We start from the raw sequence: 144,179 nt of genomic DNA, 5'->3' as shown, positions 1-144,179 counted from the left end.
GGATCCTTCTTAGGATTATTTGCTTTGATTTTTATACAAAAAAACTAGGGTTAAGAGAGAAATAGTAGTTTCCAATGTGAGAGCTCTCATTTTTGGCTTGTTTTCAATTTTTTCCTCTTGCTTTCTTTTTTTTTTTCTTGTTTCCAAATTAGATTTGATTCCAATATTAATTTCTTGCCATTCAAGACATGCTATTCTCACATTCCACATTGCTTCTTTGGAAGAAAATCTTTTTAAGCAATCATTCCTCTTTTCCTTCTTTCCTTGTTTTCTTTTTTTATTCTTTTTATTTTTCTTTTAATAAATATGATGCCACCATTGTGACATCATCAAGGTTGGGTGCTCAACTTATGTAGGTCAGTCATGTGGGGCGCCCACCATGGTGGTTGACGCATACGGGTGAACCCACATGAGCTCCATGTTTACGGGCTTTAGCCCAATCGGCCATTTCACACGGGTTTTGGGTTTTTCTGTAAAAATTCAATAAAATCTTTCTAAATTCAACATTCTATATATGGACCCAACCCATTTGACATTTATTGTGCATCCCTCACATATGATCGGACCATCTTTTTTGAAAAACAACTTTTCAGACCAAAATGCCCATATTTGACTGTTAGACATCCAAATGCGACCAAAATACCCTCAGATTGGTTCACCCCTAAAGGAAAAAATTAAAAATGGAAACTCTTTGTGGCCAAACTTTAAAAATAGAAACTTTTAAAATTGGGTCCTTTCGGTGACCAATATTAAACAGGATCTTTGGTATCCCCTGAAAATACCCAAAATGCCATCAACACTTAGAATTTCCAAATTATGCGAAACCCCTGAGAAATTCTAAATTTAGCGGGTTTTCCAAAATTCAGGAAATCATTCATAATCTCTCAGACATATTTCGGGGATCAAAATAATTACACAGGAAAAGACCAAATTACCCCAATGTGCTAGAATTTGGCAAGACTAGGGAAAACCCTGAGAAATTCCAAAAATAGCAGATTTTTGAAATTTTATGAACAGACTCAAGATTTCTTAGACACAACTTAGGGACCAAATATGAGATGTTGAAAATATCTAAAATACCCCCATAGTGCAAGACTAAGAGAAAATCTTGGGAGATCTAAATTTAGCAGGTTTCTCAAATCTTACGAAATTATGAGAAATGGTTTTGGATATATGAGAAATGATTGAAATATCCATAAGATGATGAAAATGTGGAAGCCCCATGAGTTTCTAAAAATAGCAGCTTTTTCAAAATTTGTAAAATCACTCAAGATTTCTCAAATATAACTCGGGGGAGACACGTCGGGAATGACCAAAATACCCCTATAGTGTAAAAATGGGCGGGAAAACCCCAAAAATTCTAAAAATAACAGGTTTTTTTCAGTTGGTTGGAAACTTGAATTTTCATCTTCTAGATACCATTGGAACACCTTAGAAACCTTTAGGATCGCGAATCAACTTCAGAATTCCTTCAGCGAGGCAAAATCTACCCTAAAATACACAGATGCTTAATCCTAGGTGGAATACGTACTCGAAACTTGACAAATTACCAAATCTTTTGCCTTTTAAAGTATAGCAAAATGGGGGTGTCTACAGTGATGCACATAATGAGATCTAAACAAAGACTCACAAAATGAAGACCAAATGGATGACAATGAAGGTAACCATAGAAAGGCTAGATACCCTAAAAATAAATTTTCTTAGCTTAGGCTAATGATAGAGATTAGAAAAATTGGAATTGCCTAAGGCTAAGAAAGGTGGAATACAATGATAGGGAATTTATGGGACTTAAAAATGATAGGATCAAGAAGAAATGAGGAAGGATACATGTATGGCAGACCATTCAGAAGAAAGATCAAAATTTATGATCGAATGATTTGGCGAGATCACGCACGATCGATTTTGAAAGATAGATCAAGAAGGATTAACCTATGAGATCTTGGAAAAGGTGAGATTTATATCCTAATCTCAAAGGAAAAGCTTTTTAATCTTCTTACATCTTATCTGGTGTTATATGAAGGCATCACATCCTAATCCTAATCTAGTGGAGTGGAGAAATGATCTTGACTCATTACTTTGTGTACCTAAAACCGATCGTAGCCATTGCAAGATGGACTACGGCCTAATCTAGACACAAATGGGTAGGATATCCTAATCTAGGCTCACATGCGTGACGCACGCGTGTCCATACTATATGAAAGCGTCAGATAATCTAGGGGTAGGCCCAAGAGTTCTCTTAGCGTGAATCCGTGCTCGATATACTCTACCGGTGTCCGGAGTAGCAGTACGTGAACCAACAGATCCATTTATGCACCATAAAGGTACTAGGCGAAGGGTGGAATATTTCTCTAACATAGAGGCACTGGGTCATGACCTCCCAGTCAACCATGCTAGATAACACTCCGGATTCCTAAATAGGACGTGTGTGTATTTGAGATGCAAGGGTTTGGATGAAGTGATGATAGTGTGTACAAATAAGTTTCTGAAATCTATGATGTATTTAGGTTTTGTTAGATTTAGTCTGTAGTATAGTGATAAAAAATAAATAAAGCATAGCATATAAACTAATCTATCTATAACAACATAAGAATAGAAGGAGAGAGTTTTCATGAGCCAATTAAATTAAATTCAAACGAGTTATCCTTTGAAATTTTAATGAAGTTAGGCGGTCCCTAGCAAAGTCGTCAAACTGTGGGACCCGATCCCGCGAAAGGGGTGCGACCCGCCTCTCTCTTGGTCTCTCGTACCCACGCAAATAGCGTATGCTTTTTATTATTGATATAAATCATCTTTTTCGTGAACTTGGGATTACAAAAAAAAATTGAATTTCACCCAAAAGAGAATGACCAAAGTTTCCACCTAGGTAAGGGACTTAGGACTCATAAGTGACACTGCAATGATCTGCGATCCCAGAAGTCTAGATTCACTACCTGATTATGAGAATGGAAGGTATGGCGGATAACCACCATATGCACCATTCTTACCCTATAATCCGGTCTTCAATTCCATAGATTAACTCATTTAAATTTCTTTTAAATGGCTCATTTAAACTCTCTTGATGTACAAACTACGGGACATATATCTTAGATGATCTAATTTTAATGTAGTTCCTAGGTGTATTTCTTGATTCTGTTGATTTCGTTTGGTTCAATTTATATGAGAGTTCTCCTAAAATCTAATTTTGGGGAAATCCTAAGTGATTTAATTTTTAATTTAGGGTTATAAAATGATCAAGAAATTAAAAAAACAACCCTAAAACCCTACTGGAGTGTGTGTAGGGTCTACTTGAGCTTGGAATGCTATCCAAGCATCCAAGTTGCATATGTACCCAAGCTTCAGTAGGATCAAAGTCGATGTAGTTCGGTGCGCCTAAACTAAGCTACTTATGCCTAACTCATCTAGGACACCGATCTAGACTGGACTCAACTGTTTCAACAGTTTATGACAAATTAATTAATTCAAGTTGATTAAGTTTTATTATCTTAGGACTCCATCTAAGATGCTATATGATCCTATCTAAATGCAAGACACTCCCTAGACTAATGCATGTGGGTCCTATATCCTAGGTTAACTAGGCATGTCTTATAGGGAAAATGGGTTAACTAGTGAAACCTAATCTATGGCTCAGTTGCTAATAATAGTAAATGTGTCCATGACGGGCCTCTCATCTGCCCTGAGCTTAGGTACAGATCAAACAAATTCACATGTCTTTATCTACTCTGTATGCCATTGCAAGACCCTAGTGATTGCATAACACCAGAAAGTGTTTACGTAGATAGGCTTATCGAAGCCTATGCTCCGGCTGGAGACCTAGAAGACCTGTTATTTGAACAACATCGTCACGAAGCCTATGTATTATGTGTATATGCAAGGCATCTTCTGTGTTAGAAGTCCAATGCAGCCTTTCTATTCCTCCTTAGTGTGGTCGACCAGTTGCCATTAGATGCCAACCATACTCCTCGACACTTTCAATGGGCTTGATGATATCTTCCAGCATCCTCATCTCCCATTCATAGGGTGTCCAACCCTCTTATACATTTGGTTGTCCCTGAAGCTTCATATAGAAACCCCTCGACCTAGGACAACCCCTTGCATCTTCAATTTCAAGTCATGGACCAGTAATGTTCATTTCGATAGCAAAATCGAGTGGTCTAACTTGCTAGGCACCCGTACGTGTAGACACCCAATTTTGTCCAGGTAGTACTAATGATAGATTGTCGCGAGGAAGAGTCTCATGACGAGTCCCAGAGCACATGTTCTCTTTCTCTCAATCTCTCTCTAGGTTATGAAACTACGAGAATTTTTGAAAAATGAATTTTACTCTAGAGGTGTAATGTCTTTACACATCACTCGTGTTTTACAGGACAGCTAAAAAGCCCGCTTTCACACAGCATTTTAGCGAAGAAGTTAACTTTGAGTCAAAAACATCCGTTTTTACCCAAAAACAAATCATGTCCCAAAATCTAATGATATTAGACTTGTTGGAATCTTCCCAGAATGAGGAATCCAATGGATCTAACCGGGTGCGATTCGGAGTCCAAACGGAGGAGTTATGGCTCGTCGAAAATCCCTCAAAAGAGACAAAAAATTATGTTTTTTTTCATGTCAAAAAAGACCAAAAAATATATTTTTTGAAATGCTACCGATCTATCAGGTCCACTTTCACAACTTGCGAAATTGGATTTCCCCAATTTCGCGAGTTATGAAATTTTTCTCCAATTGCAAAATTTTCCCCCAAATCCTATAAATAGGGAGGGGGGGTGGTAAAGTAAAATCAGAATTCAGAGTTTACTGAATTCAGAAGTTATTTTCAGAGAGATTTCTTCTGATTTTTCAGATTTGGTTTCTAGTTTTAAACCTCTTCTTATTTTCAAAATCTCGGCAAACTTCGTCCAAGTAGCGCCGTTGTTCTGCCGAAATCTCGACAGAACCAGAAGCTACATCATCCAAATAGTGTCTTTATGCCGCCGACTTTTCGGCAAGCATCTCCGCTCCTCTGGTAAATTTAAATTTATTACCTACCTTTTCGTACTTCTGTTATAAAACCCGGTACAGGGTAGTTATGGGATCCTAGGCTCCTTTTGCCTTAGATCCTGTAACATAAATCCCTTACCTTTCTTTGTAAATAGGGATATGTTCCCTCTCATTATCCCTACCACTATGTCTCCGGTCCTACCATAGACAAAAGAGACAGAGACGAGAGACCTGGTGCTCCACGGTGTTCGATAAACGGAGGGAATCATAAACCCAGAGTTTCCTTTCCCTTTTGTATTGTCTTTTCCATTTGATTTAGTTAACCTGATTACGGTCAGCTGCGAGATCTTTCAGGACTTATATTACAGCATACGACTTTAATCAGGATAACAATCGCTTCTTTTCCTTTCTTTGTAAATTCATTTTATTTACATTCTGGAATCAAGCCTAATCCAAATAAAGGATAAACATATGAGTTTTTCTGATTAAATTCTTCAAAAAATGCCAAATCAAGTCAAGAGACCGGGTTTACCCGGGCATGAGGGGTGCCTAACAGCTTCCCCGAATGTAACCATAACCCTTATCCAGATATCTGTAAGGACCATGCCTTAACAAACATAGCAAAATTACAGGTTCTAGGACCAGAGCAAAATTACGGGTTCTAACCCCTTTGGCTAGTGCTCTTCCAATGAAACCAAGGTATCTATGCCTGTTTCATCGGAAGAGTAGACATGGGTCCTAGGCCCTAACCTAGGTGACGATTCTAAATTTCTCTTTCTTGTGGAATCCAGACCATGATCCCAAGTTCACAAGAAACGCAGATCAACGAACACTCCCAAAAAACCCGATGTGGTGGTCCCCTGCCGCCTCGCCTGCTTGGGATAAAACCAGCTCCCACAGACCAGCGACTATACTGGAAGGGAATTCAAATAATCAAAAAGGTTATAGCTCTAGATTGACTTGACTTGGCATTTTTGAAAAAAAATTATTCAAATAACTTGGCTTTTTCCGCCTTTATTAGGGTTAGCCTTAACCCTATGTGGTGCTCAGGAACAATCGTAAGTTGCAAACATTTCTCAAGTTGCAATTGCTCCTCACGAGCAAAATAAAACAAGTGTTAGAGTTACTGTAAGCCCAATGGTTCCCACCTTGGCAATTCCCATCTTATTTTGATGATTCCAATACACAAGTGATTTATGATCACTAATGTGTTTGATTGTCTAAGTTGTAGATCACATTGGTGCTAAGACAAGATTGCTTGGATTAAGGCCAAAGAAGCTCTCATTGGACCACATCATGAAGGCCAAAGACATCGAAGTCCAAGACGATTGAAGACTTGAAGAATCGCATTGAAGATCGAAGTCAATTTAGATTGTAAAAGATCCAATCTTAATTTAGGCCAAAGAAGCTCTCATTGGACCACATAATTAAGTTAATCTCACACACCCTAAATGTATAAGAGATTGTCCTTGTGGTGTTCCAACACCTTGGAACCCTCATAGCAATCCCAACTTGATTGAGAATTGGAAGCCCAAAAACAAGAAGTGAAAATCTGCTCAACATAGGCTCCTCGGAACTCCGAGAGAATTCTCGGAGCTCCGAGGCATTCCTCGGAGCTCCGAGAAATGGTCCAGTAGACATTTTCCAACTTCTGTTTGTATTCCTGGAACTCTGAGATTTTTTCTCGGAAGTCCGAGAATTTCTCGAAACTCCGAGAACACTATAACGGTCGGATTTTTAGCCACTGAACGGTCATATTTTGGTTTTCCTATATATATGGGCATTCTAAACTTCAAGACCATCAATCCTAACACTCTAAAACTTCATTTGAACATCCAAAGAGTGAATCAATCTTGATTATGCCTCTCATCCTCTAAAGCTTAGGATTTGGATCATAGGCTCAATTTGTACATCTTCTACAATTCTTGTAAACCCTTGTGAGGGATTTTTTTGTTCTTTCTTTCTTACTCAAAGAAGTTGTATTGGGCGAGTGTTCGGAGAAGCGTAGCCCACTCTCCGTGGTGAAGATTGCCACTAAGGTTAAAGGTAATCGGAATTGTAATCGGCCCCGATCTTCGCCGAAGTTAAGAAAATCACATAGTGAAGCCATCAACGGGTTTGGTTGGTGGAGTGGAGTAGGCCTCGTGTTTTGAGGACCGAACCACTTTAAATCTCGGGTGCACTCTCTCTTGAACTCTTGCTCTTTATTTTGCATTGCACCTTTAGATTTAACTTGTGTGCTTGAATTTCATTGTTGATCTCTTAATTTCCAAATTGGGTTTGAGTTTTTAAAAGAATTAAAACTTGGTAGAAACCTAATTAATATTCACTCCTCATAGTTGCCGTACTCGGGACCACCCATGGAATTTCACTTGGTATCAGAGCCTTGGCTCTTAAAAGATTTTCTTTTCTAAAAATCTTTGGAAATTTTTTTTTTGTTTTCAACAAGGGAAAGATCATAAGATCTTTGGCAACTTTCTAATTGTGAAATGGCGGATAGAAATGGAACCGGACTTTCGGAGGGCCATTCCACAACTAGACCTCCTTTCTTTGATGGGTCCAATTATGGACATTGGATGACAAGATGCGCATCTATCTTCTTTCGATAGATGTGGAACTTTGGCATATTGTTGAAAATGGATACATTTTGCCTCCCACACCATTTGAAGAATGGAATGCGGTAGAGAAATGGCATGCAAATTTAAATTACAAAGCTATAAATTCTTTGTTTTGTGCCTTATCTACGGAGGAGTTTAATCGAGTTGCTCTTTTTGATTCCGCCAAGATTATTTGGGATACACTTGCCGTTACCCATGAGGGAACATCACAAGTCAAGGATTCCAAAATAAACTTGTTAAAGAGCAAATATGAGATGTTTAGAATGGGTCAAAATGAAGCATTTCCGAAATGCATACCCGTTTTTCTAAAATTTCTAATGAACTAGCAAATCTTGGTAAATCTTATCCTACTGATGAGCTTGTGAGTAAGTTGCTTAGGTCTCTTCTTCCATATTGGGATCCAAAGGTAACCGCCATACAAGAATCAAAGAATCTCAAGACGCTAACCATGGAGGAGCTTGTAGGATCTCTCATCACCCATGAGATGCTCCTCACTAGCCGACAAGAGGAGAAGAAGCCGAAAGAGAAACAAAAAGAGAGTCGATCTCTAGCTCTAAAAGCCTCCAAAGCGAACTCATCATCCTCTAGCGAGGCGGATAGCGATGAAGAAGAAGCTTTAAGAAAATTTAAAAGCTTATGGAGAAAGAAACATAAAAAGGATAAAAAGAAGAAGAAAGAAGAAAGTGAAGTTGAGGGAGCTTTAAGATGCTACAATTGCAAGAAGATTGGACACAAAAGACCGGATTGTCCACTTCTCAAGTCGTCTTCCTCAAAGTACAAGGGAAAGAAGGATTGGAAGAAGCACAAGGCTCTTGCCGCCGGTTGGGATGCCTTGAGCACCTCGAGACAAAGCTCAAGTGAAGGGGAAGAAAAGAAAGATGATCTTTGCCTCATGGCACTCTCCCATGAAGTTGAGGTAAATTCTAACCCCTCTTATTATTCATCTAGTAGTGATAGTGAAAAAATATCATATGATGAATTGTGCTCAACCTTGCACTCTCAAATTTCTAAAAATAAAGTTCAAAAGAAATCCATTTCAAAATTAGAAAATGAACTTAATTTTTTGATAAATGAATATTCTTCCAAATCTCAAGCACAACTTGAAAATTTTAAACTTGAGATTGAAACCCTTAAGGGTTGTTTGGATGAGAAAACTTGCCAAATTGCAAAACTACAAAATATGGCAAGCTCTTCCAAATCTTATGAAGATGAATTTAATGATTCTTTAATTCAAATAACACATCTTCATAATAAAAATGAAAGATTAAGATTATGTCTCCATGGATTCTTAAATGGAGATAAAATAATTGACATAATCTTAAAGAAAGCTAGTCAAAGACCTAATCATGCACATTATGATAGGACTAGTTTATCTAACCCTCATGTTAGATGCCATTATTGTGGAATTAATGGTCATTACCAATTCCAATGTGCATCTAAGATTAGGGATTATGGTGGAACCAAGAAAGCTTGGATTCCCAAAGCCCCCATATGATCATCTTCATATGTGCTTAGATTAGGGGCTTTTGCTTAATATTGAATATCTTTTTATGATTTGTTTATTATCCCCTCTTATATTGAATAAAAATTCTAAATAGGGGGAGTTCAAGGTTTGTCTTTTTCCTTGAAAAAAGGGGAGTTTTAAATTGCATATTTCATCCCTTTGTTTCTCTTTTACCCCAATCTTTTTGATTGATGCCAAAGGGGGAGAGAATTCTAGTGTAAGGAAATAAAGGGGGAGATTGGAAAATCTCTTGTGCTTGTCATCATCAAAAAGGGGGAGATTGTAAGCCCAATAGTTCCTACCTTGGCAATTCCCATCTTATTTTGATGATTCCAATACACAAGTGATTTATGATCACTAATGTGTTTGATTGTCTAAGTTGTAGATCACATTGGTGCTAAGACAAGATTGCTTGGATTAATGCCAAAGAAGCTCTCATTGGACCACATCATGAAGGCCAAAGACATCGAAGTCCAAGACGATTGAAGACTTGAAGAATCGCATTGAAGATCGAAGTCAATTTAGATTGTAAATGATCCAATCTTAATTTAGATTTTAGAGGCATAATTAAGTTAATCTCACACACCCTAAATGTATAAGAGATTGTCCTTGTGGTGTTCCAACACCTTGGAACCCTCATAGCAATCCCAACTTGGTTGAGAATTGGAAGCCCAAAAACAAGAAGTGAAAATCTGCTCAACATAGGCTTCTCGGAACTCCGAGAGAATTCTCGGAGCTCCGAGCTCGGAACTCCGAGACATTCCTCGGAGCTCCGAGACATTCCTCGGAGCTCCGAGACATTCCTCGGAGCTCCGAGAAATGGTCCAGTAGATATTTTCCAACTTCTGTTTGTATTCTCGGAACTCCGAGATTTTTTCTCGGAACTCCGAGAACACTATAACGGTCGGATTTTTAGCCGTTGGGAATTTTCCAGGAATTACCACAATGCCACTGAACGGTCATATTTTGGTTTTCCTATATATATGGGCATTCTAAACTTCAAGACCATCAATCCTAACACTCTAAAACTTCATTTGAACATCCAAAGAGTGAATCAACCTTTATTATGCCTCTCATCCTCTAAAGCTTAGGATTTGAATCATAGGATCAATTTGTACATCTTCTACAATTCTTGTAAACCCTTGTGAGGGATTTTTTTGTTCTTTCTTTCTTACTCAAAGAACTTGTATTGGGTGAGTGTTCGGAGAAGCGTAGCCCACTCTCTGTGGTGAATATTGCCACCAAGGTTAAAGGTAATCGGAATTGTAATCGGCACCGATCTTCGCCGAAGTTAAGAAGATCACATAGTGAAGCCATCAACGGGTTTGGTTGGTGGAGTGGAGTAGGCCTCACGTTTTGAGGACCGAACCACTTTAAATCTCGGGTGCACTCTCTCTTGAACTCTTGCTCTTTATTTTGTATTGCACCTTTAGATTTAACTTGTGTGCTTGAATTTCATTGTTGATCTCTTAATTTCCAAATTGGGTTTGAGCTTTTAAAAGGATTAAAACTTGCTAGAAACCTAATAAATATTCACTCCTCATAGTTGCCGTACTCGGGACGACCCTTGGAATTTCACTTACTTTCAGTACTATACACTTGCTTTATAGGATTGCTTAAGCCAATGCTAAAAAAACAAATTGCAGCCAATTGTGCGAAAATGCCCCCGGAGGCACCTAGGCTTACCCATTTATTTTATGTCAAACACTGCACACACCATGTTTTGCACACCTACTACCCTCGGGAGTGACTAGCGCTTGGTCCAGATGGGTGGCGTCTGTGATGTCATTTACCCGGATTGCTATTTGTCACGGTACTGTTTGATGTAAAAGCACCACCTCTTTGCACGTCGCCCTTGTGGTGGAGTTAAAACGAAACTGTACTGAACTTCCCGCCGCACCAGGGCCTCCTTGTAAGGGTTGTTCATGCATTTTGGCGAGAGGGACCTTCAAGCCTTCATCACAATGCATAAGCCCATTATATACGCAATTAGTTGTATACCATGCCTACATAGGGCATGCTGAGCTTACAGTTAGGCAAAGCCAAAACCTTTCATTCTAGAGAGATGTGAGCAGATTCCCAAAATAGGAATGCACTAAACCTTGGCCCACATAGGGCATGTCCAGTGAGTCTAGAAAGGTGTCCCAAAACCCATTCTTACCCAAAACCAGAGGTTATTTCAAACCTTTTGTTTTGTCCAGAGTCATTGTTACAAACCCATATTATAATCTTCCTTGGATAAACAACCATGGACCCTGGAGGAATATTCGTCTTATGGTTAACACGCTTAACAAAGAGACCAATGTTCTGGTCCATCTTTTCAAAAATGTCATTGTTTCTCTTTATCTTGAGCCTCATTCATCTTCTATTTCTGACCAACCTGGTCACAACCACTTTGGGCTCTACTATTTTAAACGAGTTTAGACCTGTCCTGACCATCTTTATAATCAAAGCGGTGGAGCTCTGCTCAAATATATCTATCTTTCATATAAAGCTAGACCTGTTCTGACCATCCTGGTCACAGCCTTTTTGGCTCTCTCTTTCAAAAAGTGTCCTGACCATCTTTATGGTCAAAGCGGCAGAGCTCCGCTCAAATAAATCTGTCTTCATATAAAGATATACCTGTCCAGACCATCCTGGTCAGAGCCTTTTCTGCTCTACTTTTTACACGAGTCTAGACCCGTCCTGACCATCGTTATGGTCACAATGTCCGAGCTCTACTCAAAATGAACTTATCTTTTTCAAAAATTTAGACTTGTCCTGACCATCATTATGGTCAAAGCAGCAAAGCGCTGCTCAAATGACTGTATCTTCCCATGTGAGGATAGACTTGTCTTGAACATTGTCATGGTCACAACTCCCGATCCACGCTCAAAATGAATTTGTCTTATCTTCTGAAGATAAACTTGTCTCGACCACTTTTCATGGTCAAAGCGTCTAGGCTTTGTTCAAATGAATATATCCTCTCTTGCGACTATATACCCAACTCAACCTTCGTCATGATCGAAGTGTCGGACTTCTGTCCCATTGTCATCTCAAAGAAGGATTAGACCATCCTCTAAATCCTCATCAAATAAAATCCTTTCAGGGGTGTTTTACAAGTCACACACCACAGGGCCAGACCTTGCTTTCAGCTCCTCCCCTATCCAGGATCCGTCTTAAATTGAGAAATTTGTAAAAATTACAAAAATAGTAAAACAACAAAATGCAAAAAACAAATGGTTTACCGTGTTTTGTTCTCTGTCTTCTGTGTAGATAGATCATAGACCCTGATGCATTCGATGACTGGATCCATAATTTCTACTGTGTTGAAAGTTTTGATTTCAACCAATCGTTCACTCGTCCATTCGAATAGTTCTTTTCGTTGCTCCCCTTTGTTCAGATCGATTAGAATCTCCTTAGAGCTGTTGTTCATTGTTGGGATAAAGACAATTAAGTCTTTCGATTCGGATTGGAAGAAATTTGTCCCAGCTATGAGGAATTTTTTACCTTGCTTGGGGTTCCAGACGAAGGACCCTCTGTCAGGCCTATCATCAGGCCAGGTTATATACAACGAGTCAAGCGACTTTTCTGTCTCCGAGGGCAAAACCCATTAGATCTTACGACCTCGGATGGTGTTCTCGTCAGCCAGCTGATCAAAACCATTTCGCTTGTGCAAGATATAGAGGATGTCTCTTATCAGATGGTCCGACACATGTCTCTCTTATTTTGCGTGTACGTCAAGTACCTCATGAGGCAAAGCTTCGATGAAGCTTCATTTGGCATTCTCAGCATACTAAATCAGGTTCCTGATGCCAACCCGGTGTCTATCATTTTAGTAGAAACTTTGAACGGGCTAGATAAGGTTCGAGATGACCCCGGTCATCATTTTGCAGGTTGTCCTCTTCTTCTCTACATTTGGCTGTGTCTAAAGCTTTACATCATCACGCCGGATACTCGATTAGATATCTCAATCTACAATTACCGTAACTGGCACCACTTTCAACATCTTGAGACGGTACCCAGCTAGGTTACATGGATGTCTTGCAGTAAATCTAAAAACATTTATTGAAGACTGCATGGGTACTGTCCCACTGTCATTTCAACACCTGGAGCCTCTTATGTCCAACTTATTGGCTTGAAAGATACCACTTTTTATATCCCAAGATGCATTATGCGTCAATACGGGGCTAAGCAAGAGGTTATCAAGCCAGTCGTTCACTTCTTCCCTCCACAAGAGTTCTCCAATGATGCCGCTAAGACCATTACTTCTAAGTGGAAAAAGAGGAAAACAATCACAGCACATAATCTGGCCACGGCACGTGGAAACGAAATGGGAATCAACTACTACCCTTTGCTTGAAAGGGGTGTCCTTCAGGGGACCACTGCTCTTAGGCTCTGAGCCAGTCCATGCGGAAGGCAGACGACACTAATTTCCTTTCTTTTATCGCTTTTGTTTTGTATTTAGTCTAATAAAGGCCATGTAAAAGAAAAGGAAAATGTAAATAAATAAAGAATATGTGCATAGGTATTGTACTTATCCTTTTTGTCTGAAAATTTTCTTGTTATCTTCTGTATGGAACAAACTATGAATGCAGAAATGATGTCTGAATGGATTTGAAGTTATAGCGAGTCAAAGAGCTTCCTATGGTTCAGCCATCTCACTCACCATGCACAAACATTTCCTTTGTTTGAATCCATCCAATAGACTGGAACCTCCTCAAAGCAAAGACAAAATACTGGGATCCCCAGTACCATGTCTTTCGCTTTTGTCTCCAAGAAATGTGTCCCACCTTTGAAGAGGGTTGAAATCTGTTGCAATACTTACAAAACGGACCTCTCGTCCGTCCCGAAACCTGATATGGGTTCAACGAGTTCATGTGTCTCCGACTACTCTGTGTGCCGACAAAAGACCCAAGTGACTTCATGTCATTAGATGGTATCTATATTGGCAGGCTTATTGAAGCCTACGCCCCAGAGGGAGACTTAGAAGACTTGATATTTCAGCAGCGTCGTCATGAGGCCTAATTGCTAAGTACTTTCTAAGTCAGAATTCCGATGTAGCCTCTCTTGCCCTCCTCAGTGTACTGGAATAGTTGTCATTAGATGCCAACCCCATACCAACCTTACTTGCTGAAACTTTCAAAGGGTTAGATGATATCTTTCAGTATCCTCATCTCCCTTTCACAGGGTGTCCCACCCTTCTTTACATTTGATTGTGTCTAAAGCTTTGCATAGCAATCCCTCGTCCTAGAACGATCCCGTGCATTGTGAATTTTGCATCATGGAGACAACGTGTTCACTTCAACAGTGAACTCGAGTGGCACTGTCATCAAATGGAGACAACTGGTTGGGAACCCGTACAAATGATGACATATCTTGCAGAATTCCAGGACCTGACACTGTCGTCATGAATACGTCGAAAGCAAAATATGTTCGTATACTTGGTTTAGAGGACACATCTTTCTACATTCCTCACTGAATCATGCATCAGTTCGGAGGAAAGCAACATCCATGGGAACCCTTCTCTCATTTCCATCTACCTGAAGAGTTTGATGAAAGCACAGTCAAAGTTGTATAGTCAGCTTGGTGAAGTCACAGAGTAATCTCCATTTACAACATTTATGTTCCTCGTGAAGACAGGATACATCGAGATTACTACTCAGCACTCGTCTCACACATCCCTTCAGATATCGAGCCTTCAGATTTCCCAAGAACATAGAAGCTCTATAGCACTTTATCATCTTCCTCATGGTTCAGATCTACCAGTCAAGCGACTACTTCCATATAGAAGATATCAAGTTTTCTTTTTCTTTTTTAAATTCTTGTAAAAATACTGTTGGAAATCAGGCTAGCACAGGTCTTTCTTGTAAAAGTTGATCAGACATGAATAAAATAAGACAATTCTAAGAAAAATCTTGTTTATAATCTTCAAATTGTCTGCATTACTCTTTCTCCTTGCATGAAAAAGTTCTAAAGCTAGTATCAATTCTCATCTGCAGGTAGAAAGTTCATACACACGAAATCAATGCACCTAGGACAGGAAAAGCCTTGCTCCAAACTGATTCTCGCTTACTGAGAACTTCAAAACTACGTAGTTCCTTAGTTCCTATTCATTCAGTAGAAATTCCAGAACCATATAGTCCTTCAACTCCTCTTGCCATCATGGCAGAACCTACGGACCAGTCCCAGGTTATCCAAGAATTGCAGCAAGCAGTAACTGGACTTAATCAAAGCCTCCGTCAACTCTCAGAAGAGAACGCTGTGTTGAGATCACCTCCTCAGGTTACTGTTAAAATTCTAATTTTATGGAAAGTCCTAAGTGATTTAATTACTTTTAATTTAAGGATTAATGTACAAAACCCCACCACTTATGTGTAGAGCCGACACGGGCTTGGTATGCCACTCAAGTATCCAAGTTGCCTACGTATCTCACCCTCACTGGAATCAGAGTTGATCGTAGTTCGGTGCACCTGAACTAAGCTACTTATGCCTAACTCATCTAGGACACCGACCTAGACTGGATTAACTGTTTTAACAGTTTAAGAGAATATATTAAATTCAAGTTGAAGATTTTATTATCATAGGACTTCATCTAAGATGCTATATGGTCATATCTAAGTGCAAGACGTCCCTTAGACTAATGCAGGTTAACCTACATCCTAGGTAACTAGGTTTGTCCTAAAGGAAAATTGGGTGACTAGTGTAACGAGATCTATGGCACGGTTGCTATCCATAGCAAATGCCCGTGATGAGACTGGACTCTTAACTCTAGGACTCCCTAAAACTAGGACACAACGTGACGTAAGTGTTCCTAAGGAGCCCTAAAGGTTCCTACGATAGGAGACCGTAATCCAACGGCTCCTAAGACGTAGATCGAGTTAATTCGATTTGTTGAACTTAATGATTTTTTATTTTTGAGAATTTTCGATCCCTAACATCTAAGGAATACCAAAGGCTCTATAGTTCGCAAGTTTCGGCCTCGAATCACAACCATGGAAGGAAATCGTGCTCTCAACCCTTGTATAATTTAGCACGTAAGTTATAGTATCTTATTGCCTGGCATGTTTCTCAGGATTTTCGTGGACAGTGGACCTCGGAGCCAATAACATACTATAATTTACGCACTCCAATTATGCTGAATCGATCGCAATTAGTATACGATTATGGTTACGATCTCGGCAGTTAAATTGTCACAGCATAGCCAATTTACAAAGGCAATCTATGAACCCTAAGGTTTCTGTTTCAAAAATGTTAAGGATTGAATTTATGATGAAAAGTTAAGGTTTTTTTAGAGATTTTTACTGACTTTTGTATTGATTTGCTATTAAATTGTGATTTAATATCATTAAGACCAGATTGCTAGGATTACACAGTAACCCAAAGCAATCGAACTCCAAATCAGTTGAACCTTTTCCAGTAACAAGATATGGATGATTGAGGCTCACCGAATTTTTTTTATGAATTATCATTAAGATTTGATATCAATTTCTGATTTTTCAAAATTCAAATCAGATTATAGATTAACACAGCAACCTATATCATATCAATTGTAAATTACTCCAAACTTTCACAGAATAAAGATATAGATGATTAAGGTGAGCAATATTAAACAGGATCATTTAGTATCCTCTGAAAATACTCAAAATGCCCTCAACACTTAGAATTTCCAAATTAAGCGAAACCCCTGAGAAATTCTAAATTTAGCAGGTTTTCCAAAATTCAGAAAATCATTCATAATCTCTCAGACATATTTCAGGGATCAAAAGAATTACACAGGAAAAGACCAAATTACCCCGATGTGCTAGAATTTGGCGAGACTAGGGAAAACCCTGAGAAATTCCAAAAATAGCAGATTTCCAAAAATTTATGAACGGACTCAAGATTTCTTAGACACAACTTAGGGACCAAATATGATATATTGGAAATGTCTAAAATACCCCTGAAGTGCAAGACGAAGAGAAAATCTTGAGAGATATAAATTTAGCAGGTTTCCCAAATCTTACGAAATTACTCCTAATCCATCAGCCGTACCCTCGAGATGGTTTTGGATATATGAGAAATGATTGAAGCATCTATAAGATAATGAAAATGTAGAAGCCCCATGAGTTTCTAAAAATGGCAGCTTTTTCAAAATTTTTGTAATCGCTCAAGATCTCTCGGACACAACTCGGGGTTCAAACGGGACACATCATGAATGACCAAAATACCCCTTTAGTGCAAAATGGGCAAAAATGAGAGAAACCTTGAAAATTCTAAAAATAGCAGGTTTTTTCACTTGCTTGGAAACTTGATTTTACATCTTCCGGAGGCCAAAGGAACCCCCTAGAGACCTTCAGGATCACGAATCAACTTCAAAACTCCCATAATTAGGTGAAATCTATCCTAAAATGCATGGATGCCTAATCTAATGCATGGATGCCTAATCTAATGCTACGGACTCAAGACTTGATGATACTACAGAATCTTTCGCTTTTTAAAGCATAGCAAAATGGGAGTGTCTACACTCTGGTCATAGCTTCTCTTGTAAATTAGATGCTACGATGGAAATAATGCGTAGCAACCATGGAAATAATGCACAGACACAAACAGATCCGCTATTCCAAATGAAACAGATCCAGAACTTCCATTATACGAACATATCTAGAGAATTCTGCTTCAGATCTCTTTATTATATTTTTTTGGCCCTAGGATTGCAGAAATTAAGAAACTCCTGTGAGGTAGCTCTGACACCAAATTGACGTAGAGAGCACAATCGACAGAAGCGCGACTCAGATTAGATCTTTTTTTTTTTGGAGAAGCTAAGGTTCTTGATAAGGATCGAATCAAGCGTGGAATCATCGGCAACTACCCTTACATGCAACAAGGGATTAAATGATAGGCGAAATTGAAAAAAAGCTACAATCGGTAGCTTAAGATTCCAATTTCCCAAGAAAGACAAATGAGAAACAAGAGAAAATATCTCTCCCAAATTTCACATCATTAAGAGTTATCTAAAATGAGAGACTGTGGGGCTTTATATACCAGCCCATTACAATATGAAATGACTTAACTACCCTTAGTAAGCAAATTACCACTAAAGGCATATGAAAATAAGAAAAATACAAACATGACAACACATGACTAATAGTAGTGAAACCATAACAAACCTACTCTAAGGAGACATAGAGGTTGATGTAAAATGTCCAAGGGATGCTCCTGCATCACATAGCCGGTCTCGAAACAGCTTTATCATTAGAGGTACAAACCTTGATATATACAGAGACTCTCTCCTGATCATTTGTGAGACAAATGGGAAATGGCAGACTAAAGAGGATAGGTTGATTCCATATCACACTTATCTTACTAGTCTCATGAAAAATTTCAGCAATATCAGCTTTACTTACATCTCCAGATTGAAAAATAGATTTGTTGATGCTTTAGCCACACTCGCATCCATGGTTGACATTCCAGTGGGAGTGAAGGTCCGTCCTTTGGCAATAAAACGACATGTGATCCCAGCACATGTACACATGATTGAGATAGCATCTCGTTACATCATTTGTGGAGGAGATCTCTATCGCAGGTCCTTCGACGAAGTTTAACTCCTCTATGTCGATGACAACAGAGCTGCAGAAATCTTAGAAGATCTTTCACTCAAGTGTTTGTGGTCCTCATATGAATGGCAAGATGTTAGCTCATAAGATCCTTCATCTTGGTTACTTCTTGACTACTCTCGAAGCAAACTGCTTCGCATTTGTCACGAAGTGTCATTTGTACTAGATCCATGCTAATCTGATACATGTGCCGTCATTAAAGCTTCACTCTCTCATATCTCCGTGGCCATTTTCGATATGGCGTATTGACTTATCAGGAAAATTTCTCCAAGTCCTCCAGCGGACATGAGTATATATTTGTTGTGATTGATTACTTCACTAAATGGATAGAAGCTCAGTCTTACGCTTCAATATTATCAGCATCAGTTGCTAAGTTCATCAGGGCCAACATCATCTACAAATATGGTCTCCTGCACGAGCTAATATCAGACAATGGCTCCCATTTCAAGAAAGAAGTAGCCTCGTTGTGTGAAGAATTCAGAATCAAACACCATAAGTCGTCTCCGTACCGGCCTCAGACTAATGGAGATATTGAAGCAGCCAACAAGAATATCAAGACCATTCTTCAGAAATTGACCCGATCCTGCCGGGATTGGTCAACAAGCTTCCATTTGCACTATGGGCATATAGAACGTCTGTCCGTACATCCACAGGAGCCACTCCATACTCGATTTCATATGGTATGGAAGTCGTATTGGCAATCGTGTTGAAAATCCCTTCACTCGGAATCCTGATGGAAAACAATCTACCAGAATCTGAATGGGCCCGCATCCGTCATCAAGAATTGTGCATGATGGATGAAAAAAGGCTGAGAGTAGCGTACCACGTACAAGGCTACCACCGCAGAATAGAGAGAGCTTTCAACAAGAAGGTTCGAGTTAGAGATCTCAGAGATGGGGATGTGTGCTTAGAGAATGCTGAGCTCCTGTCTTCGATCCTACGAGAAGTTTAGACCTAATTAGTGTAGCCCCTACATCGCTGATGAAATTTTACCCGAAAAAGCCATCAGACTTATTGACCAAAATGGAGATAGAATGTCAGAGCCTACCAACCTCGATCAACTCAAAAGATATTACTTGTGAATATCAAAGGCCTTCATGCGCCGATCAGAGCCTAAAATGACTCACCTTTAATTCAAAAACTCTTTAATCAGACCCATTCTCCCAGGAAAAAAAGTCTCGAACTATGCGGACCTGATCCCAACCATCTTTGGGCTACGTAGGTAGCCTGTTGAATACAGGTTCGGCCACCTTCTGCAAAACAACCAAAAATCTTTAAAACTCTACCCTGAAGTTCCACCAATATCGAAGTTGACGTATTAGCAGGACAAAACAAAAGAGGAGAACAAGAAGGTTCTGAAGACCAGCTAGGTCGAAAACCTGAAAGGGCAACTTAGGCAAAATTTAGGGTCATCGCGTCCGTAGAAGGGAAAAACCTGAAGAGGTATTTCTAGCAAAACTAAGGGCAAAACGGTCCGCTAAGTCAAAAATCTGCAAAAGGCAAATTGGTTGTTGAAAAGGCATCCCTTCAACAAAGACTAGGCGAAGCACTTTTTGGTATAAAACGAAGTGCGTTAAACCTCCAAACAATCTAAAGGGTCTTTGGACCATGATTGAAAAACCGGGGGCAGGGAACACTGCCCAAGTGCAAATACATCCAAATTCATCCTCTAAGGTTCGACCCATCTAAAATAAATCGAAAGCAATGGTTTCAATAAGAGTCGAGTCTTCTTCCTTTCTTCTAAACCTCACAGGGGAACTCAGAGAAAGATAAATTTTTCCCCAGCGAAGCCATTACCGAGCAAAGGTAATCATACGTTGAAGGAAAAACACATCGGACCTCTCCCCAATAAGAAGGAATCATGGTCCAGCCCAGTACTCCGTGTACAGAAGAATGATGTTCAGAAAAATGTGACTTTATGAGCAAGGATGCTCATAATGTACCCTCATTTCATTGCAATGAAATTGCCCTTGTTTCTTGTCTTATGTTAACATTCTCCTGGGAATATGTACACTAGGGGCATTTTGCATTATTAGTAATAATAAGATATGACTAATAATACAAAATGTTCGATCAAATCATCAAAGAAACCATGCAAGGGGCATTTTGCATTGCTTAGTCAAGTTGTCAAAAGAACTATACTGGGGCATTTTTGTATAAATACCCGCCTAGAATGGCAATTATTTACACAAAATACACTTTATTTAAAAAAAAACAACACAAACAACTGCGATAAAAAAGCAAAAAGCTTATCCATATATCTTATATACCAGATGAATACATGTCTGATCAATGAAAATATATACATCTCATCCATAACTGGGGGAGCAGCAAAAAAATAAAATCTTCACTGCTTAGCCAGAGGGTCTGTTGGGCCCTGTTCCTTAGGATCTTGGACTGTAGCTGGGGTAGACGATAGGTCTACTCTGGGCTGGGAGACTGGAGACACCCCTGACTCTCGGGATCCAGCAGCTCAACCCTCTCCAAGGTGAGGCTCCAACGAGCTCACTGGCATAACCAAGTCAAAAAGCGCCGGAACTAACTCCAGATCCACTCCTACTGCGGCAGCAGCTGTTCTCTCTGCAGCCTCAGTCTCTGTCTCCGAAGGGCGGGGAGCAAACATGGCCTGTCCCAGTCCTCACCCTCTTCGCCGAAGGGGCTCTCTCACTCATCGGCCTCTTGGTTGCCCGATGGGCAGGCGGAGAGGTGTCCTCAGCGTCCGCCTCCTCAGCCTCTATGACGTAGTCTTTCTCAGATGTATCATCTCTATCCTCAGTGTCGCCTCTGCCCTTTGTATCTGGCATGGCACCAACAGTGGTAGGGCCAACACCCTCAGGCATCCTCGACCTGTACACCTCCTCCTGCATCCAAAAATATGTTAGGATATCAAAGATATATCAAAACACATATGCAAAACTCAATTCAAATCAAGACAGTGACGCATTTCTGTATATATCTGGCTAAAGGATCCCCATATCCCTGCAATCTCTGTCTCAGGACCTAGTTCTTTTGTTGGTAAGCTAGGAGTAACTGGTCTGCATCGCGTCGAGGCCGCTCCATGGCAGAAAATCTCGACTCCTACTCCCTGAGAGCCTCCACCGACTGGGCAACCAGGAGCTTCAGGCTCCCCACCAATAATAGCAGGTCGTTCGCCTGATGGTGAAGAAGCTGCAACACCAAGCAAATTCAAATCAAATATACTTTCAAAAACTGAAATGAATAAATGCATAAGAAAAAGAAGATCACTCACCCCAAGAGAACTCCCAGGAAGTGGGTATCCAGTGCCTCTGGCGGCTTAGCCAGAAAAATCTCCCCCGCCACTCTCCTTTCGAAAATCAGGACACCCCAGCCTGGCACAGGGTAGTGCTTTGGGATGGTAAGTGGGTCTCCGCCGGTGGAACTGGAGGTGGTCTCCGTCTGCTCGACTCTCGAACCGCAGTCTGCGTTTGAACTGGTGGTCAACGTACCTGTCTCACAGGAGAAAGAGAGCTCGACGACGATGACTCGGCCACCGCTGGCTCCTTACCCCGACCATGGGTAGCAGGCTTCCCTCTCTCTCTCTCTCTCCTCTGCCCACTGCGGCAGGAGCAGGCTGCTTGACTACTGGACAACCTCTCATGCTGGCGATCGAAGCCCTGATGGCCTCCTCAAAGGGTCGGACCCCATTATGTGGCTGCCCTGCTGCAGCCATTGAAGGTTCACCTGCGAAGACAGGAGCCTCGGGGGCGACCTCTACATCAGGATCTTCCTGTAGAAAACAGGATAGTTCAAATCAATTAAACGAATTCAGCAACGATCAAATCTAAACTGAAAGGAAAAAGGATATGCGAAGAAGAATACTTGTCCTGATGTCAAAGGAGGCATCAACTCAATAGTAGCCCCGGCCGCGTAGTCTAGAACCCTCAAGCTGCCATGGGGATGAGAGGGAACCCTCGGAACCTCAGGCCCTAGTGCCTGGCGGGCTATCCAGTCATGCAGGTAAACTGCCAGCCCCATATGGCAGTGGGAAATTGCCATCCTACGAGATATAGACCGGGTATGTGCAAACTCACCCCTCACAACCTCTGGATGATAATCCAAAGACCTCCACCGGACCTGTCACAACACGGATCACATGTCAAAGACAGGAAGACAGGTCAAAGTAGGCGAAATAATACTCTACTAAAACGAAAAGCAAAGTAAAGTACTCACAGTGTCGGGATGGATCCAATCAATAGTCAGCGGACATCGTCCATTGTAGGTATGGGGCGTGTCCTCATGAGTCCCTGCACCCAGCGGACCTGCACCGGGAAATACACTCTCTCCGGCTCCCTGATCTCAGGTGCGAGAAGGCCAAAGCACTCGAAGGCCCATGCCTGTACAAGAGTCAGTAAACAAAGAAAAATTGTTTAAACAGTTCACATCATAAGCAATGGACAACAAAAGCAAATTTCAAATTCAAAAGGATAAGGGTAGAGACGTACCGCCCAAATGTACCAAAGCCCACACATGGACTTACTCTCGCCTCGAGACATCAAGTCCATCTCCCTGATTAGGAAGGCGTAAGCAGCCCATCCCCAGCCGTAGTCCGCCAGCCGGTCTGTATGGCAAACAATGCTCAAGAAGTCCCTGCGAACTATGTTCCATGTTCTGCTGAATAGGCCTTGTCCCAGAAGGGACATCACAAAACTCATCGCCAACTGGCGATAGTACCTCTCGTAAGGCTCAGCTGGTCTCTTTGGCAGTTGCTCCAATCTGCTCATGTTTCCATCGGCTTGGAAGCATGAGGAGGCTCCTCGGGTCGATCTCGTACGTCAACCTCTGGCACCCCCAGTGTCTCTCTGAACTCCCCCTCTGTAACCGGGGCCAGGATAACTAGTATCGCCCCCATTGAAAGCCCCGTCAGTGCAAAAAAATCCAACCGAGTCATCCCAACTTCCCCTATCAGGAAGGGGAAGGTGTGGGTCTTATCCCAACACCGTTCTGCTAAGGCCATCACGAAGTTAGGCCTGACCCTCTCTGGCTCCAGAAGAAGTCTGTGAAGTCTCGCCCTCCCAACATAAATTCGGGATCTGACGTGCAAAGATCTTCAGCTCGTCCAGATATCTCTCAGTGACCTTCTAGTGGTCATAACCATGGTTTTAAATTTTGACCGAAATCCAAAATATCAGACGCCAAAATTTCGGGTTTCGGTGGACACCGAAACGAAAGGGCACATACTCGAAACGTTGCTTTATTTCGTGCAAAATTTCAAAATTTCGATTTTGTGCGAAATTTTAGGGATTTCGACCAATTTTTTTGAATATTTAATGATTTAATAGTTATCTCGAAATTTCGACTAAAATTTTAGGGATTTCGACCGAAATTAAGTAACAAATAAAATAGAATTTTTAACAGTCCGTTAGACTTCGAGCAAAATTTTCAAATTTCGGTAGAAATTTCGATTTTGCAGGAGTACGAAACACATCGAAACCGAAATTTAAAACTATGGTCAAAATAGGAAGACCCTATACGAAAATCCAAGAAAAGCAATCAAAACATTGTCCCAAATGGGAGAAAAATTCATCCTAAAGTCTAGGAATTAAAAAAGAGAAGTACAAAAGACATACCTCTCCGTCGTGGAAATACCGTGAAATGTGTATAGTGGTACGCAAAAGAAGCGACCCTCGATACCAAGGGACACGATTCTGCCCCTCATCCCCAGAGGACTCCTGCCCTGCATCCCTCCTCCCTCGCGAATGGCTTCGCACTATACTGACTGAGAGCGAAAGAAAACTCAAAGAGGCACAAATGAGAACTCAAAATCTCAGAGCGAAAAGGATGAAAAGCGAATAAAAAAAATGAAGAAAATGAACGTCGTATATATATATATATATATATATCCGTACCCAAAATTCTCAACAAAGTGAAAATCTTTCGCAGACTGGGAAATTTAATTTCGTAGCCTGCAAAAAGTATGGGCTTTGGCCCCATTTTCTATCCCGTTCTCTCTATTTTCAGCCCGTCTCACCATTATTTCCTCCGCGGACTCTCAAAATCTTCCAACTTTTGATCAACTAACTCTTTCGGCACTCCTCGAAGCTTCCCAAACTCTTTGGTCCTCTCCCCGCAGAGTCAAGCTCTTCAAAGTCATGGATCATCAAGGATTATCTATCCTTATCAATGAAATCCATATGACACCCTCTCATTCACCTTCGAGACAACCAATGCTTTTCGAAAAAGCCTCTCCAATAGACCCTCTAATGCAATTCAATGCTTTTCCAATCATCCTCAGCGGAGTCAAATTACTCCGAATGAGTCGCCTATCATGGCAAAGTTAATCCGAGCCACACAATCGCCCCGACTTCTCCCCAGCTGAGTGTCTAGGCATCCCCTCCCTAGTTGGCCTACTTCAATGCAATCGAATGTCTTTCCAATAACCCACAGTGAGAAACCAAGTACTTTCTAAATGTCCCTGGCAAAGTTTGCCACATGACCAAACTACTTTCTCTTTTGAGTTCACCCAACTCATCAAATCATGAGGCCAGTCAGCCTTGAATCTTTGTTTAAGATTAGAACTTTAATCTGCTATATAGGTTCTTCCACTCCTAGTAGAATCTTCAAGGCAACCCAATACCACCCCCAAGCCTCTCTAGCAAAGCCCAAGCTTTTCAAGACACAATCTCTGTCATGACGAGGTCACTCCGAGGCCTTCGAAAAACCCCTCGCCTTCATAACAAACATCCAAAAGATTGATAAACCTCGGTTTATCTTTCGCAAAATCAAAATGATTGATTTTTTCTCCCCAGTAGAGTCAAGGTGGACGAATGCCTTTTAATCATTCCCTGATAAGGACCCTTGCCTGCACAACGGACTTATCAAATCTCGGTTTGTCCAAACCAACTTCAAGGTGGTCGACAGATGTTCACCATCCCCTTCAAAGTCAATTCATCACACTGTCGGTAGAACATTGACTACCCGGCATCTAACCCATATGAGTCCCCCGAGGTCTCATCCAGAACAAACCAAAGTCTCCCTGATAGCCCCTTCCCTGAGAAAATAAACTAGAGTCTCCCCAAGAGCACTTACCAGGAGACTTTTTATACTATGAGAGCCCATTTAGGAATTCAAAATTAGAGTAAACTCGTTACCACACGGTAGCTCTTTCAGGGTAAGTCTATTTCCATGCGGTAACCCTCCAAATCAGAGTAAATCCGTTACTACACGGTAAGTCTTCAGAGTAAACCCATTACCACAGGGTAGCTCTTCCAAGGTAAATATGTTTCTACGCGATAACCCCCCAAATTAGAGTAAATTCGTTACTACACGGTAACTCTTCAGAGTAAACCCGTTATCACAGGGTAGCTCTTCCAGGTAAGTCTGTTTCCACACGGTAACCCTCCAAATCAGAGTAAATCCGTTACTACACGGTAACTCTAAAAGTAAACCCGTTACCACAAGGTGGCTCTTCCAGGGTAAATCTATTTCCACGCCGTAACCCCCCAAATCAGAGTAAATCTGTTACTACACGGTAACTCTTCAGAGTAAACCCGTTATTACATGGTAACTCTTCCAGGAAAAGTCCATTTCCACGCGGTTGTGGGACCCGATCCCGCGAGAGGGGTGGGGCGCGAGCCGCCACACCTTCTCTTGGTCTCTCGTACCCACGCGATTGGCGTGTGTATTTTATTATTGGTTTTAATTCATCTTTTATGTGAACTTGGGATCACTAAGGCAATCCGAATTCCACACAAAAGAGACTGACAGAGTCGCCACCTAGATGTGAGATCTAGGACCCATAATTAACCAGAAATCTAGACTCGCTACCTGGTTACAAGAATGGAAGGTATGGGGAGTTATCCACCACATGCACCATCCCTGCCCGATAATCGGTCTTCGATTCCAAAAGCTAACTCTTTTAAATTTATTTTAAATGGCTCATTCAACTCTATGTTAGTGTGCTAACTATGTGACATGCATCCTATGATCTAATTTCAATGTGAATCCTAATATGTATCTTGATTACTTTATTTGTCTGGATTCAATCTAAGTGACAGTTCTCCTAAAATTCTAATTTCATGAAAAATCCTAAGTGATTTGATTAAGCATTTACAAAAAAAATTAATATACAAAACCTCACAATTTGTTGTGGAGCCGACTCGTGATTGGTATGCCATCAGACATCCAAGCTGCCTACGTACCCAAGCCTCATTGGGATCAGAGTCGACGTAGTTCGGTGCACCTAAGCTAAGCTACTTATGCCTAGCTCAACTAAGACACCGATCTAGACGGGATTGACTGTTTCAACAGTTTTAAGAGGAGTTATTTAATTCAAGTTGAGAATTTTATTATCCTAGGATTTCATCTAAGATGCTATATGATTCTTATCTAAATGCAAGTTGTTCCTTAGACTAATGCAGGTTAACCTACATCCTAGTTCACTAGGCTTGTCCTAGGGAAAATTTGGGTGACTAGTGTAACTAGACCTATGGCACGGTTGCTATCAATAGCAAACGTACGTGATGAGGCTGGACTCCTAACTCTATGACTCCCTAAAACCTAAGACTCCCTAAAACCTAGGACACGACCTGACACAAGTGTTCCTAAATTGGGCTCCAATGATTCTTATGACGGAAACCGTGATCCAACGGTTCCGAAAGACACAAGATGAATCGATTTCAGTTCTTGAAGTTAGTTAATTTCAGATTTCAAGGATTTTCAGTTTTTGGACATTTAAGGATTACCAATGGCTCTAGGGTTCACCAATTTCGGCCCAGAATAGCATCCAAGGAAGGGAATCGTGCGCTCTTTCCTTGCGCAATTTAATACTTAGGTTATAGCATCTTATTGCCTGGCATATCTCAGGATTTTCGTGGACAGTAACCTCGGAGCCTACAGCATGTTATAGCTTAAGTATTCAAATTGTCAAAGATCGGTCGCAATTGGGATACGATTATGGATGCACTGGTCATTTCTCCAGGAAAATCTAAGGATCCTAAAATTTCTGTTTCAATGAATTGAGGAGTGAACATGTGACAGAATTTTGAGGTTCTTTTAGAAGCTTTAAATTGATTTTTAATTAATTTCGAATTTTCAATGGAATTTATCAATTTTAATCATATGAGTGATTTTACAAGTGAAACTGTTGCAAACAAACTCGAAATGAGTTGAAACTTCTACAGAAACAAGATATGGTGAGATTTTTATGAATTTTAGAAACTATCTACTATTAATTTCGGATTTTTCAATTTTCAGACCAGATAATAAATTAACACTACATCCCATATGAAACAAGATTTAAATCACTTGAACATTTTACAGCAACTAGAAATATGGAATATAATACTACTGTAAAAATTTTGGGAATTTTATCTCTGATCTGATGTCTGTAAAAATTCTCCCAAAAATCTGATAATTTTCAAAGAAAGCATAAAATAATATACCAAACCAAACCCAAAAATTCTCAAAAATTCATGGTAGAATTTATCAGCATTATATTATTTTCCCACGAAATTTCATTAATTTTGGAATTCGTTTAGTATATATTTTATTTTTCTTCGTCGAAAAGATATTTTTGAAGAGTTTTCTATTTTTAAAACACGATTTTCTAGAAAATTACGACTCCGGAAAACATCCTTTAATCTTGTTCTGATATGATAAACACAAGAAAATTTTAAAATTCCAAAAAATAGGTCATCCTGAGATGGCTATTTTTTCGAATTTCGTAATTACTCAGCCAATATTTTAATTAAAATTCTACTCTTCACTCAAATTCTAAAAAACCGTTGATCCAATGTCCGATCCGATCCGATAGTTATTTTACTCTATTTAAGTAGAACATCGTATTAAATTTTGGAACGAAACGGATTTGAAACACTCATGCAGATCATGATTTTTAGTTCACACATTTAATATTGGATTAAATTTAATTAAATGCTAAAAACCATGCAAAATTCATAAAAAATGCCAAATCATCTGGGAAAAATCTGAGAATAGTGTACTAACCTGTAGGCGAGATCTCTGCCGAATCCGAGAGCCGAAAAGTCCGAGAAAGTCCGCCGACGCTGCGATCCGACCCGCTTCCTTCTTCTCTTTTCTCTTTTTTTTTTGTTTTTCTTACTGCTGTGAGAGTGTTGCTCCTCTGTTGAGTGTGAGACCTATGAGAGGTCTAGAGGGGAGTGAGAGAATGAGTGTGAAAAGAGAGTTTGTGAGAGAGATAGAGAACTGTTGAGAGGAAGATATTGAGAGATAGGGAGGGTGAGAATGAGAGATAGAGAGGGTGAGAATGAGGGCTGTAGAGACAAGAACTTGTGGAGATGGAGAGGGCGGGAGCTGCTGTAGAGAGGAGAGGGACAGAGCCGCTGAGGGATGGAGAGTGACAAGCCGTTGAGAGATGGAGAGTGTGAGAGACAATGAGAGACTCTGTTTTTGAGAGAGACAAAGAGTGGGCGAGAATGAGAGAATGAGAGAGGGAGAGAATGAGAGGAAAAACAGACAGAGAGGCTAAGGGAGAGTGAGGAATAGAGAGAGAGAGAGAGAGAGAGAGAGAGAGATGCTCTGTTTTTCGTTCTCTTCTTTTTTTCTTTTTTTTGAGGTGTGAATGAGAGGGAGAGGGAAAGCAGAGGGTTCGGGATCGTGAGAGCTGTTTGGAGGGTGTAAGAAGAGGGAGATGAGCGAGGGAGAGGGAAAGATGAGAGCGGTTCGGAGGGTGTAATGGTATCAAGAGACAAAGATATACGTTTTTCCTCCCTCTGTTATGGGTCTTTTCAGTAAGAAAGATCAAAGGGCTGCTGTAGAGATCAAAAAGGTTGTGGAGGGTGAGGGATGAGAAAGACAATGGAGGCTGCAGAGATATCTGAGAGAAAATCCAAAGAGCCGAGGGAGAGTTTTTTCTCGCAGACGATGTAGCCCCTTTCTTATTTCTCTAATCACTCCTCCCGCAACGGGAGCCACCTTCTCAAAGAAGTTCAAAAAGAAAATAGTAACTCAGCCACACACAAAAAAAAAGTATTGCTATTTTGACCATACAAATCACGCTCATCCAACCCTTCAATTTCAATAGCATGCTATTGTGGACCCCGATCCTGAGATAGGCGTGTGCGAGGGAACGGGTCCCTAACACCCTCCGGATCATCCACGATGTGAAGGAGAGCTCTACCAAGGAACTCTCAAAACAGATGCCACCCTCATAGCATAGCACGAATGGCGATATAAAAAGAAAGAGATATGTCTCGATCCGGAACCGAGGCTCGAAACCGAGACATACCTGAAATAAACTCAGAGTCGCCATCCATGGATATGCCATGGAACCCTAAAATCAAATCCTCTGTACAATGGATAACCAGAAATATATATGGGTTCGTGCCTGGTTACGAATGGGGAAGGTCTGAGAGCACCCCCGATTCGTCCGAGTGCAAGCACTTGGTCTCTTATGCCATTTATTATTAACTCCAAAGAAGTTTGGGTAAAAATCATCTGAAATGGGAACAATCCTCAAGAATCGTCTACCTAAGCATGCATTTCCTGAGGATAAAGATAATAAACACATATAAAATAAAATGAAAGATGTGCCACCTAAGCATAGCTAGGTTATGAGTGACAAACCTAATGGGTGTCTAAGTTCTGATGTGCAAACACATGCAAGCTACAGCAAAAGGTATAGGATCAGTACGAGAAAGTAAGAAAACACATCAAAACATATAATAACAACATAATAAATCCTAAGACTCTAAATTATTAGCCCGAGTCCTCGGATGGTATGGTATTCATCCAAAGAAGCCTACGTATCCCCGCCTCCACGAGAATCAAGGCAACGTAGTTCTTCGCGCCTATTCTAAGCTATGATGCCTAAGACACCTAGCCCTCTATCCTAAACTCGATCTAAAAGACTGGACCAATTATTAAAGTTTATTGAACGATTATTTAAATTCCAGTGAATTGTGAATTTTTAGGACATCCTATATGCCCTAACTAAATGCATGTTAGCCCTAGGCTAATGTAAGTGATTCCTACAACCTATGTGTAACTAGGCTGTATTTCCTAAGGAAAACCAAAGGTGGACTAGCGTATCCTACTCTAGTCATCACTCGGTGATGTGGATCGCCGACTGACCGGACGGAGGCGCTCCTATAACTCTAGGACAGACCCCTAACTCTAAAACAAACACACAGCAAACAAACAATCAAACAACCTATCAAAAGGAAAACCCTAACTCTAAAACTCTCTATCTAGGAGAAACTCCTAACTCTAGAGGAAGATCTTTTGAAAACAAGATTTTAAAGGTTTTTGAAGAAGGTTTAAAACATTTATTTACAAAAAAAAAGTTTGGCTGGACTTGGGATATAAATCCCAAGCTGCACTACGTACCTCGGAAGAGGATCAAGCCAACGTAGTTCGAAACGAACTCTCTACCTAACAAACACTTACAGCAAATCAACTATTTTTTATGATTTAAGTTTCTAATGTTTTTGAGATTTTTGATGATTTCAATGTTTATGGATTTTAAAATTTCTGATGTTTTCACCCTTTTGGCCAAAGACCGGAGGGAATATACAAAATAACACCCTAGGGACAAACCCTAGGGTGAATAAGGGAAACTATGCTCTAATAATACCATTATAAGAGCAAATGAGTCAAAGACTCTCTAATAACAGCACAAAGGAAGCAACCGAGTCAAAGACTCTCTAATAAAAGCAACTAGAGGATAAATGATTTGAAGCATTCTCAACTAATGTTTCCACATATGTAAAGCAAGAACAACACATTGATAATCCTTCCTTTCACTCGGTTGTTTTTCCAGAGGAGTAAATAGTAGGATTCCAAAATGAAGAAATCGTGAGATCTTCTATTTCTTTCAAAATGGCCGCACGTATCTTCCCTCCACCAAATAATTACATGAATAAGCCATTGGTCTAAAAAAATCAGTTCTTTCCAAATCAATATACATAAAGGATTTTTTATTTATTTATAGAATCTGTCATACTTGCCCATAGGACAAGAATCCTGCTTTTGATCTTGCATTTAGATCAACTCCAAGTGGGACCCACACATGAGCTTTTGTGACCGCACAGCAACCTCTCTATGCAAGTGTGGATGGATTAGAAAAATATTGTCTTGAGAATTCAACCCTCACAATTTGCCCACGGGATAGAGCTTATCTTGTTCAAAGTGGGCCTCATTCCAAGTGAACCGGACACTTGTGGAAATAAAAATCACTTCTGTAAAATTTTGATGAGCTTTTGCAACACTAGTGGACCCCACTTGGCTGCAAGGACTAAACTACCGAACCCTCATTTGTCTTAAACTCAATACAGGGTGGATAACACAAGGGTAATGCTTACGTGTGGGACCCCATCCAACAATGACCTAATGTATGTGGTTGGAAATTCTTATGACCGTGGGTCCTCTCAATGTTGGCCCGATACTCTTTCTATTGGATAATCCAATCCGTCCAATTAATAAGCCACGACCCAAATGGAATGCACCCTATAATGGTTTCCATAAGATGATCCGAAATGTTCAATGCGAGCCCACCAGTGGGTCCAAATCTTCTCTTGTTCGGATTCTTGTGAATATCCCTTCTCAACACTTAGCTGGACAACGCGAAACATGACGGAAACGATCGAAAAGATTTAAAAATGTAAGAGACGGACGCGGAAAGGAAAGACACTAAAAAACCGATAGAAAAACACTAAATTCTTTGTTGATTAAGGTGGAGCAAAATGGGGGGTGTCTACAGATGCCCCTCTTTGGTAGAGATGACGTAGTCATCGAATACCAAAGCAAAAGTGACAGAACCAGTTTGCGTAGCTTTAATCGACAAAGGACTCTCTAGACACAATGCAACTTAATATAATGCAAGACCCTCAACAAAATCCTAGAATTGGAATGCAATAAAAAATCCCGCTGCGGTGCCGCTCACAAACGGGCAACGAGAGAATGAGATATCATCTTCGAACGGATTCTGAAGAGAAAGAACAAAGATCGTTCTCAAACGGCTTTTAGAAGAAGATGAGACACCGTTCACCAACGGCCTCAAGGAGGATAAGAGACCATTCACAAATGGACTCGGAAAAATGGGACACCGTTCACAAACGGCTCAAGGAGAAGACGAGACCATTCACAAATGGACTCGAGAAATGAGGCACCGTTCACAAACGGGCTCAAGGAGAAGACGAGGCCATTCACAAATGGGCTCGAGAAATGAGGCACCGTTCACAAACGGGCTCGAAGACACAAGATAGCTTTGATTGATGAATTCAACAACGAAGAATTTAAAGATTTTTCATGAACTTGAATTTGACGTAGGATTGGATTTTTTTGAATCGGGGATTGGATTTGATGAATTTTTGATTTTTTGAGAAATGAGGCACCGTCCACAAACGGGCTTAAGGAGGACATGAGACCATTCACAAATGAACTCAGAAAATGAGGCACCGTTCACAAACGGACTCAAGGAGAAGACGAGACCATTCACAGATGGACTCGAGAAATGAGGCACCGTTCACAAACGGGCTCAAGGAGGACATGAGACCATTCACAAACGGACTCAGAAATTGAGGCACCGTTCACAAACGGGCTCAAGGAGAAGACGAGACCATTCACAAATGGAATCGAGAAATGAGGCACCGTTCACAAACGGGCTTAAGGAGGACATGAGACCATTCACAAATGGACTCGAGAAATGAGGCACCGTTCACAAACGGACTCAAGGAGAAGACGAGACCATTCACAAATGGACTCGAGAAAAGACGCACCGTTCACAAACGGGCTCAAAGAGGACATGAGACCATTCACAAATGGACTCAAGAAATGAGGCACCGTTCACAAACAGACTCAAGGAGAAGACGAGACCATTCACAAATGGACTCGAGAAAAGAGGCACCGTTCACAAACGGGCTCAAAGAGGACATGAGACCATTCACAAATGGACTCAAGAAATGAGACACCGTTTACAAACGGACTCAAGGAGAAGATGAGATCATTCACAAATGGACTCGAGAAATGAGGCACCGTTCACAAACGGGCTCAAGGAGAAGACGAGACCATTCACAAATGGACTCGAGAAATGAGGCACCGTTTACAAACGGGCTCAAGGGGGACAAGACCATTCACAAATGGACTCGAGAAAAGAGGCACCGTTCACAAACGGGCTCAAAGAAACAAGATAGCTCTGATTGATGAATTCAACAACGAAGAATTTAGAGATTTTTCATGAACTTGAATTTGACGTAGGATTGGATTTTTTTGAATCGAGGATTGGATTTGATGAATTTTTGATTTTTTGAGAAATGAGGCACCGTTCACAAACAGGCTCAAGGAGGACATGAGACCATTCACAAATGAACTCAGAAAATGAGGCACAGTTCACAAACGGGCTCAAGGAGAAGACGAGACCATTCACAAATGGACTCGAGAAATGAGGCACCGTTCACAAACGGGCTCAAGGAGGACATGAGACCATTCACAAATGGACTCGAGAAAAAAGGCACCGTTCACAAACGAGCTCAAGGAGAAGACGAGACCATTCACAAATGGCCTCGAGAAAAGAGGCACCGTTCACAAACGGGCTCGAAGAATTTAGAGATTTTTCATGAATTTGAATTTGACGTAGGATTGGATTTTTTGAATCGAGGATTGGATTTGATGAATTTTTATTTTTGGGAAATGAGGCACCGTCCACAAACGGGCTCAAGGAGAAGACGAGACCATTCACAAATGGCCTCGAGAAAAGAGGCACCGTTCACAAACGGGCTTGAAAAATTTAGAGATTTTTCATGAATTTGAATTTGACGTAGAATTGGATTTGATGAATTTTGGATTTTTTTGAACTTAATGAAATCGGGGACATTATAGATCGTGCCCAATAAAGATATTGGAAACTAAGATTTTGCCGAGGGATGAAACGGCAAACCTTAGGAACGAAGAACCATTACTAACAAGAATGGATCAGGAACACCTTTATGAAACTTCAACAAGATTTTTCTCAAAGAGACTGTTGGTCTTGTCTTCTGGGGATTTTGATAACTGAAACCTTGAACAAGATACTTGAAATTGGTAATTTAGAACAACGGCTCTCTTGGATATTAACATGGAAAAGCGGGATCTGCTTCTTGACATGTGTTTAGATAAACATTTCTCGACCAGGATAGTATTTAACTAACTGGAAGGAGATTCTGAATTTTAATGGTTCATCTTTCTGAGAAATTGGCTCAACCACCATTGCATCTGAGGCTCTTCCAAGCTTAAGGTGCCTTCCTGGGGTATGATCTTTTTACGGAAGCTGGGCTTTCTGATGTTTCTACTTCTGAATTTTTCTGAGTTGATCTTTTTTGAAATGAAGCTGCTTGACTAGATTACCGAGCTCTTTCATACGATCGCAGGGAGCTGCCGAGGCCGGGCCTCCTTCATCAAGACAGTTGCATCATTTGGACATAAGAACGACGATTGACTCTTTCTAAAGAGAAAACTTAGATAAAATGCACTACTCAAAGGATTGAGCAGCTCTGAAGGAGTGAATCATAGAATGAGAAAGATTGACTAACTACACTGACAGACACAGTAATGCTTCTGACTTAGTTAACGTTTTATTTGGTAAGTCTATCCTTTCGAGGAATGTTTTTTTTTTTTCAATTGGTAAACACTGGACTTCTTCCTTAAAACAGTAATGCCTCAAGGATTTAATTACGACCCATAAGATTGCTTAACTTCAATGCCCCCAGTTTTGAGGATGTCACTTGAATTTGCTTGAACTTCAGTTGATCTTCAGTCTTGATACCGGCTGTAGCCTTCTTCTTATAATGGTTCTCTTACCGTGACCAAGTCACTTCTTCGGGATTTTTAACTTGGCGGACCGTGCTAGCCTTAATTTTTTGCCTGAACCGCCTTTCTAGGTTTTCGATCCAGCAGGCTATCCCCTTAGCTTTTGCCTAAGCCGCCCTTTCGGGTTTTCAACTTAGCAGGGGAATGATCTTAAATTTTGCCAAGACCGCCCTTTCAGGTTTTCAGTCTAGCAGATCTTCAAACTCCGTTCTTTTTTTTTTCTTTTTTTTTTCATCATTTTTTTTTACTTATTGTGTCTCAGGACCTAGATCATTAGTTCTGAACACCAGAAGGACTTTATAGGTAGGATAGGGCTTTTCAAAGAAGGGAAGGACTTTATAGGTAGGATAGGGCTTTTCAAAGAAGGGCTTAAGGTTCAACAAAGATTTCGACCGAACCTGTGAACAGGTTGCCTACATACCCAAGGTAGGAATCAGGTCGTGTGTAGTTCAGGGCGAATGCCCCTAGTTTGAAGATAACTTGTTTGAAGGTCAATTGATTTTTCTTTTTCTTTTTTTTTTCTTTCTGGAATAATTGACTTCTCTTCTTTTGGAATTTGTCCCTCCTTTTTTCTGAAAGGATTGAATTTCTTTTCTTTTTTTTTGAATCGACCGAACTCGGTTCAACCGAGTTGCCTACGTACCCCAGTGTAGGGATCAGGTCTCGCGTAGTTCGGGGCGAATGCCCCGAGTTTGATGGGTTTTCAAGAAAATTTGATTCAGGCTCGAAGGGTTTGCAAACCGGTATTCTTTTGACATTGGGTTCTGATTTTGGGATTTAATCGGCCAAAGGAGGCCTTCCGATGTTCAGATTGGGAATCGATCTTGGTTACTAGAGTCCCTCTGGTACTGATTATTTATTTCTTCTTTTTTTTTCAGAGTTTGACGGCATTTCCAGGTAAGAGATAATGGATCTTCTTCTTTCAAAATTCTAATATGTGCTTTCGACTTTCATAGAGCAAAACGTGTTCTTTGACATCCTCCATCTATGGATTTGTAACTCTTGATATTTGATGATCACTTTTCAATACTTGCTCTTGAACTTCTTATCTTGAATTTGTTGGCTTCATGTTATGAATTCGAGAACCGAGGTCATTGATTGGAAATATGAAAGTTGTTTCCGCTCTATGCCCCTTGTATAGCATATGTCTTTCACTTTCTTCATTCTCTTGAGCTTTCTATCTATGTCTTGCCACTGGTATCGGTTGTAGCTTTTCCAGACAATCTTCTTATTCTTGAAATAATTTTATCAATTCTTCACACTCTTCAGAGGGTAATGTATTTTTAATCAGCAGTCACTGAATTAAAGTTTCAGTGTCAGTGTTTACCACTTCAATTTCATCTTTGAAAGGCTGGGATTGGCGCTCCTCCTCTTGTTCAAGTAATTGCTGTGACTCAAGTGGAGTTTTGTCAATTTTGTCCTCATTTGAGGAGGGAGTCTTACTTTAAGATCAGAAGCATACTTAAGAAACAGACACAAGTGAACTATTGGAACTGAAATTTTTATTTAAAGAAAAAGCTATTACATCTGACGACTTATCCTGAACATGCTCAGGATTCACAACTCTGAATAAAAAGAAAAGCAAAAGATAATTTGCCTGGACTAGGCATTGACCTTGAATTGTAAGACCGGACTCAACAATTATACTGACCATGATGACTGACTCAACATAAAATAGTAAGTGACTAAAACTTTAACTGCTGCAACTGTCTGGCGTTGAAAGCTCGGCGAAGGCTGGTTCGTTCTGAATCATCATCATGGCTGATACTTTCAATTTTGGATTCTTCCTGTTCTACTGCAGCTAGACCTGAGCTCCTCAAACTTCGATGCGCCTAAGCCTTATTCGGCGATGGTGCGGCATGGTTCCACACAACATTTGGCGTTTGCTGTAATGATAGCTTGCGCTCATCAATCAATTTTTGGATCACACGCCTCAAAGTTATACACCGATCGGTGGTGTGCCCTGATCCTTGGTGAAAGTCGCAGTGTTCATCTGCCTTCCACGTCCTGGGGAGTGGATTGGGAGGATCCCTAATGCGAGGTAAATAGACATCCCCTGAAGCCAACCCTCGTTGCAATATAACAGATGGTGGAAGCGGGAGGGGGGCGAATTGCCTACCTGGCTTTTGCTGAGGTATAGGTCTTAGTTGATCATATTCGATTACCATAGGCCCCTGTGACCAGTTAACTCCCTTTTCCTTTTCCCTAAACCCTTTCAGGATACCAGATCGTGGGGTAGGCAAATCAGTGAATTCTTTTTTAGGAGTTTCAGATGGTGACTCTTGGTCATATTCAAGAACTAAGGGCCCAACAGAATCTTACTGGTGCTGGGAGACAAAGTTTCCGGTAACAACATCTTGGACTTTGGTATTTTTGCCAGCGAAAAGTTCAGAACCTTGGGACTGACAATACCAGGTTTGCATTTGTTGCTTCAACTGATGAACTTCTTCTGTTAGCGCCGCCATTTGTCTAGAGAGGTTCACAATTAGTTCTTCTGAACCCATAACCATGGAGAGGCTCGGATTTTTTCCCTTAGAAACAACAGTGGTTGGACCAAATTTCTCAGTAAGTTGAGCTTTGATGAATTGATTTTCTTCTTTCAATTCCTTCACCTGTTGGACGAGCCGGGCCAGGGTTTCTGTGACATGAAAGAGTTGAAAATTTTTCATAGAATCTGCCATAGGTAGGAAAAAGTGGATAGAGAGACTTCCAAAGAAAATGGGGAATTAGCTTCTTCACTGGCCACTAATAGATTCAAACCTAAGAAGCTTTCCTGGATTTTCAGCAGTGAACAATCCTGACATAGAAACAATAAACACGAGATGTAAGCTCGACATTCAGGGAATTTTTCCTTTCTATGATTGACATGATAATTATGATACGACTAGATAAGGAATGGGAAGTAAAGTGATGGTTCCTCAAAACAAATAAACACAACAATGATGACATGATAGCACGTGGGGAATGCCCCTAGCTCAAGGATTATGAGAGTGAACTCTGAAGGACTTAGCAAAATAATCTTGAAAAAGGTAGCCCCTAGAGTAGGAAGAGACCAAAGGTACAAGCAAGATTGGATCATCTGGACCAGGCATGATCAGATCCTGAGATTGCATAATCGAAAGATTGTGAGATCCTGCTCCTGCTAGTTAGGGGATGGCATGAAGATATGATCGAATCGTATGACAGAAGAACGAAAGACGCACGATCAAAAGATTAGATGAGATAGCATAAGATTGCTTTCAACGGATAGATCATGAATGACTAATCCTATGAGATCTTTGGAAATGATGAGATTTATATCCTAACCCCAAAGGGAAATTTTTTTAATCTTCGCACATTTTAACAGTGTTACCTGAAGGCATCAACCCTAATCCTAATCTATCAGAGTGGAGAGAGAATCTCGACTCATGACTTTGTTCGTGTATCTAAGGACCGATCGTAGCCATTGGAAGATGGACTACGGCCTAATCTAGACACAAATGGGTAGGATATCCTAAACTAGGCTCACACACATGATGCATATGTGTTCGTATTCTACATGCATGTGTGGGTTAATCTAGGGGTAAGGCCAAGAGTTCCCTTAGCGCGAATCCATGTTCGATATACTGTACCAGTGTCCGGCGTATCAGTACGTGAACAAGAGATCCGTTTACGCACCATAAGGTGCTAGGCTAAGGGTGGAATGCTTCTCTAGCACAGAGGCACCAGGTGATGAAATCCCAGTCAACCATGCTAGATAACACTCCGAGTTCCTAAAATAGGATGTGTGTGTACGTGAGATGCAAGGGTTTAGATGCAAGTGATGTAAGTGTGTGCAATAAGTTTGCGCAATCTATGATGCCTTCAGGTTTTGTTAGATTAAGTTCGAGTAAAATGTGATGAGAAAATAAAACAAGACAAACTAATCTAACAAGTATAGAGTTTTTATGAGCCAGTTAAATTAAATTCAAATGAATTAGCCTTTGGAATTGTAATGAAGTTAGGTGGTCCCCAGCAGAGTCGCCAAACTGTGGGACCTGATCCCGCGAGAGGGGTGGGGCGCGAGCCGCCACGCCTTCTCTTGGTCTCTCGTACCCACGCGATTGGCGTGTGTATTTTATTATTGGTTTTAATTCATCTTTTATGTGAACTTGGGATCACTAAGGCAATCTGAATTCCACACAAAAGAGACTGACAGAGTCACCACCTAGATGTGAGATCTAGGACCCATAATTAACCAGAAATCTAGACTCGCTACCTGGTTACAAGAATGGAAGTTATGGGGAGTTATCCACCACATGCACCATTCCTGCCCGATAATCGGTCTTCGATTCCAAAAGCTAACTCTTTTAAATTTATTTTAAATGGCTCATTCAACTCTATGTTAGTGTGCTAACTATGTGACATGCATCCTATGATCTAATTTCAATGTGAATCCTAATATGTATCTTGATTACTTTATTTGTCTGGATTCAATCTAAGTGACAGTTCTCCTAAAATTCTAATTTCATGGAAAATCCTAAGTGATTTGATTAAGCATTTACAAAAAAATTTAATATACAAAACCCCACAATTTGTTGTGGAGCCGACTCGTGATTGGTATGCCATAAGACATCCAAGCTGCCTACGTACCCAAGCCTCACTGGGATCAGAGTCGACGTAGTTCGGTGCACCTAAGCTAAGCTACTTATGCCTAACTCAACTAAGACACCAACCTAGACGGGATTGACTGTTTCAACAGTTTTAAGAGGAGTTATTTAATTCAAGTTGAGGATTTTATTATCCTAGGATTTCATCTAAGATGCTATATGATTCTTATCTAAATGCAAGTTGTTCCTTAGACTAATGCAGGTTAACCTACATCCTAGTTCACTAGGCTTGTCCTAGGGAAAATTTGGGTGACTAGTGTAACTAGACCTATGGCACGGTTGCTATCAATAGCAAACGTACGTGATGAGGCTGGACTCCTAACTCTAGGACTCCCTAAAACCTAGGACACGACCTGACACAAGTGTTCCTAAATTGGGCTCTAATGATTCTTATGACGGAAACCGTGATCCAACGGTTCCGACAGACACGAGATGAATCGATTTCAGTTCTTGAAGTTAGTTAATTTCAGATTTCAAGGATTTTCAGTTTTTGGACATTTAAGGATTACCAATGGCTCTAGGGTTCACCAATTTCGGCCCAGAATAGCATCCAAGGAAGGGAATCGTGCGCTCTTTCCTTGCGCAATTTAATACTTAGGTTATAGCATCTTATTGCCTGGCATATCTCAGGATTTCCGTGGACAGTAACCTCGGAGCCAACAGCATGCTATAGCTTAAGTATTCAAATTGTCAAAGATCGGTCGCAATTGAGATACGATTATGGATGCACTGGTCATTTCTCCAGGAAAATCTAAGGATCCTAAAATTTCTGTTTCAATGAATTGAGGAGTGAACATGTGACAGAATTTTGAGGTTCTTTTAGAAGCTTTAAATTGATTTTTAATTAATTTCGAATTTTCAATGGAATTTATCAATTTTAATCATATGAGTGATTTTATAAGTGAAACTGTTGCAAACAAACTCGAAATGAGTTGAAACTTCTACAGAAATAAGATATGGTGAGATGTAGCTTACTAGAAGATTTTTGCAGATTTTGACATTAAGCTCATATTTAATTTTGATTTAACAATTAATTGACCAGATTGCAAAAATAACACAGAAACTACTAGCAATAGAAATCTAAATTCAATGAAATTTCTACAGTAGTAAGAGATAAGTAAAAATAGCATGCTGTAAGATTTTCATGAATTTTAGAAACTATCTACTATTAATTTCGGATTTTTCAATTTTCAGACCAGATAATAAATTAACACTACATCCCATATGAAACAAGCTTTAAATCACTTGAAAATTTTACAGCCACTAGAAATATGGAATATAAGACCACTATAAATTTTGGGAATTTTATCTGTGATCTGATGTCTGTAACAATTCTCCCAAAAATCTGATAATTTTCAAAGAAAGCATAAAATAATATACCAAACCAAACCCAAAAATTCTCAAAACTTCATGGTAGAATTTATCAGTATTATATTACTTTCCCACGAAATTTCATTAATTTTGGAATTTGTTTAGTATATATTTTATGTTTCTTCGTCGAAAAGATATTTTTGAAGAGTTTTCTATTTTTAAAACACGATTTTCGAGAAAATTACGACTCCGGAAAACATCCTTTAATCTTGTTCTGATATGATGAACACAAGAAAAATTTTAAATTCTAAAAAATAGGTCATCCTGAGATGGCTATTTTTTCGAATTTCGTAATTACTCAGCCAATATTTTAAATAAAATTCTACTCTTCACTCAAATTCTAAAAAACCGTTGATCCAATGTCCGATCCGATCCGATAGTTATTTTACTCTATTTAAGAAGAACATCGTATTAAATTTTGGAAAGAAACAGATTTGAAACACTCATGCAGATCATGATTTTTAGTTCACACATTTAATATTGGATTAAATTTAATTAAATGCTAAAAACCATGCAAAATTCATAAAAAATGCCAAATCATCTGGGAAAAATCTGAGAATAGTGTACTAACCTGTAGGCGAGATCTCTGCCGAATCCGAGAGCCGAAAAGTCCGAGAAAGTCCGCCGACGCTGTGATCCGACCCGCTTCCTTCTTCTCTTTTCTCTTTTTTTTTTGTTTTTCTTACTGCTATGAGAGTGTCGCTCCTCTGTTGAGTATGAGACCTATGAGAGGTCTAGAGGGGAGTGAGAGAATGAGTGTGAAAAGAGAGTTTGTGAGAGAGATAAAGAACTGTTGAGAGGAAGATATTGAGAGATAGGGAGGGTGAGAATGAGAGATAGAGAGGGTGAGAATGAGGGCTGTAGAGACAAGAACTTGTGGAGATGGAGAGGGCGGGAGCTGCTGTAGAGAGGAGAGGGAGAGAGCCGCTGAGGGATGGAGAGTGACAAGCCGTTGAGAGATGGAGAGTGTGAGAGACAATGAGAGACTCTATTTTTGAGAGAGACAAAGAGTAGGCGAGAATGAGAGAATGAGAGAGGGAGAGAATGAGAGGGAAAACAGACAGAGAGGCTAAGGGAGAGAGAGAGAGAGAGAGAGAGAGAGAGAGAGAGAGAGAGATGCTCTGTTTTTCGTTCTCTTCTTTTTTTTCTTTTTTTTGAGGTGTGAATGAGAGGGAGAGGGAAAGCAGAGGGTTCGGGATCGTGAGAGCTGTTTGGAGGGTGTAAGAAGAGGGAGATGAGCGAGGGAGAGGGAAAGATGAGAGCGGTTCGGAGGGTGTAATGGTATCAAGAGACAAAGATATACGTTTTTCCTCCCTCTGTTATGGGTCTTTTCAGTAAGAAAGATCAAAGGGCTGCTGTAGAGATCAAAAAGGTTGTGGAGGGTGAGGGATGAGAAAGACAATGGAGGCTGCAGAGATATCTGAGAGAAAATCCAAAGAGCCGAGGGAGAGTTTTTTCTCGCAGACGATGTAGCCCCTTTCTTATTTCTCTAATCACTCCTCCCGCAACGGGAGCCACCTTCTCAAAGAAGTTAAAAAAGAAAATAGTAACTCAGCCACACACAAAAAAAAAGTATTGCTATTTCGACCATACAAATCACGCTCATCCAACCCTTCAATTTCAATAGCATGCTATCGATTTGAAGCATTCTCAACTAATGTTTCCACATATGTAAAGCAAGAACAACACATTGATAATCCTTCCTTTCACTCGGTTGTTTTTCCAGAGGAGTAAATAGTAGGATTCCAAAATGAAGAAATCGGGAGATCTTCTATTTCTTTCAAAATGGCCGCACGTATCTTCCCTCCACCAAATAATTACATGAATAAGCCATTGGTCTAAAAAAATCAGTTCTTTCCAAATCAATATACATAAAGGATTTTTTATTTATTTATAGAATCTGTCATACTTGCCCATAGGACAAGAATCCTGCTTTTGATCTTGCATTTAGATCAACTCCAAGTGGGACCCACACATGAGCTTTTGTGACCCCACAGCAACCTCTCTATGCAAGTGTGGATGGATTAGAAAAATATTGTCTTGGGAATTCAACCCTCACAATTTGCCCACAGGATAGAGCTTATCTTGTTCAAAGCGGGCCTCATTCCAAGTGAACCGAACACTTGTGGAAATAAAAATCACTTCTGTAAAATTTTGATGAGCTTTTGCAACACTAGTGGACCCCACTTGGCTGCAAGGACTAAACTACCGAACCCTCATTTGTCTTACAATCAATACAGGGTGGATAACACAAGGGTAATGCTTATGTGTGGGACCCCATCCAATAATGACCTAATGTATGTGGTTGGAAATTCTTATGACCGTGGGTCCTCTCAATGTTGGCCCGATACTCTTTCTATTGGATAATCCAATCCGTCCAATTAATAAGCCACGACCCAAATGGAATGCACCCTATAATGGTTTCCATAAGATGATCCGAAATGTTCAATGCGAGCCCACAAGTTGGTCCAAATCTTCTCTTGTTCGGATTCTTGTGAATATCCCTTCTCAACACTTAGCTGGACAACGCGAAACATGACGGAAACGACTGAAAAGATTTAAAAATGTAAGAGACGGACGCGGAAAGGAAAGACACTAGAAAACCGATAGAAAAACACTAAATTCTTTGTTGATTAAGGTGGAGCAAAATGGGGGGTGTCTACAGCGGTAACCATCCAAATCAGAGTAAATCCATTACTACACGGTAGCTCTTTCAAGGTAAGCCTGTTACCACACTGTGACCCTTCCCAAATCAGAGTAAGTCCGTTTCCACGCGATAACGCCACAAAATTAGTAACCCTCAAAAACCATAGACAGGATGCTATAAAAGCATCTTACCCTTGTAAGTGTTCGTATCCGTACAAATACCAGTTTTTTGGCCAACCCTTGAGACAAATCAACCCTAGATGTCGAAGAGACATCTTCCCAAAATCAAAACCGTTAAAAAACAGTATTGCATCCAATCAAATCCCCCACCCAAACCCAAAGGCAAATGACAATCATGCATCTGCTCTACTCAATCAAATCTTGCGTACGATCTGTCTTACCGATCACCAGATGCAACTTCAGCATCTCGTTTATCATTATTAGCACTAGATGTCAGAACGACATCCCTAGAGGTCCCTCCCCAAGTCAGGCACTACACCTGACTTCAGATGACCCACAGTCGTGTTTTCAAAACTCAAAATCGTCAGAGAGAGGTTTCCACTCAAGGACGTGACAGCAAGATTCCTCAGTGAAGGCTGTACACTTAAGGACCTGATGTGATTCTTGCAAACCTATCATTAGTCCCCAGTGACAAAATTTTGTTATCTCCTTAATTTGGCATTTAGGCTCCTTGCACCCTCTACCAAAAAGGGGCTTCTATAGACACCCAATTTTGTTAAGGTGGAACTAATGATAGGTTGTCGCGAGGAAGAGTCTCATGACGAGTCCCAGAGCACCTATTATCTTTCTCTCAATCTCTCCCTAGGTTATGAAACTAGGAGAATTTCTCAAAAATGAATTTTACCCCAGAGGTACAACAAAAGCCCGTCTTTACACTACCCCCACCCCCCGCTTTTATGGCACAGCCAAAAAGCCTGTTTTCACACGGCATTTCAACTATTACCCAAAAATACTTAGTGTTAGAAAAACAAGCAATATTAGACTCGTCAGAATCTCCTCGCAACGAGGAATACAACGGATCTGACCCCGCACGATTCGGAGTCCAAACGGAGGTGCTACGGCCCGTCAATACTCTCTAAAAACCGTCTAAAAAGACAAAAAATTAGATTTTCTGAAATGTTGCCGACTTGACACTGATATCCAAGTGTCAGGTCCAATTTCGCAGAGTGCAAAATTAAACTTTGTCAATTTCGCCGAGTGCGAAAATTTTCGTACTCTGCGAAATTTTACCTCGAACCCTATATAATGGGGTGAGGGGTAAAGTAAAATTTAGAATTTAGATTTACTGAAATTCGAATTCAGAATAAGGAATTTATTGATTTTAGAGAGATTTTTCTCTGAGAGTTTTCTGGTTTTCTAGTTTAGAATTGAGTTTTCTAATATAGAAATCCTAGTTTTCTATTTTTCAAACCCTTCTTGAAAGAAAGATCTGTCAAGAAAACCCTAGTTTCTTTATTTTAGGAGAGAGAAAGTAGAGAAATTCTTAGGTAGCTCACACTACACTGGGCGTCGGCACTCTGCCAAATTTCCAAAGGCTCAGAGAGACATTCTCCAAATAGCGCAGTTGTTCTGCCGAAAAAATGTTAGGATTTTCTTTGCTTAAAAAAAGTCTACCACATGGCAGATTATGATTAGGAGAAGCAACATTGTGAAGAAACCTTCTGCGCAATGTTGCACAGGCAAGTTTTGTTCATTATCTTTGATTAGCTGGCCGTATAAATTACACGACCAAAGATTCCCTTTCCGACTCAATGGTTCTTTAATAATTTTGTCGCTATATGTGCATGTTACGTACGTGCTTCCTTAACATGAAAAGTGGCAAGAAAAATTGATGAAAGCTCGAACCTTAACAATGTTATAATTTTTAGTGATTTAAAATTTAATAAATCAAGTTTGTCATATCTTTTCCTATTTATTAGGAAAGTTAGAAGGCATTATATGTAAAGAGATAGTTTAGGTATATTAGAGGCGTTGGAGAGAGGATTAAAGGGAGTGGGAGACGTTTCTAAAGCTCCACCCTTTATTTTCTCAAAAAACGGTTATCTCTCTAATCTTATATAAAACCTCTCTTTAAACCCTTTAAAATATATATATATATATATATATATATATATATTAAAGAAAAAATATATATAAACGTTTTTAGACATAAACAAACCGTTTTTAGAACAAGTTTACATATATATATATATATATATATATATATATATATATAGAGAGAGAGAGAGAGAGAGAGAGAGAGAGAAAACGGTTCCTACACATATGTGTAGAGAGTTCTCTACACACTAGCTTAAAATACAGTGGGGGCCCACATTGTTTGGGTGATCCAAGCCATCCATTTTAAAGGCCCTCACATAGATAGGGTGTCTACAAAAAATCAGATCCATAGGATCATCCCAACCCTACGATTTGTGGAGGTAAAATGGATGTCTTTAAACCTTCACAAATTAGTCCATTTTTTGCCTCCACAGTTCGAATGGATAGGATGATCCTATGGATCTGATTTTTTGTGGACACCCTATCTATGTGAGGGCCTTAAAAATGAATGGTTTGGATCACCCAAATAATGTGGCCCCCACTGTATTTTAAGCTAGTGTGTAGATAACTTATCTACACATATGTGTAGGAACCGTTTTCTCTCTCTCTCTCTCTCTCTCTCTATATATATATATATATATATATATATATATATAGAACAAGTTTTCTATGGAAAACCCTGCATGTTATTTTTGGTTTTTCTCAGTTTATATCTTAATTTTATCTTTTATTGTGTTTGCGATACGGGTGAATGACAAGTTCGTGGGGAGCGTTTCTCTGTACATAAACAACCCTAAAGGATGGTTGAATCTTGGGAGCCAAATGCCGGTAAACCCAGTGCAGACAGGGGCATTTTGACTCTAAAGAGAGCGTCATTTCTGACGTGCCTTGATCCATTACACAGGCTATTTCTAACATTTTCTTGATTAATTTACTTTTATTATTTTAATAGATTTTAATTAGATTAAATAATATTAACAGAAATTCCTTAAGATAGATTTATTCACAAAATTCTCCAACAAATAAAACTTAAAAAAAACCAAATCGTCGGTCTTTTTAAATACGTTCACCTGCCTTTTGACTATGAATAGTAGGGCTGCAACTCGGGTCGGGCGGGTCGGGTTTTGGAGAACCCAACCCTACCCGAGAAATATCTCGGGTCGGGTCGGGTCGGGTTTTTTTTCAGAAAACCCACGATTCCCAAACCTGGCCCTACCCATGATAAATCTCGGGTCGGTTCGGGTCGGGTCGGGTTTTTTCACGTTGACGCAAATTTTTAAGGAAAATTCTTGTTTGGCAAGGCAACTCAACTCATAGAAGCAGAAATTACACTCACATTACACTTGAATCAATCAATGATGTAATTACACTCACATCACACTTGAATCAAACAATGCTGTAATCAAACAATGTTGTAATTACAATCAAACAATGCTGAATCAAACACTTGAATCAACTCAACTCGTAGAAGCAGAAATTACACTCACATACAGTAACAGTGGGTGCGTGGGTTTTCACTTTTAACTTTGGGATAATTACATTTACACCCCCTCTAGTTTCTGACACATCCACTTCCACCCCTATAGTTTAAAACGTGACAAATACACCCCTGTAGTTTCAATTTGTTTAAGGTTTGCCCCCTCAGTTGAAGGTTCGTCCATAGATTGAAGGGTTAGGATGATCCGATGAAGCTGATTTTTTGGGCACACCATATCTATGTCAGGACCCATCAAATGAACGCTTTGGATCATCCAAATAATGTGGGCCCCTACCCGAATCCAAACACTACCAAAAAATCATCCAAATAATGTGGGCCCACATTGTTTGGATGATCCAAAGCGTTCATTTGATGGGTCCTGACATAGTTAGGGTGTGCCAAAAAAATCAGCTCCATCAGATCATCCTAACCCTTCAATCTATGGACGAACCTTCAGCTGAGGGGGCCTACCTTAAACAAATTGAAACTACAAGGGTGTATTTGTCACGTTTTAAACTATAGGGGTGGAAGTGGATGTGTCAGAAACTAGAGGGGGTGTAAATGTAATTATCCCTTTAACTTTTAACTAACAATAGAAAAAAATGTAGATACTATAATTTATGTAACTCGGGTCGGGTCGGGCCCCTTCAAACCCGGCTCGACCCAAGATTCATGCGGGCTTTTGAATGCTGAACCCGGCTCGACCCGAAACCCATGAAACCTGAACCCGACCCAAGCTATTTTCGGGTCGGGTCGATGCGGGTCGGGTTTTACCCGGCTCGAGTTGCAGCCCTAATGAATAGGACTTTGGCGCTATGTTTGATGTTTTGCAGAGACAAAAAATTCAGTCAAGAGTGTCATCTCATGGCTTTCATACGTGTAAGAGACAGCTAGGGAGGGTGCATCTTGGGTCGGGTTGAAGACTAAGAGGTTTGACCCGTCCTCCTGGCCCTGTCCTCACCTGTACCCGATGTCCTCTAAATTTATCATGATTTTATTAGGAATTGAACCCAACCCACCAAACCTAGAATCGAATAGACCTTTTTGTATGTTTTTTTTTTTTTTTGTCTTTGTCCACCCAAATCTAATCTGATCTGATTTAGAAAATCGGGTTAGACAGGTTAACGTAGGGTTGCGAGATTTAAGGCGGGTTGGGTTAGGGTTAGTTAGGGTTAACCCTAAGCTCGGGCTGGGCAGGTTAAGGTTTAAGGTAATGCTACCTTTGGTAGGATTAGCGAAGGCCTCAACCCAACCCAACCCAACACAAGCTAACCCGAGTCTTACCCCTAGATAAAGCACTAGTGCAAGCTGGTGTCTAGAAGGGTAGGTTTGATTTTTTCATAGATGCTTTACTGGTGAAGGCTTCTAGATGCAAAGACTTTTCACCAGTCGTGTCTACTGTCTAGAAGGTGGGCATAAAGAGCAATCTCAAGTCGTCGTCGTCGTCGTCGTCAACCGGGGACCCGCGCACATCTCCCGCCAAAACTGTCTCATTTTGTCTGTAATTCATGTTGAGATTGCGTTGAATTTAGCACCGACATTTGCAATCTTTTTTTTTGTTTCCTTATTTTAGGAGACTTCTCTTATGGTTGCATATAAATAGTGTTTTATTTATACCGAGTCATGGTTTCTTTTACAAAAGATAACATCCAAGGTGATGAGGTAAATGTGAACGCTTTGACTTGAGAGTAAGATGGCATAAAAACACCGCATGCTACTCCCAGCCTTCTCCCATTGTTGGAGAAAGAGTTTGTTCTTGGAGAAAGAGTTTGTTCCATCAAAACAATGCCCAATCACCGGAACAATGCCCCCCATCCCCATGATCCTCATGCCCATCCCCATCCCCATCCACATCCCCATCCCCATCCTCATCCCCATGATCCTCATGCCCATCCCCATCCCCATCCCCATCCCCATGATCCTCATGCCCATCCCCATGCCCATCCTCATGCCCATCCTCATGATCCTCATGATCCTCATGCCCATCCCCATCCCAATCCCCATCCCCATCATAACCAACGGCCATCAGCACCGGGGGCCAGAGTGTTCAATTACCAGGAATTAGCCACTGCGACTCATGGTTTCTCACGCACAAACCGCCTAGGGGAAGGGGCTTTTGGGGTTGTTTATAGAGGAACCTTGGCAAATGGTTTACAAGTGGCAGTCAAACAGCTGAAACCCGGTGTAGGACACGTCGAGAGTGAGTTCCGATCAGAGGTTACGATTATTAGCCATGCGCATCACAGACATGTGGTTTCATTGGTTGGATACTGCATGGGTCAAGGACAGAGGATTCTTGTTTTTGAGTTTGTTCCTAACGGCTCACTCGGGTCCCATTTGCATGGTAAGCCTTTTATTTTGTGAGTTCTCTGAGATTCACAAGTCTATTAATGGATGCTTCATACATTTTTTTTCTTTGCACAAATAAATTATTTCTCATCTTTGAAAATTGATTGATCGTTGAATCAAATTCTTCCTCTTAGAGAAGTAAGACATCGTAAAACAAATCTCTGGAAACTACTCAATAGGGTGTTCAGCTCGGATTTTGATCTTGGGTTCTTGTAGGCGGTGGGGGACAAAACATGAATTGGTCCAGAAGGGTAAGAGTTGCCGTGGGTTCTGCAGAAGGACTGGCATATTTACATGAGGAATGTAAGTTGTCCCTTTCTAGTTATTTTCCGGTATTGATCTTTCTATTTGCAGACTATAATTGAAGTTTTCTTATTGAAATGTGTCAAGGCATTGGTCCTTGTTCTGACGGATATTTTTAATTTGTAGGTCCAACAAAGATTATTCATCGTGATATCAAGCCAGACAATATTCTTCTTGATAATCACTGGGAACCAAAGGTAGGATTCACATCTCTGCTTGTCTCCTACAAAATATGGTATTGATCTGGCATGCTGATCTGGTTTATGATGTAAAGCAATTCGTGGATTATTGAGTTTTTCGCTCACAATTGAAGCTGAATTAGAATGGACATGCAGGTAAAAATAATGCACTCTAGAGGAAATGACAAACAAGTAACATCCTGCCTTGAAATCATTTAATTTTGGTTTTGAAAAGGGCAAGTCCACAAACTAAAGTCGAATGTTCACTTCTTTCAAAAACTGAGTCCAAACTGCAACTCATTTTTCTTCAAATTTTGACAATACCAAGCCTTATACAAGTAACAAGACATCTATTGAATAATCCTCCGGTTGTCCATCCTTGTCCATAATTTTATTCATGATAGGAAAAAAAAGCTTTGGCATAGGCCTTTTTATAAATAGAGATTAAGCAGTCCTATTACTTATTTACACTAGGATCAAAGGAAAGTCAAGAATAGCACTTTGTGATGCTGAATTTCAAATGGGAATGCCTTCATGCTGACTCTCAATCTACAATCAATTCCTTCAGCTAAAGAAGCCGTGAATCTTGGCTCTAACTTGTGGACCTAGATCCGAGAGAGGCGAGGGATGAGCCCTTAAAAGTCTCTGGATCATCCACGTGAAGGAGAGCTCTACCAAGAAACTTTCAAAATAGTGCATCTCACAGCATGAGTGGCGATGTAAAGTGAGATACCTCTCGATTTGGGGACTAGCCCAGATTCAAGACGTACCTTAAACAAAGAAGAGTCGTCATCCAGGGAAGTCGGCCCTGGAACCCATACTATGCTCTGTTGCAATGGATAACCAGAGATACAAAAAGTTCGTGCCTGGTTACGAATTTGGAAGGTCTGAAGAGCACCTTATCCGCCCAAGTGCAGGGACCTGGTCTCTTATGCCATTTATTTATTGATTTTGAAAAGTTTTGGGCGAAAACCATGTGAAATGGGAACATATATCTCCGAGAAGACGTCTATCTAATCATGCATGTCTCGGAGATGAATAATAAGCACATACAAAAGAAATGAAAGAAAAGTCACCTAAGAATAGCTAGCTTATGAGTGTCATGCCCAATTGGTGTCTAAGTTCTGTTGGGCAAACACATGCATGCTACAACTAAAGGTATAAAGTCTGCACAGGATGAGAAATCTAAAACTAGCAGTTAATCATAAAATGAATTAAGAATACAGTAAACGAAATAATTAATAAACAAAATGACAAGTACATAAAAGAATAATGAAATAAAATCTAAGGCGAACACATAGCGCCTATCTACATTAGGGCGAACAAATAGCGCCTAATATAATATAAAATCCTAACACATCCCATCGAGAAAGCAGTAAATGACAGATATGATAAGCAGTAAAGCAGTAAAGCGCTATAACTAACTGATAATCAAAGCAGGTAAGTGCTACAGTTAAACATGTAAGTAAAACAAATAAGCAGATAAATGCTACAGCTAAGCATGTAAGTAAGCAAAGAATTGAACACATACTATCATGATCCTATGCAAAAATTGTTGGAAAAAATTGAGGATACTGTTGTTGATAGAAAACAGAAACTTGTTGCTTCAAGGCGTGATATCACTTTCCTTAAGACAAGATTCGCCCCCACTAATAGTGTGCAAAGGGGATCAGCGAATTGCCTCCAAGATACAATGAAGCCTAGTAGGGAAGCTCTACTAATGTTTGATGACGCGTAGCACTAGCGGAATTAAACCCGAAATGCCCTTCCGAAATTTCAAGCCTTAGAGAAATTTCTAGATAATGTTTTTGCAGAAAAACAGTATCTAGAACAGTAAACAAAAGAAAAACAGTATGTAGAAATACTTGGGGATTTTGTAGGAGTGTAGAAGAGAGTGTAAAGACTGTCAGAATTGCCAATTCGTTTTCATATCTAAAATGACCGAATTCTGCACATTTTGTAGACCACCTGGTGTCTTTTCAGTGTGAAAAACACCTCTACAGGGTACCTTTCCAGAATGTTTGAAATCTGACCATTAGATCGCACCCATTGATATTGAACGGTCCTGATCGATTCTAGAGGTGACTGTGGTTTGAGTAAAAGCTCTCTCCAACCCAGTCATCGTTAGATCAACCATCTATGGTGTGGATCACACGCCCTTGGCACTTGACCGTTGGGGGAAGGGACACAACCCATTTGATCACACTCTTTGACCGTTGGAGTTATGGGCCCGTTGGGCCGACCATTAGGCCTGAACCGAAGCCCAACCCAACCATTCGGCTTGATGGGCCTACGAACCATTTGACCCATCCATCCGACCGGTCCACCTTCATCTTGATCCAACGGTGCAGATCAAATCTGGAAAAATTAAATGCTCCAATCACTCCTCGCGATGTTGCGTATGTACGAAGTGCAAAGTGCGCCTAAAAAAGCGCCAATAAAGCGCCACTATGCGCCCTATAGCCCATTGCCCACGCCGCCCGCGCGCGTGTGCGAACGGTGCGTTGCACCGTCCCGCGGGTCCAACCATGGGTTCAACCCAATGTGCGATCAAACAAGTAATAGAAAAGTGTAGCGCTTTATAAGCCCTTCTCTTTCTTTTCTCTCATCCGGTACGGGACTATCTTTTCAACTACACTTCTACATCCTTTTGTAAAAGCGAATCTTTCCAAGAAAACATTTTCTTTTTCCCAAACGCTTTTGATAAAACATTTTCCAAAACACTAAAACATGCAAAATACATGATTTTGAAAATCCAAAATTACTAACAATCCCCCACCATTTTCAAAATCAAAGAAAATTTTCTCATCAGGCTTGGAAATCTTATGCATAAATGAAGGTATCTCTCGATTTGAACCTTTACTTAGTGAGGACACATCAAAGTTAACCAGAATTGCATAGTAGACGTATCTTTGAACTAGCTATTCTATTTGGTTAACCGAATACGTATCACACATAAGATTTCACCTCTTTGGGCAGTTTCTAAAACCGACACATGTACTGGCCTTGTGTCTATATCTTGGTTTCATGAGCGCTCTAGAGACTAGCTAGGTCTCATAGGAAGCGGCACCACTCCCACACTTACATAGGTAGGCTTATCAAGAGTGCCCATGTAACTAAAACACTTCAACACTATGTTATAAGCCTATTAAGAGTTTAAATACTTAGCCTTCTCCTTTTAAACATTACAGGTACCAAGCACTTTACCTTGGGATGGCAAATAATACAGATTATAGTGCTTGCAATCACTCCATATGATGTACTTGGACTCATTGAACTCAAGACTTGATGTTTATTCAAGTGTCGAGTTGAGGTTCCATCATTGGTGACTATTGGTTAATGGCTTTAACCCCATCCCTAATGATGTTTTAGACACCAGATCTCTTGCAAGAGTTTTAGTGAATGGATCGGCCAAGTTTTGGCTCGATCTCACAAAATCAATAGTTACTACTCCATTATTAAGTAACTCTCTTATAGTACTATGTCTAAGTCCTATATGTCTGGACTTACCATTATAAACATGATTATATGCCCTTGATAGTGTGGCCTGACTATCACAATGGACATAAATCGATGGCATTGGTTTAGACCATAACGGAATTTCCAATAACAAATTCTGAAGCCATTCCGCCTCTTTACAGCATGCTGCCAAAGCTATAAACTCTGCTTCTATAGTTGAAGTTGTTATGCATGTCTGTTTCTTAGAGGCTCAGGAGACTGCTCCCCCACCAAGGGTGAAAATCCACCCACTGGTTGAAAAATGGTCTATACGCTCAGTTATCCAGCTAGCATCAGAGTATCCTTCTATTACAGTTGGATACCCACTATAACATAAACCATAGTCTATAGTTTGCTTTAAATATTTTAAAACTCTATAGACTGCATTCCAATGAGAAAAACTAGGATTACTGGTAAACGTACTAAGTTTACCTACAGCAAATGCTATGTCTAGCCTAGTACAAGTCATAGCATACATAAGACTACCAATTACACTAGCATACCCTAGTTGAGAAATAGTCTTGCCAGTATTAAGATACAACTTTAAAACTCTATAGACTGCATTCCAATGAGAAAAATTAGGATTACTGGTAAACCTACTAAGTTTACCTACAGCAAATGCTATGTCTAGCCTAGTACAAGTCATAGCATACATAAGACTACCAATTACACTAGCATACCCTAGTTGAGAAATAGTCTTGCCAGTATTAAGATACAACTTTATATTTGGGTCAAAAGGTGTTGAAATGGGTGAACATTCAAAATGGTTAAACTTTTTGAGAACTTTCTCAATATAATGTGATTGTGTTAGAATAAGACCATTATCCTGTCTTATGATTCTAATACCCAAAATCACATCAGCTTCACCCATATCTTTCATATCAAAGTTTTGAGAAAGAAATGATTTAGTACTTTGAATGCTTTCAATATCGGTACTAAAAATTAACATGTCATCAACATAAACAAATAACAACACCTTTGCCACCCTTAAATTTACTGTATATACATTTATCTGACTCATGTATCTTATAACCATTTGACACTAAGACTTTATCAAATCTTTCATGCCATTGTTTAGGGGCTTGCTTAAGCTCATATAAAGATTTGATAAGCTTACATACTTTATGCGCTTGGCCTGGCAGAATAAATCCCTTAGGTTGTTCCATATACACTTCTTCATCAAGTTCACCATTTAAGAATGCAGTTTTAACATCCATCTGGTGAATGTGAAGTTTGTATATGGAAGCAAGGGCAATCAACACTCTAATGGTAGATATCCTAGCAACAGGTGCATATGTGTCAAAGTAATCAATACAGGATTTTTGAGTAAACCCTTTGGCAACTAACCTTGCCTTAAATTTTTCTATGGTCCCATCTACTTTGATCTTCTTCTTGAAGATCCATTTACATCCTATAGGTTTAGACCCAGGTGGTAGATCAACCAAAATCCAAGTTTTATTACCCATGATAGAATCCATTTCGTCATTGATTGCTTCTTTCCAAAAAGCAGCATCTTGTGACTTTATGGATTCTCCATAGGTTTGAGGTTGACATTCTATGCTTAAGTTTAACAAGACAGAACCTTGGAGTTTTTCTCTTGTCCCTTCTACCAGGTAGGTTACAAAGTCAGGGCCAAAACTCCTATCCCTTCTATCTCTTGAACTTCTTCTTATTTTACTAGGTTGTACACTAGGTTCACCAACTTCTGTTTGTGATTCTAAAGGATGATTTATAGAAGTTGTAGGTTCAATTTCTTTAGGAATTGAAGTGAACCTATTTTCATAGAAAAATGCATCTCTAGACTCAATTATGGTATTGACATCTATGAAATCATTAGGTTCTATAACTAAGAACCTATATGCCTTACTGTGACTAGCATATCCCAAGAAAATACACTCAATACCCTTTTCACCTAATTTCCTTAACTTAGGTTTAGGAACTTTAACTATAGATCTACAACCCCAAACTTTAAGGTAACTTAAGTTTGGTTTTCTTTTCTTCCACAATTCATAAGGGGTTATATTAGATTTCTTACTAGGTACCATATTCAAAATGTGACAAGCCGTAAGTAAGGCTTCACCCCAAAAACTCTTATTTAAACCAGAATTAACAAGCATAGCATTAATCATTTCAGTAAGTGTCATATTCTTCCTTTCTGCTACACCATTTTGTTGTGGTGTATAAGGGGCAGAAGTTTCATGGACTATGCCTACTGATTCACAGAAATGAGGAAAGTGATATTCACCACCTCTATCTGATCTGAGACATTTAATGCTTGTTATACATTGATTTTTGACTTCAGTTTTATAAATCTTAAATTTTTCTAAAACCTCATCTTTATGACTAAGTAGATAAACATAACAATACTTAGAATAATCATCAATAAATATAATAAAGTACTTTTTACCTCCCTTTGTGGGAACACTATGTATGTCACATACATCACTATGTATTAAATCTAACAAGTTAGAAGTTCTATCTACTTTAGGGAATGACTTAGTGATTATCTTGGTTTACATGCATGTTTTACATCTATCTACTAAGTCATTTTCATATTTAGGAATTAAGGTTAACTTAACCATATCATTCATTTTTCTAGTATTTACATGTCCTAAACGATTATGCCATAAAGAGAAAGAAGAATCCAAAACATAAGCAAAGACATTCACTTTATTGATATTAAGTTTGAACATCCCTTCATACATATATCCCTTCCCAACAAAAGTACCCCCTTAGAAAGAATGAACTTGTCAGATTCAAATACAAGTTTGAAGCCATTCTTGTTGAGAATGCTTCCAGACACTAAGTTCTTTCTAACTTTTGGTACATGGTAGACATCGGTTAGAGTGAGTCGCTTGCCGGATGTGAACTCAAGTTCCACCTTGCCCTTCCCTTTGACTTCAGTTGTCGACGAATTTCCCATGTATAACACGCTTCCATCTTCAACTGTTTCATAAGTTGAAAACAGGTTCTTGTCTTTACAGACATGCATCGTCGCACCAGAGTCAATCCACCAATCATTGCCATCTTCAAGCATATTTGCCTCTGAAATCATCGCGACAAACTTTTCTTTGTCTATTGGTGCACCCGACTTCTTATCCTTAAGAAGTCGGCACTCACTCTTGTAATGGCTTGGTTTGCCACAGTTGAAACAAGCACCCTTTCTTTTCTTATTCTTATTAGTTTTTTTTTCAGGGTGTTTGTTTCTCTTCCAATTGCCTTTTCCTTGTTGGTTCGAATTCTTGACATTTTCCACCAAATAGATCTTAGAGGATACAATTTCATCTTCTTTCTTGTCTCTGATTCTTAACTCTTCATCAATCTTGAGGCATTGAGCCAAGTCTTCAATAGACATTTCCTCTTTCTTGTGTTTTAGACTTTTTCTAAAGTCTTTCCAAGTTGGTGGAAGTTTGTCAATAATTGAAGGGACAATGAAGGAATCATCAAGAATGATGCCTTGCAAATGAATTTGATTAATTACATGTTGTATTTCATGTAATTGATCAATAACAGACTTATCATCTACCATTTTAAAATTTAAAAATCGACTCACAGTGAATTTCTTGCTACTGGCATCTTCTGCCAAGTATTTGGCTTCAAGTGCATTCCAGATTTCACTTGCTGATCCCATGCCTTGATATATGTCAAATAGTGTATATGACATAGCATTTAGGATGTGCCCTTTGCAAATGTAGTCATCCTGTTCCCACTTCATCCTTGCACGAGCCTCCGCCAAAGTTTCATTTTCATTTGCTGCTAGCTTTAGAGTAGTGAGAACCCGGACCACTTTGAGTGATGTCAAAATGAAGTGCAACTTCTTCTGCCAGCGCTTGAAATTTCATTTGTCGAAACGTTCGAGTTTGACAAAGTCTTTGGTCATTTGACGAACCGAATAAAGTGCCATTGAAACAACAGTAGAAAATTTTGTCTTAAGATTGATGGAAAAAATTGAGGATACTGTTGTTGATAGAAAACAGAAACTTGTTGCTTCAAGGCGTGATATCACTTTCCTTAAGACAAGATTCGCCCCCACTAATAGTGTGCAAAGGGGATCCGCGAATTGCCTCCAAGATACAATGAAGCCTAGTAGGGAAGCCCTACTAATGTTTGATGACGCGTAGCACTAGCGGAATCAAACCCGAAATGCCCTTCCAAAATTTCAAGCCTTAGAGAAATTTCTAGATAATATTTCTGCAGAAAAACAGTATCTAGAACAGTAAACAAAAGAAAAACAGTATGTAGAAATACTTGGGGATTTTGTAGGAGTGTAGAAGAGAGTGTAAAGACTGTCAGAATTGCCAATTCGTTTTCATATCTAAAATGACGGAATTCTGCACATTTTGTAGACCACCGGTGTCTTTTCAGTGTGAAAAACACCTCTACAGGGCGACTTTCCAGAATGTTTGAAATCTGACCGTTAGATCGCACCCATTGATATTGAACGGTCCTGATCGATCCTAGAGGTGACTGTTGGTTTGAGTAAAAGCTCTCTCCAACCCAGTCATCGTTAGATCAACCATCTATGGTGTGGATCGCACCCCCTTGGCACTTGACCGTTGGGGGAAGGGACACAACCCATTTGATCACGCTATTTGACCGTTGGAGTTATGGGCCCGTTGGGCCGACCATTAGGCCTGAACCGAAGCCCAACCCAACCATTCGGCTTGATGGGCCTACGAACCATTTGACCCATCCATCCGACCGGTCCACCTTCATCTTGATCCAACGGTGCAGATCAAATCTGGAAAAATTAAATGCTCCAATCGCTTCTCGCGATGTTGCGTATGTGCGAAGTGCAAAGTGCGCCTAAAAAAGCGCCAATAAAGCGCCACTATGCGCCCTATAGCCCATTGCCCACGCCGCCCGAGCGCGTGCGCGTGCGCGTGTGCGAACGGTGCGTTGCACCGTCCCGCGGGTCCAACCATGGGTTCAACCTAATGTGCAATCAAACAAGTAATAGAAAAGTGTAGTGCTTTAGAAGCCCTTCTCTTTCTTTTCTCTCATCCGGTACGGGACTATCTTTTCAACTACACTTCTACATCCTTTTGTAAAAATAAATCTTTCCAAGAAAACATTTTCTTTTTCCCAAACGCTTTTGATAAAATATTTTCCAAAACACTAAAACATGCAAAATACATGATTTTGAAAATCCAAAATCACTAACAAAAATATCACTAAACACAAGCCCTAAAATGCTAACAACAGACCCTAAGACTCTAATGTTTAAGCCCGAGTCTTTAGATGATCTGATGTTCATCCAAAGAAGCCTACGTATCCCCGCCTCTTACAGGAATCAAAGCGACGTAGTTCTTCGCCCTATTCTAAACTATGATGCCTAACCCATCTAAGACTGCTATCCTAGACTCGACCTAGAAGACTTGACCTGTTGTTAATAGCTTCTTTTGCGATTATTTAAATTCAAGTAAATTGTGGATTTTTAGGACTTCCTGTATGCCCTAACTAGATGCAAGTTAACCTAGTCTAATGCAGATGGATCTTACATCCTATGTATAACTAGGCTGTGTCCCTAGGGAAAACAATGGGTTCACTAGCGCATCCTAGTCTAGTCATCAATTGGCGATGTGGATCACCAACTGATCGGACAGAGGCGTAACATACTCCTAGCTAGGATAGACCTCTAACTCTAGAACAAACACAATCAGGACAGACTCCTAACTTTAAGACACCCCAAACATCTAGAAGAGACTTCTAACTCTAGGGGAAGATCTTTTTGAAAAGGTTTTGAAGAATTTTTTTATTTTTGGAAGGTTTAAAATGTTTATTTTTGAAGGTTTGACTGGACTTGGGATAAGGATCCCAAGTTGCCTACATACCTCGTGGAAGAGGATCAAGCCAACGTAGTTCAGAAACAGACTCTCCTAACTACTCCTAGTGACTCATGACATTTAAAAATGCTTTTTGATTTTCAAGTTTCCAAGTGTTTTTTTTTTTAGTTTTGACTCAAGAGGACAGAATCCTATCATCATAAGGGCAAGGTTTAAAATTTCAGTTTCGGTACTAGTTTCGGACCAAGGAATTTTGAAATTTCGACCGAAATTTTAAAATTTCGGTCGAAATCTGGTACATAACCTGAAATGAATCAAATTTTGTAATTTCAGTCGAAATTTTGGTAAAATATTGAATTAATATTAAAATAATAGTTTTTTTGGTCAAATTTCGGAAAAAAGAAATTTCTACCGAAATTCTGAAATTTCGGCTGAAATAAATGACCGTTTCGGTTTTGGTCAATTTCGGAGTCGGTCGAATTTCAGTCCGAAATTTTGGATTTCGATCGAAATTTAAAACCATGCATAAGGGTAGGACAGACTCCTGATATCCCGCAAAGGTTGGACAGAATCCAATACTTTGCGGGGGGGAGACAGAATCTCGACTCTGCAAGGGTTGGACATAATCATGACTTGATGAAAGGTTGGACAGAATCCTGTCTCCCTATGATGATAGGACAGACTCTCTGGCTAAGGACAGACTCCTATGCTAATGGACTGACTCTCTGGCTAAGGACAGACTCCTATGCTAATGAATTGACTCCTAAACTGGTAACTCTAAGAGAGGGTGCTATCTAGACAAAGCATGTCTTCTAGAAGTAGAGGAGATAAAGAAGGATCCTAGTGAGACTTGACAAGTCTCCTAGACACAGAGGTGGGCTCCAAGTAACCTTATCATTGCCCATGCAATGATAGATAAGAATAAGGCTCCTAACAGACCAAGTCGGTCCTTAACCTAAAAGGGGGTTCTATTTCTGAGACTTGGATAGTCTCCTATGGGCAAACTCACTAATGAGACAAGGCATGTCTCCAAAGGGTAAGCTTTCTATGAAACAAAGCATGTCTCTCTAAAGGGTATGACTTTCTATGAGACAAAGCATGTCTCTCTAAAGGGTGTGACTTTCTACGAGACAAAGCATGTCTCTCTAAAGAGTGGGCTAACCTAAAAGGGGGTTCTATTTCTGAGACTTGGATAATCTCCTATGGGCAGACTCACTAATGAGACAAGGCATGTCTCCAAAGGGTAAGCTTTCTATGAAACAAAGCATGTCTCTCTAAAGGGTATGACTTTCTATGAGACAAAACATGTCTCTCTAAAGGGTGTGACTTTCTATGAGACAAAGCATGTCTCTCTAAAGGGTGGGCTCTAGATGACTTTTTCATTGCCCGTGCAATGAATAATGGAAACTAATGTCTTAAGGGATACACATCTAAAAGACTAGGCAAGTCTTTTAAATAAAAGAGGGGAGTGCCACTTGGACTGAGCAAGTCCCCTAACGATGGGCTTGGGCTAACGCCTTCATCGCCCTTGCAATGAATGGGGTTTTATCTAAAGGTATACATGTCTAATAGACTTGGCAAGTCTTCTAAATGAGAGTGGGATTACTACTAAAACTGGATAAGTCCCCTATATGATGGGCTTGGGCTAACACCTTCAGCGCCCTCAGATAGGAACAAGACATAAATGAAACTAATAAAACAATTGAGTGAATTCTAACAAGGCAAACAATCACTTACATTACTACTTCTTAGTAATGATACTTATTCTACCCATATGAACTAGCCTCTAACATCAACTAAAATATAACATGATCTCCTCTCCAGAACATACTGGTGCTGACACCAAAAACTCCTATAATGCCCTACTTTCGTCAAAGAGTATACAATGCATATATATATATATATATATATATATATATATATATATATATATATATATATATATATATATAAGAAAATTCATTTAACAAGCAACACAAATTGAATTGACCTGCACATGAACAATATTAGGGACATGTCCAAGGTAACCTGAACCTACCTTTTGAACAGACACTTACCTGATTATACACATACAAGTCCTAAAATAGTTCCCATTTCCAAATTATCAAGTATCACCTACAATATCCAGCTTGATTCAGATACATTCACTTACCAATCAAATATTTACTCAAACTAAAAGAAATCATTTCAGCTATTCAAACCATAAGGTTTGTCAATTAGGGTACCTCACCTAGAAACGATTATACTAGCTATAAAAGATGAAGGATCACCACTATTCAAAACATGAACCCCAAAGGAGAGATGATTCATACAAGAAGTACACAATACATGAAATTACTTAACTTATTGTACTTCCAGCAAGCATAGAACAAATCTCACAGGTACACAAGTAGCTAGATGGATTATAACTTGAGTATGCGTATGACTGTAACAATTAAATCAAGAAAGAAGTTCCTATGATTTGTCTTGGAATAAAATGATTAGAACCAAAGATGAATAAACTGTGATATTTTAACAAGGCTATGTGTTCAATAAAATATGGTATTTCATTTCCATTTTCACACTTTTCGTCATCCTATATATGCATATCTATAAGCAGCTCTTTTATTCTTGTCTCCATATCACCTTAAATTAATGTAACACCCCAAACAACCAAGAACACATTCCTTTCAAGCATTCTATAACTTCGGAACATGTTAGACAACTCTGACCAGGCAACTGCAAAGGCTTATTCAGATTTATTTTCAATTAATTCTCTGAACCTACCATTATCTCTACTCCATTTAAAGAAAAACATGTCAAATATACATAACATTAATTCATCCCTTCATTAAGATAACACCATAACCTAAAAAAAATAGTAATATAGCACAACCACTAATGAAGTTTAGAAACATAGTTCTATAAAGTCATTGGGACTAAAATAGTCAAACAGAATAATCAAGACCTGCTCTTTTGGCCAAATACATTTAAATTTTTTTAACAATACTGGAATCAAAATGATGCTAAGAGTATTCCTCAATTCATAACAACTGTAGAGAAGATCATTGGTGCCTTCATGATAAGACAACACGGTAATGCAACAGAAGATGAGCAAAAATATGTGTGATAAACTACTGTGACCAACCATATTGCAAGCAACACACCCTGTTACATTCAAGTGAAATAGGAAACAACACACCCTTCACAACTATATCAAGGATATAAATAAAAAACATGCTATGATCATATGTACATACAACACAACACCCCTGTTCTGATATGATTTTCGTTAAAAAACCTGAGATGAATCATGTAGGCTAAAATAATGAGAAATGCAGAGATCCTCTTAAAGGCATTTAATCAAGCAATTCATATGCACGAGTAAAACACTTATCTGCTATTTGATTTCCAAAACCAAAACTGAAAAACAAGAAATTGTGAACGAGCAATTAAATATGCAATAGCACAAAAAAGTATAAAACATGGATACAAAAAAGATGCTTTTGTCTACCACGTGTAAAGGAATAACAGGAGATAGACTTTAAGAAAAGATCACCTAATTGGAATTATGATATAGAATCTTCAGGTCTTTGAATCTTTCAGAAAACTTGATGTGAAGACGATGAATCAAACATCGATATGACTAACCAAAGAATAAAAAGATTCTCTCCTTCAAATTTTAAAACTGATTTCTTTATCTGAATCTGAAATCTAATCTTTTATAACCTAAATTTCTCCACTGAGATGAAATCACCCCCAAGCTCTGCAGATCTGAGATTTAGCCTCGGTTCGGCCGGAATTAATGGAAGTAATGGTGACCGGAACTTGTATAAAGATGACCGAAGATGTAGAAAGTGGACAGAGTTCAGGTAGGGTTTTGAGAATGAAATTAGGATTTGGCAAAGTAACGAGAGGTAAAGCTGATGATGGAGGCTTATAAAACTAAAGCGATCGAAAAAGGGACCGGAATTTGGCCAAAGATGATTGGAGAAGATGAAGAATGGCAAGATCTATTTTCTCTCAGTAGGTTTTCTCTCTCTCTCTCTCTAAAATCAACTTAGAAAACCCTGATTAAAAATAAAAAATGAAGGCTTAGCTAGTATTTATATACAAGATAGGATGTTGATATCGGCACTACCATTTGATGAGTGCGCGGTTGACACGGAAATTTGATAAGTGCACCGTCGAATCGTGTCCTATTCGGACCATGTTCTGCACTCTCCAGGATGATTCACCCCACTTTCTGTATTTGCACTACGGTTCCCATTCAGCTCGTTTGCTAGGCAAATTTGCTCGGATTTTGACGAAATTTTGCAGGGACCTTGGTGGGACCCTAACCTAGCTTAGGTTGAAATTTGGCATCCTAACTCACTGATTTGATAGGCTTTTACACAAATATGGAGGGTTCGGGGCCTGGTCAAAATGGGGTGTCTACATAACTACATGCAATTATGAATGTATAGTTTCTTGAAGGCTGAAGGCTTAACTCTTGCAAAAGCTTCTAAATCAGTAGCCCTCGAGCCTTTGGTTCAGGCTTTCCTATAAACAGTTACAGAGCAGAACCCCTATTATTTCACTGTAATTTCAAAGCAATGTTCACACATTTCCTTCACTCAACTGAATCCAAGGACTCCATAATGAGTTGCCAGTCATTTATTTCAGTTCAACTTGAAAAGAAACATCAAATGCTAATTTCAGTAGGATTGACTAACTGTCCCTCCGATGCAAGCAAATCAGCTCAAAACTTTAATAGAATAACTATTAGCCAGTTCTATCTCTGTCTGGATCATATTGATATCCACTACAGCCTAAGTCCGGAGTACTTTCAACAATTAATACTTTTTTTAGGAATTGAAAGAAAATAAATGGAGTGCTCTTTATTTGATTACTTCGAGGAAATCGAAGGGCAAGAAAATTTACAGAGACTTCAGTTGAATATGAGAAACATTTATAAAGTTGACACTGAATTCAAAAACATTCACAGATAGGGTTGAAATTCAGCAACATAATTTCCAATCGTTGTTGGACAAAAGAAACTCACCAAATTTCTTCAAGAATAATAAAATCCTAACATGAAGAAAGGATGGGCAAAAAACTTCAGGCAAGAAGGAGGGATAGCTTAAGATCTCCTTCTAAGCATTGTACTCCTTGCAAAAAGAGAGTCTGACCACCTCAATTGGGCATTTGGAGCTCCCAAACGAAATTTCTAATCCAATTCTCCCAATTTCAAAAGTCCCCAAAAAATGGAAATGACCCCTATTTGCACTAATCCTAATATGGTAAAGACAAACATAACCTTCCGAAGGCTATTTAGCGCGCGCGCACACACACACCTTATTACATATGAATGAAAAAACAAATAACTCTCCCCTACAACAAATAGTGCCCATACTCTTCGGCCGGGACCCGCTCTACGTCAGTTTACCAGTTATTAACGAAAAAACCGTACCTTGAAATTTCTTATCTTCATAAAGAAGTAGCTTTCTTTTGATTGTCAAATTGGGTTGTAAAGTTCATTAAAAAAATCAAGTCTTTTCCAAGAATTACTTAAAATTTTTTGTTGAATTGATCATTCAATGACAAAGTAAGGGCAGTTTTATAGTTTTTCATTTGCTGAGCTTTTATTTCTACGATTCCTCTAATGAACTGAAGTCATGCAGATTGCTGATTTTGGCATTGCAAAGATTTTACCTAATGGCAACACCCACATTGATGTTACTCGAGTAATTGGAACTCCTGGGTAAGATAATCCATTTCATTTTCATGAAAACCTTGCCCTTTTCATTTCTTATACTTATGAATGATTTGAGGTCGTGACCTGATTGTATTGATTTATTACTAGATTGTGTTAAACTCGGTAGAACCTGTGATGTAGGAAACTTATAGTGGATAACAAAAAGGATTGGAAAAGTATGCCTTACGAATATTTTTGGTTTAGGAATAATGAAAATTAAACTATTGTACTGATGGAACAGGAAACAAGATTCAGATAATGAATAAAGTCCTACGACAAAACTAGAACAAGAAATCTTATAACAGGGTGAAGTATTTAGATTCATATAAAAAATAGGGAGATTTCACCATTCAAAAAAATAGAGGTAATATTAATGATAAATGACTAGGAAGATTTTAGGTTGCAAAAGTATAGGTACGATTCATGAAAAAGAACTAGGGACGAAAATAATCTAATAGATATTTAAGGAGATTCATATTTATTATTTCATATATTTTAGAGTCCTTTGGTTAAGAGTCATAATATTTTAGAAAGTCTATTTTTATTAGGATTTTTTAAGAGTCTGTATTTTAGAAAGTATGTTTTTATTAGGTTTCTTTAAGAAACTTTCCTTTATAGTTAGGATGCCTACATGTAATGTGACTCTTACCTTTATAAAAGGATTAAGAGGACGTGAGATGGGGAAATTAATTGAATTTTTTATGACACGTTTTGCAGCATTGTGTTATTTTCTCTTCTAGTTACAATTTCACAAAAAGAACAGTATATTAGAGTTGTGGTTATTGGATTCTTCGATAGCAATCCTTCTTCCTTCCGCTCGCACTAATTTGGTAAGCTTGTTGGCGTGATCGAAGTATCCGTGTGGAGGCTCCTCATCATGATCACCAAATCGATGAAGTCGGAAACTTAAGGAGGCATGTCCAACTAAGGGTGCAAACTGGGGTCGGGTTCGGTCGGGTTGAGGCCAACCCGACCCCAACCCGAGGAGCCATTTCTCCAACCCGAACCCAAGCCGACGTGAACCTCAACCCGAAGATGCCCAACCCAACCCAACCCAACCCAACCCGCATGGCTTTTTTATGAACCTGAACCCAACTTGAACTCGACCCGATTTGCAGAAAAAAACCCCGACTACTTCTGCTTCACATGGTTCATTGTTCCCACTGTAAAGTAGTGAAGAATATTGCAGAAGAAATATTATAAACCTTTTGATAGAAGTTCCATCTAGTTAAAGAAATAAGAAGAAGATGAATCCAGCGATGAAGATGAAAGTGTCTCAATAAAAGAAGGATGTTAATGTAAAAGAGAAAAGAATGGTTGCTTCTCTCAAAAGGAAAGAGTAATTAATGGAAGCACGCTTCCATAAAAAAAGCAAGTTCTCGAAAGATGTTAACCCTTATTATCTTTGTGCTCCGTAGGGTGGGCCGAGTGATAGGGGATTTCAAGATCGATTCGGTTCTAATCAGCCCTACCATGATATTAATAAGTATTTTAAGTGTTTGAGTGTCGGTCATGTAATGGAAGAGTGCCCAAACCAAAGCTACATAATTTTGGTTGAAGAATTTGAGGACTTGGTCGAATTGAAGGTTCTAAATGAATAACCGTGTTATGACGACTACAATGATGATGAAGGTGACAAGATCAATTGGAATGATCGTGGTGAGGCGTTGCTTATTCGGCATACTACGAATAATCTTATTGTTGATAGTTGGAGTTGCGATGATGTGGTGACATAAGATATGGTTTTTGTGTGCTATAAAACCACGAATAAAGAAGCAAAAGAAATTGGATCGACGGCATGGAGATAGAAGTGGAGGATAAATGGCGAAATACTAATTTTATTTCTTCGCCAATTTTTGTCGATCATTTTTATTAGATCATACATTGAAGCCTACAATGGATGTTTATGAATTCGATCAAGTTCAAGGTCGAAAATGATTATCTTTTTGTCTTAGAGATTATGTAAAAGAGTTTGATTTTATGGAGTTTCAAATGATTATATGTGGGACCCTTCAGGCGGACGGCGGGATGAGACCCCACGACCTCTCGAATTCCATAATATGGAGAGCTCCGGTGTGGCTCTCTCGGTAATGCCCTCACAGCATGAGTCCATGGTGTGCGATACCACTTGATTTGGAGTCAGAACTCGAAATCAACTCGTACCTAAAAGAATATCCCCACACAGATCCAAGGATCCGATGGGATATGAAATAACTAGAGTCGCCATCTAGGATTAGGCCTGAAACCCATAATATACTCTGTACAATGGATAACTAGAAATAAACAGGCTCGTGCCTGGTTACGAGTGGGAAAGGTGTTAGGCAACCCACTCACCAGAGAAAACTCGGTGGGTCTCTTTGCCATTTTTATTATTTTTGAAGAATTTTAGACGAGATAAACATGTGATGGGAACCGGCATCCCCAAGAAGAACGACCTATCTAAAGAATGCATGACCCGGGGATGGGCAATCATATACAAAAGAAAGAAAAACATCCATGGCCTAAGGAGGGTTGATATCAATATCACCTGACATTGGAATGAACACTAGAGCCCCTCACAAATGTATATATTTAGGCAATGTACATACATAATATAAACCAACCTCGCATTACTCATGGGAGGCGGAGGAGACTAGTGCCAATCCAATATCAGATAACCCTGATACCTGTCTCCACTATATCCTAACTCATCACATCTAACCCTAACTCATCAGATCTAAGAAAGCAGTAAACATCAACATGCACGCTACAGCTAAGCAGATAAGTAGATAAATGAGCAGGTAAATAGATGATAAACCGATAATCAAGACAAGATAAGCAGGTAAATGCTACAGCTAAACAGATAATCAGGAGATAATGAACATGTAAATACTACAGCTAAGCATGCAAATAAACAAGTAATCAAAATAAGATAGGCAAGTAGATGCTACAGCTAAGCATGTGAATAGGCGTGTGATCATAGTAATGAAGCAAATAATACTACGACTAAGTACGTGATCAAAGCATTAAAGACAAGTAATGCTACTGCTAAGCATGTGAATGAACATGTAAAACATCACAAGAGATGATGATAAACAATGGACCACAAACTCTAAAACCCTAAAACATGTGCATATGGTCGATCTGGACTCGGATGACCGTCCAAGCTGCCTACGTATCCAAGCCTCTTTTGGAATCAAGATCAATGTAGTTCGGTGGTGCTATTCTAAGCTACAATGTCTCTTGTGCCTAGAACCACTAAACTAGACTCAATCGAGTAGACTGGACTAGTGATTAAAGTTTATTAAAGATGATTAGTTTAAGTTGAAGTTAATTATGAATTTTAGGACTTCTCTCATGCTCTTAACTAAATGGATGTATGATCTTGAACTAATGCAGGTGGGCCCTACTCCTAAATGTGACTAGGCTTATCCTAAAGAGAAAAAAGGCTATCTAGTGAATCACATTCTAGACATCAGTTGACGATGTGTACAACTGACCTGACTGAGGCACTCTTAACTTCTAGGACTCTTTTATGACTAACAGACTTCTCGGACATATTACTACTACAAATGAAGAAGTTTTTTGTTTAGAAAAGTTTGATAATGTTTTGAAAATGTTTATTTGAGGGTTTGACTGGACTTGGGAAGACCCAAGCTGCCTACATACCTTGTGGAAAGGGATCAAGCCAACGTAGCTTGAAAACAACATTTTCGAAAAAACATTCTTAGTGTTTTTCTATGTTTTTTTACTGTTCTTGTGATTTTTATGTGTTTTTGTTTATCCCTTTTTATGAAAGGGGGTTTTGGCTCAGGAGATTGCCGTCCGTCATCGCCTGAACCCCGACAAAATATTCCTATAATCGAGGGAATCCCGAAACTCGAAGGGGATCCCTAGGAACATGCAAAGACTGACTCTAAAAGATGGAAGGACATAATCCTAAACTTTATGAAGGTAGGACAGAATCTTAAACTCTATGAAGGTAGGATAGAATCCTAAACTCTATGAATAACCCTAAAGATGATGAAATCCCTTAACCAGTGGAAGCTCTAAGATAGGAAGGGAATGTGTTGGCTCAAGAAACATTCCGTCATTGCTAAAAACTTGAGGGAAATGCTCTCAAAATTGGCAGACTATCCCTAAGCTGATCAAAGTCCTGAAGATCGAATAAAGTCTCGAAACAGAAGTGGGTCCTAAAAATCGAAGAAGAACTCAAAGAGGGATATATAGAGAGACATTGAAAAGGAACACTGAAGCTCAACTCTAGTTGAAACTAAGAAGGAAAATGCGCAAGCTATCCCATAAGTCCAAAACAAGAAACTAGAACAAAACCTATCACATTTGTATATGAACATACATGTGTCTCTTGAATGCCTACTGTGAAGATCAGGAAGAGAAAATGAGAGAATGCAAGGGACCAAATCCCTGTCAATACATCGCCTCAATATACTTCAAAAGCCAAGTATCAAAGTGAGGTTCGAATTTAGAATAAGACTCTATTTCCATCTTCTGTAATGGAAATATAAACTCCATTTGCTAATGGACCATGGAATAAGAAATCTACAAAGGACTCACTAGCATTTTAAATAATCTCTTCCCTCAATAGAGATCAAGCCCAAAGGGGCATGAAATGGGTATAGATTCATACAATCTATGATAAACAGCCGACCTCCGCATTTCAATATTGATAATAGCACTACCAATTTGGTTGCCTTCGTGCTTGAAACAACCACCCAATTTGATTGCACAATCATAAGAAAAACAATGTAGTGCCATCATCACAACATATCAATGTAGACATCAACTCCTCTACCCAATACCCCAAGGGGATGATATCAATATAACCATGTCTTCCAATTCATACCATCTCATTCTCCCTTTTATCAACACTACAACCTGCCATGGTCAATACAGTTCTCCCATCCAATCAACAAAGGACTCCTAGAGATGATTAGATGTGAAGTAGGCTTATCTACCAATATCAGCCCCAAAGAAATGAAGAGTGTGAAAAGAGGAACAATATAAGAGAAAGTGTTTTTACTGTATGTGAATTAATGACAAGGAAACTTTGTCTACATCCTACTGAACTACCAAGAATTTTAACAGGTGTCTCGTAAACAAACATGAGTGGACTTCAGAAAGTATAGGAACTCATGAAGGCAGCAACAATTTCATGTATCTATTCCTATTGTATTCTTAACAAAACAAGCGTACATGTTCAGTAAGAGGAGTACAAAGACCAACTGCTACATCACACATGAGGTTCTGAGAATCTAATTGAAGTTGGGAAGACACAGCACTGATTATATGACGATAACACATGATTGAGCTGATGTCATTTTTACATGCAAGGCAATCTAGTTCATGACAAATTTTTTAACATGTTGGTTCCCATCTATATTGAACCAAAATGCTGAGAGAAAGGGTTCTATTCGAAGCAGAGAATGTAAGGAAGGACTCTAAGCTTTGTGCAATCAGCAGGTGAACCAAAAATTCCCAAAAGATAAATGAGATACAATGATCCAAGAAATATGACATGGCTCACATATGAAGGTTTGAGATAGAAAAGATGAGTATATCAGGCTCTAGGTCTAAATTATGTCGACAAAACAAATATCCGAGACCACTCAAGTAGTGAATCTGAAGCTAGGAAGAACAACACCTTATAGAGTTTTAGGACATAACAAAATCTGAAACAAAACAGAGCATTACCAAATATTGATCTAAGTGATGGAAATGAGTAAAAATTCATACAAAACAGGCCACCACTTCAAATGCGCAAATCAAGCAAATTAGGACAGGAATAAGGTCTTGTTTCTGTTTTAAAAAAAAAAAAAATTAGAATACTGAGAAAAGAAGTCAAATGAAGAAACAATAAAATCATTGAAACCCATTTGACACTCATCCAAGCACCATCAATGAAACATTTCTCAAACACCATCAGCAAAACAATTCTCAAGCACGGAGCAAAATCTAAACTCACCATTGCAGAACAAACTCAACAACAAACTCACCAGTAATTAATAAGAGAAATAAAGAAGCGTACCTTGTGCTTCTTCTTATTTCAATTTGTACATTGGTTCAATGGGGTTATTGGACCGGCCAAATTGAGACAAAAGGGGTGATGCCCATTCAAATCAAGGAAGAGAGTGACCGTAATTCGCAAAAGGTCGCATATCTTGATGATGAAGAAGGAAATAGGGGTGACATGGATGGTGTTAATATGAGATAATTGCTCAAAGAGGCATGGAAATGGGCATATGTGGCGACAATGGGAGGCATCGAAGTTGGCATTGACAGAGGTTCGTTATTTCCCTCCAGATTCCGGCACGATCAACCGGAAAAGATGGAGGTCGAGGTGGCCGTGAAGGTGAAAGTGACGAAATAAGGAAATGAGAGCAATGGAATGGAAATGGGGTTCAGATGGCTATGTAGATGAAAACCAAGGTAGTGGATGATAGTGACTGAGAGCGATGGAGAACCGGATTTGATGGAGGTAGTGGCCGGATTGCAATGATGGCCGAAGGATGGAACCCAAACACCTCTTCTTCTCCTTTGTAGTTCTAAGCAAGGAAACCCTAAACGCTCTTCTCTGCCATTTTCTTGATCTCTCTTTTTTTTTCTTTTATACAAACCCTAGATCATGTAATTCCCAAATCAATTCCCTTCTCCTTCTTCTTCCCCACCTTCCAAGACCCAAACCCTAATGAAATCTGTACTCTTCTCCTCTTTTTCTTTATTTGAAACCCTAATCAAAACTCTCCCAACTCTTCCAAAATATGGGCAATCCTCTTTCCTTGATGGATTTGAGAAATAGAAGTTTCGGGGTTGATGAATCTGGGTCAAGTGCCTGATAAGATGAAGCAATGGGTGTGGAGACAGAAATTAGGAGAAGAAGGTGAAGTTGGGCGGAAATAGAGAGGAGAAGATGGTGGTGATGGTGTTGAGGGTTTGTTGAAGATGGGGAAGGTAGTGTGTGGTGGCAAAGGAGAAGAGGGAGGGTGGATTCTCGTTGCACAACTAGAGAAGACTAGATCTCTCCCTCTTTCTCTATGAATTTTTAAGTGAAAATCCACCTCACCAAATGCCCTAATTCGGTGGTGTTTTAAGAGAGAAATGATATACTCACCCCCTTCATTTTCCCCTGGTCAGCCCCCTTTCTAGTGCATTATAACGACTCCTTTACTCTATAGGGTGGGCTGTCTCTAGAAATGAAAGGGGTGAATACATTATTCTCTTTGTATATAGAACCTTGATATTAACACCCTTTCCTTGTTCAAATTCACTCCCTATCACCCTTTATCAGAAAAAATGATCTCAACACAACGGGGGTACAACTCGGGTTGATTTTTGGGAATTCAGGTTCGATTCTTCGGAGATTTCGAGATTTGGCTTCGGAACTTTATTTGATTTTGAGATTCTTATTCGATTTTTCGGGTTTTAGGGCCCGATCAAAATGGGGTGCCTACATTATCATTTTTCGATACTTCAAAATTCGAGGAAGAGTTTTTCATAATAATGGGAAAATGATGCTGGCAAATATTAGTGAGAAAGTGCACTCTTCGAAGATTCAAATTCGAGGATGAATTTTCTTCAACCCAGGGAGTCTGATGCAACAACGTATGCTGGCAAATATTATGAGAAAGTGCACTCTTCGAAGATTCAAATTCGAGAACGAATTTTCTTCAACCTGGGGAGTATGATGCAATAACGTCTTTTTTTTTACAATTTGAAGCCGAAAAGTCAACACAAGGGAAAATTAGGAGATCATGATTTTTTCCTAGTCGTTGTCCCTATCATAAGAGTAAATTAGTTATGATAATCTAATAGATATTTTAGGAGTTATCTTTATTTTTCCATATATTTAGTGTCCTTACTGGTTAAGAGTCATAGTATTTTAGAAACTCTATTTTTACTAAGATTCGTTAAGAGTCAGTATTTTAGAAAGTAAGTTTTTATTAGGTTTCTTTCAGAATCTTTCCTTGACAGTTAAGATGCCTTCATGTAATGTGACTCTTATCTTTTTAAAAGGATTAAGTGGACGTGAGGTGGAGGAATTAATTGAATTTTTTATGACACGTTTTGTAGACTTTTGTTAATTTCTCTTCTACTTGCGGTTTCACAAAAAGAACCGTATTTAGAGTTGTGGTTGTTGGATTGTGCTCTTCGATTGCAATTCTTCTTCCTTCCGCTCGCACTGGTCATTCATATGAAAGTCCTTCAATTAGATCAATATCAAGGGAAGACAGAAACTAAAAATGAAGAAAAGAAAAAGGGCCTAACTCACTTTCATAGGAATCACGATTGCAGTTAGCACGTGCAACAAGCCTTTAAACCCTCACGTTACCCTAGTGGACGAGTTTTGTCTCGTGAGTGTTTGCAGAGAATATACACACAAAATTCTAAAAATAAAATTTTCTTTTCAAATCACACTATAGAATAAAGCCAAAAATTTCTAATCCTTTCGCTTTGATAAATTGCTCAAAATAGAAGAACAAGAATACCCTCATACTTAAACTTTGCATCCTTACCCCAAGTTGAAAAATTAGAAAAATATTTTAAGTAAGGAATCTTCTTTTGAATTTTTTCTACTCTTCTCCCTTAAATTTGATTCTAATGTAATCATGCCATAAAAGAAATTTGATTTCGAAACTTAATAGAAAAAATGCAAATTTATATTGCCCACTATACTTTCCACTTTTCCCATACTTTCTAAGAATAGAACTCACTTTTGTAATCCTCTACTGCTTTAGGCGTGAATGACATGCAGGGCATGCACCAGACACCCAGGCTACTAAGCAGTATCCAACTAATCTTTGATTTGCATATGTCATAGACATTGATGCATATGAGTCCAAAGTTACTTTTGATTACGTGCAATGCTTTGATTTATTAAGCTTTCTAATTGACCCATGTATGAAGTTTTCAGTCAGTTGCTCTCAAGCCAGTTGGCTTTAAGGAACTAGGCATAAAAACCCTTCAGACTTAATAGCTTAAGTAAAAAAGACTACAAATCAAAACTATAATCAAAAGGTAAACTTTCTAAAAATAGAACTTTTGTTTTTAAACTTTCTTTCCTTTTTCACCATACCATATAAAAAGCAAGTTTCTATTTCTATTTCTTACTCAAATTCTTTTGAAAGAAAGATTCCAAAAGAAAACAAAACTAAGAAAGAAAAGTATTCTTTCTAATTTTTCAAATTCCAAAATTAAAATATTTACTAACTTTCTTTCTTAAAATAGGAAAACAACTTTCTTTCTAAGAATACCAAGTTCTTTTCTAATTTGAGAGAAATACCAAAAACAAAAGGAAAAGAAAATTTCTAACTTTAACTATAGAAAAGACTAGAAAAGAAAGTTTCTAAAAGCTACCCCCTCATACTTGATTTATGCATTGTCCTCAATGCATTAAAAATAGAAAGAAAAATATGAGGACTAAAAATAGAAAGGAGGGTACGTACCGTATTTGTTTAGGCATGATTCGAATAAGAAGGTTCATGGAGATCCATGACTTCTTCCATATTCGGCTTTGACAACTCAATAAATGGCTTTAAACGTTGACCATTAACTTTAAAAACTCACAATTTCTTGGATTTAGAACCTCGACCGCACCATGGGAGAAAACTTTGTTAACCACATATGGTCCATCCCATCGAGACCTTAACTTACCCAGAAAAATATGCAAGCGTGAATTGTAGAGAAGCACTTTTTCGCCCTCTTGAAACGATTTTCTCAGAATATGTTTGTCATGAAAAGCTTTTGTCTTCTCTTTGTAGATTTTTGCATTTTCATAGGCATCATTCTGCAACTCTTCCAACTCGGCAAGTTGAAGTCTTCTATGATTACCTGCATCAGACAAATCAAAATTTAGTTTCTTAATAGCCCAAAAAGCTTTATGTTCCAATTCAACTGGGAGGTGACAATCTTTTTCATACACAAGGTGGTAAGGAGACTGACCAAGATCAGTCTTGAATGTCGTCCTATGAGCCCACAAGGCATCCACTAATCTAATGGACTAATCTTTGCGGTTTGGATTCATTGTCTTCTCCAAAATTTGCTTAATTTACCTATTTGAAATCTCCACTTGGCCACTCGTTTGAGGATGATAAGGGGTGGCCAACTTATGAGTAATACCATATTTCTTCATTAGAGGTTCAAACGGTCTATTACAAAAGTGCTTACCGCTATCGCTAATGATGGCACAAGGTGTACCGAAGCACGAAAAAATATTTTCTTTAAGAAACTTGACCACCACCTTGTGGTCATTGGATTTGCAAGCAATGGCTTCAATCCATTTTGACACGTAATCTACACCTAACAAAATATACAAGTTTCCAAAAGAGTTGGCAAATAGACCCATAAAATCAATACCCCACACATCGAAGATTTCTACCACTAAGATCGAGTTGAGGGGCATCATATTTCGCTTTGTAACTCCTCCTAAGGATTGACATGACCTACAAGCTTGACAAAAATTAAAAGAATCCTTAAAGAGACTAGGCTAATAGAAACCACATTGTAAAACTTTGTGCGCGGTTTTCTTTGCACTAAAGGGGCCACCACAGGCTTGATCATGGCAAAAAGATAGAATCGATTGGTGCTCATGATCGGGCACACATCGTCGGACAATCTGATCAAAACAAGTTTTGAACAAATAGGGATCATCCCAAAAGAAATACTTTACCTGTGAGTGAAACCGATATTTATCTTGGTTGAACCAATGATCCGGTGTAGCACCTGTAACCAAGTAATTCACAATATCCGCATACCATGGTTCACTAGAATAGCAAACAATTGCTCATCAGGAAAGTTTTCATTAATTGGACCTTTGTTATTCTTTGCATTAGGAAGTCGAGACAAGTGATCGGCAACCAAGTTTTCCGTACTTTTCTTATCTCTAATTTTCAAATCAAACTCTTGAATAAGTAAAACCCACCTAATGAGGCGAGCTTTAGCATCCTTCTTTTCAACAAGATACTTGATTGCCGAATGGTCGGTATAAATTATCACATGCGATCCAATCAAGTAAGACCGAAACTTCTCTAATGCAAACACAATTGCTAAGAATTCTTTTTCCGTAGTGGTGTAGTTGAGTTGTGCATCATTGAGAGTCCTACTTACATAATAGATTACATGTGGTAATTTATTGAATTTTTGACCCAACACAGCTCCTATTGCAAAGTCGGAAGCATCACACATAATTTCAAACGGTTCGGTCCAATTGGGTGCTTGAATGATGGGAGCCGTAGTTAACTCATTTTTCAAACACTCAAACGAATCGAAGCATTCTTTGGAAAACTCAAATTTTTGATCTTTTGCTAACAAGTTGGTTAGAGCCCTAGCAATTTTAGAAAAATCTTTTATAAAACGCCGGTAAAAGCCCGCATGGCCCAAAAATGATCGAATATCCTTCACACTTTTGGGCGGTGGAAGATGGACAATGAGATCCACCTTGGCTTTATCAACCTGAATTCCCTCTTTAGAAATAACATGTCCTAGAACGATGCCCTCTTTTACCATAAAATGATACTTTTCCCAATTGAGGATATGGTTCTTTTCTTTACTCCTTTCTAAGATCAATTTCATGTGATGTAAACATTCGGCATAGGTGGAGCCATGAATAGAAAAATCATCCATAAAAACCTCTAAGAAGGTCTCCACCATGTCATAAAAGATACTCATCATGCATCTTTGGAAAGTTGCTGGTGCATTGCATAACCCAAAAGGCATGCGTCTATAAGCAAACGTTCCAAAGGGGCATGTGAATGTCGTTTACTCTTGATCTTCAGGAGCTATGGGAATTTGGTTGTAACCCGAATATCCATCAAAAAAGCAATAATACTCATGACCTGCTAACCTTTCTAACATTTGATCAATAAAAGGCAAAGGAAAGTGATCCTTCCAAGTAGTCGCATTAAGCTTTCGGTAGTCCATACAAACTCGTCAACCCGAATGCGAGTAGGTATAAGCTCATTGGTGGCGGATTGTATAACGGTAACTCCCGACTTCTTAGGCACTACTTGGACGGGACTCACCCATTGGCTATCTGAGATGGGATATATGATCTCGTTATCTAACCATTTTAAGATCTTTTTTTGGATGGCTTCCTTCATCACAGGATTAGCCCTTCTTTGAGGTTCCCTTGAAGGTTTGGAATCCTCAACGAGATGGATGTGATGTTGCACAATCGAAGGGCTAATTCTTTTGATGTCGGCCATTGCCCAACCTATGGCTTCCTTGTTATCTTTTAGCAATTTAATGAGTTCCTCCTCTTGAGTGGAGGTTAGGTCCGCAGCAATTATTACAGGCAAAGTACAATTATCACCCAAAAAAGCATAACGTAAATGAGAAGGCAAGGGCTTTAACTCCAACTGTGGGGCTTCTTCGATTGATGGCTTTGGAAGAGATGTTGCTAGTGGTCCAACGGGCTCCACGTTTTGGATGGCAAAAGCTTTGGAAAAGAAATCATCTCCATCATTTCCTAGTTCGTCCAAACATTCTTGGAATCCTGCATCAAAATCAATTTCAAAATTAGAAACAATATCGTTAGGAAAGGAATGCAACATATTGATTTCTTCATGAAAATTAGGTTGCTTACCCAATCTAAAGACATTAAAATCAACCGATGTGTTTCCAAAAAAAAATTTCATTAATCTATTTCTACAATTAATTAGAGCGTTGCTAGTAGCAAGGAACGGCCTACCAAGAATGATAGGGATTTGGTCCTTGTTATTAACAACCGGCTCCGTGTCCAAAACTACAAAATCCACAGGAAATAAGAAATCGCCTACTTTTACTAGGACATCCCCAACCATACCTTTTGCTGTTTTAATGAATCTATCCGTCAATTGGAGTGTGACGGTGGTAGGTTTGAGGTCACCTAGTCCTAATTGCTTGAAAACTGAAAACGGTAGGAGATTTACACTAGCTCCCAAATCTAACAAGGCATGATCAATTTGAATGTTTCCAATAGTACATGATATAGTGGGACATCCCGGATCCTTATATTTTGCTACCATTTGATGAGACAAAATAGAACTAACGTTTGCGGCCAAGAAAGCTTTCTTGGGCACATTCGATGTTCTCTTTTGTGTACATAGATCTTTCAAAACTTTAGCATATGTGGGGACTTGGGAAATCGCATCAAGCAAAGGAATATTCACATGCACTTGTTTAAAATATTCAAAACTTTATCAATTTAATCTACCTTTTTATTATTAGCAAGTCTCCTTGGAAAAGGAGCTTTAGGAAAGAAATCTCGTGAAGGGGAAGAAGTTACATTTTCTGTACTTACCTGTTTGAGCTCCTCTTCTAAGCCAATGGAGGGAGGTTCTTCACTTACCTCTTTTGGAAGATCTTGCGCATTTTTAGAAGGTTCGGTGCTGACCTCCTCTTTGTGATATTCTTTTCCACTTCTCAAAGCATAAATCGCATTGCATCGATTCGCAGGATCCTGTTGCGGCAAACTAGATTGCATGGCATTCAACTGATTCACCTGTGGTTGTTGATTCTCATTCATGGCCACATTCATTGGATTAGGAATGGGTTGACTTGGCATCTTTCCTGTTTCCCTTTCACTTAGGGCCATAGCAAGTTGAGAAATTTACTTTTCTAAGTTGTGTTGGCCTGTCATGAAGGTACTCATAAGAAGCTCCATGTTCTTCTCTAAATATGCAATTTGTGCCGACTCCCCTTGTTTTTGAAAGCCCGGAGGGTGTTGATTTGAAACATTATTAATCATGGGATTTTGAAAAGTAGGAGGGGGAGAGGATGGCCGAACAAAAGTGGGAGGGAATGTGGGCCTAGGTTGGCCGAATTGGCCTTGGCCTTGGAAATTGGATGGCCCACCTTCACTCCATGAAAAGTTGAGATGATTTCTCCATCCCGGATTATAAGTGCTAGAATAAGGATTATTAGCATAAAGAGCACTCACATTCTCATTAGAATTACCAAATTTAGCAAGAGTTGGACACTCTTCCATGACATGGTCCGTGGCTTGACACCAATTACACATGGGAACACTATGTGTAATTTGATTGACTTGTTAAGGTCCTTTGACAACTATTGCGTCTAGCCTTTTGATTAGGCTATCAAGATGGGCCTCTTTTGCCACGGCACCCTCTATTAGAAATCCCTTGCTTGAAGTGGCTCTCTCACCGTCTTGAGTGGATTCCACTCTCTTATTTTTTCTGACAAATCAAGTAAGAAGTTCCATGCCGCGGCCTCATCCATGAAAGATGTAAAACCGTTAGGACACATGGACTCAAGAAATTGCTTTGTTTGGTAATATATGCCCTCATAAACAATTTGGCATAAGTGTCACAAATCAATTCCATGGTGAGGACACTCTTGGAGTAGGTCTTTGAACCTCTCCATAAACTTAGAAAATGACTCTAATGGCTTTTGTTTGAATTGTAAAATATCGTTCCTAAGCTTATTAGTTTTATGTAATGGAAAAAATTTTTTTAGGAAAGCGACGGCGAACTCCTCCCAAGTGGTGATGGAGTTCATCGGTAAGCCATAGAGCCACTTTTTGGCTCTATCTTTGAGTGAAAACGTAATAAACCGCAACTTTACCGCATCATCGGTAAGTTGTTGCAACTTAATCAAAGCACATACATCTTCAAACTCACACAAAAATAAATAAGCATCCTCCAATGGGAGGCCATGAAAATGAGGAAGCAAAGAGATAAATTGCGATTTTAGCTCAAAATTATTACCTTGCGCAACCGGCAATCGAATGCAAGAAGGTTGCGCGGTTCGGGCCGGATAGAAGCGATCGCCAAACTCTTGGGCGGCTCTTGTTCTTCCGCCATGACTACTTGATTTGGATTTGGTTCGATGTCTTCTGCCATCTCTAACCGGTTTGCTCTTTCTAGTCGATTGGCCGAGTTCCGCACCCAACCTACGGTCATAAACACAAGAAAACCAAGTAAGAGAGATGAATCAGGAAAAAACCAAAAATATAACTAAACTAAAAATAACTACGAATCAAACCCTTCGAATAATTAAGATTCTAATGCAATTCTCTTCCCCGGCAACGGCGCCAAAAATTTGTTAGATTTATTAAATAACCGCAAGTGCACGGACCGTGTAAATACGGGTCGAACTCAGGAAAGAGAAATCTAGTTGTCAATCCTATTCTTTTACCGATTAGAATACTAGCTATGATATAATATTGCCTGGAATGGACTCAGGATTTTCGTGGACTTAGACCTCGGAGCCAACACTATATATAAGCGTACATTCTATTCAATCTAAGAATCAAATTCAACTAAGATCTTTTTTATTTAAAATCCTAATTTAGGCAAGGTGTACCAAATTTTAATGATCCCTATTAACTACTTATCTAATTTAATTAGAAAACCAAATTCTAAGGGCTTAAGTGAATTGAAAAATTGCAAAAGTAATTTGGAATGGTGTAAAATCCTTAATTCAATATAAAAGAGTACTTAGGGTTAGAATCCACCATGGGTTTGGATTAAAATTGATTAATTAAAACAACTCTGGAATTGGGTTGAAAATTCAATTAACTAGTCAGTAAGGAATACGATCAAAGGGATATCATTCCTTATAAGTAATTAATCAAATCCACTCTCCAATTTATATTAATTATATAGAACTTTATATTTTTTAATCAACAATCATTCATACGAAAGGGGAAAGCCAATGGCATAGATGATCGGGATTTATACAAAAACAAAACCCTACATAATTTGTTATATAAGTCACTTGTTTTAATTACTTCTCTCTCTCTCTCTCATTTCCCATGACTTCATCTAAACCCTAAGTATAGTGGGTTTAGCACTCATGGAGAAGGGCAAAAAACACAGAAAATAGAGAGGAATTGCCATTAAAGAAATTGAAAAGAAAAATAAACAAAAAATACTCTCTTCTTCAATTTAAAATAGATCACTAATACATCAAATTCAAAATGAAAATAAATAACAAAACAAGAAAGACTTATTCTTTTTCTCCTCCTTGCAACAGTTGAATCCTCGTTCTCCTTCCGTCGAACCTCGTTGTCGCCTTGGATTGCCTTGGATGATGGCCTCCATGGCTAGATCGAATGAGAGAACACACCGAACACTTCCACGCAATTTGAAAAAGAAAGAAAGCAAGAAAGTAATAAAAAAATAGTGGAAATTATTGGGCGAAAAATTGAAGAAGAAAGAGTTGGGCCGAAAAACTAAGATAGGGAAAAGAGAGTAACAGACGAGAGCAAGCAAAAAGCATAGAGAAACGGAAAGTAGAAGAGAGGGAAAAATAATGGCTGAAAATTCAAGAAGGGCGGAGAGAAAGATTTGGGCAAAATCTAAGAGAGAAGGTGGAGAGAAACGAGAGCAAGAGAGTATCGAGAGAGAGTTCAATACAATAGTTGATGTGTATTTATAAAGGAGAACTCTCTTTCTTTCTTTTTCTTTTCTTTTTTTTATCAAGAAATCCACCAAAGTCGTGTATATAAGCTTCTTCTTCTTCTTTTTTTCTTCCATCATGGCTTCTCAATTTTGTACTAGAAATGGTAAGTTGTCACTCGAACAACCTGTTGCTATTTCAGCACCCTTCAAATTAGCTTCGTTCCTTTTTTTCGACATCCATGAATTGCCTTTCGTCTCCACTTTCATCTCTCGGGAGTACCTAAATGGCAAGCATAAAATTGCAGCAAGGAGTGAAAAAAAATTAGTCTTCTTTGGAAGCCCAAAAGCGAGTAAGTAGAAACTTTTCTAACTCGGTCTCAAATATTTAGAAAGAATAGAAGGTAGGACAAAGAAAAGAAAGATGTCAAATTTTAGAAAGTACTTCTCCACCTCCCAAAACGTGACCTGCTTCCAAAATACACAAGAGAAAGAGCTGACTTGCCTTTTTAATAGTAGAAATAAGTATACTCTAATCTTTTTAATGAGAGATGCAATTCCTAAAAATGTAGTTCAGTTCTTTTTATAGCTTTTGTAAACAAAAACTCTTCTTTAAGTAATCTTATAATTAGAATCTAATCAAAGCAAGGAAACCCAAAGATTATGCCCTTTAAATTAATATAGATCCCAAGTCAATCTCGTATTAGAAGAGAGAAAGAGTTGCACTAATTCTCCGTGATAGAAAGAAGCCATTGGGTTTCTATAATGAAGTAGGGTCAAAATGGAAAGACCAATAAAAAATAGAATTGCACCAAACCGAATAAAAATAAGTAACGAGACCCCAAAAACATGCCTTGCCTTCCCAAGTTAATAAAGACAAAGTCTGTTTGCTTATTTCTCCTCTCTTTTTTATTCTTTTCTTTTATTCTATTCTATTTGTGGGACCCACACAACAAATCTCTAACACATATTCCTCTTCCGATTCCTCATAGATAAATTTGTGTTTTAAACAAGACAAAACTCAAAGAGTCTTGTGCTTAAGATCAGATCCACTAATTGGCCGAGCAACCATTCCTTAAAAAAAACAATAGATTTCTTTTTAAAAATTTGGTGGACCCCATTAATTTGGACCAATGTCCAACACTTTGTGGTTGTATATTATAAGGATTTAGCATGCCCCAATTTCAAACTTGGCCGAAAATCCACTCTATAAAAGAGTCCACCATTCGGTCAAGTTATGTGGGGCCTACCATCACCATCACATGTTTGATATTGGCACCACCATCTTACACGATGTAGTGATTCCACCATTAACAATGCCCATAATTGATTTCCATAGGTTGATCTGACAGACCATTTTGTTAACTTCTTATGGGCCCCACTGTAAAAATAAGAGAGAGAGAGAGTGTGTGTGTGTGTGAGAGAGAGAGAGAGAGCTGGGCATTATGGGGTTAGTCCAAACCGTCCACTTGATTGGGCGGCAAGATAAATGGGACATGTCCTAGAAATCATTCCCACAAGCTAATCCGAGCCATCAAATTGGTACACCCACAACCAGCCCCTGATCTTCAATCAAATCTTTCAAGTGTGTGAAAATCCAAGGGAGATACGGGTGTAAATAACAATTTCAATCCAATAGTATCAAACTTTCGGTGTTATAACTTGATATGATCTTGACCCTTGATCTCGGCCAGTGGTTGCATCACACACACGGATTTGGCCAAGAATTTCCAAACTTTTGATTTTCTTTGAAATTTTCTCTCCTTAGCTCTATTTTCCGTGAAAATCCAGAAATAGCCGTGAAACACCAAAAACAAGTAAATACCTTAGTAGTACCGCTTAAAATGATAAAAATATGCATGTTTCCCACCACTACCATTCACACATAAACGAGTTCATCAGTACATATCCTTAATCACATCAACATCTTTAGTAGGCACTTTTTTCCCTTCAAGGACCCACTACATAATACTTCTGGGAACCCTATCATACGCTTTCTCCAAACCAATGAAAACCATAAGAAGGTCATTTTTTTTTTCACTAAATCTATCCATTAAACGCCTAATCAAGAAGATAGCTTCCATAGTCGATCGTCCGGGCATGAAGCCAAACTGATTCTCTAACACCTTAGTCTCTTTTCTTAGTCTATGCTCAGTTACTCTCTCCCAAAGCTTCATGGTGTGACTCATTAGCTTAATTCCCTGGTAATTGGTGCAACTCTGAATATCCTCTTTATTCTTATAAATAGTTACTAATGTACTCTTCCTCCACTCATCAGGCATCTTCTTTGCCTTCAAAATATTGTTAAATAATGTAGTTAACCAAACCAAACTCACATCATCCAAGCTTCTCCAAGTCTCAATAGGAAAATTTGGAGATGAGATCCAACCAGAAGGTTATTTGTTTCTTCCTTCTATTCTCAGTTACTTGGTAAGGATCACCCATCTCTTGCAAGAAAATATTGAGTTTCCATGGCTCCGTAGAGAATCAAGGCCTTCTATTGCTCAATTTTTTTGGACAAGATTCTCAATATTGATCATCTTCGTCACTGACCTAAAATCATTGTCAATCACTGCTCTAGGTATTGTTGATGCAGAGTTGGTTGGCCACTTCTTGATTTGTTTAAGTTGACAGAACTCCATCTATGTTCTTTTTAGTGTTTTCTTGGTCACTCGAGGTCATAGTACTTATCTTTTTAGGCTTGCGATTTCACTCAATGGTCTTCTTCTAGAGGTAGTACCCTTTGTAATCATACTTTTGTTGCTGTGTATTGAAGGAAAATCCTTTCTACAATGACCCCATGCATAGATACTGTTGAGAAAAAAGGGTTAGGGAGAAAATAATGAGTTTAGAGGATCTCCCCCTCACTCTATTATATTTATATTAGAGTTACATGTACAAAGTCCATCATACCCTTAGGCATGTCACGCACTCTAACACTCCCCCTCAAGCTGGAATGTATATATCATACATTCCTAGCTTGTTACAAATATCACTCAATTTAGAGTTGCTCAATGACTTTGTAAACATGCCAGCCAACTGATCTACTAAACGAGTATACTTACTTCTTATCTCCTCTTTCTGAATTCTTTGATGAATAAAATGGCAGTCTACTTCAATGTGTTTTGTGAGTTCATGGAACATTGGATTGGTAGAAATGTGTATTGCAGCTTTGTTAACACAATACAACTGCGAAGGAGCAGAAGGACCAAAGCCAATCTCAGACTGAAGTGAGCGCAACCAAATGAGTTCAGTGCTCGTATGTGCCATTGCTCTATATTCTGCTTCTACACTAGATTTGGCTATGACATCTTGCTTCTTGCTTCTCCATGGCACTAGGTTACCACCTACAAAGGTACAATAACACATAGTTGACCTCTTATCTGTAGGAGATACAACCCAATCTACATCAGAGAACCCTTCAATTTTCATATGGCCATGTCTTTTAAACAGTAAACCCTTTCCTGGAGCACCCTTTAGGTACTTAAGGATTTGAACAACTACAGCCCAGTGAGAGGTACGAGGGGAGCTCATGTACTGACTGAGTACCCCTATAGCATATGATATGTCTGGTCAAGTAACTATAAGATATATGAGTTTACCCACTAGCCTTCTATATCTACCAGGATCCTCCAATATATCACCTTCTTTTGGAACTAGTTTCACATTACTATCCATGGGTACAGACGCTGGCTTAACCCCAAGATCGCATGTCTCTTCCAGTAGGTCCAGGACATACTTCCTTTGTGATAGAGAAAGCCCTTTAGAAGAGTGTGCTACGTCTATTCCAAGGAAGTATCTAAGACAACCCAGATCCTTAGTGGAAAATTATTTCTGTAAGAATGTTTTCAATTTTTGTATCCCTCTTGAGTTGCTTCCTGTGATGATGATGTAGTCGTCATACACGATCAGCAAAATGCAACCTTCTGAAGAGTGATGACTGAACACTGAGTGGTCCACTGCACATTGTTTCATGCTAAAGCGCATGACTGTCTCGCTGAACCTTCCAAACCATGCACGAGGAGATTGTTTGAGTCCATAGAGAGATTTCCGTAGATGACACATAGAGAGGACATTTCCCCCTGAGCAACATACCCTGCTGGTTGCTTCATATACACCTCCTCTGTTAGATCCCCATGAAGAAATGCATTATTCACATCTAACTGATGGAGGGCCCAATCACCATTTAGTGCCAAAGAAAGAAAAACACGAACAGATGGAATCTTTGCAACTGGAGAAAACGTCTTAGTGTAGTCAACACCAGATCTCTGAGTATACCCTTTTGCATCCAGACACGCTTGCAAGCACTCAATAGTGCCATCTGGTAAGTATTTAATGGAGAACACCCATCGACAACCAATGGGGCAAGCACCAGACGGTAAAGGAACCAGATCTCAAATCTCATTGGCATGAAGTGCACCCATTTCCATGTCCATGGCCTCATGCCAGCCAGGATGGGCGAGAGCCTCAGCCACAGTCGTGGTAAGGAGACAGAAGACAAAGAAGATACAATGCTTTTGAAGGAGGGTGAGAGATTATCATATGAAATAAAATTAGAGATATGATGTGCAGTAGAATGAGAATGAGTGCGGGAAGCAATAGGGGAGTCAAAAATATCAATAGAGGTGAGTTGAGTGGATACCTGAGAAGAAGACACCGGGATCATCGCCTGAGAGGATAACAGATTGGCTGGAGGTTGCATGGGATCAATATTTTACCTACGTCATTGATATTGCTTCATAGTAATTGGAGGCGCTGGCGGTGCCACAAAAGTGGGCACAGTCTCAGAAGTTGGCGAAGGAGCCACAGGAATAGAATGAGGAATAGACAAAAGCACGAGTGAATCCGACATGACCGGTAGAGAAAGAGCGAGCTCTGATCTAGAAGGGAGGTATGATGCTCAGAGCTCTGAGTGAAGAATGGCTCAGACTCAAAAAAATGTAACTTCAGCAGACACAAACCATCAATGAAGACGAGGACTATAACAGCGATACCCCTTTTGTGTACGCCAGTATCCCATGAAAACACATCGTTCGGAACGAGGATCTAGTTTTTCACGTCCCGGACTTAGGTATTGTACAAGACAAACACATCCAAAACCAAGAGGGGTAAGTGAAAATGGCTCCTTGCCAGGATGTAACACCATGAAGGGCGATTCCCCATGAAGGAGGGAAGAAGGAAGGCGATTAGCCAAATAACAAGTAGTACGGACAACGTCACTCTAATACTGCTTAGGTACCCGCATTTGAAAGTGTGGGGTGGGAGTGACCTCGAGTAAGTAACGGAGCTTCCTCTTAGCAACATCATTCTGCTGAGAGGTGTAAGCACAGGAGGTCTGATGAAGGATACCATGGTTAGATAAATAATTTTGAAGACCATGTGAACCAGATAAGAATTCTCTAGCATTATTAGTGCGTAGACATTTGATATTGTAATTATATTGATTTCGAATTTCAGCATGAAACGTGGGAAAGGCAAAGAAGACCTCATAACGATCTTTAAGTACATACAACCATGTCATGCGAGAATAATCATCAATAAAGACAATGAAATACTTGAACCCAGTTGCAAACTCGACCCTAGAGGGTCGCCATATATCAAAATGAACTAACTGAAATGAACTAGAGACTCTACTAACGACTCGGGAAGGAAAGGACACACGATGGTGCTTTCCGAGTTCACACAACTCGCACTGAAAAGATGATAGAGGGCCTGGAACAAGATGTGTCTGCTGAATCCACTAAACCAATGGATGACAAAGACGACAGTGCCACTGATAGGTATCCATGAAACTATGCAGGACAGTAGGTGGTTGACAGTCCAGACGATACAGTCCATCCACCTCACGGCCCGATCCATTCGTCCTCTCAGTCGAGAGATCCTGAAAAACACAATGAGACGAACAAAATGAGACAGAGTAATGAAGAGTTTTAACAAGTTGACTAACCGGAAGTATACTAAAAGGAGATTTAGGAACACACAGGACGGAAGACAAGGTTAGACTGGGGTGAGGAGATACAGTACCAACACCGGTGATGGGAGTAGTAGACCCATCAGCTAGTGTGATAGATGGAAAACCAAAGGGAAAGGACTGAAACGAGGACAAGTGAGAAGTGTTACCAGTCGCGTCGTTTGAGGCTCCCGAATCAATGATCCATGACCCGGACCTTGAAAGAAGATTGGTGGGTGAGCTACCTGGATGGGCAAATCCTGCAGTAGGTGGATGGGCACCGAGACGAAGGTGATGAAACTCCTCATAGTCAGCACAAGAGAGGGTGCATGAATCATCAGCTGGTGCACTGGTAGAAATAGTGGGTTGCGGTGGGTCGGAAGAACCAGTAGCACTCAAGTGGGCCGAGTGAGCCTGACGAAGCTCGGGATGAAGCGTGTAACAGATGTCGATGTGATAGCCCTCTCTCTGATAGTGAGTGCAAAATGACCTGCCACGACCGCTACCAGCATGACCACCTCCCCGTCTTCTACGGCTACGACCACGGCCAAAGGAGGCACCACCATGACTGGGACGACTACTATTATCATAGGCCACAAGAGTCGAGCCATCAACCGGGACAGGGAAGAAAGAATCAGTTGGAGAGCACTATTGTACACAGGAGTAAACCTTGGTGAAGGAAGGAATATTGTCCGATCCAATAATCTGATGATGGAGATGAGTGTACTCCAGACCCAAACTCTCCACGTATTGAACAACCCGAATCTGATCCCTCTGGCGAGCAGCAACACTGAGATCGGTCGTGAGAGGCATGAAGACATCGAGCTGCTGGCAGAGGGCTACAAACTGGCTGTAGTGAGTGGCAAGCGAAAGATCACCACGCCGGAGACGGACCGGGGTTCCGCTCCGATTGATCAATGCCTGCACGGGTTGACTTACCCATGTATCGATAGTAGGGTAGCCTCTTAGTTCTCAGGTCATGGACCTTACGAGTTTATGACCACTGCCCGGATTTCAACAGGGGCAGCACTTGGACCCACTCTGAGTACGTGGAACAGATACGACTAATGTTGGTTACTTTAGAATAGAGAAGAGTGATATGATCCCATATATGTTTGGCGGTAGGAAGAAGCATCAGAGGGCCAGAGATGTTAGGAACCATACTCTGCCAAAGTAGAGAACGAACTAGAGCGTCCTCCTGTTCCCACAGATCATATATGGAATCAGTTTTAGGAGGTGGGTTACTTGCCATGAGCAACAAGATTTTTCTCTACTGTGACCTTTCAAGTGACATAGTTTTCCCCATCTAGCTTGACAGTAGTCATCAGTGGGTAGGAACCATCCACCAAGATCGAATGAGAAGAAGAAGAAGAAGCCGAAGAAGGTACCGTACTGACTACAGGAACCACTCCTGTTAATGGATTCTCAATCACGGGACCCATAATGTCAAACAACAAGGGAGATAACAACCTTGACAACGGCAAGCACAGAAAAGGAACTAGAAATCAAAAGATGAGGCAAACGGAGAAAAGCACTAAATGCGGCTCCACGAAGTCCATAAATCGAAAGCACAATCCCAGATGAAATCCATGAAAAGAGAAGTAGAGTCACAAATACGAGAGGTAGATTAATTCCAAGTAGGGATCTAGGGCATGAGTGCACTAGAATAAAGATAGAGTGAAGTCTAGGGTTAGATTTAGGGTTAGGGTTACTATTTTGATTTAACAAAAACTGGGTTGTGGGGGGGGCTATTAACAAAAGGGGGGTTGAGGGGTTACTGTTGATGGGGGGTACGAGGGTATGGGGGGTACGGGGTATGGGGTACCGAGAAGAGCGAGGAAGGGAGCAAGAGGAGAACGGCTACGCGAGGTTTAGGGCATGGAGGCAGGCTGTGGCAGAGAAGAAGAAGATAGAAGGTCTTCAATGGAGGTCCCTAGGTCACGCTAACCCTAGGACTCTGATGCCATGTTGAGAGAAAAGAGTTAGAGAGAAAATAATGAGTTGAGAGGATCTCCCCGTCATGTACAAAGTCCTATATGCCCTTAGGCATATCACACACTCTAAAAGATACTATCTGACAACTACTTTCTATAGATCTTAGAATGAGGTCTTGTTGAGCAGTTGCAGGAGGGAACAACCTAGCCCCAGGTGGGAAGCTCCAGGATTTCGAAGTTGAATTTTGATGGCTCGAGCCTCGAGAGTCTGGGCTTGGCTACCATCGAAGGTATCATTAGGATTCCTAAGAGATAGATTAGGTGGGCCTTGTCAAGGCCCATTGGCTAGAAAGACTCTAACGAGGCGACGTGCAAGATCCTCTTTGTGATATTCACTTTTTCATCAGACCTTACTTCATCACCTTATCATTTAGGGTGATTCCTTGAATATCGTTAGATGGTTGAGAGAGAGTTTTAGATATTTGTCATGATTCATGGATGTAATTGAGGTGATCTGTGTCTTGATTGAGAGTCATGATATCAGCTAAAAGGGAAGCTTATAGGTTTACTCATTCTTGTGTTACTAGAGATGTAGTTTTGTTTTTTGTTTTCGTCCACGCTAAAGGCCTTGTATTTTTCGCTTTGCCTTTTTCTATTCTATACTATTTCCTTTCTATGTTGAGCAAACATTTCTGCATTATTTCTAGCTTAGGCCAAGTCAATTGGTTGCCTTGGCGTAATTCATATCCCAACTACAAATGGACTCTAGGTTGTATTACGATTAATCGAACTATTGTCAACAAACTCAGCAATAGATAGAATCTAATCCCAATTACTCTCATACTCTCCAACCATGCATCACAATAGATTTCCCACACTCCTATTTACCACTTCAGTGTGCCTATCTGTTTGTGGATGAATGGCATGCATTTAAATAATGAGTCTTGGTGTTCATAATGTTCAACAAAGTCTTCCAAAAATAACTTTTGACTTTTACATCTCTATAGAAAAAAATAGCTATAGAAAGATCATGTAGATGAATGACCTCTTTAAAGAATAGCTGGGCAATATGCATAACATCAAAATATGTCTACCACAACAAGATGGAATCATGCCTCTTCAACATCTTCAACAGTTCCAAAACAAAGACAATAAACAAGTCTTTCCACGATGTACTAGGTATCAAGAAAGGAGTATATAAATACAACCTTATGTTCTACTTCATCCGTTTTGCTAACTAACAATTATGACATTTCTCAATATTTTAAGAAATGTCTATATTTCATCCTTTAAAACAATACTTACCATGGATAAATAATCATGTTAGTTGTGTATATGACTCCAATTTCATGATCACTTACTTACTCCGATTTGATCTTATCAAACTCAATGACTTTGAATGTCATAGTGGTTAAAAGTTAAGGCAGTATATGCAAATGCATACACAACCTTGTTCTCTACTCCTAATGTGCGTCAATTCAATGTGAACTCCCGAAGATAACTATTCCTTTTGGCATGATAAGCTCCCAATTTCTTTTGTGAGCTGAAAATGCTTTAATGTCTCATGGTTTGAATAGAGAACAACTCCTTGCTGACCAAATAATGTTGCTAGTTTTGAAGAGCCTGTATGACTACATAAAACTCCAATTCGTAAGTAGAGTGAAATTCCACTTAGCAACCCAAGAAGGGGTGAATTGGGTTTCTTTTCAAATTTTAAGAATTTTGAAAACTTAGATTGCACTAGTTTTAGATTGAATAGGAAATCAAAAATAGTATTTAAAGCAATAGTAAAAAGCTTACCACAAGAGAAGAGGTGAGGAGCCAAGGAAGCTTTGACACAAGGATTTTTATAGTGGTTCGGTCTTAGCTCAAGACCTACTCCACTCTTCTCAAGTTACTCTCCTAGAGGATTCCACTATCTTCTCCAAGGAACTTAAATACGGCGTTCCTTCCGCCTTGTACAAATCGAGCTTCACGCTCCAAGGGTCTTCTACGGTGCCCTTTGTGCCAAATACAAAGAAGCTGAAATGAAAAAGCTTGCTTGCCTCTAGATAGGCTAATTTAAAGTAAAGCTCACTCACTCTCACAAGAACAAGATGAACAAATGAAGGTCCTAAAGTCTCTCAAGAATAATCTAAAGTAAATGGCACAAGAGAGAGATGGAGAGTGAAGATCTTCAAGAGAAGGAGAATGAATGCCTTTTAGTGCTCTTGAAATCTTTGTAAACTCCTTAGTTGGTTCCCCAAGAGTCCCAAGGTTCATATATATAGAGAGGAGAAAAATACACAATTTTTAAGCTCCCCAACGGTCTTCTCGGACTCCGGGCTCGGAGCTCCGAGACCTATTTTTTTTAACCTGGAACAATTCTCGGAACTCCGAGAATATTCTCGGAGTTCTGAGAAGCCTACGACAACAGATATTTTCTTATATTTTTGTTGTCTTTGTTTGGGCTTTTGGAACTTTGATTTATCAAGTTAAATGGAATGTCATGAGGGTCCAACAATGTTGAGACACCACTATGAACATTCACTAACCAATTAAATTCTATCTAGGTTGATTTTAACTCTCTCCTTTGTGCCATAGACCTAGATTAAACATGAAGGACCATTTACATTCTAAATTTACTTGGTCTTCAATCTTGTTGGCACCTTGTAGAGGCTTTGACATGTCTTCACTCAGCACCTTGTAGAAGCTTGAACTTTTGAGTTGATTGCCATTCTTGTGCTTGAGCCAAGCTTGAACTTTTGAGATGATTGTCATTCTTGTTAGGCTAGAGTTCAACCTTGTCTTTGAATGCCTTTGAGATGGTGATGCCTTCTTCATGCCTTTGATATCACTTTGAGCTAGAATGAATTGCCGTTTGTCATGCACTCTTGAGGATGCTATGCTGTGAACATTATAACTTTCCCAATGAAAATCATTAGTGTATAAAAACTTTATTTTATAACAAATTGAGTTTGTTAATCATCAAAATATTTCAATAGGAGTACTTGTTGAACCCTTGGGCTAACAATCTCCCCCTTTTTTATGATGACAAACATAATTTGTTTTAGGGTAGGAGCTCCCCCTTTAGGGATGAATAAAATAATTTGGGCTCCCCCTAAGAGTTTGATTTTAATTGAACATTTAAGGCATTAAATTTAATGATTGAAATTTGATTGCAAAATTATAAGCATAGAGCTTTGCTCCCCCCTTAATATATGCATGTTATTATGACTTGGGAGCTCAAATATTCTCCCCCATTTGTCATCACCAAAAAGGTAGAACAAAAGGAAAGAGTGTAGGTGAGAGCCAATGAGACAAGTGAAGTGCAGTGTAAGAGAGAAAGCAGGCATAAGACAAGGTATGCAAGCAAGGAAATAAAACAGAGAAGCACACCGCACAGTAAACCAAAGATATATATATATATATATATATAGATGATGTGAAATGTCATACATAAAAGAGCATACAACCAGTCAAAGGACATAGCATTCATGACACATCATAACAGCGACAGAAGTAGATAAACCGAATACATCCCAAAAAAAAGATCCAACTAACTAGAGAAGCATCTAGCTAATAGGATTTATACAACCAACAGATAATAGAAATAGATAGATAAGCCTAAATCAGAGCAAAATGGGATCCATATTCAGAGAACGAGAGCCCTCTGCGGAGGAGGTGGTGGCTGATGAGAAGAACTGCCCAGCGCCTGGCCCCACTGGTCACCGGAGAGGTAGGGATAATAGGCGGCCCACTGGCCATCAACATGGGTAGTCAAGGTCTGGAAGTGAGTCGAAATCTCAGAGTCGACATGGGTAGACAGCTGCGCAAACTGTGAGGCCATGGATCGCTCAATAGCCTCCTGCATGTGAGCCAAATCCTGGCGAGTGCAGAACTGAGAGGTATCCTGTGATGGCTGAGGTGCCGGTGCAGCCTGGTCCTCGGCTTCGTAGCCGCCTCCATCGTCAGAATCAATGTCAATCACGGCTTGATTGAGAGCCATGCGGTTAAAGGTCTGAACATCAAACGGGGCATTCGGAGTCATGGTCATCTCTCCATCCAAGATGATGCCAAAGTGGAGAAAGACACGGGTGAGAATCATGCCATATGGCAAGGAAGAGCGGTAACGGCCAGAGGTCTGAAACATGTAGCGAAACATGATATAAGGCAGACAGAGCTGGCGGGCCTCTAAGATGCTGTAGATAATATATGCCTCTAAGGGTCTTAGGGCTTCACGCATCCCAGCACGAGGTATGAAGATGTGGTACATGAAGTTATGAAGCATGCGCGCAACTGGAATGAGGTCGGCAGATTGTACGGGCATATTGGCGTGGTAGCGCCGTGTTATCCGACCATAGACAGTGTCATGATCAAGATCATCAAGGGAATGTGTCCCATCTTTCGGCCAGAAATAGTGTAAGAGGCCCTCATGGCTAATCCCAAGAAGTGTGGCAAAAGTGTGATAGTTGAGTTTGATGACTGTTTTCTTGATCTTGGATTCGATTTTAAAGAAGGAAGGGAAAATGGTGAGATTGGCATAGAAGAGACGCACCAAGCGAGGGTAAACGGGTTCGTTGAGGTGAAGGATGGGTGTCCAATGAATGGCATCAAATTTTGCCTTTAAATCAAAATTTTGAAGGACAGGGGGATCAATGTACCTGCCGGTGAGGATGCCCCTAGTGCCGACGTCGGCCCAGAGTTTCTTGGCCTTATCCCCAGTGAAAAAAGAGTTGGACACAACCTCGGCCACCACAGCCTTCGCCTTCGCCTTCTTCCGTGAAGGCCCTTCTTCCTCGGAAAATTCTTCAGGAACGTATTCGGGGTCTGCAACTTGGGAGGAGCCCCCAATGTTGAGATTTTTGGTTTTAGGAGGCATGGTGAGAGGAAATGGGGGTGTAGAGAAGGATAATGTGTTAAAAAAAAGAGAGAATAGTCCTAAAATGGAGGAAAATAGGAGAAATAGAGAAGGATAATGTGTTAAAAAAAAGAGAATAGCCCTAAAATGAAGGAAACTAGGAGAAATAGAGAAAGGAAGAAAGAAAAAATAAAAAATGGGTGAAATCTTAGGGTTTGAATGGAAAAAATTAGGATTTTAGGAAGAAGAGAGTGATGTTGAAGGGAGAAGAGGGTTTTGGAGGTGGATGTATGGAGAAAATGAAGAAAAAACGAGGAATATGGAGTTAGGGTTTGAGGAGTAGTAGAAAGAAGAGGGAAAGAGGAGAGAAAAATTTTAAAAAAACGAACCGGGTCCAGGGCTTTTAACTCTCGTGGCCCGATTCTCGAAGCTCCGAGAAATATTCTCGGAGTTCCGAGAACACACGCATTTTTTTTCTACTGTGCCGAATCTCGGAGTTCCTAGAAATTTTCTCGGAGCTCCGAGGACAACCTGGACGAGATCTCGGAGTTCCGAGAACCGTTCCAGGTTCCCTCTGTCCATTTTCTCAGAGTTCCGAGACAAAATCTCGGAGTTCCGAGAATTTATTTTTATTTTTTTTTAATGTAAGGAGAACATAGTTACATATGATATTTCAAATTGCAAGTGAAGCCATGATCCAATGCATGAATCACACATATGACTTACCGAAGGTTTAGATGATGGCACATGGCCAAAGTTTTAGGTATCTTAATTAAGGGTGATGGTACCGACTCCCCCTTGAAATGAAGTGAGCTATGGGTACCAATTGAGTGAGTTTTAGAGTTAGGGTTGGATCATCTAAAACCATGTAGTCACTATCAAAACAAGATATATATATATATATATATATATATATATATATATATATATATATATAAGGAGAATTGTGTCTTCTATTCATGCTTCATGTGCAAACTCTTTCACTTGATCCAAACTCCAAATGTTGAGTCCACTCCTAAGGTCACAAAATCGATCCTCATTAAGGGGTTTTGTGAAGATATCCGCCAATTGTTCATTGGTGTGGATGTACTTAATTTCAATATCCCCTTTTTGAGAATGATCTCTTAAGAAATGATGTGTTACCTCTATGTGCTTAGTTCTAGAATGTTGAATTGGATTTTTTGTCAAGTTGATGGCACTTGTATTATCACAATGGATTGGAACATTACTAAATGCAAGATTATAGTCCATGAGAGTGTTCTTCATCCATAGGATTTGTGCACAACAAGTGCCGGCCGCAATGTATTCTACTTCAGTAGTAGACAAGGCTACCGAGTTTTATTTTTTGCTAAACCAAGACACTAGAGACCGTCCAAGAAATTGACAAGTGCCACTTGTGCTTTTTCTATCAATTCTACAACCGGCAAAGTCGGAGTCCGAAAATCCTACTAGGTTGAATTCATTCGATCGTTCATACCATAAACCTAAAGGAGTTCCTTTGAGATATTTGAATATTCTCTTAACGGCACTCAAATGAGACTCTTTAGGAGCCGATTGAAACCTAGCACAAATACATACGCTAAACATTATATCTGGCCGACTAGCGGTCAAATATAATAGACTACCTATCATTCCTCTAAACTTTTTCTCATCAACCGGTTTGCCAATTTCATCCTTTTCTAATTTGATGGAAGTACTCATAGAAGTTGGCTTGATTTGTGAGCTATCCATGCTAAATTTCTTAAGGAGTTCCTTAGTATACTTCTCTTGGTTGATGAAAATTCCATATTTACATTATTTGATTTGAAGTCCTAGGAAATAGGTAAGCTCTCCCATCATACTCATCTCAAACTCTTTTTGCATGGATTTGGCGAATTCTTCACACATCTTTTCATTGGTAGCACCAAATATTGTATCATCTACATAGACTTGAACAATAAGCATATATTTTCCTTTTCTTTTAATGAACAAGGTTTTATCAACCGTGCCTATTTGAAAGCCACTCTCTAATAGGAAGGAGCTAAGCCTCTCATACCAAGCTCTAGGAGCTTGCTTTAGACCATACAAGGCTTTGTCCAACCTATATACGTGATTAGGGTATTTGAAATCCTCAAAACCGGGAGGTTGTTCAACATAAACTTCCTCCATAATATACCCATTTAGGAATGCACTCTTTACATCCATTTGATACAACTTAAAGTTTTTATGGGATGCAAATGCAAGTAGCATCCTTATGGCTTCCAATCTGGCAACCGGAGCAAAGGTCTCATCATAATCGATACCTTCCTCTTGGTTGTAACCTTGGACTACCAATCTAGCTTTATTCCTTTGAATATCTCCATGCTCATCGAGTTTGTTTCTAAACACTCATTTAGTCCCAATAACCGGGTGATCACTAGGCCTAGGAACTAACCTCCATACTTGGTTTCTCTCGAATTAGTTTAGTTCATCTTGCATAGCAATCATCCAAATTCATCCTTTTCAGCTTCTTTTATGGACTTGGGTTCTATTTGGGAGATAAAGGCCGTGTTGGCACAAACATTCCTATAGTGAGATCTTGTCTTAACTCCTTGTGAGGTTTCACCTATGATTTGAGTAGAAGAGTGACTAGACATGATTCTACTATGTTTGGGAAGACCTTCAACTTGACTCTACTTGGCTATGAGGCTCTAGAGGATTGACACCGTCATCATCTTCATTAATGACTTTAGGAGGTTCAAATGACTCATCAAATTTGACATGCACGGATTCTTCCACAAGTTGAGTTCTTTTGTTGTAGACTCTATAAGCTTTACTATAAGTTGAATAACCTAAGAAGATACCTTCATCGGATTTTGAATCAAACTTGTGCAAGGTGTCTTTCATGTTTAATATAAAACATTTACAACCGAAAACTTTGAAGTAGCTAACTTTGGGGGGTGTTCCACTCCATAATTCATAAGGTGTTTTGTTAAGGTGAGGTCTAACGAGCACTCTATTTAAAAGATAGCAAGCCGTGTGAACGGCTTCCACCCAAAAGTTTCTTGGAACATTGTGCTCATTTAACATGGTTCTAGCCATTTCAATAAGTGATCTATTTTTCCTTTCAACTACCCCATTTTGTTGGGGAGTTCTTGGAGCCGAGAAATTGTGCTTGATTCCATTTTCATTACAAAAGGTATCAAACTCAATGTACTCAAACTCGGTTCCATGATCACTTCTAATTTCATTTATGAAAACCCCTTGTTCATTTTGAATTCGCTTGCACAAGTTGACAAATTTCTTGAAGGTTTCATCTTTACTAGTTAAAAACAATACCCAAGTGAACCTGGAGTAGTCATCAACAATCACATATACATATCTACTGCCTCCTCTACTACTAGTCTTCATGGGACCAAATAGGTCCATGTGAAGGAGTTGTAGTGGACAAGAGGTAGATAATACACTTATGGGTTTAAAAGAGTCTTTAGCATGTTTTTCATGAATGCAAGCATTACAAACTTTATCTCTAATGTATTTGAGTTTAGGTAACTCTCTCACAAGATTCTTAGAAGATAATCTTGAAATCAAATCCATATGAGCATGACCAAGTCTCCTATGCCATAACCAAGGGTTATCATCCATGGCGGAGAGACATTGGATGTTTTGACTTTCAAGGTCTTCTAATGCTAATGAATACATATTGCCATCTCTATATGCAACAAATTCAATTTCATTATTCTTAGCATTCAAAATCTTACAACTATCTTTTTCAAAAACAACTTTGTGACCAAGATCACATAGTTGACTAATGCTTATTAAATTAAATGAAAGACCGTCAACGAGCAAAACATCTTCAACCTTAATGTCCTTAATTTTAATGGTACCTTCACCGATGATTTTGCTTCTTGTATCATCTCCAAAGGTGACATTTCCTTGATGACTCATGGTGACAAAGGCGAACTTGGTTACATCTCCCGTCATGTGCCTTGAGCAACCGCTATCCAAGAACCACTTATCCTTTGAGGGTTTTCCTTTCAATCACACCTACAAGAATCAAAGCTCATGTTGAAGTTTTAGGTACCCACTTTTTCTTGGGTCATTCAAGGTTAGCAACATCATAAAGCTCATCTTTTTTAACCCACATAAATTTAGATGCTTTTGATTTCTTAACATTGCATGCAAACCTTAAGTGTCCTATTCTACCACAATAGTGACAAATAGGAATAAAGGCACTAGTGTTAGCATGGATGTGGGAGGAATTCATTATAAACTTATTTTTGAATGAAGCTTTTCCTTTAGAAAAGGGTTGGTAACCAAGACCATTTTTTTCTAAAGAGACAACCTTATTTTCAAGAATTTCATCTAGTTTGTTTTTACCACATGAGAATTTTTTAAACGTTAAATCAAGTTCTTTGCATTTCAAAACAAGTGTCTCATTTTCCTCTTTCAAGCTTTTGTTTTCAATGATTAATTTGTCTATTTCTTCATTCAAAGCTTTGTTTTCCAAAATCAATTTTTCACTTGTATTGGTTTGCAAATCGAATTCCTTTTTTAAGAGCCTAAATTCCCTAGTGATATCTTGTAAGGATTTTTTCATTGTTTTGTTTTTGGCAAGTTGTAAATCCAAATTTTCATGAAGTTTTTCACAAGCAAAATTAGTTCATCATTAGAGAATTCATGGGACATATCATCAACATCATTTACCTCGGATACGAAGATATCTTGTGTCACATCGGTGAGTCCCATGAAGCAAAGGTCATCTTCATCCTTTCCGTTGGATTCATTTCCGGATGAAGCACTCCCTTCATCCCAAGCCGCCGCACACAAAGCCTTTTTGCCATTTCTTCTATTCTTCCTATCCTTGTCATTGTTGTTGATGAGTGGGCAATTTGGTCGTATATGACCAACCTTGTTGCACTTATAGCATCTCATCTCCTCTTTGCTTGAAGGCCTATTTCTTCCTTGGCTAGAGTTGCCTCCTTTCTTGAACTTGAGAAATTTCTTGAATCTCTTGGTGAAGAGAGCAAGATCATCTTGTGTGTCTTCTTCACTCTCTTCCTCTTCACTCTCAACTCTTGCTTTGAAAGCTATTCCTTTCCTTTTTGTATCTTCCTTTTGTTTGTTTAAGGTTTCTCTTCCTTTTAAAACCATTTCAAAAGTTATTAAGGAACATATTAAGTCTTCTAAGCCCATTTTTTATACGTCTTTTGCTTCTTCAATGGCGGTGACCTTGGGATCCCAGTCTTTAGGTAATGACCTAAGTATTTTGGTAACTAAGTCCTTGCTAGACAATTGTTTACCTAATGATCTCAACCCATTTGTTATGTTTGTGAACCTAGTATGCATTTTGGCAATGGTTTCATTAGGGTCCATCATGAATAGTTCATACTCTTTAAAGAGAAGATTCATCTTGGACTCTTTCACTTGATTTGTCCCTTCATGATCTATCTCTAACATATCCCAAATCTCCTTAGCGGTTTCAAGAGTAGAAACTCGATTGAACTCCTCGAGAGATAAGGCACAAATCAAGGCATTCATTGCTTTTGCATCGATAGTGGATTCTTTTCTTTCATTTTCATCCCATAGTTCCATATCAATACTAGGTTCATTATATCCATTTTGGATACTTCTCCAAACATCAAAATCTAAGGATTTTAAAAACACTCTCATTCTAGCTTTCCAATATGGATAGTTTAAGCCATTGAAGAAGGGAGGTCTAGTAGTGGATTGCCCCTCATTGCTATAAGAAAAGGTTGCCATTTGGATCTTTTCCTTGTAGGTTTTCAAAGAGAAATCCTATGTAAGAGCCTATGCTCTGATACCAAGTGAAATTCCACTTAGCAACCCAAGAGGGGGTGAATTGGGTTTCTTTTCAAATTTTAAGGATTTTGAAAACTTAGATTGCACTAGTTTTAGATTGAATAGGAAATCAAAAATAGTATTTAAAGTAATAGTAAAAAGCTTACCACAAGAGAAGAGATGAGGAGACAAGAAAGCTTTGACACAAGGATTTTTATAGTGGTTCGGTCTTAGCTCAAGACCTACTCTACTCTTCTCAAGTTACTCTCCTTGAGGATTCTACTATCTTCTCCAAGGAACTTAAATACGGCGTTCCTTCCGCCTTGTACAAATCGAGCTTCACGCTCCAAGGGTCTTCTACGGCGCCCTTTGTGCCAAATACAAAGAAGATGAAATGAAAAAGCTTGCTTGCCTCTGGATAGGCTAATTTAAAGTAAAGCTCACTCACTCTCACAAGAACAAGATGAACAAATGAAGGTCCTAAAGTCTCTCAAGAATAATCTAAGGTAAATGGCACAAGAGAGAGATGGAGAGTGAAGATCTTCAAGAGAAGGAGAATGAATGCCTTTTAGTGCTCTTGAAATCTTTATAAACTCCTTAGTTGGTTCCCCAAGAGTCCCAAGGTTCATATATATAGAGCGAAGAAAAATACAAAATTTTTAAGCTCCCCAACGGTCTTCTCGGACTCCGGGCTCGGAGCTCCGAGACCTATTTTTTTTAACCTAGAACAATTTTCGGAGCTCCGAGAATTTTCTCGGAGTTCCGAGCTCGGAGCTCCGAGAATATTCTCGGAGTTTCGAGAAGCCTACAACAGCAAATATTTTCTTATATTTTTGCTGTCTTTGTTTGGGCTTTTGGAACTTTGATTTATCAAGTTAAATGGAATGTCATGAGGGTCCAACAATGTTGAGACACCACTATGAACATTCACTAACCAATTAAATTCTATCTAGGTTATTTTAACTCTCTCCTTTGTGCCATAGACCTAGATTAAACATGAATGACCATTTACATTCTAAATTTACTTGGTCTTCAATCTTGTTGGCACCTTGTAGAGGCTTTGACATGTCTTCACTCAGCACCTTGTAGAAGCTTGAACTTTTGAGTTGATTCCCATTCTTGTGCTTGAGCCAAGCTTGAACTTTTGAGATGATTGTCATTCTTGTTGGGCTAGAGTTCAACCTTGTCTTTGAATGCCTTTGAGATGGTAATGCCTTCTTCATGCCTTTGATATCACTTTGAGCTAGAATGAATTGCCGTTTGTCATGCACTCTTGAGGATGCTATGCTGTGAACAGTATAACTTTGCCAATGGAAATCATTAGTGTATAAAAACTTTATTTTATAACAAATTGAGTTTGTTAATCATCAAAACATTTCAATAGGAGTACTTGTTGAACCCTTGGGCTAACATAGAGTATTGCTACTTGGCTTCGATCAACTTCTCACTGTAGTAAACTACCGGATGTCCTTCTTGACTTAGTATTGGCTTCAAACATCTTTGAAATTGGGCAGCTGTGGCACATTTGTTTTGGTCATTTGCTTTTTGATTTATTTAAAGGCTTTGGAGAAAAATAGAGAAATACATTAGGAAATAAGGATCAAACACGATGTGCAGCAAAAACGTTTAGAAAGGATCCAAAGAAACACAATCACACAAGAAGGAACACAAGATTTACATGGTTCGGCAGTGTGCCTACGTCCAAGGAAGAAGAGTTTCACTATTTCTGTTTAAGATTTCCAATTCTTCTCAGCCAAGAAAACTCAAAGAAAACATGTCTTCTTATAAAGTTAGTGCATGACTTATATCTCAATGCCACTACAAAATAATTATTGAAACATCCTTTATCGTAAAACCGAAAATTTAATTTCCCTTCCGGAATGTTGCCTCAAAAACCCCCATAGATGCGCACAAATATGTCTGTTAGGGTACTATATAATGCCAGAATACAAGACATTTCCACAAACATGGTCCATGCAAATTGTCCCTTCTTTGTACACGCTATAATTGGAGCCATAACAATGCTACAGTAACTGCAATTCTTAATGAACCTCATGGATTGTAGTAGGAAATGGCCGGTCTAGGATAGCCTTAACTTTATCTAAATATACTTCAATACCACGTGAAGTAACCACAAATCCAAGAAAGATAACGGTTGAAGTTATGAATGAACACTTCTTCAAGTTGATGTAGAGCTTCTCTTGCCTTGCAACTCCCATCACTTGATGAAGATGATCTAGGTGTCCGTGTTCTTCCTTGCCCTTGGTATAAATAAGAATATCATCAGAATAAAAAGGAATCAACCAATAAATGAATGAAGTACATGCATGTTCATGCACATCAATGTGCTCAAAGCTTTGGTAAGGCTTAATGACATAACAAGTCACTCATGAACTAACTTCATCACTAGCTTGAATTCTAATTTGATGATATCCATTCCACAGATCAATCTTAAGAGAAGATAGTACATCTTAAAAGCATACCCAACAATACATCAAGTTGATGAATAGGAAATTGGTACTTGATCTTGATCCTATTAGTATTCTCAACATCAATAAACATCTCCGTGATTCATCCTTCTTTGGTACGAGCAAAGGTTGCACTATGAATGGACATTCTTTCCCATAGAAAGCCCTTATGATCATGGCAGAAGATCAGAAACATGTTCTTTATCATGCATTTGTGACAGCTCATAATACCACTCATCAGGCACTCGATTCTCAAATGAAACGACATCCTGCACCTCACAAGCAATGTTACCAGGGTTGCCATCCCACCTTTTGACCCTCGAACTGGGGTCGCACGATCCTAAATGGGGTTTGTTTGAAGTCCAAGTCGCCAAAAATGGTGACCCTTAAGGGAAAAAGAGAGATGCATATACACTGAGAGAGAGCGAAAGAAAGAGAAGGTGGGAAAGGAAGCAAAATCAACACCCTGTATGCTTTCATTTAGGATTAAGAATGTAATATATGTTGATATTTTATTTAGTGATATTTGGAGACCTTAAAATTTTATATATTTTGGGTTGGATTGGAACTAAAACTTTCTTTCTAAATAAATATTAGGGTTGCAATTTGGGTCAGTGTTTACCCAACCCGCATTGACCCGACCCGAAAATAACCTGGGTTGGGTTTAGAAATCATGGGTTTTGGGTTGCATAGGGTTTGAGGTTGAAAAACCCGAGTCATTCTTGGTTTAGGTAGGGTTTAAAGGAAAAAAAAAAAAAAAAAACCCTGAAACTAGAAAACCGATCCAGCTCTTGCAGGTATATTGACTAGCTTTAATATCTCTTGAATAACATTGCAAATTATTTTCTAATATATCGAAATAATTGTTATCAATGGGCTGATGTTTATGATGTGAAAAAAAAATATTCTCTTTATTACATTTATGCACTTGATGATATAAATCTAGAAATTTTTAACGTGAAAATTTGTCGCTTTCTAAAATCTTTGAAATTATTCACTATCCTATGCTAAATAATAAAGACCCGACCCGACCCGAAACAAACCGAGAAACTATCTTGGGTAGGGTTGGATTTAGGAACCTAGGATTTTTTTCAAAGAAAACTAAACTCAACCCAACTCGAGATGATTTCTCGAGTAGGGTTCTGGAAAACCTGACCCGCTCGACCCGAGTTGCAACCCTAATAAATATATATGGCATACATGAGGTTTCTTATGTTTTTATTAAATGTATGTAGTATGGACTATGGAATGATATTCTTGTGCGGGTGTGTGTGTATATAAGTGTAAAGAGAATGCGTGTGGACCGGAGCACCCGAATTAGTGCTCCAAAAAGTTCCACGACCCCAAATAGTGAATCAACTTACCTGCCCTCATCGTACTGTGTACCGGGCTACCATCGTTCCCCGGAACCTTCTCATACCGCGTACCGGAACAAACTGCGTTCCATGTGACTTTACTAGCGAGGAAGTGTCGACTTCTTTTCAACACTACTATCATCTACCTCTTGTGTCACCAGTATCAGTACAACATCTTGTTCTTTGCATTTATCTTCAAACTGCTTCATGATGAGTATGTTGCAAAGTTTTTTCGATTCAATATCTTTGACCTCACACATTTCTTGGTCTTTTCAACTCCCATATGCAATGCATTTAGAGTAATCGTTCTTTCGTTGAACGTGAAGTCACAACTCAGAAGTATTATTCTTACCTCGAACAGACAATATGATTCAGATTGATAAATACAGTCCTACAATAGTATGAGATTTGAAAACTACTGGGATTGTTTAAATCTTGAAATAAGTTCATATTCAAGAAAACCACAGTTGGTTTCAAGAAACAATAACATAAGAAGAAATGAATGAACTGAAGTTGAATACAGATTAAATGGGTTGAGGAAACTGAAGGAGATTAAGAGAAAGGAAACAATATATAGAATTAAGATGGGAGAGAAATCTGTACTAGCTGGGAAGATCTAAGAAATAATAGATTAGTAAATAGGAAGAAGGGTAGGGTTGCCACAACTCACCATTGGGGGCAGGGATGGAGCCAGGGGGTGAGGGGGGCCCCCCTAAAAATTTGGGATTTTTTCGATGCTGTTAGTTCTATGCGATTTTTGGTATTGGGATTAGTAGTTTTTTTTTTTTCGACAAATGCCTTGCGAGTTTTCATTGGTTTGGACTTTAGATCGATGTGCTAAATTTTCTCCAAATTTATCTGATGTTGCATGCCGGCAGCGTTTTTCATTGGGAAATCCCACAATTTTTGGTGGGACTGTTTTGCGTTAGATGGAAACCTAACCAAGGAAGAGAGTGAGAGAGAGAGAGATTTTGACTACTCAGGCATGAAACATAGAAAGGCAAGGTGGAAAGAGAGTGGCTGAGATTTTATATGAGAGAGAGAGAGAGAGAGTGTGTGAGTGACTGAGATTTTATAGGGTAAGTGCCCCTAAAGTCTAGTATTTTTTAAAAATTACAGTGGGCCTACTTCACAGGATGATCTAAACCTTTCATTTGTTGGGCCACAACATAAATAGGCTGTACAATGTAGACAATCTCCATAGGATGATCCTAACCCTCCAATCTATAGAGGTTTATGTAATGTGCAGACCCTTTACAGATCAAAGGTTTGGGTCATCTCAGCACTCACCATATAAAATCTCTAGGTTCATATTTCTTTCAACGAGGTGAAAGTTGTGAGTCCAAAACTGATAATTGGACTCAAAATTTATGTTAATTTATTTTTCACTCCAATTATCAGTTTTAGACAATCGGTTCTCAAATCCAAAAGAAATAGGGCGTTAACATTCCATTGGTAGATAATATTAATTTCAAATTATCCTACTTGCACATGAGGCAATATTTACTGATTGAATGGTTGGCATTTACTGATCCTAATTGTAAGAGATATATGAAACACTATAAATACATAAGATATAAGATATATAACAAGGTAGAACGAGAATTTTCCATTAATTTTTTGAAAATACATAAGATATAAGAGATATATTGTTCGCATTTATAGATTGCAAATTACCATTTAAAAAAAAAAAAAAGAATTATAGATTTTAAATCTATGTTCATATCTGTTTAGTTTGTGTAACTATCTTGCTCATAAACAAAGAAAAAATCGGGGTTGATTGTAAAAATCCCATAAGTTTTCTTTGCAGCATGAGCTTTTAATAAATGCGAATGATTTTTTAAGATTAAAAGCAAATTGAACTCTCAAAAAAAAAAAGATTAAAAGCAAATTGAATTGAAATTTGTGTAATAATTTGAATTTTTGATTTTATAATATTTTATTGATTACGGTTACGGTATAAAAATCCTTCTTTGCCCCCTCTAGAGCAAATTTCTGCCTCCGCCCCTGATTGGGGGTCTCTAGAAATCCACCTAGAGCAGCATTACAAGAATCCAAACGGATAGAGAAGGCTTGCAAGCTCTCGAAAATGTTTACAATCCATTTAGGTATTATAAAGAAACTAAAACACTCCCTCTAAAACATGAATCCGATCATATCAAAACTCAAGCAACTAATGAAACTCCTATTGAAACTTAAAACTTAAATCCCATTAGGAACTGAAATCAACAATTAATTAACAGCCCAAAGACAACAAATCTACACCTATGAAACCCATTAATTAAAAGAAAAGCAACAACTTTTGATGTATAGATGGGATTGTGCCTCTAGCTCAATGGTGAAGGCTTTGGACTTCAACCTTGAGGTCGGGGGTTCGATCCCAGCTTAACTACCAAAAAAAAACTTTTGGTGTATAGATGGTCCCAGTTATTTATTTTCCATCTTCATTTAATAGTCCTCATCACTCGGCTAGAGTGATTTTGTGTCTAATAATCTCATTTTCAATAGCATGGTCTTAGTCTCGGTTGGACTGATTTCCAGTGAAAAATCCAATTGCACTGGTTTATAGTTTGTCTGAGTTCAACTAGGGAGGCCTAGTTGGGGTGGATTTTGCTTTTTAACTGTTGCATTTTCATAAAAGGCTTTACTCTATTGTTATCCAGTTTAAGACTCATTTCTGGTCTTGAGCTCCAGTTGCATTGATGTAGAGCTGGTTTGGTCACATTGGGACAGACCTAGTTGGTGTCATTTTTTTGTTTCTAATTCAAGTTATGTTACTTGGGGAGTCCGTTTATTGAAGTGTTTGATTAAAACTGCAAGTTATTTTTTATGTTATTGAAGAGTAGGACATGAGAAAGGGAACAATTTTCAAATATCCAGTGATAAGAGTCCATTTTTTTAATTTAATCATCCATGCCCTTTGTTTTTCTCTATTAACATGTTTATTAATGGCAGGTACTTAGATCCAGAATGTTTTTTTGATTTGCAAATTCATGGAAATATAATCATTTTCAAATATCCAATGACAACTATCCAATTCTTGTTTTAATCATTTATACCCTTTTCTTTTCTCTATTATTGTGTTTATAATGACAGGTACGTAGATCCCGAATGTGTTTCGACCCACCAACTCAGTGAACGATCAGATGCCTACTCCTTTGGGGTCATGCTTCTGGAGCTAATTACTGGACGCGAAGCTATTTTTAGGACTCAGTTCCCTATGGTTAAATTGGTAGACTGGGTTAGTATCTTCCATCAAAGATTCTTCGTTTCCTTACATGTCTTGAAGATGGAACTGCATAAATCTTCACTTACAATACCATTCCTACACTGGAATCCTTAGATCCCAAGACATTGTAGGCCATAAAATAGCCTATTCCTACTTTTGTTTATGTTTTGTTTCCCATTTTCTATCGGTTCTAGCATTGGAAAATTAACGGATTAGTTGTCTGCCATTGCAGGCGAGACCTCTAATGAATCCTCAAAGCTACAGGCAGCTTGTTGATTCACGGTTGAATTCAAACTACGATGTCAATGAGATGACACGAATGGTTAATTGTGCAGCTGTTTGTGTGGGCCCTTCTCAACGTCGACCAAGAATGAGTAAGGTATGACACCTATCATAGCTGTGGCATAGTTGAACCTTACACTGGACTCATGGTGGTGCTTTTGTTGGTCCTGAGAGATGTAAAAAAGTAACATTTTGACACTGATTTCGATTTTCGTTTTCAACATTAGGAACAGTAACTATTTTGTGTTTAGTTGTACTTGGAAATTTCTTGTGTTTTACACTTGAGCACTCATTTCGACATTAAGAACGGTAACTATTTTATTTTTAATTGTACATGGAAATTTTTAATGTTTGTAAACATAAGCTCATAACCTTATCATAGGTTTCAATGTAAAGAAAATCCCGATTTTGCTTTTGCCGGAAGTTTCAAATTCTTAGATTTTAAAAACAGTGATTTTAGATTCCCCGAATTTAAAATATGTTGTTTGGGTGAAATTCTTGTATTTGCGTTGTTTGGATGAAATCAAATTTTCTTGAAATTGTATAGGTGGTATTTGGTTGACAATGAAATGAAATTGTGCTGTACTCTCCATTGCAGTTGCTGGTTTTCTACTAGCTTACCTACCAAAATCGGTAACATTGATATAAAAAGAAAAAATCCATAACAAGAACACAACCAATGCATGCTGACTTGGCCAAGTTCCTATTTGATTAGCAAGCTTTTGAAAACTGATGTATTGAATGGCTTTAGCATGTTTGATCATTTTCTTCATTACATATGGTTGGTGTCTTGAATAAACAAAGTGGGCTAATATATTGAAATTGAAATTGCCATCTCTGCATCAAAATTAATATTTTTTTTAACATCTTTCTGCAATCTGACACTGAGCAGATAGTTCGATTCCTGAAAGGGCATTTGTCTCTCAACGATCTGCACTAAGGCATTACGGGAAAATGGAGATGGAATGAGGAAAAAAGAAACTCGAGTGTTTGGTAGAATTTGAGAGACTGAGAAAACTTTAGTTTGAATGATCTTGTGTGTTTGAGTGATCTTGTTTATTGTTGTGATTTGAGTAAAACCGAGTTTGAGAGACAAAATATGGTAAGCAAAAGAAAAAAACTGTTGGTTAGTTTGGTTTTATTTTGGTTATGGCTGGACGGAATATTATGGATTGTATTGATTAGAACAAAAAATGGCTGGAATTGCTCTATATACTTTAGCCTTGCATGTCTACAGAGCTTTTTAGCAGGTATATGGAATGGTCACGTGCCTGGCCATGGGCATGACACCCACATTCAATTAAATCTTCATAAAACTACTCCCAAAAGTTGGTGATGGTGTTCAACTCAACAAACTCTGACCAATAAGCTTATGCAACGTAACATATAAAATTATTTCAAAAATACTAGTTAATAGTATGAGACCACACCTCCAAAAAATCACGCCCCCAATCAATCTTTATTTGTTCCTAAGAGAAATTTTCAGATAATATAATAATATCTAAGGAAATCATATCATGCTTAAAAAGAGAGGTAAATCCTTTATAAAATTGACATGGAGAAAGCTTATGACAAAATCAAATGAATTATATTTTTTTTTTCAATTCCTGAAAATATTTGGATTCTAAGATCATTAGATCAAACCAAGCAAACAATGTGTCACCACAAAAGAGTACGCAATCTTCTCAATGGTACTCCTATTGATTATTTTCACCGGTTCTGAGGATTAAGACAAGGTGACCCACTATCACCATACCAGTTTATTTTGTGCACAGAAACATTATCTGTCCTCATCCAGGAATCCTGTCATGGTAACATTCAAATGATCACCTTACTAAGAACTGCCCACAAATCTCTCACTTGATGTTTGCAGCCCTTTCATTCAAATGCATTTTCTAATATTTGTATTTGAAGGTCACATATATAACTTAGATTTGATTTGCTTTTCTCGTGCACATCGGATGTCAAAGTGCTAGTAATGCAGGTAATGTAAACCCTGAAATGACCTGGAATAGTTTATAAGCATGAATCTTATTTGCTATTTTTTCTTGTAAAGAAGTCATATTTAGTTCAATAAATAGCTGGGTGCATAGTGGAAATATAGACGGCTTTCTTATCTTTATCCGAGCAACCCTAAAATTAAGTTGTCAGTAAACGCCAACTCAAAAGGCTTTCATGTTGTCATTTGGAACTAGAGGCTTGCCTTGCTCAAGAGTCTATGCTCCAACATTTTGAATTACACGATGGCATGCATCAAACTCCCAACACACATTACCCAAACCATTGGCAAATTGCAAGGAAGATTCTTTGGGAGCAAATGCAATGGCAAAATGGATTGGGGCAAAATTAAGTGGGTGGAAATTACTAAACTAACTAGCCAGGGTAGAATGGACATTAGAAATGGAACTCAAATGAACATAGTTTTCATTTTCAACCTTAGCTGGAGCATCCTCAACGAGGAAGATTACCTTTGGGGCCAAATAATAGGCATTCATATTTGGCTAAACGTGAATATTTGCCAATCCTCAAGCACATGGAAATACATCCTTTCTTGCATCCTAATCATCCAATAATGCCTATCATCAGAATTGGGGATGTCAGACATATGAAGTTTTGGAATGACCTTTGGATCCCAACCATCCACCCCTTAGTAGGGGTGCAACTCGGGTCGGGTTGGGTCGCATTGAGGCCAACCTGACCCAACCCAAGGAACCCTTTTTTTCAATCCAAACCCGACCCGAGCTCAACCCGATCCAACCCAAGTTTTTAAGCTTACAAAAAAAAAAAAACCCCATATAAAATGCCGGGTTTCACTTGGGCCGGACCCTCAACCCGAACCTGACCCAAACTCAACCCTGGTTGGGAAAACTCAACCCTGGTTGGGAAAACTCAACCCGAACCCGAACCCGACACGACTTTTTTTGGGGTTGAACCCAACCTAGTTGTACCCCCACCCTTAGTAATACAACATTAGTCAATCAATCACATGGGTCCATGAGCATATTGATCTTAAAAACCCATAGGAATTAATCCTCTAATTGCTTAATAAATTCTCAACATGTCTTCTGAAACATCCCACCCCTATCAAGAAGATTTGGACCCTACACCAATAAGGAAATTTTAAATAAAGACCACATAGTTTTTTTCTTTTTCTTTTCTTTTTTTTTTTTTTGAAGAAAAAGACCACATAGTTAATAGCACTTAACCTCCAAAACAATCACCCAAACGCAAAAAATGATCCTAGAATATGAGCACTAATTTGGAAGGTTTGTGTTCCACAAAAATTAATTTCTTTTTGTGGAAATTGTTAAAAAACTTAAAATGACGGTCTTACTCGCCTTTGATGTAAGTTAGACTGTGGAACAAATGTTGAGTACAGAAGAATCTGCCTACGAGTAGTCAAAATGGTCTCTAATTGATCTAGTTTTTCAAGAACCCAAAGAAAGACTATGAAACCCAAATTCATGGGCTAATGCTTCAAAAATCCTGCATAAATGAGAATATGAAAAATCCGCCAAAAAGAATTACAAGTATTTATATTTATTGCTATGAAAGTCAAAAGACTAAAATACCTCTCAAACTTAAAATTTTAAAAATTCTTGTCATATGATATCGGATCGACAATCCAAGCATGCATCCATGTTGAATGACATTGAAATCTATCATCAATTGATGCATCTTCTCGCGTAGTCTTAAATCTATACAAAATTTCCCTCAATCCGACAATTGGATCAAGTTATTGCCAAAAAACTTCTGTGCACGGGTAAATGTCTCAATGTCTTGAAAAGTACAGCCTCTTACTCCTAGAGGTTGTTTCTGAATATCATGTTCCTACATATAAGTGCCTTCTATGATCGACAATCCACATCCTCTTTAGTTTGGGAAGAATTCGTCAATGAATTCACAAACTTTTCATAGGTCGACTCATTCTGATAGGATACCAAATTCTTGACATTAAACATATATGATGTTCAGATGTAACTGTACAACTTCACTAGGTAGGCATTATCATTAATGCGCTCAAAGATCTTAAATAGTACAATCTTTCTCTTGCTTAACTTTCCTTGCACTCCTAAAGGCAACTGATCATTTTGGTGAGAATTACCCAAACAGAACCACCCTCCTCAAAGATGACTCGTTAACGGTGGCAATACGTTGCTACTTTATTTTTTTATTTTCTTTTAAATTGACAATTTCATTGATGCTATGAAGATTACAATGGGGACCAGGGGTCCCAACTTGCACTACATAGAATCAATTAAGGGTGGCCAGGAGCATACTCCTTGGCCAGTAAAACAAAACAAAATCTTCCTTGTCAAACCGCTGCAGATAGGTCAATACTTCCATGCACTCTCACCATGCCAAATCGCTATATCACTTCCCTTTCGATATCTTCATCTCCTACCGCATCCAAAAGAAACCTTCACCAAACTCCTTCCTTTCCTTTACATTACCCAATGGTCATAGTCATTCAGTTTGTATCTTTGGATGACAGGCCTAAAATGCGCACTCCCCTTAGCTATAATCATGAAGGGTCAAGAAACGCAGCATGATTATGAGCAATTCCTCCTACTCCGGATACCCACCACCCTAATGCCCCACAGAGGCTAAGCCATGTAAGATTCCTAGCACATGAAATCCTTCCATTGCTTCCGAAGGCATTCTCCCAACAAGGCCATCTCTTCCTCAGCATTCATCTTTCTCAAGTGCTACACGACCTTCTCTAGCGCCAAAGACCCTAAGGGTAAACCAATATTTCGATCACCAGAATAGGAGGAAAATTCGTAAAACTCATCCTGAATATCCATTTCGGCTAAAATTTTAGCTTCCAAGGCTTCATGACTAAAAAAACAAAAAGGAGCTCTCCCCCCCCCCCCCTCAACACACACACACACACACACACACACACACACACAACCCAAAGGCTACTAACTACTAACTGGAAAAACTAGTAATAATAATTCAGCCCGAAACAAAACCTACCCCGGGCGACCGGGAATAAAATTTGTGGAGATTTGAGAGTCTAATATTTTTCTTTCTTGACCCTACCAAAGATGCATCCAAGAATTTCTCAACAATGCGATCGAGAAGGTTATTTCCTGTCTTGCCGCCCTAGCATTAAGATTTAGGCGATAATTAAAGCCGCTAGAGGCTCGGGGAACGAAGGTATTCCTTATTTTTGGAGGGAGGGCACCTTTATTTCTATCCTTATTGGGAAGGTCCGACCAAGCAACTTTCTTTCTAAGGGCAACAGAGTCAAAAGGCTTAATCTTCTCTGGCCCCACCAGGGGCAGACAAGACTGACCAACGCTCCTAACTGCAGGCCCCTTTACACCTTTCTCAAGCTCTTTCTCAGTGCCATCCTGGGATTTGAAATTTGAATTAGACAGGAGAACCAACGGCTCACCAAGAGGCCGGTCCTCAATCGGCGGGGAACCCCAGACAGCGGTATAATGCCCATACCGGCACATCCCAAGGAACTAGAGTACTCCAGAACATCACTTTTATTATTGTGTTGTTTCTGAAGATCAATCCCAATGGAGTAAACCTTATCAAGGATTCTAATTCTAACGCAAGAACAATGGAAAAGCCACCGGGGGGGCAGAATTTTGGCCAAGACAAAACTCATACAATGCTGGTGGTTACCTTCCATTTTGGTTTCCAATACTTTGCCAAATAGACTCCCTATAGCTTCCATCATTGAAACAGCCCATGCATGCAGAGGGATGCCATAAAAATTAACCCAAAGAGCTTCCTCACCTTGAAGGAACTCCTTATTCCATGGTGAGAGAGAAACCAAATGATTACCCTACGGCTTCAGATCCCATAGCGAGAATGCTGGTGGTTACCTTCCATTTTGGTTTCCAATACTTTGCCAAATAGACTCCCTATAGCTTCCATCATTGAAACAGCCCATGCATGCAGAGGGATGCCATAAAAATTAACCCAAAGAGCTTCCTCACCTTGAAGGAACTCCTTATTCCATGGTGAGAGAGAAACCAAATGATTACCCTACGGCTTCAGATCCCATAGCGAGAATCTTTGATACCTGGGCTTCAGATTCAAACATAAAGAGGATCTCGTCCTCCTCCAAGGTACAAGGGCAATGTAAGGATGGAAAATCTCAAACTTTTTGTGCCCAAAACCAGAGATCCTCCAGAGACATTTATCTGTGTTTCTTTTTCCCTATAAGACAAGCTTTTAGGGTGTCCGTACGAGTAAGCACTTCCTTGCCAAAAATGGAAAGAGCTGGGATCCCTTTACCCTCAAGAAAGTGGATTTTACCCTATCAGGCCATCGACCGTCCACCTCACAGTTAGCCTCCATGCTAACTGTGAGGGATTTTCAGACCGTTGACACCAACAGCACTTATCCCGCCACCTGAAATTAAAATATTTACAGGGGGAACAAAACCAACCACCAGGTCTATTCTGTAGTTTAATATTCCTATTGGAACTCTTCCCCTTCCTGCAAAACATTACAGAGGAAGGTTGCAAAACATTACAGAGGAAGGTTTCAGTTCTGCTTTAACCTACGAGCACCTTCTACATTTTTGCCTCCATCTAAAATTGTGGTAGGAATAGTAGTAGCATTGCCAATCCTCCGACCATCCTTCATCTCCTCCTCCAACCATTTCCTTCTCCTCACAACACTCTTTTGACTAGTTTAAATTTGGGTTTGGAGTGCAGGTATTATTTCCCGAAAGAAAATTTCTTTTTCTTGCTTCTTTATATTTTGTCGATGCCTCCTATAAGTTTTGAAGTACATGTTGGAGTCCATCGCTCGGGTGTTCAACATATCACCTGCCTTCACACTTTCCATATGTGGTACGAAAGCCACATCTAGTACACACCTCAGATTTTTCTCGAGCACTACTTCAAATGAATTAAATCTCTTCGATTGATTGACTGAACGGTTAAATGCAAACTCATTTTGAAATAATACATGATCCCATCGCTTTGGGTTGCTTCCCACCAAACTACTTAGTAGATTACCCAAACTCCTTTTTGCAACCTCTATTTTCCCAGTTCGGGGTGTTATGCAATAGCAAAGGTTTTAGTACCAACCTACTTTTTCTATAAACATTGCCAAAAGTGGATGACCAACTGCCGTAAACACTAACAGGGAAGAGAAAGGTAAGAAAGAGAAGAATAGAAGAAAGAGACGAAAGGGATAGACAAGAAACAGGGGGAAAGAGAAGAACGGAAGAAGGAAGAAAAGAGAAATAAGAAGGGAGAAATTGCACGTAGTATTATTCCAAAAGCCACTAGTCCAACACCACATGTCACATATATACGGGCAAATGAAATAAAATGAAAATAAAAGCAGAAAATAAAACTAAGGGAAAATATGCCACTTATTGGCTGCCCCCACGGTTTTGTGACCCCGCCTAAAGTAGCGTCACGATCTCCATCAGTCTCCCCTTCTTGAAAGAGCTTGCCTTCGAGTTCCCTACTAGCCTTGTCATCATGGTAGTATGCCTAGATCAAATATGTGGACGATCTATTCTAGATACAGCAAGGTCTCAGTTGAGGCTAATTCACAAATAGTTGGTAGGCTACCAATTCAAGACCCAAATTGCTTAATTGCCCTTCAACAGAGGCTTAAAGTGGCAAATCCTCCATGCCTACTCACGGTTTGTTTAGCTCACACAAACTTAATCCAAATTCAAAATGAGACTAAAACTATGGAATTATGCAATCTCACGTTCTCACATTTAGATAAAAGTTAGGCTACCTTTTAAAGTGAAATGAGAAGAAAATTAATGGAGCTTTCTAATCTGTTATGCAAGAAATATGAGAATCCACATACCACTAGCTTAGGATCGAATTCATTGAAGAAAATCCCTTGAGTTTGATGGCGGTTTGCACTGGACACGACAGTCCAATTCAAACACAATTGGACTTCATACCTTTGGAATCCAAAGCAACAAGTAACAGCCAATCAGTGGACAGAGCTCCTCAAATATTGGGAAAACTGCATGGAATCCCACACTAACCACATATGAGCAGTTCCAAAAATCAAAGTCTAAGGCAGCCTTTAGTGACCTTCGAATCAAATTGCATTCATTTAAACCAAAAATACAAGTATAATCAAGTTCCAAACCCCATTCGATCTGTTGTTGTTTGAATACAAACAAATGAGAGTTGAAAATTTACCACAGCCCATCAAACACGAAATACTTTATTGAAATCGCCATTCATAGAGGGGAAAAATATGAACACTAAGAGATGGAATTTCTGCTCTTTTGACAACCTTGACATGGAATGAGCAAGGGGTTGCCCTTCCTACCAGTCAAAATTGATAAAAACCCTTGCAAGCTACAGTGTAAAACAAGAAGTAGGAAGGAAGCTTGAATCACAAGCCTGCTAACTTCATTGCTCCATCCGATTCAACATCAAAGGGTTGAAACCCTAAGTTTCAAATGTAAAAGGGAAATGATATTTTCCCCCCTATGAAGGATCAAATCTCCACCCCCCCCCCCCTAACGTTATCTGCCAACTTTCCAAATGAAAGGAAACACGTTAAAGGGGGTGAATTTATCCTCAAGTAGTGAACCGCTCTCACGGAAAATGTTGAAGGGGGTGATTTTATCCATCAAAAGGGGGGGGGATATCATTCCCCATGTAAAATATCAAAAACTGCCCTAAAGAAGGATATGTAGGGCTTTATAAAGTAGCACATTGCAAGGATTTTATTCTAACGATTCTTTTGATGCAGGTATTCTAAAGGTCGAGTCTCCTGAGGTTGGTGGCGATTCTTCTTCTTCTAACGGGATTGAGTCAGATGCTGAGTCAGATATTCTTTCAATACATAGTTCAGAGTCAATTGACACAAATGTCAATATATCCGTTGAGTCTGTAAATGTGTTTCAAGAGTCTATTGTAAAGCCCGATGTGGGTAATTCATCATTCGATGTACTTGATTCAACATTCAATGAAATAAAGGATTCTTTTTCTGTGTACATTCCTGTCTCCACTTTTGTTTCTAATGTTTCTGCTTCAGAATCTGATAATCTTAATAATAACAATAAAGACTCCCCCTCTGATGAGGATGCCGACGACACTCCCTCTGAAATCAAACACATGATTCAACAGGAGGAGAGTCGCCGAGCAAAACCACTCGAAGAGGAAATTGAAACTGTGAATATAGGTGATGAAACCTTGATTCGGGAGATTCGAATTGGCAAAATTTTATCTCCTGACGAACGCGAGGAATTAATCACCCTACTTAAAGAGTTCAAGGAGGTTTTTGCTTGGTCATACGATGACATGCCGGGATTAAGTGAGGAAATTGTTCAGCATCGCTTACCCTAAATCCTTGGTATTAAGCCAAAGAAGCAAAAGCTCTGAAAACTCAAAACTGAATAGGAGTTGAAAGTTTATGAAGAAGTAAAGAAGCTATTAAAAGTAAAAGTCATTCAAGTTGTTGAATATCCAGAATGGCTTGCAAATATTGTACCGGTGCCCAAAAAGGACATGAAAGTTCGAATGTGTGTCGATTTTCAAGACCTGAACAAGGCAAGTCCTAAAGATGATTTTCCTCTTCCAAACATTGATCTCCTGGTGGATAATACGGTTGGGCATGCTCTTTTATCCTTCATGGATGGGTTCTCAGGCTACAATCAGATTAAGATGGCGCCTGAAGACATGATGAAGACAACGTTCATTACTCAGTGGGGTACTTACTGCTACAGGGTGATGCCGTTTGGTTTGAAAAATGCTGGTGCTACATATCAGATGGCTGCTACAACTCTTTTACATGATATGATCCATAAAGAGGTCGAGGTATATGTCGATGACATGATTGTAAAAAGTAAGACTCGACCTGAGCATACAATTGCATTAAGAAAATTCTTTGAAAGAATCAGGAAGTATCAGCTTCGCCTAAATCCGAGTAAGTGCGTCTTTGGTGTTACATCAGAAAAGCTCTTAGGGTTTATGGTCAGCGAAAGAGGGATCGAAGTGGACCCACAAAAGATCAAGGCGATTCAAGAAATGCAGCCGCCGAAGACAGAAAGGCAGATCCGAGGTTTCCTTGGCAAAGTTCAGTACCTGAGACGGTTCATAGCACATCTGACGATGACATGTGAACCCATTTTCAAGCTTCTGAAGAAGAATTCCTCGAAGAAGTGGAATGAAGAGTGTCATGAGGCTTTTGAAAAGGTTAAGCAATGCCTATCCTTGCCCCCTGTTCTATAGCCAGTTATTCCAGGTCAGCCGTTGTTTCTGTACTTGTCTATCACGGATACATCGATGGGTTGCATGCTTGCTCAGCAAGATTCAGAGTCTAAAAGGGAGAAGCCTATCTACTACATTAGTAAGAAGATGCTGGAGTATGAATTAAAGTACACAGTTCAGGAGAGGACATGTCTAGCATTAGTTTGGGTTACCCAGAGGCTTAGACATTATTTGCTCTCACGCAAGATCCTTTTGCTTTCACGGATGGATCCGTTAAAATACTTGTTTGAGAAACCCGGCCTTACAGGCAGAACCGCAAGGTGGTTGTTGTTATTGTCTGAGTTTGACATCACTTATGTCACTCATAAATCAGTCAAGGGGCGTATCGTTGCTGAGCAGTTAGCTGATGCACCTGTTGAAGAGAATGCTTTCGTGAAGGCAGATTTTCCTAACGAAGAAATCATGGATATTGAAGAAGAGACTTCGAGTACTAAGTGGCTTATGTACTTTGATGGAGCTGTCAACAATCGAGGACAGGGAGTAGGAGTTGTGCTTATATCCTCTCGGAAGGAGTATATTCCTGTCTCTATCAAGTTGCAGATTGAATGTACAAACAACATAGCAGAGTATGAAGCTTGTATCGCCGGACTTGACGCAGCCTTAGCTTTGCAGATTCAGGACATTGATGTGTTTGGGGATTCTATCTTGATCATTTGTCAAATTAATGGGCAATGGAAAACTCGAGAAAATAAGTTGATCCCTTATAATACATATTTGGAATCTCTGGCCAGGAAGTTCAAAAACATCACATTCACTCACTTGTCAAGGACTAGAAATCATTTCGCTGACGCTTTGGCTACTTTGGCCTCGATGTTAGACATTTCTGTATCAATGGAGGTTCAGCCGTTAGTTGTCAGACTTCAGTGGGCTTCTTCACATGTGAATGCTATAGAGATTTTGGCCAGATGTCCAGATGGGAAGCCGTGGTATACAGATATCAAGAATCTTATTGCTGGTAAAGGGCATCCTCCAGAAGGTTCAAGCAAAAAGAGGAAGACTCTTCAGAAATTGGCTGCCAACTTCGTTATTTGTGGTGAAGAGCTGTACAGAAGGTCATTTGATGGCATACAACTCCTTTGTGTTGATGAAGATAAAGCTGCAGAGCTTATTGAGCAGACCCATGAGGGAGTTTGTGGACCTCATATGAATGGAAAAATGTTGTCAAGAAAGATTCTTAGACTTGGCTTCTATTGGCCCACAATGGAAGCAGACTGCTTCGCATTTGTGAAGAAATGCCATAAGTGCCAAGTTTATGCGAATCTCATTCATGTTCCTCCTTCGGAGTTGCACTCTTTGACTTCGCCGTGGCCGTTTTCAGTATGAGGGATTGATATAATTGGGAAGATTTATCCGAGGTCTTCAAGCGGGCATGAGTACATTCTGGTCGCGATTGACTATTTTACGAAATGGATTGAAGCCGCTTCATATGCTTCCTTAACTTCGAACACTGTTGCGAAGTTCATCCATGCCAACATTATTTGCAGATATGGAGTGCCTCATGAGCGGATTTCAGATAATGGGTCACATTTCAAGAAAGAGGTGTTACACCTGTGTGAAGAGTTCAAGATAAAGCATCACAAGTCGTCTCCTTACAGACCTCAAACAAACGGAGCTGTAGAGGCTGCGAATAAGAATATCAAAGTCATTATTAGCAAGATGACTGAGACATATAAGGATTGGTCAAACAAACTTCCATATGCCTTATGGGCTTATAGGACGTCAATCAGATCTTCAACAGGTGTAACTCCGTACTCTTTAGTGTACGGAATGGAAGCAGTTTTGCCAGTTGAGCTGAGAATTCCCTCTTTGAGAGTGATGATAGAAGCTGACTTACCAGAGTCTGAATGGGCTAGAGCCAGACATGATGAGCAGCAGATGATAGATGAGAAGAGGCTGAGGGCCTTGTACCACATCCAGGGATATCAGAGGCGGATTGAGAGAGCTTTCAAGAAGAAAGTTCGTGTTTGAGATTTGAAGCCTGGAGATCTTGTTTTGAAGTCCTACAGGGCACCGGTGTTTGATCCGAGAGGTAAATTCAGGCCAAATTGGTCTGGTCCTTACATCGTCGATGAAGTCCTGCCTGGAAAAGCTGTAAGACTCCTCAATGAAAATAGAGAAAAATTAAATGAACCTACAAACCTGGATCAATTAAAAAAGTATTATGCTTAAGTACACCAGAAGGCCATTTTTGACCGATTAGAGCTTTGAGCCAACAACCTACATGTTTAAAACCGTTTGCAAATCCTTTGGGCCAAAAAAAAAAAAAAACTTGTTTTCTTTGAAAAACCCAAACTAGGGGCATTTTTTTAGTAAAAAAAAAAAATGGTTTGAACTACGTTATGACCTGATCCCTTTCTACAGGGTACGTAGGTAGCCTGATCAATTCAGGTTCAGTCACATCTTTCGTAACATTTTGAAATAAAAATCCTTATAGTCCAAATGGGCGAACTACGCGGATCTGATTCCCATTTCTTCAGGGATACGTAGGTAGTCTGGAGGGTCCAGATTCGGTCCAATTACATGCAAACACATTAGTGTTTAGCCTTTTGAACCTATGCCTACCTGAAAGTCCTTTTGGTGTATTTAGGCCCAGGTTTGTAGAGAAACAGAAAGAAAAAATGGAGTCTTAGACCCGCTAAGCTGAAAATCCGAAAGGGCAGTTTAGGCAAAAATTAGGGTGTTGAGCCTACTGGATGAAAAATCTGCAAGGGCAGACAGTCCAGGCAAAAATTAAGGCATGTGGTCCGCTAAATCGAAAACCCAAAAGGGTGATTTAGTCATGGCAAAGACTTCACGAAGGACAGAGCTTTCCAAAGCCCAGTTGAACTTTCATTTCCTCTTTGGCTCTTCTTTAATGTCTGAATAAGCGCCAATGAAGCTTCTTTTGTTGCTCTTTGAGTTAGAGAGATTAAAACTAAGCAATTTAAAGGGATAATAACCATGATGGAGATCCTGAAAAGAGGTTGAAACACCTTTAAATATGGTATTCAAAGGACTCTAAGAGTGGTGGACCTTTAACTATTTTAAAATGTTTATCAGTTTGAGAAGCAGATTCAGTCTCTTTTGGAGTCTTGTTTAAAACTCGTCAAAGTCTTTGGTCATTGTCTGTCAAAGTCAGTCTGTTGTCGAGTCAAAATCAATTTTCAGAGTCCTGTTTAGTCAGTATTCCTCCCAAAGCCGGGGTGATAAAGACTCAGAGACTCGGAGAAGCAGAGAATTTGTGATTCCTGTGGATAGTGTAAAGTAGAGCATTGTTCAGATGTCGACAAGCTTTAAGCTCAGTTCCAGTATCAGCAAATGGCAGAGATGAGAAAATTTTGAATAAAACAAGGTTCTTGTACCTGTGAAAAGCCTTGTAAACCCAAGTGTTCAGGAGAAAAATATGTTGTAATCTCAAGTGTGCAGTAATAAAAGCCTTTGGCCCATTCTTTTTATGTTGCTCTCTAATGAATTTTGCCATGGAAGTAATCATACTAGGGGCATCTTTTATGACTTATATCATAAAAGATGTCAAGTAATCATTGATACTTGAGATAAATATTTTCATAAAATAGAGACTAGAGAAGTTCGAACACTCTTTATATTGAGCTTCTTAGTCAGGTTATTCTCCTTTGGAGTTGAATTTCTTTGAAAAATCTTTATCCCAGCGGAGTCTAGAATCTACTCCAGCGATTTTTAAACTTCAGTCAAATGCTTTGCATCTTTTGAAAAGGGGTTGTTACTCTAATATTCTTTCAAGTTACTTGAGTCCGGTCTTTGACCAAAATCATGCTTTTCAGTTACTCTTTGCGAAGAGATGACTGGTCCTTTAATGAAATCATTAATGGTCAATCTCTTCTTTTAGTCTTTTGAGTTTCTCAATTTTCTTTTATTTTGAAGGTTTTAATGAGGATAGAAATTGACAGATTTTCGTGTTTCACGATCTGGCCTTTTCTCCTGTCATTTTGAAGGATTTTTAATAAAGAAAATTATTGAACCTGTGTTACACGGTTTAGTCTTTTTGAAAAATTTTTAACAGAAATAGAAATAACTAACCTGTGTTACACGGTTTGGTCTTTTCGAAAGATTTTAATAGAGATAGAAATTATCGAACCTGTGTTACACGGTTTGGTTTTTTTGAAAGATTTTAATAGAGATAGAAGATACCGAACCTGTGTTACACGGTTTGGTCTTTTTGAAAGATTTTTAATGGAGGAACTCGCTGAACCTGTGTTACATGGTTTGGTCTTTTCTTCGTTCGTTTTAAAAGGGGAAAAATTATCAAACCTGTGTTACACGGTTTGGAATTTTCTTCGATCATTTTGAAGGTTGCAATAAGAAAAATATTTCTGATCCTGTGTTACACGGATTGGTCTTTTCTTCCTTCTCCCGGGTATTTAGTACCCTGATGATTAGTAGTGCAATATCACGTAGTGACTTGCCTAATCATCGTTCCGCAATGTGCAGCTTCCTAACGAGTTAGGAGTCATGTGTATCTGCGAAGGGGTTTGTATGGGACTGTTTAGCAGGACATACAAATTTGGGTTTATGTGGAACTGTTTAATAGAACCGCGTGATCCGGAGTGATTCGCTACCTTGAAAGAGAGAAGTCAGAGTTACTCGGATAGTTAAACAGATGTATTCAGCAATGATCTGTATATCTATCGCCTGGCTTGAGACTTAGTTTCGCCTCGGTATTAGATGTTTGAGTTTGGCTCAAATATTCGAGTACCCTAATAAGTGGTCGAGTCAGTTTTTAGACTGATCGACATGATAATAAAAAAAATAAAAATAAAAACTCTTTTGAGTGTTTGGTTTTGAACTTGTTTTGGACGAGTTTCACTACAGCGGGCTTTGGCCTATTTTGCAGGTTTCTAAAAAATGAAAAAATGAAAACTCTTTGAGTGATTGAAGTGATTGGTTTGTTTGTTTGGTTTGTGTTCTTTGAACAATTGTTGTGTGTACTTTGGTCTAGCCTGATAAAAAAAAGAAAGAAAAAGAGTGTTTGTGTTTAATGATTGCTCGTGAGTCCTTATGGATTGGTTTAGACAGCTGAGTCACAAGTATTAAGAGAGGCTATCTCTTTGAGGTGTTATAGTTGCCATGTCAAGAGTCAGTGAGAGGCCATCTCCTTATTTGCTTTCGAATTTTGAGTCTTGTTGTCAAGTCCTTCGTTGTTTTACTTTTGCAAATATCGTTCTTAGAACCAAAAACCCAAAAAATTTATTTTGTTTTCAGGCCAGTCAAAATGTGTTGCCAGTTCAGCTTTGGCATTCGCGTGTTGCACACGCTTTTCCAAAGAGGGGCATCTGTAGACACCCCATTTTGACCGGACCCAAGTTCGCATTGTTTACGTAAAACCCCATCCAATGAGTGAGTGGATGCCCCAAATTTAACCCCGGGATAGATTAGGGTCCCGTCTAGGTCCTCATGAAATTTCGTCGAAAATCGAGTGCATTTGCTTAATGAACAAACTGAAGCAGTGAGCGTAGTGCGAATCCGAAAGGGGGTGTGAATTATCTAAAGAAGAGTGATCCAAAGAAAGAAAGATCCATATGTGACATTCTCTTGGTAAAATAAATAGGGGTCGAGTTATCCGGAATGGGTGGTTCATATAAAAAAAAGAAGAAGAGGAAAATGCATCATTCTCTTTAAGTAAAGCAAGAAGAGAGGTGTTTTAACTAAAGAAGGGTGGCTGTCCAGGTGAGGTTTAAGGGGGGTGGGGGTTTGCATATGCTTTTAATATAAGGCTTAAAGGGAGGTGAATTAGCCCGTTTGAGGCCCAAGCAATTTTGCGCGCCTATCAATTTTGGTGCGCCTATAAAAAATCGTAGTGCCAATATCTGTAGCTTCCATTTGGGTATAAAAACCAGCGAGGAAAAATCAAGTGAGAGGAGGATCTCATTTTCGCTGAGAAATTTAGAAAGAGAAAGATAGAAAAATCCCAAATTCTTCAAACCTTTGCCGATTTCATCATCTTCTTAGGCGATCTTCTCCGGCAAGCTTCCTGGATCTCCGGCCGAGAGATTTTGTCTTTTTCCTTCTTATATTCTCCATCCAAATTGCTTTTTCCTCATTTTAAACTCAAAATCCGAATTTCTCTTGTGCAGATCTGATTTTTTTCTTTTATAACACCTTAGGTATAAGCTTTTACTTGCCAAAGACCTCAGATCCATTGGTTTTGCTTTGAAAATTTAGCTTTACCTCTTCATAGCTGGCATTTGTCTTTCATAAACCTTAGATCTAATATCTTTTAGTTCCGATTCAATCTCTTTTGGATAAAAGAACAAGGTAGGAAAAGAGAGTGAGAGGAAGGATGTTCTAATTCTAATTTTTTTTCTTCATCTTCTTCTTCTCCGATCAGCCATTCCGGTCACTTCACCGGAGCTCCGGCTATTTTTAATCGGACTTTCTCTTTTCTTTGGATATTATATAAGTTTTCTTTGCCATCGCTTAGCTAGAAAACAAGATCAGCTATCTTATTTTACTCTTATTTCAAACCCTAGCTTGAGCTATGCCTGAATGAGTGAGATCTAGACATTCTACTATTTGGTGAGTGTTTAAACTTCAGATTTGGCTGCGTTGGTATGAATTAGAACATTTGTATTCAATTGGTGTTTAATCAACAAGAGCTCAAGAAATCCAGCAGGATCCGCACTTTTCCAGAATCTTTTGAGGTAATTTCCGATGACCTTACCCTATTTCATACTGTTTCTATGAATAGTTGTGGCTCTAATTAGTTGTTCAATTCATGGTAGATCTAGCATTACAAATGGTTCTTGTTGTCGTATCTTCTATCAGAGTTAACATATGTATTTCCTTGAATGATTTAATGAATTTGATTTGGTAAAAGTGCTTTGTGGTTGAAGGATCGAGCATCAAATTTGAGAAAGTGTGAATGTCAGTGGTGTATGCCTTGATCTCATGAGTTACACTAATGTCCCTCGAGGTTTGGTAGTAGCAAATGATGGGATATCTTGAACCTGTTTCAATTGTAATTAGTTTTGTTATTAATTCTTTTTGGTATGGGGAATAATTAGTGTTTCATCCTGGAAAATGGTAGAGAATGGGAGATTAGAGCTCGTTGTTATGGTGTGGAGAGATTATTGTTGTTCTTGTGACATTTACTTTGTTCTCAGCATCTAATTTTGTTGGAGTATAACCATAGTCAAGATTTGAGCTTCGTAGTTTGTTCCATTTCTAATGATTCCTTGTGTTGATCAACTTTGAGCTGATCCAAAAAGCTCCTTCTCCTTATGAAATGACTTATCAAGAATGGGATTCAAGTTTTTCATTGTAAATGATTTTGGCCATTCAGGTGTTCCTGTAACCTCTTTTAGAAATTACAAACAGGGCAATAATGTGGCTGTGTGTTGAGAATATATGAACATCTGTGGGGGTGGGTGTGTGAATATGTGTGCATGTGCCTGTATGTGAGTTTAAGTACATTGATGCTTATGGCAAAATCTATGTACACTGATATCACATTCCTGTTTTACTGAATTTTGTAATTGGGAAATACATCTGTTAATTTGGAGTTCAATGTTATTACATGCTAATATTTGTTATGAAGAGATGGTATTCACTGAACTATTCTACCATCACCCAAATAATCATTTGTTCACATGATTATAAAAAGTACATATGTATTTTGTCATATACTGTGCATGCTCATAGTGCCGTTTTGAAGAGCAATTATGCCTGCAAGCACGTGGTTTATTTTCCAGATCTTATCATGTTATTTGGTCTTTGTGATGATAATCACTTAGCATCAGCCAGGCTATGCAGGTAGTCAGGCATAATATGATAGATTGGTTGTTCATGAAAGGGTGATTAGATAGACCTAGGAGATTATCCATGGAGCCTGAGGAATATAAATTAGCAAATGCTTTTAAGAACTATTGTCATGATGAATCCTAAAATATCTGTACTCATGGCAATCTAAAAGGAATTGAAGGGCTAGTTTCTTTTTTTTTAGTTGTTACAATAAGCATGCTAGACAGTGGTTTGATAATTGCTTGGAGTGTAGATGGCAAGTCCCAACTCATGTGCTTCTTTTAACTGTCATGTCACCCCTGTTTTCTTATGGTTTTCTTTTAATTCAGCCACTGTGAAGTTAACTAGTACATAACTTGAAACCAGCTAGATTATAACCTGGAAAAAGTTTGTAAATAACCTGAGGAGCAATAAAAATCTCTCATTCGATCTCTTCTTTGGGCTCATAATTATATTTATTTGTGTATGTGTTTAACATATCTGTTGCGGTATGGTTAAGGTTTCATAATTATGATATTTCTACTCTCATAACTAGGCTATCTGTGAAGGTTAAAATATCAAATTGCCTATGTGCATCATGCCTAAGTTTATGAATTCATGGTAATATTGTTCATTGTATTGGAGTGAGATAAATGTGTTGCCATGTGTGGTTTGAGGTTCATTTTCCCTTTTTGAAATATTAATTGTGTCCTGCTACCTTATTACTTGGGTTACATTTTTTATAGCAGCCCATATATTGTTCTTTGAACAGGGTAATGATCATAGCTGCCCTATCTGCCTATGCATTTCACAGTTATGACTTTTGTTTGGTTAAAAATATATATATATATATATATATATATGTGTGTGTGTGTGTGTGTGTGTGTGTGTGTGTGTGCGTGCGGCTATTACTTCGCAAAGTAGTGCTCATGTTTGTACCAATGGTCAAAAGTATTTTCATTATCATACCTCTATAATTACCTTTGTTAGGTTTGTACATTCCACATTCTTAGTTGGTCTCAATAAAAGTAGTTGCCGATATTCAATGTTTACAAATCAAGGCTAATGTCAATGTCTTGAGGTCCCCTAGACATGTTGTCGCTCAGATGATTGAATTCTAGTAGCTTAATGTTCTTTAAAATTAAATTTGGATAGGCAAAATTGGATTCTAAATGGTGTGTCGATTATATTTGTACAGCAACTCATGCCATTCTATAGTATTGTTACCCGTCAACTTTAAAGGATTTGGGTTACTTAATGGCTTATATTGTGATATCTGATCATATAAAATTTTCCAAATTTAAAATTGCAGTAGAATCCATGTTTTGATGCTAATGGGATACTTGAACTGTAATTTTTGAGGCTCAAATTGCTATTTGGAAGTAACTGATTGAAAATTCCAGATGTGTCTCTAAAAAGAAAAAAAAAATTTGTCTGCGCATTGGATTAATCAATCTCATATATTGCCAATCTTGGTCTGCGCATTGGATCATTTGTTACAGATTTGGTACTATGTTCATGCCTTCCTGCTTTGCACTTGAGTATAAAGTTGGAGTTGTTCTTTTGAGCCTTAAATCTTGTCATGATTATTAAGTGTGTTTGGTCAGTTTCTTTGAGTAATCTTTAATTGGATTTTCAACTAGTGTAGTGTAGCTCATTATATATATTTAAGAAAGGATATCAGTTTTCACCATATTATGATGAAAACATTACCTGTTTTGTTCCTTCTCAGTTAACGTATGTAAAATGATATTATTTTGTTGATGAATGTGGAATAATGTCAGTAGACTGAAATAAAGCCTGGTAGGGATTGGTTCTTCATATAATGGTTACTATTGTAAACTTGTCTAAGAAATAGAATTGCTATGCTATCAGTCTGTGGAATATGGCTATACTCTAAACTTTGTTTTGAAGTTGTTCAAGTGATCTTTGGATTAATTTCTGAGTGGTATTGTCATAATATAAGTCTGTTGACATCATTTAAAATAGCCATAGGGGAAGAATATCATATCTTGTTGCCACAATGGTTATGGAGTAGTACTTGTTTTAAGAATTCCATTTTATTTTAGCTGTAGGAATAAGTGAAAATTCATGGTTGTATTTTAACTGCTGGTCATCTCATTCATGGTTGTATTATTTCCATTTAAAGCACAGAATATATATTATAGGAAAATTCCAATTAGAGATGCAAGACTACTCACTTGTTTCAGTATAGCTTCAAGCTAATGAAATATTGGCTGTGTAATCATCACCTAATACTTGTTAAATCTCAAGTTAACTCCATTTGTATTGTTTAAGGAAATATTTATTTGCATGCCTTAGAAATAAGGAAATACTTATTTGCATGCCTTAGAAATAAGAAAAGTTACCACTTGCTTAAAGTGGCAGACCCTTCATCACATGATCTTCCAAATGTTATTTTGATTACTATTGTTTGGAAATGTGTTTGTTAAAACTTCTATTATTTAATCTGAGGAAATAGCATAGTTAAATATATTAAATGTGTCAATAATTTGTTGAATAAATGATGATCTCTCCAGGCAATGATGGCGATAGTCAGAGCCTCCCCTATAGAGAGACAATTTATGTCTCTATAGAAAAGCCCATCCTCAGGGGACTTGCTTAATCCAAGTAGGGTTCCCCTTTCTATTTAGTAGACTTCTCTAGTCTTTTAGAAGCCGTTAGATGGTAGTTTCTCTTCCTCATTTAGGAGACCATTGTGGTCTTATTAGCGAGTTCCATTCTAGGAGACACGCTTTGTCTTGTTAGGCAGATCTCCTCTCGGAGCGAGCCTCGTTGTTTAGAGCCTACCCTCAGGAGGTTACTTTGATATTAATAGATAGTGTACCCATAGGAGGCATGCATTGCCTCATTTAAAGAGTCCCTCTCTAGGTTGTACCCCTACTAGTTAAAGACCAACTCGGTCTATTAGTTGCCCTACCTATTCATCGCAATGGCGATGATAGGGATACTTAGAGCCTGACTTTGTATATAGGAGACATGTTCAGTCTCATTTACCTCCCCCCTTCGTAGAGTGTTAGAGGGTCTTTGACTCATAGTGATCTTAGAGATCCTTTGACTCGTCTACCCCGTTTTGGTTGTTTTATTAGAGTCTTTGACTCATTAATCTTTTAGGTAGTATTATTAGAGAGTCTTTAACTCATTTGTCTTTTTCATAGTTTTATTAGAGAGTCTTTGACTTATTCATCCTTCTGTATAGCATTATTAGATAGCCTTAGACTTATTTGTTCATCTCCTTGGTATTATTAGTTAGGAGTTTCTCCTTTAAGAGTTGTTACCTCTTCTTTATTAGAGACTGACATAGTCTCAATAGAGCTTTGGCTATTTAGAACCTTAGATGGTTTCCGGTGTCTTTGACACTAGCTTATTCGGTTTAGGGGTTTCCCCTGTTAGCCCTAGGGTTTGGCCCTAGGGTGTTGCTTTGCATTTTCCCTTAGGTCTTTGACCAAAAGGGTGAAATCAGAAATTTAAAATCCAAAAGCATTGGAAAAGCTTTAAAATCTAAAAAAAAACATTTGAAATATTTAAAAATCCCAAAAACATGTTAAAACACTTAAAACTCAAAAACATTAGAATTTTAAAACATCAAAAAGATTTGAAAACCTTAAAAAATATATATATATATATATATATATATATATATATATAAAGTGTTAAGTGTTTTAGAAGCAGTAATTAGGAGAGTTCGATTTTCGAACTACGTTGGCTTGATCCTCTTCCACGAGGTACGTAGTGTAGCTTGGGATTTATATCCCAAGTCCAGCCAAACTTTTGTAAATAGCATTTTAAACCTTTTTGAATAAGCAACCTTTTAAAACCTTGTTTTTAAAAGATCTTCCTCTAGAGTTAGGAGTTTCTCCTAGATAAAGAGTTCTAGAGTTTTCTTCTTGATAGGTTGTTTGATTGTTTGTTTGTTGTGTGCTTGTTTTAGAGTTAGGGGTTTGTCCTAGAGTTATAGGAACGCCTCTGTCTGATCAGTCGGCGATCCACATCGCGGACTGATGACTAGAATAGGATGCGTTAGTCTACCCTTTGTTTTCATTAGGAAACACAGTCTAGTTACACATAGGTTGTAGGAACCACCTGCAATAGGTTAGGGCTAACCTGCATTTAGTTAGGGCATATAGGGTGTCCTAAAATCTACAATTCATTGGAATTTAAATAATCGCTCAAGAAGCTTTAACAACTAGTCCGGTCTTTTAGATCGAGTCTAGGATAGAGGTCTAGGTGTCTTAGGCATCATAGCTTAGAATAGGTGCGTGGAACTACGTTGCTCTGATTCTTGCGGAGGCGGGGATACGTAGGCTTCTTTGGATGAATATCAGATCATCCGAGGACTCGGGCTAAATCGTTTAGAGTCTTAGGATTTGTTGTGTTGTTATATTGTATATTTTGTTGTGTTTTCTTACTTTGTTGTGCAGACCCTATACCTGTAGCTGTAGCATGCATGTGTTTGTCCACCAGAATTTAGACACCAGTTAGGTATGTCACTCATAACCTAGTTGTGATTAGGCGACACATTTTTTATTTTATTCTGTATGTGTTTATTATTTCATCCCCTGGTCATGCATGATTAGGTAGACATCTTCCTGGGGATATTTTGTTCCCATTTCACATGATTTTACCCAAAATTCTTTGGAGTTAATGAAAATGGCATAAGAGACCAAGTGCTTGCACTCGGACGAATTAGGGGTGCTCTTCGGACCTTCTCCATTCCTAACCAGGCACGAGCCCATATATATTTCTGGTTATCCATTGCACAGAGGATTTAATTTTGGGGTTCCATGGCCTATCCATGGATGGTGACTCTGAGTTATTTTAGGTACATCTTGGTTTGAGGATTTATCCTTGGATCAAGAGGTATCTAGTTTGTATCGCCACTCGTGCTATGCTATGAGGGTGGCATCCGTTTCGAGAGTTCCTTGGCAGAGCTCTCTTTCATGTGGAGATCTAGAGGATGTAGGGACTCGTTTCCTCACCATCCTCAGTTCGGGGTCCACAGTGCTGCGTAAAACAGGCATTTCGGTTGTATTTCTAAGATAACACAGCTTTCGGAAATCATTTCACTTTGTAAATACCCTAAAGAGAGATTGAGAGAAACACTACTGGTGATCTGGGACTCGTCATAAGGTTCTTCCTCGCGACACCTATAATTAGTACTGCCTTGAGAAAATTGGGTGTCTACATGAAGGTTCATTCAGAACTACAGTATAGTTATAGCTCCAATTATAGCATATGAAGAATGGACAATTTTCATGGACCATGTTTGTGCAGATGACAGACTAATAGCGCACCCTTTCCGGGGTTTCTAGGGCAACGCTCCAGAATGAAAATTTAATTTTTTGATTTTATACTTAAGGGTATTTCAGTAATTTTTTGATGTAATGGCATTCATATATAAGTCACGTATTAAGTTTACAAGAAGACAGGTTTTCTTTGAGTTTTCTTGGCCGAGGGTTCAACCTTGGCCAGTTCTCAAGCTTGTTTTGATGACAACAAACATACAAAATGATATGCAATATGAGTTATGATACTAATGATTAAATGTGATTAAGTAAGTTATTCAAAGATCCAAATTGGATCATGAAGGCATGGATCAAGGCTTGGACCATGAAGCCAAAGGTTCGATAGAGACATGGATTGAATTGAAGATTAATTGAACCAAAGGAAGGAGAAGAAGATCCGTAGAGAAGAAGGTGAGATCTCAAGACTTGAAGAAGAAAAATCGAAGATTCAACTTGTTTGCACTAAAAGGCATATTGGATACGGTGCAGGAAATAGTACCTGAACTTCACTATCCCCCGTAACTATTAGTAAACTCTAATAGGAATGCATAGCCCAATAGACTATATGTACCAATGAAAGTTACAAGTCACAATGATCATAAGCCTTACAAAAAAGGGCAAAGCAAGTGTTGTCGGCAAAAAAATAGCAAGAGTACTACCATGGGTCTTTATGTGTATTTGAGAGGTTGTCCTCGGGCTGAGGAGTGCCAATATGAGTCCGTTGCTAGGGGGAGTAAAAAAAATTGGGGCCTCCAACTCGTCTACATGATCTCAATCTTATCGCTATCATAAATGGACACTTGATGCTGAATTAAGTCACAAACACGAGGAACCATTCATGTTGGCGTTTTTAGTGTGGCCCACATTGATGGACCCACTTTAAGATAAGATGTTGGCTTTTCCTTATTCACTTTGTTCTATTCACAAAGGGAGTCTTAGGGATAAATCCCAAGTGTTTTGGAACTCTAAAACACTAAGGTGTTTGAAGTGTGGAAGGTCACAAATACATGTGTGCCAAAATCTATAAATATGGGTTGCATTTGATGGAAACAACACTCATACGTTATAGCTAAAGTTTCATCATAAAGAGGGTCCCTAATCTGAGAGGAAAACTGTGCCTGTGATTCCATTGATCGAGTCATAAGGTCTTCTTAAGATTATAAGATCTATCTTATTTGTGTGCAGCGAAGATCATGTTCGTCTTCATGTTCATGTTCGTGGTTTCGCCAAAGTTTGAGGGATTCATGATCTTTGCTTCTAATCATCATGGCCAAAGGTAAGTTCCGCAATTAATTTGGTTCAATAAAGAATAACAGTTGTTATCAGAGCTGCCCTCCAGGTGTGGCAATTAATCAAGTTAGATTAATTCCTATCAGCCGTTGAATTCAAGTCAATTTTTATTCATCCAGGCTTCTATATTTAAATTGGAATTTGATTTAGTGAAGTTTTAAAGTTCGGATGATAAGAGATTGATTTGAATGATTAAAATTAAGTTTCTTGTGTGGATACAAGATTTTAGGTGTAGAGATGGCTAACCCGCCATTAAAGTCCGTAAAATTCATGTTTTAAACAACTTTAGGAGCCCGAAAGTTAGGATGTCACTGGACATGTATGGACGCAATGGTACTAGTTTCGGAACAAGCTGGGAGCCCGAAAGTTTGGGAAAAGTTTTGAACTGTACCCTACCTTTTCTCGGCGTTATGGACGTAATGGTACTAATTTCGGAACAAGCTGAGACATGTAGGTTGCTTTTCTGTGAATCTCAGTTTTTCATGGGCATAGGATATTCCAACTTTTCTTGGTTTAGGATCATAAATAAAAAAAGTTCTAAACTATACCCTAAAGTTTTTCAGCAGTTCGGACACAATGGTATAGTTTTCAGAACAATCCGAGATCAGTAGGTTGTTGTTTTCTATGTTCCCATGTAAAGGGCTTTGGGAGTTGGAACTAGAGTTTGGGAAACACTCCCAAATTTTGGAAAACAGTCCCAAATTTTGATAGAATGTTACCAGCACCCTAAGGTACCATGTGTATTAGTTTTGGACCAATTGGATTAATGGATTTTAGTTTTGAAGAGGTTTAAGCTGTTTATGGTCAGTTTCGCCTACAGCCTCAAGACTCTTGAAAACTGATTTGAGTCCTCCTTTTAGGCAATCTGATCAATCCAAAACTTTTACAATGAAGTTAATAATTGCCTAAAATTATACAATCTGAATTTGAGGTGTGTTTGCTTCAGTTTCAATTCATATGTGTATTTCTTTAAATTTAGTTGTGGTTGTTGTAAGCGATTCCTTTTGTTGTATTAGATGTTTGCGATTAAGTAAATCATACCCCATAAAGTAAAATATTGTACTATGACATAAAGACCAGTCATTCACCCTTAGATACCATTATAAAAAGGTATTTGATTAGTCTGGGAGGGCCACAACATCCTATGGCTATGGGGATACCTGTGACAACTGGTGCATTTCTAGTGCCCATTGACACATAAAGTGTAACTTTTTAGTTGCTTGACTCTAATGGTATCCAAGATTTCAATTGATTTATAATGCATAGTCGATTGGCCCACATGAAGACGATTGTGTATTGTGAATCAATTGGAATCGTGAGATCAATTAGGTCAGATAAAGGCTCTTATCCTATGCCTATAGGTATAGAGAAGAGACCAAATTCTAATTTGATTGATTTGTGTGATTGCTAAGAGTAAATCTAATGCGTTCTGTAACTCGGCCCACATGAGGGTTACAGTGATACGATGCATTTACAACCAGAAATGTCAATATGGGTTGTCATTCTGGTATTATGGCTTAATTCGAATTTAGCACGTAGTAAGCATGTTTTTGTCTTTTATATTTTGTAGCTAATCAGTAAATATTTTGTATATTAAATCTATTGGGATCCTTTCCTTACTAAAATAATTTTCTGAGTCGATGGATAGGGTTATGCTCATTACTGGGCTAGATGGACCTTGATCCTGCTCTCAGAGTGGATGAACCACACACTCTTACATATTAGAGTACACAAGATGAAAGGACCTCCATAAAGAGTGGGAGAGATCGAACCGCTTAAGCTTATTGCTAGTTTAGAGCACTAATGCTAGAGAGTTTATGGAAGTTGTTCAAGAACACTTTGTTAGTTCAAATAAGGCACTGACTGCTACCCTCATGATCAAACTCATATATTTGAAGCACGCTACGGACAGAGGAGCGTAAGGGCAGATGTGTAGCATTGCTGCACAATTGCAGGCCCTAAAAGTTGAGACCTCTGAGTCATTCTTGGTGTTATTTATCCTTAACTCCCTCCCTATAGAATATAGTCAATGTAATATTGGCTATAATACTCACAAGGGCAAATGGACTCTCCATAAGCTTTTAACCATGTGCGTACAAGAAGAAAGGAGGTTGAGGTAAGAAAAGGTGGAAACAGCCAATCTTATCGTTCAAGGAATGACCAAAAGAAAGATTGGCAAGAGTGTTCCTATGAAGAAGAAAACAAACAACTCGTTAGTTACCCAAACTGACGTTAAAGATACTCAAGTAAAGTGCTTCTTCTGCAAAAAAAGGGTCATGTAAAGAAAAATGTCTTAAGTATATAAAGTGGCTCGAAAAGCGAGGTGATCTCATTTAGTTTGTATGAATCTAATACGGTTTGTGTTAAAAAATGACACGTGATGGACTGACTGCAATTTTTTCAATTAATGTTGCCAACACCTTACAAGAATTAGTTACCCATCCGACACAGGTGGAAAGTGAGTGGTTTATCTTCTTAAGAAACGAGAACCGCTCATGGGTGGAGGATATAAAGAACTGCAGTTTGAGCCATCTACATAATTTGTTTCACATAGAGAAAGAACCTTTTACATACCTTTATTTGTTTTAGACTTTTAGACCATGATAAGAACCTTAATTTCCATTATTTTTCCCTTAATATAATTAAGGATTCCGTCATTGGCAATGGTACTTTAATTAATGGTTTATATTGTTTGAATTTGGATCCTTTTCCTCATAATACCCTAGTTGTACAAAATGGTATTGGCATTAAACTTGGTCATGAGATCAAGGATTTCTCTACATTATGGCGCAGGAAATTGAGTCACATTTCCATAAAGCATATTAAAAGGTTAGTAAAAGATGGGGTCTTAGAGACTTTTGAGTTTGCTAATTTTGGAACTTGTGTGGACTGCATAAAGGACAAGCAGACAAACAAGTCCAAGAAGGGTGCCAAGAGGAGTTCAGAAAAGTTAGAGATCATACATATTGATATTTGTGGGCCGTTTTCAACTACTTGTATGAATGGTCAAAACTATTTAATCTCTTTTATCGATGATCATACGAGATATATGTATCTATATCTCCTCTTTGAAAAGAATGAGCAATTAATTGCCTTTAAGGTTTACAAAGCAGAAGTAGAGAGACAATCTGGAAAGAAAATAAAGATCATTAGATCAGATAGAGGAGGTGAATATTACGGTAGATACACTGAAATGGGACAAAGGCCAGGTCCATTTACGGAATTCCTAGAGGAAGAGGGCATTATTGCTCAATATTCCATGTCGGGAACACCACAACAAAATGGTGTGGCTGAAAAGAGGAATTGCACACTAATGGATATGGTTAGAAGTGTGATTAGTTATTCAACTCTTATTAAATTTATGGAGCGAAGCCTTAAAGACAACCGTGTATGTTTTAAATATGGTTCCTAGTAAGGCAGTTCCTAAAACTCCCTTTGAGTTGTGGAATGGTTGGAAACCCAATTTACAACACTTAAGGATATGGGGCTGTCCAGCTGAAGTTGAAGTTTTCAATCCACATGAGAGGAACTTAGACTTAAAGATCGTTAGTGACTATTTTATAAGCTACGCTAGCGGGTCGTCTAAAGGTTATAAGTTTTACTGTCCTAATCATACTACTAAGTTTGTTGAAGGAAATAATGCTATTTTTCTTGAGGACGGTGACAACAGTGGGAGCGAACCACCTCCAGACTTAGTTTTCGAGGTAGTGCAAACTCCAGTTACTATTTTTACACCTCAGATCAAGTGGTCGAAATTCATTACCCTCCACAGGATGTAGTTATGGAGGGTGGACCAATAGATGGTTTGCCACCCTAAGAGGATGTTGTCATTGAAAATGCCAACTAGAATCCACAAGAAGTGGAGGATGTAGTGGCACTAAGGAGATCTTCAAAAATAAGGAGATCAGCTATCTCTTCAGATTACATTCTGTATCTTCAGGAAGTTGACCAAGAGTGTGCGAATGATGGAGATCCTTTGACGTTTTTACAAGATATGAGTGGTGAGGACTGTAATTTATGGCATGAGTCCATGAAGGATGAATTAGAGTCTATGGATAGGAACCAAGTCTGGTGGATCTTGTCGAATTGCCTAAAGGGGTTAGTGCCATTGGCTGTAAGTGGGTCTATAAGATTAAAAAGAGATTCTGCCAACAATATCGAAAGATATAAAGTGAGACTTGTAGCTAAAGGATTCAAGGAAGGCGTAGATTATCATGAGACTTTTTTGCCAATTTCGAAAAAGGACTCATTAAGGATAATAATGGCGCTTGTAGCTCATTTTGATTTAGAATTACAACAAATTGATGTGAAAATAACTTTCCTCAATGGAAGTTTAGAGGAAGGGGTATACATGAATCAACCTAAAGGGTTCTGTCTGAAAGTGGTAGTCGTAATGTTTACAAATTAAATAGATCTATATATGGACTAAAGCAGACTCCCGTCAGTGGTACCTCAAGTTTCACGACGTGATATCCTCTTTTGGATTCATTGAAAATATTGGGGACCAATGCATATATCTCAAAGTCAGTGGGAGTAAATTTATCTTTTTAGTCCTATATGTAGATGATATTTTGTCGGCTACTAATAATTTGTGAATGCTAAATGAGGTAAAATAGTTTTTAACGTAAAACTTTGATATGAAGGATATAGGTGAAGCCTCATATATCATTGGCATTGAGATTCATAGAAATAGATCTCAAGGTATCTTGAGACTATCTCAGAATGCCTACATTAACAAAGTTTTGGAAAGGTTTAGGATGAAGAAATGTTCACTTAGTGTAGCACCTATCCTTAAAGGTGATAAACTCAATAAAGCACAATCCCCAAAAATAATAATTTGGAAAGAGAACAGCTGAAGAATATTCCTATGCTTCAGCGGTTGGTAGTTTAATGTGAGCATAGGTCTATATTAGACCAAATATCGGATACATTGTTGGGAAGTTAGGGAGATACCAGAGTAATCCAGGAATGGATCATTGGACAACTGCAAAGAAAGTTTTACAGTACCTTCAGGGTACAAAGGAGTACATGCTTACATACGGACGATCAGATTGCTTGGAAGTGATCGGATATTGAGATTAGGACTTTGCCAGGTGTCTTAATACTAGGAAGTTGATATTGGGGTATATCTTCCCACTTGAATGAGGAAAAATTTCATGGAAAAGCATAATGTAATGATAGACAACTTCTTCCACTATGGAGGTAAACTTTATTGAGTGCTATAAGGTGACTTTGCAGGCGTTATGGTTGCAGAATTTAATCATAGGGCTTAGGATTCTGGTTTCCATCTCCAAGCTATTAGTGATTTACTGTGATAATTTCGCTATAGTATTCTTTTTTAACATAAAGTTTCTTAAAGTAAGATAGAATTTTTTGAATAATTGAGTGGCTATTAAGAACATTTCTACTATATAGTTGACAGTGGATCACATGACTAAAGGACTTCAGCCTAAGTTGTATGAAAACATGTGGATCCTATGGGTCTTGAAGTATTTGGTGCTTAATTACATCTGTCACTTTTGGTTGCAACATAAAGTTGATGATTTTGTTTATATGTTTTTACATATATTTTGTCTTATATAAAGTGCATATACATCTAGGTTTAATAAGATAGACTGTCCACGAGGACAGATAAAGTTGGACCCAAATAAGCATTTGTGGGCTTATTCAATAAAGTTTTAAACTACACATAAAGTGTACATTAGTGTGAATCGGTGTATGTGATACATAGAAGGTAACATTTCCGGTTGGAGGTGTAAGCTGGTATGATTCGTACATTTGAGACAAACTATAAGGGTGTACAATAAAGACAGAATTAAAGATATTTGAGATTGATATTTTACAAAAACAATGGCCATAATGTTTTCAAAATCTAAGTTTCTTAAGACTCTAAGTTACTTTGTGGATATACCAATGTAGACCAAGTGGGAGAATGTTGGAATTTCTAGTGTGGCCCACATTGATGGGACCCACTTTAAGATAAAATGTTGGCTTTTCCTTATTCACTTTGTATTCTATTCACAAAGTGTTTGAAGTGTGGAAGGACACAAATACATGTGTGCCGAAATCTATAATATGGGTTCCGTTTGATGGAAACAACACTCATATGTTATAGCATATGCTATAGCTAAAGTTCCATCATAAAGAGGGTCCCTAATCTGAGAGGAAAACTATGCCTACGATTCCATCGATCGAGCCATAAGGTCTTCTTAAGATTAGAAGATCTCTCTTGTTCGTGCGTAGCAGAGATCGTGTTCGTGTTCTTGTTTGTGGTTTTGCCAAAGCTCGAGGGATTCGTGATCTTCGTTTCTAATCGCCATGGCCGGAGGTAAGTTCTGCATCATCTTTCTTGTGAAGCAGAGGTTCAAGTCAAAATCAAATCCAGTTGATTACAAGACTTTCTGATGGAGGATAGTTTCCCTTCGTTTCCAACTAGGATTGAAAATCCTATATTTTGCATAGCCATACGATTGAGCAAGTCGGCAAACTCCGAGAGCTGTTCGCTTTTGTTAAGAAGGGCGGGCCTTTCTCGATGTAGCTCCTTCCGTCTTAAAAAAAAGAGTCTGGTTCGGTTCTTAAGTCAAATCTTAGAGTCTAGATTTTATAATCTAACCCCTCTTATAGAATGGTGGATAATGACACTAAGGATGTTTTAAAATATTTTTAATCATTTTTAATAGAAGTAGACTTTTTATGGTTTTTGAAATGCACAAGATTATTAAAATCCGATAAGAAACAAGAGAGATGATTTTTCAAAGTTGGCATAAAACAGAATTTCCAGAACCGTTGAACGGCTGACCGTGGCTATGGATGGTCGACCGTGGCTAGGGATGGGCCAAACAGCTATTCCCCAATGGGTACTTTCATGGTCAACTGTGGATCATCCTTGGAGGCCATTGGGAGCTTATAACGGCTAGTTTTGGGTTCTAAACTCTTTAAAAAGGGTCCTAAGGTCCTTAAATATGTATCCAATATACCTGGGCTTATCTAAGATATATTCTAAGTGTCAATTCCCCTTGTCCCATTATTTATACATCATTTGAGGGTTTAGTGAGGAAATTACATTGTAAATCATTGAGAGTTTGTTGTGAGCTTCGATTGTACACCCACCTTGGTAAGAATGTGATTTTTCTTTTCTCTCTTCTTGTAAATTGGTGAAAAGGACACCAAGTCAACCTTCGATCTTAAGGCATGGGGATAAAGCCTTGGCTTGGTGGAGGGCACCAGATCAACTTTAGAAAAGCTTGTTATAGTTTGGTCTTCACCCATAAGAAGACCGGGATAGTGAAGCCATGAGAGGGCACCATTGCAAGAAGGCATTTCACAGGATGGTTGTTGCATGATAGAGCAGCCACCTCAGATGAATTAAATGATTAAGACACAATCTGTTGAAAAGTGAGCCTATGCGGCTACTCTCTCATGCAACAGCAGGCCCATGCAATGTCTTCTACTATGGTCCCTAACAAACCCTTTCGGCAAATATGAAATTTATGAGGCCTGGCCAATAATTTCGCACGGTAGGAACTAATTGGCAAAAATCCCTTTTTTAAAATTGTACTTTTATTACGATAGAGTTTGCTAGCATAAATCTCCAACCTCCTAGGTATAGTTCTTAAGAGATGTCATCTATCTACTACTATATAGCCACCGAAAAAGAGAATTTCTTCTTTTTGCTCTTGAATTTTCTCCTTCACTCTCTCTCATTGGGATTTACCATCTAGCCCTTTAAAAATTCATATTCATAAAGTTTTAAATGAACGTATTCTTTATATTATGTCAGATAGCAGATTCATCGGGGATATTTTTGTCCTTTCAATACCTTTCCCCTCGAGCTATATCAGCAAATCCCGCCACCTGTCGCCCCAAACATAACAGATGTCGACTTCAGCGATTTTTTCCTAGGTGCCATCCCTTCCTTTTAACCCTATATGTGTCGCTATAGTTTGCAGAACTATATTTTCCATTTATTTTTTGTGCTTTGATTATGGTACAATTTTCTTCGGCCTTCTTTATTCTATTTCTAAACATTGGATCAAAGCTTTGCTTTTTGGTGATTTTATTGATTTTATATGCTTGGTTTTCATTTCGCAAGTTGTAGGCCAGAAACCCTAGATCTATGATTCATTGTAGAAATGCCTTATCTTAGAAGATTGAAGAGCAAAGAGAGTTATGGAAATGTTTTTGGGATTATGTGTTCCTTGCACTGTAGAAATTTAGGTATTTGGTTCTCTCTCTCCCCCTCTATATTTTTTCCTTTTTTCCATTTATGTTTTTGAAATTTCCATTACTTGCACGGTAGAAATGTATGGTTAATTTCCACATTTTTTTGTGTTTCTTAGATTATGTTTGAGAATTATGATGTATCCGTCTAAATTTCTTCCCTTCCTCTCTCTCTCTCTCTCCATATATATATATATATATATATATATATATATATATATATATATATATGTGTGTGTGTGTGTGTGTGTCAGAAGTGTGTGTATTTAGCCTTAAGGGCATAGTGGTCATTTTGTATGTTCTCCCTTTTATATAAATACATTAGTGAGGGGGAGATCCCACTCACAACTCTTTCTCCCATCGTCCTGTTCTCTCCATTCCTCAACATGGTAACAAAGCATAGTATTGCTTCTCATACTCGCTCTCATAGTACTACTCATCATATTTCCTCTTTTATTTTCTATGACTCTCTCACTCCTATGTTTCAGAGTTTTGTGTCATCTTTGTCTTCTGTTTCTTTGCCGCATCCCTTGCCAGCTACTCTTGATCATTTAGGTTGGCATGCGGCCATGGATCTTGAGATGGAGGCCCTTCAGGCCAATCATACATGGGACTTGGTTCCCCTTCCTCTTGGGGCTCAACTTGTAGGTTGCCGCTGTGTTTATGCAGTTAAGTACTTACCTGACGGCACTGTTGAGAGCCTTAAGACGCGGTTGGTTGCCAAATATTATACTCAAACCTTTGGAGTTGATTATAACGAGACATTCTCTCTTGTGGCCAAGATCCCTTCAGTTCGGGTTCTCATCTCAGTTGCCGTTAACCAAGGGTGTCACCTGCACCATTTAGATGTCAATAATGCCTTTTTACATGGTGAGCTTACCGGGGAGGTGTATATGGAGCAACCTCCTGCGTATGTTGCTCAAGGGGAGATCTCCCCAGTGTGTCGGTTGGGGAGATCTATATATCGCCTCAAGTAGTCCCCTAGAGCTTGGTTTGTGAGGGCTTGGTTTGAGAGGTTTAGTGATGCTGTTATGCGTTTTGGCATGAAGCAATGTGTTGTTGATCACTCCTTCTTCAGTTATCACTCCGCTAATGGTTGTATACTATTGATAGTATATGTTGATGACATTATCATTACAGGCAGTAATTCAGTGGGGATACACAAGCTGAAGACCTTCTTGCAAAAATAATTTTCAACCAAAGACTTGGGCCGACTTAGGTACTTTCTTAGCATTAAGGTTGCCTATTCCACTAGAGGCATATTCCTCTCACAAAGAAAATATGTTCCGGACCTTCTTGAGGAGATAGGTCATCTCGGAGTGAAACTGCTTCTGTTCCTATGGACTCAAATGTTAAACTTCTTCCAAAAGAAGGAGATTTATTAGAAGACCTTGGCAAATACAGGAGGCCGGTGGGTATGCTGATATATTTTACAATCACTCATCCAGATATATCATTTAATGTTGGCATTGTCAGCCAACATATGAGCTCACCCCGTACTTCACACTGGGCAGCAGTGATTCAGATTCTTCGCTACTTGAAAGGGGCGTCAGGTAAAGGCCTCCTATTCAAGAAGCAGGGGCATATCAAAATGGAAGGCTTATGTGATGCAGATTGGGCAGGATCTGCTGCAGATAGGAGATCCACCACCAGATACTGTACCTTTGTTGGCGGCAATTTGGTGTCATGGAAGAGTAAGAAACAAGACATAGTTTTCAGGTCCAGTGCTGAAGCAGAGTATCGAGCCATGTCCCATACTAGTGGTGAGCTTATTTGGATACATTCTTTTTTATCAGAGATTGGTTTTCCTTCATCTTCTCCAGCTCATCTTTATTGTGACAATAAAGCTGCAATTCATATAGCTACCAATCATGTCTTCCATGAGAGAAACAAGCACATAGAGGTTGACTATTACTTCATCCGCCAGAGAATACATAGAGGCAAGATTCATGTTTCCTTCACTCGATCCGTGGACCAGCTTGCAGATGTTTTCACTAAGCCCTTAAGTAATGCTAAATTAAATGACAATTGTACCAAGCTTGGAATGTATAATATATACATTCCAGCTTGAGGGGGAGTGTCAGAACTGTGTGTGTGTGTGTGTGTGTATTTAGCCTTAAGGGCATAGTGGTCATTTTGTATGTTCTCCCTTTTATATAAATACATTAGTGAGGGGGAGATCCCATTCACAACTATTTCTCCCATCTTCTTCTTCTCTCCATTCCTCAACAACATAGATCTGGTTTCTATCCTGCAACTTGTGAAGTGAAAACCAAGCATATAAAATCAATAAAATCACCAAAAAGTAAATCTTTGATCCAATTTCTAGAAATAGAATAAAGACGGCCGGAGAAAATTGTACCCAAATCAAAGCACAGAAAATAAATGGAAAATATACTTCTGCAAACTATAGCGACACATATAGGGTTAAAAGGAAGGGATGGCACCTGGGAAAAAAATTGTTGAAGTCGAATCTGTTCTGTTTAGGGTGACAGGTGGCGGGATTTGCGAATATAACTCGAGGGGAAAGGTATTGAAAGGACGAAAATATCCCCGACGAATCTGCTATCTAACATAATATAAAGAATACGTTCATTTAAAAATTATAAATATGAATTTTTAAAGGGCTGGATGGTAAATCCCCATGAGAGAGAGAGAGTGAAGGAGAAAATTCGAGAGCAAAAAGAAGAAATTCTCTTTTTCTGTGGCTATATAGTATATATATACATACATATATACATACATACATACATATGTATATATATATATATATATATATATATATAGAAAACTGTTTGTGCGCTTAAGCGCATGAAAATATGGTGCGCTGAAGGGGTTTTCAAAATGTTGGTTTCAAGTGGGTTTTCCAAAAAAGTGGTTTGAAGTGGGTCCCAACGAAAGAAGAAAAACCCCCTTCTTCCATCGCATGAAAAACCCCCTTTCAAGTGGGTTTTCCATCGCATAACCTCCCTCTCTCTCTCTCTCTCTCTCTCTCTCTCTCTCTCTCTAAGGTCTCTGCTGTAAGTGGGTGGGATTTGAAAACCAGAAGAAAAACCCCCTTCTTCCATCGCATGAAAAACCCCCTTTCAAGTGGGTTTTCCATCACAGAACCTCTCTCTCTCTCTCTCTCTAGGTCTCTCTCTCTCTCTAAGGTCTCTGCTGCAAGTGGGTGGGATTTGAAAACCAGAAAAACCCCCTTCTTCCAAATCGATTTCGTTCTGTAAAAAAAACCCAAATCCATCGCTACGGAGCATCGATCGAGGTGAGTTTTCCATACTCTGTTTTCGTTTCTATCAAATTTCAGACAAAGATTACAGGAAAAATCGATTCTCTGTAACTTTCTGTGTTTTTGAGTTTATATTAATGTCTTGAAAAATTACAAGAAAACGATTCGACGTAGCGTTTCGTGTTTTGAATTTAGGTTAATCTAATATCCTTAATATAGATATTACCCCGGTGGTCACTACCTCACCCATCTTTGGTAGATATTGCAACGTCAGAATTCCGTCGTAATAAAATCAATTATTAGTGACGGTTTTATTTTAGCAATGAATACTTATCGTCTCTGGTAAAGTCCATATTGTTTTTTACACAAAAAAAAAAAATCTTCGGAGACAGCAAATTCCATCGCCATTAAAAATAGTAAGAGACGGTTACTAACCGTCACCATAACTCTTTAGCGACGATAAATATTGGGATGAAAAAGCAACCATCGCCAATAAAAATTTAGCAACGGTTTTATTGGGGTTTTTTTTTTTTTTTTAATGGTACGGTT

The 144,179-nt window shown here is 38.9% G+C and overlaps 1 protein-coding gene, 1 non-coding gene and 1 pseudogene across 2 annotated transcripts; all 3 read left to right on the top strand.

The window, feature by feature from the left end:
* The first annotated feature begins 49,260 nt into the window (after positions 1–49,260).
* LOC143861973 (proline-rich receptor-like protein kinase PERK1) lies at positions 49,261–108,845 on the top strand. The gene is made up of 7 exons (XM_077372959.1): positions 49,261–49,974; positions 50,196–50,282; positions 50,409–50,479; positions 65,388–65,467; positions 107,199–107,343; positions 107,564–107,710; positions 108,506–108,845. The coding sequence occupies exons 1-7, from the start codon at positions 49,416–49,418 to the stop codon at positions 108,551–108,553; spliced, it is 1,137 nt and encodes a 378-aa protein (XP_077229074.1). The 5' UTR covers positions 49,261–49,415; the 3' UTR covers positions 108,554–108,845.
* Positions 79,770–79,876, top strand: LOC143870169 (small nucleolar RNA R71). The gene has a single exon (XR_013244961.1). It is a non-coding gene; the product is annotated as a small nucleolar RNA R71 (small nucleolar RNA).
* A 32,898-nt stretch (positions 108,846–141,743) lies between the features above and the next one.
* On the top strand, positions 141,744–142,475 carry LOC143867905 (secreted RxLR effector protein 161 pseudogene; annotated as a pseudogene).
* Positions 142,476–144,179: the final 1,704 nt, after the last annotated feature.

The sequence above is a fragment of the Tasmannia lanceolata genome, unplaced genomic scaffold (genome assembly GCF_043159265.1).
Source record: "Tasmannia lanceolata isolate RefF3 unplaced genomic scaffold, GAP_Taslan_0.1 ptg000003l, whole genome shotgun sequence".
NCBI classification, from domain to species: domain Eukaryota; kingdom Viridiplantae; phylum Streptophyta; class Magnoliopsida; order Canellales; family Winteraceae; genus Tasmannia; species Tasmannia lanceolata.
The sequence above is the reverse complement of the archived record's forward strand: the minus strand, read 5'-3'. Positions and strand labels throughout refer to the sequence as shown.

Coding starts and splice junctions, on each gene's coding strand:
- LOC143861973 (XM_077372959.1), top strand. CDS start 49,416: ATGCCCAATCACCGGAACAATGCCCCCCATCCCCATGATCCTCATGCC. Junction 107,344..107,563: donor TGGTTAAATTGGTAGACTGG/GTTAGTATCTTC, acceptor CTGCCATTGCAG/GCGAGACCTCTAATGAATCC. Junction 107,711..108,505: donor GTCGACCAAGAATGAGTAAG/GTATGACACCTA, acceptor GACACTGAGCAG/ATAGTTCGATTCCTGAAAGG.